This window comes from Megalobrama amblycephala, linkage group LG1, assembly GCF_018812025.1.
Source record: "Megalobrama amblycephala isolate DHTTF-2021 linkage group LG1, ASM1881202v1, whole genome shotgun sequence".
NCBI classification, from domain to species: Eukaryota; Metazoa; Chordata; class Actinopteri; order Cypriniformes; family Xenocyprididae; genus Megalobrama; species Megalobrama amblycephala.
In genome coordinates, this window is record NC_063044.1 from 49,823,610 (window position 1) to 49,945,505 (window position 121,896).

At 36.9% G+C, this 121,896-nt stretch overlaps 5 protein-coding genes across 11 annotated transcripts in view; 2 read left to right on the plus strand and 3 right to left on the minus strand.

The window, feature by feature from the left end:
- The window catches only part of csf2rb (colony stimulating factor 2 receptor subunit beta), an 18,343-nt gene extending 14,162 nt beyond the window's left edge, over positions 1-4,181 (minus strand). The window contains exons 1-2 of one of the 2 annotated variants that reach the window (XM_048198542.1): positions 4,027-4,181; positions 1,981-2,144 (exon numbers count right to left, since the gene is read on the minus strand). In XM_048198542.1, coding sequence (XP_048054499.1) covers positions 1,981-2,077 — 97 coding nt within the window. In that variant the 5' untranslated portion in view covers positions 2,078-2,144; positions 4,027-4,181. Of the gene's footprint in view, positions 1-1,980; positions 2,145-2,811; positions 3,383-4,026 lie in introns of those variants that run through there. The other variant, XM_048198551.1, reaches the window with a different exon arrangement.
- An 18,585-nt stretch (positions 4,182-22,766) lies between these two features.
- On the plus strand, positions 22,767-72,120 carry pvalb6 (parvalbumin 6). 3 transcript variants are annotated; one of them, XM_048198577.1, is made up of 7 exons: positions 22,767-23,046; positions 31,908-31,980; positions 32,456-32,491; positions 67,178-67,246; positions 67,613-67,745; positions 69,293-69,402; positions 71,324-72,120. In XM_048198577.1, exons 4-7 carry the CDS (start codon positions 67,186-67,188, stop codon positions 71,347-71,349), a joined length of 330 nt encoding a protein of 109 aa, XP_048054534.1. In that variant the 5' UTR covers positions 22,767-23,046; positions 31,908-31,980; positions 32,456-32,491; positions 67,178-67,185; the 3' UTR covers positions 71,350-72,120. The 3 variants fall into 3 exon arrangements, with proteins under 3 accessions (XP_048054534.1, XP_048054524.1, XP_048054542.1); XM_048198567.1 differs by lacking the exons at positions 31,908-31,980; positions 32,456-32,491 and having other exon boundaries at positions 22,768-23,046; XM_048198585.1 differs by lacking the exons at positions 22,767-23,046; positions 31,908-31,980; positions 32,456-32,491 and adding an exon at positions 42,536-42,642.
- A 1,174-nt stretch (positions 72,121-73,294) lies between these two features.
- On the minus strand, positions 73,295-89,830 carry baiap2l2a (BAR/IMD domain containing adaptor protein 2 like 2a). Of its 4 annotated transcripts, none has more exons than XM_048198622.1 (16): positions 89,695-89,830; positions 88,025-88,048; positions 87,882-87,941; positions 87,381-87,456; positions 84,212-84,298; positions 83,425-83,486; positions 83,231-83,302; positions 82,904-82,984; positions 81,527-81,658; positions 80,401-80,502; positions 80,214-80,265; positions 79,914-80,106; positions 76,975-77,040; positions 76,757-76,904; positions 74,990-75,030; positions 73,295-74,847 (listed from the first exon to the last, which is right to left on the minus strand). In XM_048198622.1, exons 1-16 carry the CDS (start codon positions 89,710-89,712, stop codon positions 74,775-74,777), a joined length of 1,287 nt encoding a protein of 428 aa, XP_048054579.1. In that variant the 5' UTR covers positions 89,713-89,830; the 3' UTR covers positions 73,295-74,774. The 4 variants fall into 4 exon arrangements, with proteins under 4 accessions (XP_048054579.1, XP_048054570.1, XP_048054585.1 ...); XM_048198613.1 differs by having other exon boundaries at positions 76,757-76,907; XM_048198628.1 differs by having other exon boundaries at positions 76,757-76,907; positions 87,882-88,048.
- On the plus strand, positions 89,712-121,024 carry cbx6b (chromobox homolog 6b). The gene is made up of 10 exons (XM_048191585.1): positions 89,712-89,966; positions 92,367-92,410; positions 92,500-92,565; positions 92,945-93,011; positions 94,986-96,237; positions 113,297-114,072; positions 115,965-116,214; positions 116,728-116,969; positions 119,044-119,223; positions 120,172-121,024. Exons 1-10 carry the CDS (start codon positions 89,775-89,777, stop codon positions 120,403-120,405), a joined length of 3,303 nt encoding a protein of 1,100 aa, XP_048047542.1. The 5' UTR covers positions 89,712-89,774; the 3' UTR covers positions 120,406-121,024.
- On the minus strand, positions 102,314-107,537 carry LOC125273347 (nuclear factor 7, brain-like). The gene is made up of 8 exons (XM_048198599.1): positions 107,410-107,537; positions 105,743-105,825; positions 105,079-105,632; positions 104,878-104,973; positions 104,555-104,788; positions 104,328-104,454; positions 103,414-103,440; positions 102,314-103,275 (listed from the first exon to the last, which is right to left on the minus strand). The coding sequence occupies exons 2-8, from the start codon at positions 105,804-105,806 to the stop codon at positions 102,728-102,730; spliced, it is 1,650 nt and encodes a 549-aa protein (XP_048054556.1). The 5' UTR covers positions 105,807-105,825; positions 107,410-107,537; the 3' UTR covers positions 102,314-102,727.
- Positions 121,025-121,896: the final 872 nt, after the last annotated feature.

A 121,896-nucleotide genomic window follows, 5' to 3' on the forward strand; every position in this document is an offset into this window, starting at 1 on the left:
TAGATTGACAAAGCTCAGGGTGATGTCATTTTTGGATTGATAAACTTAAAGGGAATTTTTATATACTATTCATAGATTCTGCAAAGCTCAACTCAAATTACTTAGAAGTAAAGTTCTAAAATCAGGGGCTGTATTCATAAAACATTTTATCTTACCACTAAGAGTTCTCCTAAATAGCAGTAAAAGTTTTTAGTTAAGAGTTTTCTCTTAAAACCTATTCACAAAGCTGCTGAGACAAACTTTTACTAAGGAATAGACTGAAGTCTTAAAGGGTTAGTTCACCCAAAAATGAAAATTCTGTCATTTATTACTCACCCTCATGCCGTTCCACACCCGTAAGACCTTCGTTAATCTTCGGAACGCAAATTAAGATATTTTAGTTGAAATCCGATGGATCCGTGAGGCCTCCATAGGGAGCAATGACATTTCCTCTCTCAAGATCCATAAAGGTACTAAAAACATATTTAAATCAGTTCATGTGAGTACAGTGGTTCAATATTAATATTATAAAGCCACGAGAATATTTTTTGGAGCGCCAAAAAAAACAAAATAACGACTTATATAGTGATGGCCGATTTCAAAACACTGCTTCAGGAATCATCGGAGCACAAATGAATCAGTGTGTCGAATCAGCTGTTCGGAGCGCCAAAGTCACGTGATTTCAGCATTTGGCGGTTTGAGACGTGATCTGAATCATGATTCGATACACTGATTCATTTGTGCTCCGAATCTTCCTGAAGCAGTGTTTTGAAATCGGCCATCACTATATAAGTCGTTATTTTGTTTTTTTTGGCGCTCCAAAAATATTCTCGTGGCTTTATAATATTAATATTGAACCACTGTACTCACATGAACTGATTTAAATATGTTTTTAGTACCTTTATGGATCTTGAGAGAGGAAATGTCATTGCTCCCTATGGAGGCCTCACGGATCCATCGGATTTCAACTAAAATATCTTAATTTGCGTTCCGAAGATTAACGAAGGTCTTACGGGTGTGGAACGGCATGAGGGTGAGTAATTAATGACAGAATTTTCATTTTTGGATGAACTAACCCTTTAAGCTAAGAGTCAGGGCGGGGTTGACCTCGTTGCTATGGAGTATCCACACAGTGATTGGCTGATGGGGGAGGAGTCAGCGATTTAATCATAGAAATATTGTAGAATGAGGTGTCATGTTTCCATATTAAAATAAAGGTTTTAAAATACAAATGTTACCCTATTCAAATAAATATTTTTTAATAAAAATGTTGCCATAGTCAAAATAAAATGTTTCCATATTGTTGCCATAAAGGTTTTAAAATGTAGGCTAAGTGTCACTAATTAAACTAGTATATACAGTTAATTGTCCGCCTCTTGTATGTCTGCATCTCAACAAATTATGTTTTATAAACAAAGTTTGGGAGAAACACATTCAAACAGTCTTTCTAATCAGCTCGAGAGGAGGTATATATACACAGACGAGAGTCGACTCGTGTATAGTTACTTTGACAGTTTTCTGCATCCCTCCGCCAACCCGCTCCTCCCTCTCAGCTGGGGATACGGGGAGGAGCTAGTTTTAATGCTAAAATGCTTTGTGAAATACTCTTAGAGCAAAAATTTAGGACTCCTAAATTTAGGACTGACACATCCATTATTTTTAAGAGTTTCTCCTAAATCGGCAAGTTAGGAGCTACTTTTAGCCTTAAGATGTTTTGTGAATACAGCCCCAGATCTTTAGACCTGCTTTTTACTGGCCAATCTAACTGGCCACGTCCAAGTGTCTGCAAAGGAAAATCTCTATTGACTGTCTAGTTGGGTCCAAGATAAGGGTTTATTTTTGCTGCGATAATAAAATTTATATGTATGAGTCCAGGACGGAGGCCACAATAATAAGATTAGAAAGACCACTGATAAGGTCTATCTGGTGGACACAGGCCTGAACTACGCAGATTTTATAAAAGAGAATTGAATGCAATAATGTCTTATCTTTCTCTCTCACCTTTCCCAGGCGTGACTTCATCAAGAGGACACAGCTTAATGTCCCCTCTGACCAGCAGAGTGAATGAAACCATATGCAGAATCCATGTAGAGAACATTGTAGCTGAGATCAGAGTCCAGGCACTTTTTTAGAGCAGGTGATTCTTCTAGTTATTTCCAAGATATCTGAATATTTAGAAACCAGTGTTGATGGTTAGAACCATTAAATTTAAAGGAACAGTTCACCCAAAACAGAAAATTCTGTCATCGTTTGTTCACCCTCAAGTCGTTTGTTTAGAAGATCTTTGGGGTACAAACAAAAAAACACTGAGCCATTCTTCAAAAATAGCTTATTTTGTGTTGCACAGAAGCACAAAAGTCATAGAGTTTGGAACAAAACATGAGGGTGAAATAATGATTACAGAATTTTCATTTTAGGGGAATGACGTTATGCTGTTATAGAAGCAAACACAAAAAACACATCATACACATGCTTCTGAGAAATTCTTACTGCTTTTAAGCACAAAATTTCCTTTTTCTTCTTACATCACATTTTTCCTGTCATTAAAAAATTCGGCACCCACACAGCAAACTTTAAAGCTGAATTGAAGTCATTTCTGCGACACCTAACGAAACAGTAAAAATATTGACTGTTTTCTAGAATGTTTCCTAAACACTACTCCTGTCTGCCATTGATCCGACAAACAGATCGTTTTGCGTAAAACTTGTCTAGAGTTGTGTCTAGAGTTTAGAAGTGTTTTCACATCGAAAATGACAAATTTCACTTTAGAAGTATTAGTTATTTTGAAAACACAACAAAGCATCTAAAAATGTTAAATATTAAATTGCTTACTGTTTGAGACACAAGCATGATGACTTCAAAATCCATCTTTCGGTTGAGAATTCAAAATCCATCTTTTAATTAATGGAGCTCTTCAAGTAACAGGTGCGGATCTTCATAAACGCCCTAGATCTTCATGGCACAGGTTTTATACAATAACTGTACATAAAACTACACTTCTGCGGTGATCCTGACCATCTACCCATAACCCACTAATGAAGCTGCGCAGGGTAAAACACAGACGCTCTACTCTGTCACAGTTCTCGCAACTGCCAGGAAACTGTAAAGAAAGGGATTTCCCTGCACTTAAAAGACTGTGAGGGGCGTTGGGTGAAAGAGATGTGGTCAAACTGCACACGTTCTGTCGGAAATTGACTTTAAAATGTGTGTATTTTGTAAAAGTTAGTTTAGTTTCTTATGTTTTTCTGCCGTTTTTAAGTTTACGCTTTCATTTAGAGATTGCGTGGTGTAAGGTAGAGCTGCTATGTTTAGCTGCGGTGAATTACTCAAGCGAACGTAGTTGAATGAACTCATTGAAAGGGCAAAAGAAACAAAAACGTGTTTTACCTCAGTGAGGTAAAATACGTTTTCTCCACAACAACTCTCGGTTGTCTTCACGTGTGAATGCACTCCAAAAAAACGAAACAAAAACAGTTAAACAGTGTAAAACACTGCAACAAGTTAGATTTACTTGAGAAGGTAACTTTTTTTTCTGAAATCTTGTTTTAAGCATAAACCTCTTGTAAAACATAAGAAAAAAAAAACTTTTTTTTTCTTAAAATATGTTAGTTTAAAACATCTTCCGAATATATCTTTGTGTTTTATTTTTAAGGATAATATTTTATTATTTTAAACCTAAGAGGTGATCTTTCATCCATATAAAGATCAGGATAAAGGTCTTTTTTAATATGGAAGTCTTCAGAGAAAATTGTGAAATTACCACTTCACGTTCACTATCTTTTTTCCCTATATCCTATTATCAACGCTGTTTAAGTCTTTGCGAGTTCAACATAATGGAAAGATTTGATATACATCAATGCTCTTTTTTTTTTTTATAAACTCACTCATATAACTATATCTTTCACTTCTCATTGGCGATTTTTGAGTTTAGTGAATTTTTAACACTATATAAAATATATATGCCTATAAATACGTAGTTGAAAGCATATTATACAATTTCATACTCATCTAAAAGTAGGTCTATATATTTGTTTAAAAAATGCGTACCTGTATTTCTGTCATCAAAAGCAGGCTGGTAAACTTTCCATGAATCTGTGCTTGGATTAAAGAGTGCCTTGGTCTGTTGCAATCAAATTCAAATCAATATGCTTTCCTAGTGTGTGTGTTTGAGGCATTGTTCCTATTTCTGAAGTGTATTTGCACTCGTGAGATCATTTACTTGAAGCTCAAACCAAAAGTTCCTTTTTTTTTTCTCAGTTGGGTAAAAACAATAGTTGTTTGGTCATCAAAAACAGCCTTTTAACAGGAACAGAGTTAACATGCTGCTAAATATGAACCAAGAACCAAATAACTAAATAACGATATCTTGATCAACAAATTGACTGTATTCAACTTTACAGCATGAATGCCACCTTATTATGGAGAGTGATTGTCAACTTTCATACAAAAGCAGAACACCTCTACACACATATTTACACCCACAAATGCATAGACCTTACTCCTACATTCACACTTGGTAAAATACACCCATGAACTCACATATGCAGACACAAACAGCAATGAGGAGCTTTCCAGTAAAAGGCAGGAGATCCTGAAAGTGTCAAAAATGTCTCACTCTTTCTCTTCCTCTTTCTTTCTGCGCATAGTGTTATGTGCACTAAAGCATTTCTTATACTCTGCTCTTCTATTTGAATTCTTACTGAGCATAGGTGTTCAAATCAAGTGAGTCATTTGCATTTTTGATGTTGCTAATTGGAAACATGTTTAAACATCCTGTCCGTTCCTCTTATATTTTCAGGAACCACAAGCAATCGTGCCCGGATACGCCTGGAATTATTAACAAAGACAGGATGTGGTGCTTATTTTGCAGGTTAACCTGTTAGCCAGCACCCCCGCTTTTGGAAAATCCCAAAAAATGACATACCCAAACTAAAACAGATACAGTTCATGAACCCTTTGCACTAAAAGCATAAGTAAGGTCTCATTTGAAAGCAGACACTTTGCAGTTTATGGTAAACTCATAATTAATTATTGTCACAATGAGGAAAATAGTTAAAAATAGCTTTGAAATTTTGAAAAGTTATTAGAAATTTATTTTTATGAAATATATTTATGAAAATAAAAGTGAAGTTGGCCTTGTGGCAATCTAGAAATGCACTGCAGCTAAAGCCACGTGTCTGACCATGTTATATTTCAAATCTGAAGATGATAGGTTTAAAACTCTGAGTTTTATTACATGTTTTTCAAGACCATGTCATGAGACTTTATTTAGAAAGGACTCTAAAATGTTAACTGATGTTTATTGTCATCTATTCAAGGGTATTGTCTATATTGTGTTTGTGGTGCTAACTGCCCCATTCAGTTTCAGTCTCCCCTGAACACATTCACACCTCTCCAGCCAGCTTATGGCTCTTATTCTTTTCTTTTGTCTCTATTATAATTACTGATGTTCTATTCAAGATGATTTAATCACTCATTTCATTCACCAAACTTCTCACTTCACCTTCTTTCAAACTGTATCTAATGCCCTTCTTGGAAAAAAGAGAGAAAAAAAGTGAGCTTTACGATTAAAAATTATTTATTTACATTATAGCTCAGAACAGGTGCATCTCTGGGCTTGTTAGCATGTTAGCTTAGCACACCATCAAAACACGACAATTTATAAGATTAACACCATGTTTTTTCTCCAAACTTACTAGTCGATTGTTTTAAATAACCTTCTTTGATGTGATGTGGCTTTGGATCAAAAATCAGACAGAAAATATATCATTTTAGGCTTTTCTGCACAATGAGAAAAGCTATCTCGATTAGCATTGCATTATAAATATAATCTACTATTATGAATACCTGACATGGCGTGAAGAACACAGATAAACCACATATCGTCACAATCGTGTATTTATTACTTTCAAAAGTGACGTTCTGGTTTATATCAATGATTATAGCGATGTCTGGTAGCCTCTGTTAGTTCCGTGTATGTCACATGACTGCCTCTTGTTCATGATGTATTATTTGTGGACTAAGTGCACAGAGCGCACTCCGGCTTCGGGTATGGTTTGAACACACAGTAGTCAGTGTATACAGCGCTCATATGACGACAGCAGCGTGTTTTGGGTAAAAATTTAATAAAAATTACTCCTCTGTATAGCAAATTGACATAAACGTATGACAGTCCATCAATATTTTTCCAAATGTGCATGCTTTTAAGCTAAAAGCCCCGAGGGATGTTATTTTGTGGAGTTTTTTCTTGATGATCGTACAGAGTTTTTTTCTCAATGGATGAAGCTGACGCTCATATTTCAATGAAAAGGTAACGACTCCGTTTCTCATATTCATAACTCCCGACGCATATTAACAAATAACGGTCACTATACGATGTTGAGAGTAAAATAAAGATTAAAAATTGAAGCTCGAGTCTTAGATCTTTTTAATGATGTATAGTTTGTCAAGGTAATTACATTAAATCTAACAGTAAATTTGAGCTAATTTAAACAAAGAAGCTTCGGTGCGTCGGCGTGCCAGTGCTGGTTAACAGGTTTTTAATACGTGCAATTATGTGTTCACTGATTGTATTTTTTTGTCATAACATGGTATGTATAAGGGAAGAAATTAGAGTGCGAATAAAAGTATTGAGAAATGTTGCATGCCAGCTTTAAACTCTTACCCACAGTAGCAACAAAACTCTCGAAACGCTGTGTTCGAACATATGCCTATTTCCATGCTACTGAGTAGGCCAAAAACAGTATGTGAGCTGAGTAATATGTAAGCGAAAAGTACCCAGACAGTGAAGTGGACACTTTACTATCCCATGAGGCCACAGGAGAGGATTTGTGAATGGCAGTGAAGCAACCAAATTTCATTACACTTTGGCTCAACTTTTTTTTTCTCAAAACAATAAGTTCTGGTCTCTGAACAATTAGTTTCTTTTTCACATCAGATTTGGATTTCTTATTGATTTAAGTTTTGGCACATGTGTGTCTACAATTTGCACGACATGTCAATGCACATGGCTTGATGATCAAAACTGATTCTCAGTGAAACTCACTCTTCACAACTTCTAAACGTTCTTTCATTGTGTGAGCCATCATATGCAAAATGATCCATCAAATTCTATAAATACCTTTGATGTTGAATATTTGTAATGTCTGCTGAATTGGCAGATGGCCTGCCATTGTAATGAAATAGGAATAACAATCTTACCAATAAACAAATCGAGTTTGGAAGCATACAGTAGGCTATATGGAGTTTGCTCAGCACTATCACTACCATTTTTGAACATGCAGTAATGTCTAGATCCCTAAACAGCAACAGCAGTTTATTTTTGTAGAAAAGTGTTACATATAAACTGATAAAAAACTGTTGCTTGTCGTGGAAGAGCTACAGGAAGATATGTAAGTCTGTAAATCTAAAAAATGCTGGGTTAAAAACAACCCAAGTTGGTTAATATGGACAAACCCAGCAGGTTGGGTTAAAGGGCACCTATTATGCCCTCTTTCACAAGATGTAATACAAGTCTCTGCAAGTTTCAGCTTAAAATACCCCACAATTTTGCCCCTATTCGGGGGTGAGCAAAAACATGCCTTTTACTATATTATTATATTGCTGGCTAAAAAAATAAATCCAAAATTGGTTGAAAAAAAAAAAATGGCTGGGTGAAAACAACCCAATCCTTGGGTTTATCCATATTTAACCCAGCATTTTTTATCAGTGTAGCAGAAGACATACTGTATGTAAAAATGCGAGCAACTGTGAATTTTCAGTTTACATGCAACACGTAAAAAAATAAATGTCCTGTGTAAATAAAAATGTTTGGTCCCACTTTATATTAGGTGTCTTTAACTACTTTGTACTAACATTTAGTGTAAATGAATGATTAGATACAATGCACTTGTTTTTACATTGTACTTATTTTACAAAAAATACTGCTGTAATCACACTGTTGAGCCTTCTGTTACCCTCTTAACCCTTCCTTAAATCTACCCATACCACTAAACCTCTCACTAACCTTACCTGTATCCACCTCAATAGTACCACAAGTTTTTTGCAATACAATATGAATACAATAAGTACACTGTACTTATATACTTGATGTAAGTATAGTAGATAAGGACACCTAATATAAAGTGTAACCAAATGTCCATTTTCTAATGTCCAAAGTCAGTATTGACTTTTCCTGGTAAACTTTTACCTACTGTCTGAATCTGTATCTAAAAAGCTCAGTTTGCGACACAAGGGGCCCTATTTTAATGATCTAAAGGCATGGTCTATGCCGCCGCATGATATAAAAGGTTTGTCCCTATTCTTTTAATGAGCAATGGGTGAGTTTTTTGGCGTAACGTGCAATAAACCAATCAGAGTCTCATCTCCCATTCCCTTTAAAAGCCAGTTGCACACGCGCCATGGCGGATTCGCTATGGTGGAATTTGCAAGTGGAAAAACTGAATGCTTCTCTAGCAAGGAAACGGATCTGCTTGTGCGCGAGTTTAAAGTGGAACTCAGTAAGATTTGCGAAGCTCCCCCTACAGTTTCCTTCAGTGAATCACACTGTCGTAAATACTCCAAGCGCACCTCTGGACTACAACTACTACAACGCTCACCAGCGCAGTAGTTTTGCAAATACAGTACAAGAAATCTTGATGGATGTGGTTCATTTTCGAAATTGTCTTATAAAGTGAGTTCGCTATGTGTATATTGAATTACCGTAAAGCATTTTGTCACTCGCGCGTGAACATGAACATGAGGCGAGATTGTTTCGGGTCGGCACAGCTCAACTTGCAAGTGCTGTTTTATGATGTAGACCAGTGTTTCTCAACCAGGGGTCCATGGACCCCTAGTGGTCCTTGACATAATGCCAGGGGGTCCTTATAAAATATCTGAATATTAATTTTTGTATATTTTGACATTGACATGTTCCCATAAAAGAGGAAGATAATATATGTATAATGTACCTGACAATATGACTAAATATAGGACAAGTCAACAAACGTAGTAGTAGTAAATTATACTTGATTGCATTTGGTTGTCACAAAGACATTTATGATACCAATGCGCCATTTTTATTCTGGGGTCCTTGAGGATGATTCCAAATATGATGGGGGTCCATGACTCAAAAAAGGTTGAGATTCACTGGCGTAGACGTACCAGAGGGGGTTAGTGCTCGCCTCAAACACACCACTACAAGTCAATTAACCATCGTAAGGACTTAGAAAACCATTTATGAAGGTAAAAAAAAGTTACTTAGTTCTGCTTTAAAGCGCGAGAGCAGACCATCTACGGTACAAGCCGGATTCCGACAACAATAGTAATCTTTTACACTGTAATCCTTTTATGTTTAATATTTGCCATGTTTGTGTGTTGCTGCGTGTCCCTGAGTGTGTAATAAGCAGAGTGTACGTGTGTTGTGTACCCGCATATAGGTGCATATTACTAACACATTCTTTAAATAACAAAAAATGTATGAGGTATGTTCAGATGCATTGTTGGCATGTTGCTATTTTGAGGCAACTGAAATAGAATGCACCATTGACCAACTGAAACCTGATCTAAAGTCAATGGCGCAGTCTATTTCAGTTGCCTCAAAATAGCAACGTGCAAACAATGCACCTGAACACACCTCGTTTTCAGACTATGGGTGCAAATGCATTTGCTTTTTAAACAACGTGGTGCAGGAAATGAAAATGATAAGTGCGTCAGGCTGAAACTTGCAAAAAACACTTGCAGGCGTAATGTTCGCAAAAAACACTACGCCTGGTGCCGCAATGCGCCAGGTGTATGATAGGGCCCAAGAGCATTCAGCTAGACTAAACTGACATTCTTGTGTAGTGTAGAAAACAAACAGTGTCAACTAAATGTAGAAAACACATGACATATTTTGTATATAACACATATTTCCACAGTGAAAAAAACATCTAAGCAGTTTGACCAGTGTGGCTTACACAATGACAAAAACACTTATTTTCAAAACTAGGTTTTGAAGCGTGAATTAAATGTTTTGGGTGAGTAACTACAGTTCTGATGTCCCAGCGAACAGTTGTAACAATTGCACTTACAGTTTAGAGAAAGTTAAGGCTGTTTAGAGAAATGTGCCAAAGTGATTGAGAAAAACCTGTAATACTACACACATTCATACTATTATAGAGCATTGTTATTTAACAGTCGCAAAGTAAGTTTCCAACCATATGTGGTTATGATTATGGACACAGCGAATGCAGAGCTTGTCATTTTAACCAATTCAAAACTGTCTAAGAATACTTCTCTGCATAACATGGCTAAAACTTGAATGATATTTAAGCTATAAAGATTCACATTAAAAAGCTTTCATGGCCTAATGCTTTGGTTTTTATGCTCTCTTCATTTTTGTTGTCGAATGTGTGCTGTTGGCCTTGATCTATGAATTATCAGTTCACCTACATTAAAGTGATGTGAAACTGTGATATTTCCTGACCACAGGGGACAGGACGTGAATGAGATACTGATCTCCCTGCCACAAAAATAGTTTGTGTGAATGCTTGAGCTCAGGTTGAATGACAACAGGCAGCCTTTGCGAAATTTGCATCTACATAAACGCCATAAACAACACATTTCAATAGAGCCTTTTCAGTGCTTTATTTAGAGAAAAAAATTTGGAAACAGTCATTTTTAGTTTTCCCTTGTTGGTTTATCAGATTGTTCTTTGGTAAAGTACGCTATCGGTCTCAAATCCTTCTGTGGAAATCACAGGGTCAGCAAAAAAGAAAGACAGAAAGATAGATAGACGGACAGACAGGTGGAGAGATAGATGGATCCTGATGAAGCTCATCATAAAATGATTTTTATTAAGTGGGCCATGCCATCAATGTTACAGGAACAATGATTTCTGATTACTTGACGAATTTTAGGCTGTCTTTACCTCGCAAGACTGCTCTGTCAGACCACATGTTAAAAACAAAAAAATGAAAGAAGAAAACAAAGAGAGATAAAGAAAGATTGTGTGAAGATATGGCATGTTGTAGCGGAAATGTCAAACAGTTTTTTTTTACAGATGAACAGAACAAGCCTCTGTTGATCTCAATGTTGTCATGAAAGAACAGTTACTTCATCTTATGTTTAAATAATATCAGAAAAAAATGTTTCTTTTATTGTCTTCCATTTCATATGCAGAATAGACCTCTGGGTGGATCTCGATCAGCATGCTTCTGTGTATAAAGAGTATGTGCTGCAGTGGTGATGAGGATGTGTGTACAGTATGCACACAAGTGTGCCGTAAAACAGTAGGCCAGGATATCCTACACTACTACTGAAGGAAAAAAAACAAAAATGTGTCTGTCTTGGCTCTTTTATTGATTGTACAGAGAAAAAAAAAAAAAAAAAACAGTGGAAAGAAGACATTACAATATACAGGTTTGCTCATGCACACTTAGTTTACTTGCTTTTAAGTGCACAAAAGCACCCATGATCTGAATTTAAACATGATTTTGTGTCCATCCGTCTCATAAACAAACCCCTGGCAACCCCGACCCCCCAGAATTTATAGAAAATCTCATTACAACAGGCAGTTTTAGCCAACTTTTTATATTTTTGCATTTAATATGTATCAGAAGAACTGTGGATGCTCTGTGGTCATCGTATTATGCTAAAGCAAGCATGTACTGTGGTCACTGTGATTTTGCCAAGACAGACATGTTCCTGGATCAACATATTTTGTTGATCCTGGGACAATATTCTTGTCTGAAAATTTTGTCTTAGCCCTATTCCTACCCCTAAACCTAATCCTACCCATAACTTATCCCTAAAATCAGAGGGGAACGATAGGTGAATAACATTGATGTAGAAGCACCTAACCCTGGCTGGTTGCAAGCATAAACTTGACATAAACGTTAAACTTGTCCCTCAAATCTGATTGGTTGATTGGAATGTTGTTCCAGGATCAACAAAGATGTCGTACTTGGTGAAATCACATTCACCCATGTACTGTAGCTAAATTCATTACTGAACACTGCAAACTTTGTGACCAAAAAGTTTGGAGCAATATAAGTGTACATGGATGCATGCTTCAAAAATCAGATGAAAAATCAGATGCTCTCTGAGCATTTTTGGTGTATTATTTTCAATCTGGTATACTGTGTGTAGTACAAATAATATTTGAATTGTGAATGTGCAGTACATCCGGTGGACAATGAACTGATCAGTTTATGTTAACGATCAGTTGCAGTTTTCTTTTCTTGCTTTTGTTTTATGACTAATTTTAGTGGGTCTTCAGAGCAAGATTAGGGTTTGTGGGTTTGGGTTATGTTTCTGTAAGATAAGGATTTGGTTAGCTGCACATTAGCTTAATGTTAGCATTAGCCACAGGAGGCTGGTCGTGTGCATCTATCTGGGTTTTTTTTATTCAGTGCTTTCCTGTTTTGTGAGGGATTGTATTCATTTACAGAGTAGTTTTATCTTCTCAGAATCGTGTGTGTGAAAGTTTGCATATTCATGCATGACTGATATCTGGATTCCCCTATTTCTAATTTGATGTTAGTTCGACTCAGTTAAATTTCACACCTTTACGCTTTCAATGCTTCTGTGTGGATGTGTTTTGACAGATAAAATGTTCAATATTTCTTTATGCTTATTTTTCTTAGAGCACGTGTAAGATGCAAATGTTTGCCTTTATGTGAGTTCATTAACATTGCAGTATATTAAGAAAGTCATTGTCTTTCATTCACAAGGTCTTGCCATGCAGGTTTTTATAAACCTTGTTAGTCATTTAGCTGCTGAGTCTACACGTCAGAGGAGGACATTTGAAGCTGTGACTCAGTCCAGAAGAAAATGTTTGAAAGTCACATGTCTCTGGCCTTTCATTCTTTTTTTATTCCAAGATCACTCTGTAAAATTCTGTCCTTTGAGTAACTCTTTTCATCCATGCGTGTGAATCTCTCAAAGAATTCTCTAGAAGTTTTGCGTTCTTAAGGCTTGTAAACCCAACTTCCTGGTGACAAGTGTCAGCGTGAACTTGTAAAGCCACAAGAAGGTTAAAACTTCCTCATTTTTATTTTTTTTCAGGACCTCTTTTTCCACTGTTAAACCTTAAGTTTGGTTTTCATATAGTTTATTTCGAGTCATTGTACTTTAAAACCAGACGTGTGACTCATGAACAGGTAGGAAGGTTTTGTGGCCAAGAACTACTTTCACTTCAAGTTAGGTGCTTTACAGGAATTGCTTTTGGAGCGATTTTTTTTGTTGTTGTTGTTGTGTGTGTTTTATATATTATATATACCCCCCACCACCACCAAAAAAAACAAAAGAAAAGAAAAACAGTAAAGTATTCTATTGTATTGAGGTTTAATGACTTAATCAACTTGATTTATGTGGCATAGTTTGATTTAGTGTGTTCTTTTAGGTTCTGTAATACCTGGAGTTGTACAATACCTGAAGAAAGCTCTTAATTGATTAAAATGCGAAGAGTATGATACTGTGTTACATTATCAAACAATTAAGCACTGGAAAAATGTCCACAATATGATAAGGAAATATTAATACAGTAATATTTTGCATGGGAATGCTAATGGATAATTTTCTCCAGGTATAGTAGACGTTCTTGTGCACCTTTAGTGATAAGTAACTTGAAGCTTATCAGATGTAAATATAGCTGCAAGCAGCGATGGTGGGCCCAAGCCCAGTGGCACCGCCAACCCAGTGGTGTGCACAGCGGGCAATAGGCATTTTAATTTTTCGTTATTATATAATTATTAATCGTTATTTTACTTTATTACTTTATTTATTTTATTTCCCAACAAATGACTCATCCGGTCTTTCCAATAGGTTGCACGCGAGGGGGGACAAAGTAGCTTCCTTCCACTTAAGAAGAGTTGTGCACTTTTTATTTTATTTTTTCTTTAAAGGTATTTATTAACCAGACAAAAGTTAATTGACATTCGCTGAATTCTGGGTTTATGTCTTAAACTGCCGCTTCAGTGCAGTATAGCCACAGAGCTATGTAACAATGAACACGACTACAATAGGCTACTAATAATTCATTAATAAGGGCTGTTTTCTTGTACAAAATTAAATATTTTAAGTTAAATGTACAGTGTTAGACATGTAAAAAAGACAATGTCAAGATCAAATGCCTGACACGGTATTTTCACAGACTAACACACATCACGTCTCTGGCATAGACTACAGTATTTAAAATAGCATATATGCATTAGTTATATCCTCAATTTAATTTACAGAGCAATTCCTGCAAAGATTTTAGGTTAACTATAGTCTATAGAAGAGACTAGGATTACCGTGTGTTCACACCGCCGCCGGTGAGAGCGTCAAAGTGACAGGAAGTCATTCATTTTCAATGTGAGCCGGCGGCGAGCTCCGGCGAGAGTGGCGCAGCGCATCTTGGATGGTGAGAGCGTCGAGGAGAGTTGAAATCAGGTCAACTTTATGGTAATGAGCTATGACGCGGTTCGGCGGCAACCAATCGGAATGTAGTTGTCCTCACTTGAGAGGATTCCGATTGGTTGCCGCAACTTGTCATTTACTTTGACCCTCCCGCCAGTGGCGGTTTGAACGCACAGTACAGTGTTGTTGGCAGGGCAACACACGAGTCTATGGTGTCAACTCGGGGGCGTGGCAACACGATGGTGTCTCTCTCAGTCAGCCATCACGATGAATGATGATATCGTCCATCGGCACAACCCTACTTTGCCCATGTCTACTGGATGACAATCCTGACATATGAGTCAAGTTTCATGCAATTTGAAGCATGCTAAGTGTAAGTTTGATCTGTTGCTATGGCAACAGTGTTTGAAAAATATTAAAAATCTTTTTACAGGTCTTGGCGCTATAACTTTGACTCACAATAGTCACATCCATGTGATAGGACTCCTACAATGAACACACAGCTGAAGTTTCATAAAAATCAATCAATGTATGCAGAGGTTATAACACACTTCCTGTTTCCCTTTTCTCACCATAAATTTGTTGCTTCGCCACAGCCAAACCGTTTGAGAAAAAAAAAAATACAAAAATCCGCTCACAATTTTACATCCTCAATGTCTGGTGATGATCAGATTAATAGTCTAGGAGGAGTATATCAAATTCCAGAGCATGCGCATGCCCATAATAGCCGACTTCCTGTTGAGCCGGCGTGTAACTTAGAGCACGAAAGTTGTTAGGCCCGATGAGGTCTATATGTGTACCGAGTTTCATACTAATACGTGCAAGTGTGTTTGATATATGAAGTTTTTGGACACCATTCAAGGGGGCGCTGTCGAGCCCCCCTGCCACGCCCGGCTCCCATCCTTTGCAGCGTCCTAATGGCCGCAGATTCCAATGTGTGTGCCAATTTTCAAGAGTTTTTGAGCACGTTAAGGCCCCCAAAAAGCCCCGGATGACGAAAAAATAAAAAAATATTAATTCTCCTAAGAAAAACAAAAGAGCCCTGTGCCTGAGTGGCTTGGGCCCTAATTAGTGAATGTAAGTTTGCCCCTATAGTGCCACCTAGAGTTCTTATGTTGACATATCCATTCATATTTTAACAGCAGATTACACAATGAAGGTGTTTTGTGTGAAAGTGTGTGTTTCTTTCTCTTATTCTTTAACAGAAGTTATAAATGCAAGTGAATACACACACACACACACACACACACGCACACACAAAGTTTCCCAATAGTGTCTTGGTTATAACAAGTTCCTTAGAAGTTGCAATTTCTATATGACGTAATACTTGTTTCAGACATGAGTCTACTTCCTGTGGACACAGATTTCCTTCTTTGTTTTTTTTAATTCAAACCAAGCTGAGGCAGATGATCTGGAAACTTATTTTTTTATAGTATTAGCACATTTTTCTGATAAGGAGAGACATTTTCTCATTCAGGATAGGGAAACATTTTTTATGGGACTTTTTTTCTTACCCCAAAAAGTTGGGAATTTGTTTTGTGTAAAGTTTTGTCTCTTAAAACTTTCCTGTAGTCATATGTAGCACTTGCAAGAGGTTCCAGCGATTGATGCTGATAGAGGTCTAATGTGGTCTAATGTTGTGTTGCAGTGTGTCCTTTCCTGTTCTTCAGAAGCTTAAAGGGTTAGTTCAACCAAAAATTACTCACCCTCATGTCGTTCCACATACATAAGAATTCTGTTCTTTGGAATACAAATGAAGGTCTTTGTGATGAAATTTGAGAGATATCTGACCCTCCATGGGTACGCAACTACCACTTTGACAATTCAAAAAGTTCATAAAGAGGTAGTAAAACTAATCCATATGAATGAACTAGTTTAGTCCAAATGTTCTGAAGAGACACAATCCCTTTATATGATGAACAGATTGAAATTTATTTATAAACAGATTGGCTTTTATTCACATATAAACCTTGATTAGTGGACATAAATAGATCAGCCAAACCTGCTTGATGCGCGAGAACAAACCTCTTCCAGAAGCTCCGTAACACACGAGAATGAACCTCATTGGTTCTCGCACATCAAGCAAACATGCTTGAGCTTATGTTTACCACAGTGTGTGAGTTGATGAATGTTTATATGTGAATAAAAGCCTAAATTAAATTTGTTCATCATATAAAGCAATCGAGTCTCTTCAAAAAATTCAGACTAAACTGCTCAATTCATATGGATTAGTTTTACGATCTCTTTATGAACTTGGAAGCAACAAAGTGTCAGTTGCATAGCTGTCAATGGAGGGACAGAAATGTCTCAGATTTCATCAAAAAGATCTTAATTTACGTTACGAAGATGAACAAAAAACTTAAGGGTTTGGAACAACGTGAGGGTGAGTAATTAATAACAGAATTTACATTTTTGGATGAACTATCCCTTTAAGCCACGGACTGTAATGTTGCACTGAGAGCATTAGTGTGTGTGTGATCCTGAGGGAATTATGCAGCCTTTGTCCTTCATGCTAGAGCTGCACAATTGACTCCTCAGCAGGCTTAAATGGACTACAATTCCCATGGGATGTCCACAGGATACTGCATCCTCTCTATACTTTGATACTCATCCCAGTGAGCTGGCTGAAGACCTTAAAATTACAATAGAATGATATTATAATGTACATACACGATTAGTCCTGAATCTCTGTAACATTTCTGTGTTGTAGGTGCAATACTGACTGCCACAATTATGTGGTGTTTTGGGTTTTCATGAGTTTTGCACTTTGCTATCTTGTTCCTCTTCAGACCTGAACCTCCAGCTGAACCCGGGACTCCAGCTCACTCTACAGCATGTAAGACTTTGGCATGCTTCACTACCATCCAAGTAAAAGCTGTTGGATGGGCTGGGGACAAAAAAGTTAAGAAAGAAAGAGAGAGTGAGAGAACAAGTACCACAGACTTGCCTGTATTTGCTCACTGATTCAACTCAAAAGAGTAGACTCCCAAGAGTTACGATTTAAGCACTGATGCTTAATACTGAAGGGGTGTGTTCATGAAATATTGACTTAATATTCTCACAGATTAACAGAGCTCTGCATTTGTCTCATGATTTGTAGGTACAAGGTTTTCTCAGGACAGCTTTGTCCATTTAATTATTAATCATTACATCAGAGGGAATATTTCAACTGCGCACATACTGTGCTTAAAACTCAACTGAAATGAGTTGAGATTGTTGCAGACATTATCTACATTGTGACCTGATAATCGTTCCCTGAAAGTCAGTTTCCCTGCAATTTCTCTCCAGATGCAGTAAATGTGACCATGGTGTGCACTGAAGGCTTTGAACTGCCCCTAGTGGTGGTTTGCTTGAGATTCTGCTAAAGTCTTTTGTGAAGAACAGGGATAAGAGAAGAGAATTATAATTTGGTCTTTTATTCCATGTCTAAATGGATTTAGGGATCAGCTTAATGCACATTAAATGAACGAATTCCCTTATGGATCACAAAGCAAACTGAGCAAAGGAGAAAGCTAGCTTTATTAGGTTATTCTGGTAAATCTGTCAACACTGGATCATTCACATGAAGAAAAGGGGTGTAAATGCATCCCTCACACTATACATTTGAAACTCTTTACACCAGATTAAGTTTTCAGATGAGTTTGTTTCCTGTCATTTTCAACCATCTGAGTAATATATGCTTGCATACTAATAGCCAAACCAGTTTGTGTAAATTGTGCAAACAGTGAATCAGTCTGTGAATTACCAAACAGCTGAGGTAAACTTTAACTATGGTTTGAGTAATTCTGTAATGTGGCTTGTTTTAGTGCCTCCCTTGACGGTTGATTGCAGAACAGCATGTTGCTTGATGTGATATTGAACATCATTAGCGTTTAGCTGATCTGGGAGCTGTGTTGGCCGTTAGCCTAAAAGCTCTCTTTAATAAACACACCAAAGAAACCCAGTAACCCAGAGTAAATCACTTCACTCAAGTATGCCCTAAAATGCTGAAGAAAACAAGCAAATGTTGCCTGTGATTGGTTGAGGTACTTGTCAATCAAAGTCACTGATTATGTCACTCTCTTCACAATCATGTTACAGAAAAAAATGTGGTTATTCCAAGTCTTCTGAAGTCAAGTACCAACCGAAGTATCAGTATTTGCTGAAAGTTTTCCCTTCCACCATTCACACACATTCAGATTGTTTTGGATACACAATTATGTTTGGGAAATTATACTTTTTTTATTCAGGGAATAAGAGATGAGATGAGATGCATTGTATCAGGATTGACTTCAGTGATTCCAAACAGTATTGGTTGTTACCCAATTGTGACAGACTAAGTTAATGATACTGAAGTGCAAATGATATTAAAGTCGGCGTAAAATGGAAATTCATGCATGTTATTGATCTTATTGTGAACAATTCATCCATGCATATCTTTAAATGTTTAATTTTTGTTTTAATCTCATAATTTGTAATAAAAATATCTTGATTTCTCTGTGGCGTATGCTTTTCCAGTCATTTCATATATGTTAACACACAAACCCATTTCTTATAATCGACTGCATGCTCTCATTCAGATCTGCCTTCATCCAGTTAACAAGCATAGAACAAACTTACTGTTTTTTTCTTTTTTGATAATTCATTTCACTTGGATGTACATCACAATACAGAAGGGATCTGTTACTATTTCAGTTTCATTGTGACTTTAAATTAAACAAAATACACTGATCGGGTATAACATTATGACCACCTTCCTAATATTGTGTTGGTTCCCCATTTGCTGCCAAAACAGCCCTGACCCGTCAAGGTATGGACTCCTCTAGACCCCTGAAGGTGTGCTGTGGTATCTGCACCAAGATGTTAGCAGCAGATCCTTTAAGTCATGTAAGTTGCGAGGTGGAGCCTCCATGGATCAGACTTGTTTGTTCAGCACATCCCACAGATGCTCGACTGGATTGAGACCTGGGGAATTTGGAGGCCAAGTCAACACCTCAAACTCGTTGTTGTGCTCCTCAAACCATTCCTGAACCATTTTTGCTCTGTGGCATGGTGTATTATCCCACTGAAAGAGGCCACAGCCACCAGAATACCATTTCCATGAAAGGGTGTACATGGTCTACAACAATGCTTAGGTAGGTTGTACCCGCAAAGTAACCTCCACATGGATGGCAGGACTCAAGGTTTCCCAGCAGAACATTGCCCAAAGCATCACACTGCCTCCGCTGGCTTGTCTTCTTCCCATAGTGCATCCTGGTGCCATGTGTTCCCTAGGTAAGCAACGCACACGTGCCCGGCCATCCATGTGATGTAAAAGAAAACATGATTCATCAGACCAGGGCTGCGTTCAGCCCTGACAAAATGTTGCAAAACGTTTTTTAAACGGAAACTGTGGTGCGTTGAACACCCCGTTCTGATGACGCAAGTGTTGCAACTATGGCAGCTGAGAAGGCCATTCTTTGTGTTCTTTTTGAAGAATTTTCAGAGCCTGATGAAGTCGGTATAAATACTTGTTTAATACTGCAAAATATGCTCGATGTTACAGCCCTTGCCGTCCAGAATGAAAGAGAACATCCCAATCAAGTGAAGGGATTTGTGGAATCTAATTATTGTGATACAACATTTGCCTCGCAATTTCAGGTGAAGGATAATCCACTTCTTACCTCCGAGACTGTGTTGATCTTGGTTGATCTATATTATTTATATTGTGAGTATTAGGCTTATCATTATTGCTGATCACTGTTGTTGTGCTATGATAATATTTACCATTATATAATCAGAGGAGTATAGAAAAGTTCATTAAAGTGTCACTTCACAATACAATAGCAAAATATATAAGTATGGTATTTTTGTAACATTAATACCCATTGTGCGAGCTGTCTCTTTAATACCGCGTGGTTTATATACATCTGGCCGCTGATTGGGCTGACATTTCTGACACACCCACCAAACAAGAGAAAACGTATCTCAAACCTGTTGCACACCGTTGCACACCGTTTCCAGGAAACATGACGTTCAACCCGGAAAACGTAGAAAAACTTTGCGCACCGGTTTGAGCTTGAACGTGCCTCAGGCCACCTTCTTCCATTGCTCCGCGGTCCAGTTCTGATGCTCACGTGCCCACTGTTGCCGCTTTCGGCGGTGGACAGGGGTCAGCATGGGCACCCTGACTGTTCTGTGGCTATGCAGCCCCATACACAACAAACTGCGATGCACTGTGTATTCTGACACCTTTCTTAACTTCTTGAGCAATTTGAGCTACAGTAGCTGGTCTGTTGGATCGGACCACACGGGCCAGCCTTCGCTCCCCACGTGCATCAATGAACCTTGGCCGCCCATGACCCTGACGTCGGTTCACCACTGTTCCTTCCATGGACCACTTTTGATAGATACTGACCGCTGCAGACCGGGAACACCCCACAAAAGCTGCAGTTTTGGAGATGCTCTGACCCAGTCGTCTAGCCATCACAATTTGGCCCTCGTCAAACTCGCTCAAATCCTTACGTTTGCCCATTTTTCCTGCTTCTAACACATCAACTTTGAGGACAAAATGTTCACTTGCTGCCTAATATATCCCACCCACTAACAGGTGCTGTGATGAAGAGATAATCATTGTTATTCACTTCACCTGTCAGTGCTCATAATGTTATGCCTGATCGGTGTTTATTCTAGCCTGTTGCTCACACAAAGGTATTATATGTCTTCAGAAGACACAGTGCACAAGTCATATGGACTATTTTAATGGTACTTTAAGATGCTTTTTTTTGTAATTTTGGAACCTGACAGAATGTAGTCACTATATCCTTTTATTGTTGGAAAAGAGCTGTAAAACATCACTTACCATGTTTGGAACACATGGTAAATGATGACAGAATTTTCATTTTTGGGTTGCATTTAACACAGATGCCGCTGCCACTTTGAGTGAAGAATGAGAGAAAAACCAGAGGTGCTGTGGCACACAAAATGATATGACCAGATGGAGCGATATATGGCTCATTGGAGCATGTTTGCTGGACTGCGATGGGGCAGCAGGCGACTGGGTTTCTCTGATGCTGCACATAGCCTACATGCTTGAAGACAAATTACATTTATTTCTGTTGTGTCTGAAGCACTCTCTCACACATTCAACCTCTTGTTCATGCTGTTTTTTCTCCAAAAAATAATTGTGTATGTGCCTTTAGGTCATTCCATTATAATTTGGACTCATGCCATTCTCTGCACCCCTACTGGGAGTTTATCACTCGCATTTGCTAGTCATTCTTCCGCACTCAGCAGCTTTTTGTCTTTTTGTGCATGTTCCAGTTTATTAATCCTTGTTTCATCTTTACCTCAAAACATCATTTTCCTTAGGGTTTGCTCAGGGGCTTCTGCATTGTTCTTTCATTTCTCAGAATATTTAATTTTCAGTTGTTCTCATTTAAGTACTAACTTCTCCTCCTAATATTACTTAGGAGACATAAGATTAGACACAAAGAATGTAAAATGAATGTGGACAGTTTAGAATAGATAATTTAGTCTTGAAAGAATTTGATGAGTGAGGTTTGACTTGATGAACGAGAAGCACAGTTTGAGACATTGTTGAGATCTCTTTTGAAACACTGTAAGAGACATATTTAATGTTGCTAGGGTCTTTTGATCAGGAGAAAAAGTTAATTTTATAGTTCTTCCAAAAATCACGTTGGGGTTCATACATCTTGGATCGCATTGACTTTACATGTATGAATGAAAAACAAAACAAAAAAAATTGTTCATTTTGACATTTTTTCAAAATATCTTTCAAAATATCAAAACAGGTTTGACTTGGTGACAGGGTGAGTATGACAGAATTTAAATTTTTGGGTTAACTGACCCTTTTAAGTGACTTGCCATAACTTTTAACTTTTAACTCATAACTTTTTTTCAGACCGAGCTAATCATATCCTGTGTTTAATTCATTTGTTAAAATCTATTTGTTTGTTTGTTCTGTTTTCCTTTAATTCATTCAGTCATTTATTTGAGTATTTGTTCATTCTGTAATTTCATTCATTCATTGGTTCATTCATTTGCTTGTTCTTTAATTCGTTAATTCATTTAGTCAGGTCATTTGCTTGTTCGTTCATTCATTCATTCATGTAATAGGTAATTTGTTCATGAATTCATCCATTTGGTCATTAGATCATTTGTTTATTTGGGTGATGTATTAGTCATTTGCTCATTCATTCCTTCATTTATTAGGGATTTTGTTCATTCCTTAATTTGGTCATTAGGTCATTTGTTTGTTCAGGTCATTTATTAAGTAATTTGTTCATTCACTTGTTTATTCATTCATTTATTCATTGTGTAATTTACTTATTAATTCATTTGTTCATTCATTCATTGATTCAGTCATTCATTCATTCACTGATTCTCACTGCTTTTCTTAAGGCATCACACAGTCCCTCCTATCCGACTTAAGCCCCTCCTCTTCTCTCTGTCTCTCTCTCCCTCACTCACTTTCTCTTTCTCTGTCCGTTTATCTTCCTCTTACACTCTCTCTCTCTCCCCTTCATCTCACCTCCAACTAGTCAGTGTTCTGTCTCTCTGTCCTGCTCTATCTCTCTCTTTTCCCCTCTCTGTCTGTCTCTCTCTCTCTTTTTGGTGTGCTCAAGCTCCAGTTTGGTTTGCTGTCTGTCTGTGCGTTGCCGGTCTCGTTCCTCTGCAGACCTGAACCTCCAGCTGAACCCGGGACTCCAGCTCACTCTACAGCAGGTAAGACTCTGGCATGCTTCACTACCACACAGGAAAGAGTTATGGAATAACTAGAAATGGTAAAACAAGGAACTGTTTGATGGGCTGGAGTCAGAAAGGGAGAACAATTACCACAGATAGCTTTAAAGGAAGTGAGACTGAAAGTACAGTGATAACAGGAAGAAATGAGTAAATGATCAAGTATGAGGAAGATTAAAATGGTTAGAGGATGCAGAAAGAGAGGGAGAGGTGGTCATCTCCTATCAAAGTCAGAGTGGCTGCAACATCATCTTCATGTAATATCCCATTCACAAACCACAGCTGAGCTCTGTCAGCCCTCCGCACCGAGTGTGTGTGTGTGTGATGGAGGGAAAGAGAGCTTGTACAGCATTACTGAAAATGTAATAGATCAGATCTACAGAAAATGGGACTGTAAAATGAGAAAAGCCTGGCAGAGAGATTTAGGAAGACACATACAGATGAACTTGATGAATCGTTCATTAAAAAGCGATTTAAACCTCAACACGATGAAGGCAATGTGGCAGAACATTTGATCTATCTATCTATCTATCTATCTATCTATCTATCTATCTATCTATCTATCTATCTATCTATCTATCTATCTATCTATCTATCTATCTATCTATCTATCTATCTATCTATCTATCTATCTTTTTCTATTTATCTATCCATCTGTCTGTCTTTCTCTTATTTTGTCTGTCTATTGTTCTTCCCATTTTATCTATCCATCTTTCTGCATTTTCTGTCATTTTGTCTGTCTATTATTCTGCCCATTTTACCTATCCATCTGTCTTTCTCTCAGTCTGTCTGTCTATCTCTGATGTTGGAGTGTTGTTTCTATTCAGTGTTTCTCTTAATGCGTATATATTGATTTCATTCATAAACTCATGCCTATTTTACTATAAATTTACCGAGATAAATGATAATGTGCCAAATAATATTAATTAATTGATTTACTTTAGTCACTTTACTAATTGTGCATCTCTTTAATCTCTTTTTCTCTCTCATACTAAGTTAACATTTGCATGCACAAGACTTTCCATTGACGTCTGTTGTTTTATATTGTGCTAACTTCAATAAATCTAAGCCTTTTTACGCCTTTTCTTATAGTCCAGATGTTGTAATCGCACAATCTGGAGGTTGAAGTAGCACAGAAAGAGAGGGAGAGATTCACAAGAATGCCAGAGGATGAGGAGAAGAGCTTGGCTGCGTTAGTGCTGCTCCAGTCCTGGTGCAGTAACGTGTCTTTGGGTTCAAATACTCTCTGACGCTTGCTGTCAGGGTGTGTGGGGACTGCTGGAATGGTGTTAGCGTGTTAGCTGAAAGGATAGCATAGCAAAAAGATTACATCCATTCTGCAGTGATGGCACAAAGTGTGTGTGTGTGTGTGTGTGTGTGAGTGAAAGAGAGAGAGAGAAAGATGCATTACCCCTGCAGGCTGCCTGCTCTGGTTAATGAACCAAATCAGTCACACACACACAGTCTCTTGCACATTTTTGGCCATTTAACTCTTTTGACTAGATTAACCATCCACCTGAGGTTACCAGTTTCTTATTCATTCAGTTACTTTTTTTTCCTGTGGTTTCTCTGGTGTGGTTTACTGTTGTCCTGATTTAAAGGTGAAGTGTGTAATTTCAGCCAATAGCGGCACCAAATGTAATAATTCTGTCCCAAAGGAGCGGTCTACCTGCGAGTCCACACTTTGATGACATAATGCCACATAGACTGACAAAGAATAATCTGTTCTGGTGCCCACAAAGTCCTTCTGAAACATGAAATGACAAATAATGTCACTTTTCCACTGCATGGTATGGCTCATTTTTGGGGGCTTTTCCACTGCATGGTAGGGCTCGGTATGGCTTGCTTAAATTGTCCCACCTTGGTTGAGGTTCCAAGCATGCTGTACCAATACTAAAATGTGATAAGTAAATGCTGCAGATCACTGATTGGTCAGAGAGAATAGTAGCATCCACAGAGACAGGCAGAGACACTACCAGTGTCATTGGATTTGTGGCACGAGACATCAAACCCGCTAGATTTAAATAGTCAGCAACAGCCACCGCAGTATTTGTTAGCACGTCTATAATCAATCTATAATCCCACACACTTTGAAGCGGTACTAACTGCAGTGGAAAAGCGAAATGAGCCGAGCCGTGCTGTGCCAAGCTGAGCTGAGTTGTACTATGCAGTAGAAAAGTGGCATAAGACGCCCTACATCTTTGTGGACATACTGCAAGACTCCTGGTACACACCAGTTGACAGAACCAATGATTGTGTTGAAACAAAGTTTTGAGATGCTCCCCTTGTCTGCCATTGGTGTGCCAAACTGATAGTCCTGCCCTAAAGATAAACCGTTACTTAAGCGATGTTCAAAGAACCAGTGTTTGCACTTTTTGGTGGAATAAATGTATAAATTACTTGCTTATACACTGAAAAATAAAATGGTGTAGAAAATGTTTCACTCTTGATCACATTCACAAAACTTTCATGGCTCCCAGAATATTTTGTTGAATTAATATATGTATATTGCTTTTTTTTTTTTTTCAAAACCTTTATCCGGATCTGAGGCTGTATTCACAAAACATTTTATCTTACCACTAAGAGTTCTCCTAAATAGCAGTAAAAGTTCTTAGCTTAGAGTTTTCTCTTGAAACTTATTCACAAAGCTACTGAGACCAACTTTTACTAAGGAATGGGGAGAAATGAAATGGAAGTGAAAGTGAAAAGGGCTGGGTTGACCCTTGCTATGGATGATGTCAACTTATTAATTGGCTGATAGGGGAGGGGTCTCTGTCAGTGATTTATTCATAGAAATATTGTAGAAGGAGGTATCATGTTGCTATATTAAAAAAAAAAAAGGATTTTAAAATAAAAATGTTGTCATATTCAAATAAAGATTTTAAAATGTATGCTAAGTGTCACTAATTAAACAAGTATACGTTCAGCTAATAGAGATGCATCATAGTCTAAAAACCACGCTCACCGGGGCATACTGAGGCATAAAATGTACCCATTCTTCCTGCTGATGCTTCACGTCTTATGGCCTGTATCCACTTTTGTCTCCTAAAAGGCTTTTACAGTTCGATAGCTTATAAAAACTTTCTTCTGTTTTTTTTTTTTTTAGCTTGTTTGCTGTACACCTTGTCACATATCAGTGTTTAGACATTGTTCTGTTTTTTGTTATAAGTCAGAAATGACAAGGAGGCAGCCTCACGCAATACAAAGTCAATGGAGATGGTTGGATTGCCCCCCCCCCCAGATGTGGGCGTGGCCTAAATGTGCTGTCTCTATTGTCAGCTTCCTATGTCTTCAGCCTCTTACATGTCTGCATTTCGAGAGATTGCAGAATTCACGTGACAAATTATGTTTTATTAACAAAGTTCGAGAGGAGCACGTTCAAATGATCTATTTAATCAGCTTGAGAGGAGGCATATATACACAGCCGACTCACCTAGTTACCTTAACCATTTTCTGCATCCTTTCACCACCCTGACTCCTCACTCTCGGCCTAGTTTCTGTTCCCAGGATACGGGGGGGTACTCTAGGTTTGGGCTAAATTCCGAGCTCAGAGCCTCCCCTTGGACAGCACACCAAATATACTTATTTTAATCTTGTACTCTATTTGATCACTTGTAAGTGTGAACTTGTGAAAACAACTGCCACAGGTACAGGACATTATTTTCTTTTTTACTTATTTATGTTCAAATATATTAATTTTTGGTGTTTGGTGTGCCTTTTTATTATGATAGGACAGTTAGTAGACAGGAAGCGAAGTAGAAGAGAGAAAGGGGGTGCGGGATCGGAAAAGGTCCACGAGCCGGAACCTGAATTCAGGTCACATGAGCTGCCCACAAGGCTATCAGAGCTGACAATAGGATATTATTTTTAACTTGACCGCAATGTTTTTATTCTCCATCATTCATTGCATATTGCCTGTACATAAATGAACCTTCATGTTATCTCATCGCAGATTAAAATCTATAAATCAAAATATTAATTGCATTTATGATAAAAAGGCTCAGCACCCAAAGCTCTATCACCTATTGCCTCAATGGTGTTTAGTGTCTTTGGGCAGATTGCTGAGGCGGATTGCCGGCAACAACCATTTTAGGATTGTTTGTGATTTGGTCTCAGTGACTTAGGAGTCCTCTTAACTACTACGAACTTTTCAGAGACTTAGGAGCTAGTTTTAGTTCTAAAATGCTTTGTGAAATTATGTTAGAGCAAAAATTTGGGAGTCCTAAATTTAGGACTGACACGCCCATTATTTTTATGAGTTTCTCCTAAATCGGCAAGTTAGGAGGTACTTTTAGCCTTAGATGTTTTGTGAATATGACTTTGTCAAATGGAAGAGGAAAGTTTATTTGGACAGACGCTCAACCTCTCGATTTTGACAGAGAAAGCGAGTCTATTTAATACGTACACTTCAGGCAGATCCATAGACCACGATGCAACATGTAAATAATAAATCAGCTCCATTGCGGATTCCAAGTGATCATGGGCTTAGGGCGTTCCATTTAAACACATTGCAAGGGTTCCTCCAGTTGTGGGCACTCGTGCAACGTAAGCAAATGATGTACATCTGAGTGAAAGAGACGGAGGGGAGTTAGCGAGGGAAGGGCATAAAAAATTGGACTTAAATGCAGCCCTGATTTATGCAGATCTTCGCTTGTTTTTGGATCGGGAGATGTTGTACTATTTCAGAAGATCCGAAACAGCACCCCCTACCATAGAACAGTGAAAACATGGATTGCTGGAAAAACTCGGAGCAAGAGTTAAGGAGAATATTTAACATTTGGCAATATAGGAGGTTAAAACTAAAAATTACACGCTTTTTGCTTCTTCTTTTTTTTTGTTGTTTATGCAATGTTTGTCTGACCCATTGTATCTTTTTCGTAGTTATGGGCCATTAACTGTGTTTGTGTTTGTTCATACAGTTTTGGATGAACACATAGACATCATTGAATTTGTGTGTGTGTGTAATTGCGTATGTGTGGATGTGAGAGCGGTCGAGATTGGACAGCTGACACTAATTGAGTATTGGCAGACAGAATGCAATGTTGGTGTGTGTGGGACGATGTGTGTATGTTTGAATTTCTTTCCTACGTGGGCAGCTTTTAGATGAAACTCAACAGCCACCTATCTCTTGCGATCTGTTTCTGTCTATCTTTCTCTCTCTCTTTCACACACACATCACTCAGTGAGGCTTTCTGGAGATTAATTAATTAATGCGCAGTACTGTTGTGACAGTCTTGAAATGATAGATTAATTGATTCAAGACTTTGTGAGGTCTGCGTTATTTCAGCCCCACATTAGTGGCTTGACGTAAAACGATCAAAGCAATTACGGCCGATGTCTCATCAGAACTACTTACGCATACTAATTAAAGCTGAGATGTTGAGGATTTGGTGAAGGTATGCCGTTGTTTACACCCATTCAAGGGATAGTTCACCCAAAAATTTAAATTATACCATGATTTATTCACTCTCAAGCAATCCTAGGTGTATTTGACTATCTTCTTTCAGACGAACACAATCGGAGATTTATATTTAAAAATATCCTTAGTTCTCCAAGGTTTATAATGGTAGTGAATAGGTGGCCATCCATAATCAAAGTAATCCATATGGCTCCAGTGGGTTAATAAAGGCCTTTTGAGGCAAAGGGATGCGTTTTTGTAAGAAAAATATCCATATTTAAAACTTTATAAATTCAAATAATTAGCTTCCGGTTGACGACCGTACGCATACTATGCAAGTCGATTATCCTCGAAATGACGCAACAACGGATATGGAGGTGCAGAGGATAGAGCAATACAAAACACCGGTCAAGAATTAGAAGTCTAAAATGAGGAATGTCGGAGGATTTCGATATAAGAGAAGAGGAGCCCCATTTGTTTGAAACATGAGAGGCGTCTAAGCTTATGATACTCCGACATCCTGTACACATCGCATCAGAGGATTACTCATTTGGTGCAAGTCGACTTGCACAGTATGCTATGGTCGTCCACTGGAAGCTAGTTATGTGAATTAAAGTTTTAAATATGGATATTTTTATTACAAAAATGCATCCCTTCACTTCAAAAGGCCTTTATTAACCCTCTGGAGCCGTATGGATTACTTTGATCATGGATGGATGCTTCTTTTTTTAACGGCCCCCCATTCACAACCATTATAAACCATTGAGGCCTAAGGATATTTTTAAATATATCTCAGATTGTGTTCGTCTGAAAGAAGATAGTCAAATGGCTTGAGGGTCAGTAAATCATGGGATAATGGGAACATGTCATTCCAAACCCTCATGACTTTTTCTCCCCTTGAACAAAAAAGATCTTCTTGCATATAGTGACAGAATGACTATTATAAAAGTTGTCCAATATGACATTCTTCAAATGGCAAAAATGATAATTCAGCAAGTTTTACTATAATAAATCCATGGTTAATTTTCATAATTCATCTAGAGTCACAGTAAAGAGTTCTAAAAATGTTCTATTTTATATAAATGCTCTTTTTTTAGAAATAAAAAAGAAATTAATGTTCTTTAAAAGGTCAAATACTCCATTAATATTAGTAACTGCATGTATGCATCTGTATATATGAACCATATTTTCAGCCACATATTGAACAGCTGCACCTATAGAAGACCGTCACAGCTTTCTGCTTCCAGTCACAATCACAAAGCAGGAGACTGATCTTGAGTCATAACTCAATATTTGAGCTGTCAAAGCCCCCTAGATTTCCCACAAATTCAGGTTTAAATTCCCTTTAACCATTTACGCCTGATCACACGCTCATTCAAGGTCAAACGGTCTGATAACTGCCTCTACTCTTAGCACTACAGCAGACCACTGCGGTCAGGCCACATTCTTGGCATATTAGAAGGAGAGGCTGGCAGATATCCTGGTTGGGGGGTAATACACTGGATGGATGGATGGATGGATGGATGGATGGATGGATGGATGGATGATGGGAGGATAGATCTCTCTTTGTTCTTTTTCTCTGGCTCACAGTTACTGCCGATTATTCTGCAATGAACATTTTATAATTTATTTTATTTGTAACACTCCTCTCCATGATATGAGGGTTATCTTGCAACCATTTTCACTGTTCTACTGATCAGTGACAATTCAGAAAGAAAATACGACAGACACTATGTTGCTATTGTAATTCTAAGCTCTCAAAGTGTGTACAACATTTTGCTGTTCTTGTTGCATTTACATGGCTTAAACCAGCAGATGTCCTCAGCATGCTATGTTTCGAGCGAATAGCTAGTGTAATCAATCTAATCTAACAGTGAATTTAGCTGACAAAAAGTCAGTAGTGCAAGGAATAAAAAAATGCCTAGTCTTTTTCACTGCAGCTTCAAAGGAAGCAAGACAATGTTGTTGAAACTAGTACTGGATGGATACCTGAGGTAATTTTATGTTACACTGTTTGCTAGCCTGGCATAATGATCTCATCGTTAATACTTCTCACCAGTTATTCCGAGGGTATGATCGATTGTTTTCCATATATTCATTTTCTTTAAAGTATCGTTGAAAAGGGTGTATGACTTGTCAAACTGTGGTGGCTTTTTCTGGACCTCGGCGATTAACTTCTCCACAAAAGTCTTCCATTTTAAATGCGCGAGCCCTTAAATTAGAACGGATTCTGATTGGCTGTCTTTGTTTTATCATTCAACAGCTGGAAAAAAAAATTGTCCTGAAAGTGATCCCAACCAGGGTTGCCAAGTTTTCACAACAAAACCCTTCCAATTGCTACTCAAAACTAGCCCAATCGCGTTTCAGCGGGGGTCCCCATAAAAATTGCGTTCTGGGGGTAAAATACGTGTTTTTGGCAGGAGGTCCCCTGGTAAAATTTGCTTTCCAGGGGCTAAATATCATGTTATTTAGAGTTGCTTCAACCCGCGGACATGAAAAACAACCCGCAGCAACAGTGTTAAAGTAGCCCAATTCTGCGGGTAAACCGCGGACTTGGCAACACTGACTATATCATTATCGTTATAGCTGTGGTGTGGAATCTTCTTTTATGTCACATCCACACAAAGCCATAGCTTTCCCTACCCAATCTTTTTTTTCCCCTTGTCTCAAGTAATATCTGTGTTTACACATGAAACCACTGAAACTGACCCAAAACGATGTAGTATACATGCCAGATCAGTATGTGGCGCTGTAATTCTGCTACGGGCTCTTATATTTAGAACATTTTTTTTTTAAAACTATGACTATGACCCATTTTAGTGGCCGCCAAATCACAATTTAAAATCAGTCAGAGTTATATTTCTGATCACAGTTCTTCTTGTGGATGTGGTGGATTTGTCGCTATTATCAAGAAACAAATCCCACTATCTTGTTTGTGTCCTTGTAAGCGACATTGTGTGGGTGTCAGGAGTGTTTGAAATTAATATGTGTGTGTTTGATGCCAAGCCTTTCCTATGCATGTGTTTGTGTGTTTATCTCATTTGGATTTTATCCATAATGCAAAACACCTGCTAATTATCCACTCAGAATTGCGCCGCATGCTAATGGACAGACACACATTATCACACACACACACAGCATTTTCTGAACCGATAAACACGAGAGGTTTTCTTTTAATGAGTAGTTTTATTTGGTTTGGCAGTGCGTGAATGTTCTCTGTAGGAGTTCGGCGTTCAACAAGAACGCATAGAGAGAAGACTGACTCACCTGCACTAATTTATACATCTGTGCCAAAGTCTGAACTTATGCTGTATCTGTTACCCGTACATTTGCACAGGTACAAAAAGGGCTGTTTCTTACACAATTCTATCAAATGCCCTCAGAAGACTCACTTATATTATACTTTTATGGTGTTTTTGTTTTCTGAAATCTCTTCTTATTGCAGACTTTGGTATCTTGGTAAAGCTGAGACAAATGTGTGTGACTGATCTATTCTAAGCTCTTTGTACCATTTTAAGGTGAGTATTTTTTTTACCTTGGCTTGTGGTTCGGCAGGGGAAACGTCTAACTTTAACTTTAGACTGACACTAAGGTCACTGTGTCACACCAGGAGTTACACCTTCAATTAACCAATCCCTGACCTCCTAAATGAGGTCAGCAGTGTGGCGGAGGTCCGCTGGGAGAGCGGTCTAAAACTGACTCACTCAGTCTTATCCTGTTACTCTCACTGTTCTTTCTTTAGCTTTCTGGATGATGTTGAATACACGCTGTAATATGCCCTAAATTTCCACATAGAGCTTTAGAAGCAGCTGAGCTGTATATAGATGTATATATTTAATCATGTGATGGCAAAGCTGAATTGTAATGTTAAAGTTCAAACAGAACAGCATTTATTAGAAATAGAAATATTTTACTGTCATCTTTGAATTTAATGTGTCCTTGCTGAATATATGCAGCACATGCATGCTTATTTTCTTTCTGTCTTTTTTGCAGAGGTCAATTGTTCATTCAGTCAGCAGAAAAGGAGAGGTAGAGTGCGTTCCTTTGCTTTTCACTGAATAGCGGTTTTCTGTTACAGTATCTTTGCTTTGTCATCTCAGAAATCCGCCCGATCTCAAGAGACACTCACACCTAAAGGGCAAAATAATAGAAGTCACAACAGTCGATATGAACTCGCAACTTCAATCTGATGGCTAGTAGGATTTCATGTCTTTGCCCTGTGGGGAGTAGAAAAGTCCTTTTGTCTGATAGAGTTCCCGAGGTTAAGGATACTGCCTCAGAGTCTGTAATAACTGTGATTTGGTCCCCCGCTGAATCAAGATTAGTTTTGATTTGTCCTCGGAGATATAATTAGCCTTATTATCCTGTAGTCTGACCCCTTCCACTCTCAGTGAACCAATGGCAATGATTCACATGCACCAAGGGACAAATGAATTTGGTTCTTTTCTAGCTGAATCAAAACCAAGGATAGTTTAAAGGATAGCTCAAGCAAAAATCAAAATCCCGCCATCATTTACTCCCCCTCACGTTCTTCCAAACCTGCATGACTTTCTTTTTTCTGTGTAACACAAAAGAAGATATTTTGAAAATTCTGTGTTTTGTCCTTAATTTAACATTTTTCAGAACTTTTTGGGTGAATTATCCCTTTAAGAATCTGTTGGGAAATTCATATTTATGACCGCTAATCTGAATATTTGGAGCACATGTTTAAGAACAATCTGATATTAATCACAGTATGGCCATATTCTATCACATACAAGCAAATAATGACTTCAGTGCTCTTGGCGCCACATTTAGAAACCAAGAACCAATCAGAATCATCATCATATGGGCCAGACCAATCAAACTAAACAATCCTAAGGGTCCACTGCAGATCTGAAGGTCGTTTTGCCCCCTGCAAAACAGACAAGGCACAAACATGTACTGTAACACTGGTACCGCTCGAAGCCGGTGAATTCTGGTATAGCCCAGGAGATAGCAATGGTCACAATGTGGAATGAAGTGACTTAATTAGGCCGAGCAGTGCTTTAATACCCACAGGGCTCTGGACAATTACAGTAAGAGGCCATTATTACAGTATTACTCTCTCTCTCTCTGTGTGTGTGTGTGTAACTGCATATATAGCTCAGTACTTTCATTTATGTCCTGTACGACCATGAGATGTAAGACCTCTCTCTCTCTCTTTTATTTTGCTGTTCTCTATGAAGCACTTAGTGCACTGTTTTTGCCTCAGGCTCAGGCTGGTCACTACAGTGTAAAGTAACTGTATGAGTGTGTGTTTGTGTAGATTAATGTCACAATATCTGAACTACTGTAAGAAGCAGAGTGCTCTACTGCCCTTGATACTGATACAGGACCTCTCTGTCTGTCTCTCCTCTGTCCGTCTTAGCTGTAGACATGCCAGAGACAATGAATCTGTCGTGGTTAAATACATGCACACTGTGTATATGCACAGGTGTTCATCTTCATCATCTTCATCTGCAGAAAGCTCTCGGAGTGCCTGCCACTTATAAAATACTATGACTGATTACATATTGTTTATTGAAAGTATCGTAAAAGTGGTGCATAACACTTTGAGCTACAGTCATATGATAGATTTATTTGATGTGTTCTTGAGAGAAGTAGCCATGTTTGATTCATTCTTTAGGGTCAAATCTTTTTAATTTACAAAACCGTCAGAGTGATTCATTCTCAAATTGGACTCAGTCGTTTCTCAATTTCAACTCACTGACTCGATCTAGTCACAGCAATGTCTAGTTTGTGAATTATTCACTCTTTGAGTGTTTTCAGTTTTGATTCACAAAACCTGTCTGAATGATTTGTTTGCAAATATGACTGATTCGGTTCTCAACTCAATGATCCAGTCACAGTCCATTTTGTGAAGAAGAAAAAGCATTCTTTTGAGTCACATCTTTTTATGATCGGGTTGATTCACAAAACTTGACTGAATGATTTGTTCACAAATCCGACAGCAGCGGTTCTCAATTTCAACTCACTCAGTCAATGATCAAGTTACAGTAATGTCAGAATGAATCATTCTTTAGTTTAGAATCTGGTTTGTTCGCAAAAGCTGTCTGAATGATTCGTTCACATGTCATACTGAATCAGTTGTCAATTTCAACTCACTGGCTAAATAATTTGGTCATATTAGGTAGCGGCTCACTGAAGGGGAAGATTATCAGTGAATAGAATTAATTTTGCTCTGTTCATCACACAACACTGTTATATGACTTCAGAGGACTTGGAAGATCAAGCACACGCTGAATGGATGACTTTTATGGTGCATTTGCATGGTTTTTATAGCTTGACTTATCTAACTTCAGTCCATATTTATTGTACTTACATAGAAAATAGTGACCAACACTTTATAATTTCACCGTTGCAATATTTTTTCAGAATTTTTTTAGATGAATCATTCCATTCCAGAGTTTTTCTCTCAAAATCGGAACTGAAAAGTCCGCAGATTTCATCTTAGGCTAATAATTATGTGTCCTTTTAACTAATTTTAACATGTTGACTTCATTACTGCTGAATTGTTGTGTGTTCATGTTGATGTGTGTCTTACACTGAAGATTTGCTGACTGCAGAGGGACTCTTCAACTAATTTTATTTTCAAGGATTCTTAAACAGCAACAACAATACCCTCTAGCACACACACACACACACACACACACATATTGCACCAGGCATGAGGAGAATACTAATTTCATGTTGGTCCTCTTTTTTCACGCTATAAGCTGTGGACATGACAAGAATGGAAATAGAGGGGAAAAGAGAGAGCGAGCAAGCTGCCTGCTGGGTTGCGGAGAAACAAGGTGGTAGGAAGAATAGAGGACTAGAGAAAAGGAATGAATGAATGTGAATGGAGGTGAGGAGTGTGTGAATGAAAAAAAAATGACTAGCTGAGCAGTTTAAGATCGCACTAAAGGGGTGAATTAGCATTGGAAATTAGTTTGAAATGAATGCGATGTTTCAATGAATGATTCGTTCACACCTGGTTCTAAAGTGGGATGGTTGAATGATAGCTTTCCCTTTAAACCAGTTCAGTCCTGTTGTGGTGTAGATGGGTCCAGTCCTGAATCAGTTTGTTCGGTTCACTGTGGTGAAGTGGCACAACTTCACGATGAGGACTGAAATGGCTATGAGATGAAGTTCTTCACAAATTGGTGTGGTACAGTAGTTAAAGGAAAAATTCACCCAAAATTGAAAATGTCATTTATTCACTCTCATGTTGTTCCAAACATGTGTGACTTTCTTCTGTTGAACACAAATAATCTTTTTAATCTGTTTTTGTTCATACAGTGAAAGTCAGTGGGGTTTATTATTGTTTTAAATTCAACGTTCTTCCATTTAAATTAGGAATAAACAACTAAATGATCCTATTATCATGCAAAAATATGTTTGTTTGTTTTTTAAATTTCATAAGTTTACTTTTGACCTTGGTTCTAACAGTCATTGGGTGTTGGCAGCAATTATTTGCCACAGGCAAAGGCAACACTTCAATCATGCTTTTAATAATGAGAGTTATGTGTGTACATTTATTGATCTCAAGTGCTGAAAAAAAAACACAAAACCCCTTCTTAATGAGCAGAAAGCCAAGAGATGTTCTTAATTGCCAATTATTTACTATTATTGCTGTAATTAAAAGGGCTGAGTCTTTTTGTCAGCACAAATAACTAAATAATCTCAGAAGTCGCTCCTGTTCTCAATAAAATACCAAAGTGTCAAAGTCAATAGATAAAAGTGGACACATAAACCCATTATGTAAAAATGTAAATGAATCTGATGTTTCAAAACGCACTATACTCTGGAGAGCCAAAACTCTGAAGGATCCCATAATAACTTTGGCAGCAAACCCAGAATCAGTTTTGCAAGGAATTGACATTTGTCACAAACTGTCAGCCAACAACCAGAGCCTGTTTTTCGAGAGTCACTTCAATCAAATCATCATTAAACATCTGCACGGGAGTCATGCTGTAAACTGAAGATCATTTTCTCCACCATTTAATCACACTGAATCTTTGGACTGATATTACAGCTGTACAAAAGTGATTAGCTCACATTCAGACAGCCACAGCAGCTGGTACAAACACATTAACGGCAAATTTATGTTTGCGTGTTCCTCTTGACTTCCTTGTAGTTTGTAATTAAATTTGTTAATTTAGTTGTTTATTGCTTTCTTTCTATTATGAATGTGATTATGAGTAGCATATGTCGTAGCCCTTGCAAAATGTACTGCATTATTCCTACAGTTCTTGTTACAACTGTAAAATATTATTATATTATATTATATTATGTAAATAAAAATGCTATAATTAATGATATATGATATAATTTTTCTAATAAAAATTAATGTAGTTTCTCTTTCAAACCTAATGGTTTAATTCAACCAAAAAAGTCATCATTTACTCACCCTCATGTCATTCCATAAGACTTTCATTCATCTTCAAAACAAAAATGAAGATATTTTAAATGAAATCTGAAAGATTTCTGTCCCTCCATTGACAGTCTATGCAACTACCAGTTTGTCACTTCAAAAGTTCAAAAAGAGACCGTAAAGCTAATCCATATGAATTGAGCGGTTTAGTCCAAATTTTCTGAAGAGGCACAATTGACTTATATGATGAACAGATTTAATTTAGGCTTTTATTCACATATGTGTAATATTCATGTTGTGTAAACGGAAGCTCAAGCATGTTCGCTTGACGTGCGAGAACCAATGAGGTTCATTCTCGTGTGTTACGCAGCACGTTTGAACTTCCACAAGAACCAATGAGATTTGTTTTTGCGTGTCAAGCAAGTACAGCTGAGCTTTTGTTTATGTTCATTGATCAATGTTTATATGTGAACAAAAGCCTAAATTCAATCTGTTCATTATATAAATCAAGCCTCTTCAGAAAATTTGGACTAAACGGCTCAATTCATATGGGTTATTTTTACGATCTCTTAATTAACTTTTTGAAGCGACAAAGTGGTGTGGACTGTCAATCAAGAGACAAAAATAGCTCAAATTTCATTAAAAATATCTTCATTTGTGTTTTGAAGATGAACGAAAGTCTTAGGGTTTGGACTGTGAATGATGACAAGTTTTTAATTTTTGGGCAAACTATCCCATTATTTTTTTTTTTTTTCTGATTAGTAACTAACTGTAGTTGTACTGCTGTAGATTTCTCTTTTATAGCTCAGGAGATTCATTTAAGTATCATTTAAGTATCATTTATGTATTTTTGGGAGAAAAACTAAGACAAATCGTCCCCTTGGAATTAAAAGGTTCTGCATTCGGAGCAGTTTTGAGATATTGAGCTTCAAAATTTTTGCATTCCATTCAACTTTGTAGATAGAACCTTTTTGTTTTCTAAATAAAAAGTCCCAAAATGTACACAACATTAAAAAAAACATCACACAATGTAAATAAGTTGTCACAGAATAAGAATATGTGAATAACTCAATTTTGACAAAAATGTCAGATACAACCCTATAATTTCAAGGGGAGAAAATGTTGACCAATTAATGTGGATAGGGTAACTCCGATCGTATAGCATAATTTGATGAGAAATGTTTGAGTTCATAATGAGATCTCTGACTTTTGATTACAAACTTCCTATAGACAAATCTGAGCACAGAGTGAGACTGTGTTGGGATTTCTAATAAAACCCAGAAGACTTTTTCTCAGTAAAAATTCTGAGAAGCAAGAGACTTAAGCTAATGATCTTCATTTAATCTCACTGATGTCTTTGAGAAATAAATTAGATATTAAAGATTTTTTTCTCCTGTGGGTTCTGTATATATAGCTAATTTCATAAATTGCTTTACATTGCTAGATGTGACAGAGAAGGAACACATCTCAGAGAACTGAGGCCAGTGACAGTACACTAAAACACTAAAATCTCTCAGCATGCACTCTGGCAGCAAGCCTCAACCTGTCCCTGGTGTCTGATCTCAGATCAGTTTATTCTGCTTTGCTGCTTGCCTTCACAACAAGCAGACTAGAGAACTTTTAGTCCTTTTTTTCTCCTCTTCTCCATTCCTCCAGACCTCACTGCCATTCTTCATTAATCTTTCCATTTTTTTTCTTTTGCTTTTTCATCGGCTCTTGCTCTTTTCTTCACTTCTCCTCTGCTGTTCTCAAGACTGCCTATATTCATTACTTCAGCTGCCTCTGTTTTTCTCTGCAGCTAATGGAATAGTGTGATTGTGATTGTCAGTAGTGTGAGCTGAAGTGACTGAACACAGTGTTGTTGGCGTTTTAGTAGGTGTATTTGAGGCCTTGAATGAAGATTTTATCAGAAGTATAAGGGTTCTTTAAGACGAATATGCCTCGTATGTCTGTTTTGATGCTGAAATCTCTATCTGTCCTTACCTGCGTCTCTCTCTTTTACTTGCATTGTCTGTATCTGTAATTGACTTTGCAACTTCACTCTTAATCCACTAAAATCATTAACACAGCAGTTGGTTAAAAATAATTGCAAGAATAGCGCAGAAAAAATGAAGTTGGCAGTATTTTTTGCAGATGCCATATTCAATATTGGAGATTTTTGTATTTACCAGTATTGGTCAATACTGGATATGTAGTTGCGCACGATTCTTCTATGTTTACATTTAGATTTTCTTTGTTGTCATCTAACATTCATGTAAAGTTAGTCTTTAAAAACACTACTAATTTAATAACACTTAAATTTAAACTTCAGCAAATCTTAATAATAAATATAAATTTTGCATGCTGTAGGCCTACATTATAATGTTGTGATTCACTAATTGATTTTAGCTTTTACTGTGTTTTTTTATTTTTTATTTTGACAAAAATGTGGCCATAACATGAAAATAATTAGCAGTTTATGAATAATATTTAATATTGGTGCATCCCTAATTCAGACATTTTTAAATGTCTTAAGTGTCCAAATATTTTTTCACCCTCTGTATGTGTGCTGCAAGGCATTGCTCCTCAACTTGAAGCATTTTTGACCCACCTAATGCCACTTATAATATCACCAAAGGTCAAATTATTGATCTTTCAACTCAAACACATTTGCACACACACACATAAGATGATGGTCAGGTTACAAACGCGTTTTTGAAGAGCGATCTTCAATGCACCAGGTCTAGTTCTAGTTTTGAACTTCTGAATCCAGCAACTCAAAGGTCAGTGTCACAGAAGAGTGCCTGTGTGAGTGGAAGTCTGATACTTTAAAGCTCTCCAGGTTACGAGGTCACAAATATTTTTTTTTATTAATACTAAAATTATTAGTAGAACACCATTTTTGATTTGTCTCTCACCCTCAGATTGTATAAATGAACAAGAGAGGAATTTTGTTGTGTTTTGGGCACAACAAAAAGTTTACATTTTATGATGAAGCTGTAAAGTTGGCAAAATCGTTGTTGTGATCATCCATTTGAGATTGGACTATGGTGGAGGGAAATTTTGGTTATTTGTTGTGAAAAGGAGTTCTTAATGTGAAGCATGAGACCTAATGACTATGTGGTGTTGTTGATAAAGAATAGATAAACAAGCATACATGGACAGATGAAAGCTTAAATGGAGTGTGTGTGGATGGCAGACGGGATGGGTTGGGATGCGTGAGCTAGTTGGAGGACCATATTGCCCTGAGGCAGTGATGCATTGTGGGAATCCTGCAGCATGCAATGAGACTCATGCAAGACTGAGCATGTGAAGGAGGAAACTGGTAAAGCTATCACTCCTGTTGGTGCATTGGGCACGTGTATCTGCGCGCACACACACACACACACACACACACACACTTTCATTTACCTTACAGGGAGTGCAGAATTATTAGGCAAGTTGATTTTCTGATCATATTTTTTTTCCAAGCACATTTTACCAATTCCAATCCACATCAATCTTAATAACTACTATTAATATTGTTTTTAATCATTTATAAGTGATATATAATTGTTCATGAAGGCTGGAAATGAAAAATGCCTTATATTCAGGTGTGCAGAATTATTAGGCAGGTTTTCTTTTACAGGCAAAATGAGCCAAAAAAGAGATTTAACTCAGACTGAAAAGTCAAAAGTTATTAAATACTTATGAGAAGGACGCAATACTAATGCAATACTAGAAATTGCAAAGTTAAAGCATGACCAAGGGACAGCAAAATGCTCATTGGGTCAGCGGGGTCAAACAAAAACAGGTGGAAAAGAAAAGACACATGTTAACTGCAAAATAATTAAGAATTAAGGTGAAGAATTAAGTGTAAAACAATCAGGAACCCTTTAGTCTCCAGCGCCACCATTTTCCAGAACTGTAATCTACCTGGAGTCTCCAGAAGTGCAAGGTGTCAGGATCTCAGAGACTTTACGAAGGTAAAGAATCCTAAAAAATGATCCACTCTTAATAAGAATCTCAAGCTGAAGTGTTATAAAATACATGAAGACTGGGTTTTTATAGGCCTTATAGACAGACAGCTTGAGAGTGACTCCTGAAGGACCAGCACCACAATCTCTTGTACCACTGTTTGAAGAATTCATCTTCCAGAATCTGGCAGTAAGTTTTGGAAGATCAGTTTTAGTCCATCTCTGCAAGACGGACATTTCAGGATAAGAGATGGACTAAAAGTGAACTCCCACACCTTACTGCCAGATTCTGGAAGATAAATTCTTCAAACAGTGGTACAAGAGGATGTGGTGCTGGTCCTTCAAGAGTCACTCTCAAGCTGTCTGTCTATAAGGCCTATAAAAACCCAGTCTTCATGTATTTTATAACACTTCAGCTTGTGATTCTTATTAAGAGTGGGTTATTTTTTAGGATTCTTTAGCTAACGTAAGTCTCTGAGATCCTGACACCTTGCACTTCTGGAGACTCCAGGTAGGTTGCAGTTCTGGAAAATGGTGTTGCTGGAGACTAAAGGGTTCCTGATTGTTTCACACTTTATTCTTCACCTTAATTCTGAATTATTTTGCAGTTAACATGTGTCTTTTCTTTTCCACCTGTTTTTGTTTGACCCCGCTGACCCAATGAGCATTTTTCTGTCCATTAGTCATGCTTTAACTTTGCAATTTCTAGTATTGAATTAGTATTGCGTCCTTCTCATGAGTATTTAATAATTTCTGACTTTTCAGTCTGAGTTAAATCTCTTTTTTGGCTCATTTTGCCTGTAAAAGAAAACCTGCCTAATAATTCTGCACACCTGAATATAAGGCATTTTTCATTTCCAGCCTTCATGAACAATTATATATCACTTATAAATGATTAAAAACAATATTAATATTAGATATTAAGATTGATGTGGATTGGAATTGGTAAAATGTGCTTGGAAAAAAAATATGATCAGAAAATCAACTTGCCTAATAATTCTGCACTCCCTGTATTTCCTTTTTGTCTTTGGATTCTTTAAGACTTGAAGTCTTTTGCCTTCATCTCAGGGGGGCAAGGTTTGGCTGGTTAGCCCAGTCCAGTTAGCCTCTGCAAAAAGCAAAATGCAAAAAGCGGCTATTTAAAAGTTGTTGTTTTTGTTTTTTGTTTTTCACAAAGAACATACATCACAAATATATTTTTAAGGCTTTTAAAAGTGTGAAATGGACTAATATTTGAATCAAACATCAAATAAAATAAAATGACAGGGATCAAAAGTAGTGAAGTAGATGCCATGTTTAGAAACCATCTCTTACATTGTGAAGAAAGCTGCTGACCGAATGAACCACATTTATAGTCTACCAGAGTACACCAATTACATACTACATGTTAACGTGATTAAAAAAAAAATTTACTTTTCTTTTTAATCCGACATTAAAGGCACAATATGTTATATTTTTTATATTAAAATATCCAAAAACCACTTGCACAGTGTTATATATTTCGTTCGGTTTTGTACTTACATTATCCTAAATGTTTCCAAGAATTTGTAAATTCAGAGAAATTCACAATTTTAAATAGCGTCCGTCCCTCCCTTGTCACTTGTCGCCTGTCAATGACATAATATCTGCGTTATCCCTGGTTTCCGCTTGTATTGCACAGTAACCATGGCAACAGACGTGGACAGCATAACGTCTAGCAGCACGCTGTTGTTGCTTCATTCAAACATTATGGACCATGACAAGCAAATTTTGGGACAAAAGGAGAAATAAAACGAGGATCAATTTCGGTGTGGCGTTTTCGATATGGCGAGAGCTTTGCGACAATCTTCGACTTGACAGAGTCGCCGCTCTTGCACATTAATAGACAGGTGAGCAAATGTACATAAGACGAATCAATGTCATATAGCTAACATTATAACACAATGAAATGTTAAAGTAAGTACGATATTCTAATGTTGGTCTAGCTTACTGTTAGTCTCATACAGCCAACAAACTAATACATAGAATAACAATACAACTTTCAACACTCTCAAATGCAGTTTAGTATGAAAGTGTAACATTAGGCCAAGTGAAACAGCGCTGCAAAACCTCACAATTTTAATTTGTCAAATAAACTGACCTGTATGAGTAGTATTTCAGCACTTGCATGTAGTTCGGTAGAATGAAATGTCCTCATTTCTTTATATCCTCTGGGAATTGCGTGTGGCACTGATATGTCTCATTAGCAATCGCGCCCGTGATTCTCGGCCACGCCCTGCTTCATACCACAGTCATGTTAAAACATGAAAGCATTCACTCATCCATAAACATTATTTCCCCATAAACATTATTAGATCCATCGGCATGACGACAAGTTCCATGATTCCACGCTTATTCACTGCGTCATCAATCTACGCTTTTGTTATTGTTTTGAAGAGGTTAGCGACCCCTAGCGGCGAAAAAATTTAGATTGTGCCTTTAATTGCAATCTTCAATCGATTAATTAGCAGAAGCTATTACAGTAATAGTTATTACAGTAAAATATTACAGTGTAACTATTGGAGTAATATTATTACTCCACCTGTGTGACGTATTTAATGACAGTCCTGCATTGTTGATCCAATGTGGTTCAAATGACAGAGGTGCGACCATAGCCGCTTTTCCACCGTCGGGCCGAACGGTTCTTAGAATGGTGAGGAACGGTTCCAATTGTGTTTCCACTGGAGCCTGGTACGGCACGGCACGGCACGATTACAAATCGTTCTCAGCCCGGAATTCTCGGCACGGTTGTCTAACGAATTGTGCTGGTAGAATCCGTGAAGTGATGTCGCCACTCAGGATTGGTCATTTGTCTGTTGCCTGGCTACCAGTTTCTCTGTAGCTTAAAGGAACACTCCACTTTTTTTGAAAATCTCCAATTTTCCAACTCCCCTAGAGTTAAACAGTTGAGTTTTACCGTTTTCTTCACCCATGGTACGGCAGCAAAGTTCCTTGATTATTACGCCGGAATGAGAGTATAGTTCCTAGCCATATCGGCCTAAAAAATCGCAACTTTTCATTTTCCGTCAGTCTTAGTACACAATGTAACTACAGAAGAGTCAAGTTTTAAATATGAAAAATATAAAAACTCTTTGGTCATTTTTGAGCGAGATACTATTGGTCTCATCAGATTCAATGAACTATGCTAAGCTATGCCAAAAGTGGTACCGCCAGACCCGGAGATCGGCTGAATGGATTCGAAAACGGTAAAACTCAACTGTTTAACTCTAGGAGAGTTGGAAAATTAGCCTATTTAAAAAAAATTCCTTTAATGGCTAAGCGCTCTATTTGAGTCACATGGCATTTATGGCTCAGGTGATTGGTTCAAAATGTTCCGTGGTCCCATGCAAACTTCCTTTCCTGGCGGTTCTGCACTAGCCAAGCAACTACCATAAATGTAAATCTTATGTTTATCCAGGTATCATAAACCTCTTTGGTACAAACACACTTTATAGCCTAAAGCTATTTCATTTTTCTTATCTTCCTTTTCTTTAAGACCAGAAATGCTTTTTTCCTCAACTCTGAAAAAAAAAAATTATTTACTTTTGTTGGATGTGTCCCATGGATCTCCTGCTCAGTGATGTTTCATTATGTGCATGAATTACAGCCATTTTATTGTTTCCTTATTTTGCCGTCCCGAGAAACCCACATGCCTTGTTCCATGGCACCTCTTCTCCTCCTCTCTCCATCCATATTTGATGAGAGAATATTTGTCTGTTTTTCAAACATGTGCTCTGCAGTAGCAGCAATATGGAAAAATAACTCCCTGATTCAACTCAGCAGTGGTTAATCTTGCTATCCTAAACGTATGAAGTTATTGTGAATTTAAATGATTATATATATATATATATATATATATATATATATATATATATATAGCAAGTTTGAAGTTATTGTGAATTTAAATGATTTTATATATTTTATGGCCATGTGTTAATATTTTAGTTAAAAATCATGAAGTCTTTATTAAAAGGATTTATGAAAAGTGCTCTCTGTAAAAACAATATTTTTTCAACAAGGTCCTTGAATCGTTTTTTCTAGAATATTTGCATAGACCTTTTCTTTTTCTGTATTTTATTTTTTGGTACTCATGCAGCAACATGGAAACATGAGCTTTTGAGTGTTTAGCGTGGACATCTCTGCTGTTTTTTTTGTCTAATATTTTTAAGTTTCTCATCTCAGCAATCCAACAACTTTAGAATAAGCCTTTTTTTTCTTTTTTTTCTTTTTAGTCTTTAGAGTCTTTTTTGTTTTATTAGAATGTTTTCAGGACTGAAACATACAGTATAACGTACAGCTTACTGTATCAAACTCTTTAAAAAAAGAAAAAGAAAAAAAAAGAAAAAATCATTTCTCATGTAACCCCTAAAATGACTTCAGTTAGCACAAATATGACAGTCTCACATGTGTATCCACAGCAAAAAGCATAACACCAGATGGTCCATTTATTTTCTAACACACATGATAACAGCCACTCAGTTTACCAGCAACCAAATTAGTTTTTTGGGTTTTGCTTGTCCTGGTTTAGCAGAAGGCTTTCCAGACCTCTTGGAGTCCTGTAAGAGATCCACAATCTGTCTGACAAGGACAGCACGCCTTGTGCACATGGTCATACCTGAAACAAGCTGTGCTTTCTATTCCTGAGTGGATAAACCAAAGCAGTTCAGAACACTGTGGCACGGATCAATGAACTTGTCTTTTATGTTAATGCAACGTCAGTGCAACACTCAGTACAGGAGTTAGAGTACAGGGACCCTAAAAAGTAATTAGAAACACACACACACAAACAAAAAAAAACAAAAAATTGTTCACCCAAAAATGAAAATGTCATCATAATTTATTCTACTAAATTATTTCTACTAAATTAAATCTACTTCCAAACCTGTAGCTTTTTTTTCGGCAGAACCCAAAAGAAAATATTTTGGAATTTTGCATTTTCTTTTTTGTCCATGCAATCTTGTTTGGACCCTATTTTTTTTTTTCTTTCCTAAATATCTTCTTTTATGTTCCACAGAAGAAAAAAAGTTTTGAAACAACATTTTTTGGGGTGAACTATCCCTTTCACTTTTAATTTTGCACAGTAGATAATTTTTTTTATCATTTAAGATAAAAAAAAAAGATAGAATTCTTTTTCTGAAATGTGTTTGTGCAATCTTTGCTTAAAGTAATGACATTTATGCATTTTAAAGCCCACATGAAATCAAAATGGGAGTCTTGTGGCTTTTAGTGCCTATTAGCTTTGAAGCTATCTAAATGCTAGTGTGTTCAAAAAAGTTGACAAAATTCACTTCTGGGAAAACGGACCAAAAATTTTGATGACTCATCCTGCACTTTCGCTCCCAAACTTCCTAATAGGAAAGTTTCAAGTTTTAATAGGAAAAACAACTGTGCCTACAGTGTTTGCCGTTTTATTGGATTTTTTGCTCTACAATAACCTAATATCACTTTAAACCCTGATTAAAGGACTGTTTAACCCTGGTTTAAGCAACATTTCATGCTTGTAATTTTGAAATAGGGTTAGAAAATCTCCATGTCTGAGAAAAAAGATACAATTTTAAAATGCTGTGTTTCTAGGCAATAGAGAACCTCTTCTTGGTGAATGTCCTTGGGTTAACAATTCCAACAAAGTGTGTTTAAAATAAAGTGTGAAAAGGCAAATAGTGTACTTTCTGAGGCCATGTATTATAGGGGAAAAAGGGAGGGGAGTAGAAAGAGATACTTTTTGACTTTCTTCATTATTGATCCAATAAAACCAATGATAGAGACAGAGTGAGACAGAGGACAAGCACTGAAGAGTTTAAAAATCAAATGCCTCCTTCCCCCGAGTCTAGTGCGGTTTGGATAATTATACATCATTAACAGCAGAGAAATACGCTGAAGGGTGTTAACCAGTCTTAACCGCAGGACTACAGACACACACACACACACACACACACACACACACAGAGTTCTCTGTGGGTTCTGTGCCCCATAGCCCATGTAATTGACGGTAATGACGATCTGACATTCCCGGCTCGTGAGATCTCTCACCTTGAGCAGAATTGGACTGCCAACCGCAATGCGGTTTCTCCACAACAGCACGAGTTTACGACCCGGCGCACAACTGAGGTTTAAAAGTGAATTTTGTTTAAACACCATGGAAGGGAGTCAGACTCTGAGACCAAATCTAGATTAAATTAAGTCCAATCCTATTCTTACAGAGGATTCAAAGTTTGGCTATTCATCTGAAAACACTGGTGCAGTGAAAGGAGAGTATATAAAAACCACAATCTTAAAAAACAGTTTATATGCTTTAATTTAATTTCAAACCCATGTTGTTTTGTGTATCTTCCGTGGAACAGTAAAATAGTTATTTTTGTGAATGTTCATGATGCTCTTTTTCTGTAGAATAAAAATGAAAGGGGTTGTCATAAAAGTGGTACATATGATTTATATCTTAAAGGGTTAGTTCACCCAAAAATGAAAATTCTGTCATTATCACTCTCATGTCGTTTCACACCCGTAAGACCTTCGTTCATCTTCAGAACACAAATTAAGATATTTTTGATGAAATCCAATGGCTCAGTGAGGCCTCTATAGACAGCAAGATAATGAACACTTTCAACGCCCAGAAAGCTACTAAAAACAAAATAACGACTTTAATCAACAATATCTAGTGATGGGCGATTTTAAAACACTGCTTCATGAAGCTTCGAAGCTTTACGAATCTTTTGTTTCGAGTCAGTGGTTCAAAGCGCGTATCAAACGGCCCTTTAAATTCTTTAAAGTCTTCTGGAGACATAGCTCTATGACTAAAATTTTAGTCTTTACTTCAAGTTCATGTAAATTCAAATATGGCAAATATGCATCATGCCAGGTTTGATGTCATTGAACATCATGAAATCAATTGTGAAAAGGATTTTTGCCTTTTAACACTTTTATTTAGAGATACGATATTCAGGCCCTCCAAGATAAGGCAAGATGTTTTGGTATTTCTGCTGTTTTCCAATGTTTTTATTAACAGAAACTGGAAGTGTTGATGTATAATAATTAACCACAATTCATTTTGTGATTCCAGAAATTTCAAGAACTGTATATGGAGCCCCACACATGACATGCAGGATAAAATATGTATATTGTGGCCATTAATTATCAAATCGTTCCCACAACTTAATAATGTCAGCATGTTTTATTAATTTGTTCCCTCGTTTTACTAAATCGTGGCCACGTTGTAATAATTAGTTTCCCTTGTTTAAGTTAAATCAGAACTAGAGAACGAATTAGAACAAGGTGGTCATGATATAGTAAATCGAGGGAACAAATTAATAAGTCGTTGGAATGAATTTACGACATGATTTAACTAAAATGAGGGAACAAATTAATAAAATGTGCTGCCATATTAGTAAGTCTTAGGAACGATTTGTTAATTCATGGCCACAATTTAAAAAAAAAGAAAAAAAGAAAGAAATATCTTGATTGTATGGTCTTTAGCATTTCAGTTAAGTTTAGAATATTTTTAAGAATTAAGAATATTTTAATATATTAATAGTATATTAATATACATTTTATCAATAATATTTTAAGTCCTCCTACAGCCCCCTGGTGGGGGATCACTGATATAGAGGAGACTAAAGGCCCCACTTAAAAAACAAATGATTTTTACTGGTAGTTTAATTTACTTAATTAAAATGAGCTACTGCAACACAATTCTTTAACATTTTGATTACTTTCATTTTGTAAAATGGAAGTTCACTTAATCAATTAGGACTTCAATAATTATTTTATTGCTGAAAGTCAGCAGTAAGTTTCTAGCTCCCAGCATGCTTTGCGTGGGACTGGATTGGGAGAGAAAATGTTGAAATGAAGTCTCATTTTATGTGTTTTTGAGGAACATCATTATGTTGCAGGTTTTTTTTTTTTTTTGGTTATCATTGTGTTGAAGAGTGGAGCTTAAAGGTCCCGTTCTTCGTGATCCCATGTTTCAAACTTTAGTTAGTGTGTTATGTTGTTGTTAGAGTATAAATAAAATCTGTAAAATTTTAAAGCTCAAAGTTCAATGCCAAGCGAGATATTTTATTTAACAGAAGTCGCCTACATCGAACGGCCAGTTTGGACTACATCCCTCTACTTCCTTCTTTAATGACGTCACTAAAACAGTTTTTTGACTAACCTCCGCCCACAGAAATACACAAGAGTTGCGTTTGTAGAGTGTGTTTGTCGCCATGTCGTCGAAACGCTGTTATTTTCATCCCGCAGTCCAATCACCGGGTCTGATTCCGGCTAAAATTGATAGGGTAAAATTAAAGACATGTTTACAATAACACTGAGCCCGTGCATCTCCACGTTATGGTAAGAGGCGTGACCTTTCCGGCAAGGTTCACTAAGCTGCTGTCGAATCACAACACAGGAACCGCTGGCACAATCAGAACTCGTTACGTATTTCTGAAGGAGGGACTTCATAGAACAAGGAAGTCATCAGCCCGTTTTTATGACAGTGGAAACAGCGGTATACAGATAAGTAAATTATGTGAAAAATACTGTGTTTTTTTACACGCGAAACATGAACACATATTATATTGCACACTATAAACACAATCAAAGCTTCAAAAAACCACGAAAAACGGGACCTTTAAGCTTATAGTTTGAGGTCCGATACATGAAAACTATGATGCAAATACTGTGCTGTACATTACATATAGTAAAAAAAAAAAAGTTGCATTTAGCATGCTAATGTGTGCTTTTGCTAGCTAGCAGTTCTGCTCACATTGTGGGAGGGAAGGGGAAGTATTTGGGATTCAGTGCACATACAGGCAATGATGGATTGTACTGATGAACCTGATTCACTCTGTCGACTTCACTTTACCTCTTTGTCCTCTTCTTTGCCAGTGAGAGAAGCAAAAGGTGACTAAACCCAACAGCTTTATGAATTCAGACTTCCTAAGGTCTCGGCAAACACTGACGTTTCTCTAGACGATCATTCCATCATCTTTCTCAGACTGCTTGATGGCCTTTTCTGATGGCTATCAGCTGATGTGTCTGATGTGAAGAGAAATGAGTTTTGGATGCTCTGTCTTTTTCTGTCATGAATTTTGTTTCCACTCTCTGAATGCAGACTTTTAAATCAATCTGGTTTTGGCTTGCTTCCATCAGTTCTTCTCCGAGGAGCAAATGATTAACTAAACCATTAGAGGTTTTCAATATTTCATAATAACTGTTTGTGATAGAGTTTGCTTGTGTGTTTTATCCTCTTGGGACCCAGTAATTTATTTTTATTCACTGTAGTGCACATTTGTTTTTAGTGAATTTCTCTGGAAGCATATAAGCCGTAGTTCATTATCTCAATTGGTGCATCTTAAAGAGGTCATTCTGGGCTTTTCAGAGATACAACTTTTGTATCTGAACATGACAACTTCCTCTCTTTAAAAAATGCTGACATCATGATATGTGCGTGTTTGTGGCTACTGTATAGTTTATATGTATATTATGTCTCTGTGTAAATACACTGCTGTTGGAGTTTTTTTTTTTTCCTGAAATGAATACTTTTATTCAGCAAGGATGCATTGTAAAATTGATCAAAAGTGGCAGTAAATACATTTATAATATTACAAAAGAGTTCTGTTTAAACAGAAATGCTGTTCTTTTGAACTTTCTGTTTATCAAAGAATCGTGACAATAAATGATCATATTAAGCATGAGCACAAATATTAAGGAGCACAACTGTTTTTAACACTGATAATAATCAGAAATGTGTCTTGAACACCAAATCATCATATCAGAATGATTTCTGAAGGATCATGTGACACTGAAGACTGGATTAATGATGCTGAAAATTCAGCTTTATCACAGGAATAAATTACATTTCATTTTAAAATATATTAACATAGAAAACAGTTGTTTTAAATTGTATATAATATTTCACAATATTATAGTTTTTACTACATTTTTGGTCAAATAAATGCAGCCTTGGTGAGGACTATTTCATATTACAAAAATGAAATATAAGAGCCACAGCTAATTCATATGTTATGCTAATTATTGTAAATATATAATATACATATAAACATAATGTTCTACATTTTTGGTAACAATTCTACGGTGAATTTGTCTATCTGTGTGTCTACAGTGAGTGTTTTTGTGTTGCTAATGTTAAAGGTTAAACTGATTGTTATTTTTGAATAAAGTCAGCGTCCCTGATGGACCTTAAAGAGCCTTTTTACCAGCTTCCACTTTACCCGTAGCTACAAAAATATTGTTTCCATCTTTCCATTCAGAGAGTTAATAGACTCACACTGCTGTTGCCTCCAACGGATTGCTATGGCCTTTGTATTTGCTCACATGCGACTGTGTTTTAATACGGATCACTGATCATGCCGTAATGTAAAACTCCCCTTCTGGGCTCAGCGAAATATGTGTCTATCCTAATTACTCATTCATGGTCTTCATCTTGTGAGTGCAAGCCTTTAGACTGAAAGAGCTGTAATGTTAGATGAAGCATGTTGGCCCTCTTCAACACAAGAGGCTGTAAAGCACTGCATCTTTTCTCTTATCTCGTGACCAGGGGCGTAGAAGACGTGTCCCCCGCACTTTTAATAAAACGTACATTCGTCCCCTGCACTTTTTCGGGCAAGTGTGTTCGCATAGAGGCCAATGTGAATAAATCGCGATTTAAATTCAAAGAGACAAGTTAGCCTATGCATGACCTCTTAGCCATAGTGAGGAGATGTATACATTATATAGCGCTCACTCTCGTGTAATGTATGTTTCATTCATACTGGAAGCCGGAGGGCGCTCTCTCGCAGAATGCTCTCTCGCTGAATTACTTCTACGAAGTGGTTTCGTAGAAGTAATGCAACTATTCGCTGCAGCTGAATAAAATGCAGAAACGTCTTGACTAATGAAACATGAAGACAATAAACACGATTGCGGCAAGATATGGATTTTGTATGCTTTTCAAGCCATCTCAAAGTATTTATTGACAAAAAAGTATATGAATAATGCAGTGCCAATGTTTTTGAAAGAAGTTTCTTATGTTCGCCAAGGGTGCATTTATTTAATCAAAAATATAGTAAAAAAAAAAAAACAGTAATATTGCGAAATATTATTACAAATTAAAATAACTGTTTTCTATGTCAATATATAGTAAAATGTAATTTATTCCTGTGATCAAAGCTGTATTTTCAGCATCATTACTCCAGTCTTCAGTGTCACATGATCCTTCAGAAATCATATCCTAATATGATGATTTGCTGCTCAAGAAACATTTCTTATTATTATCAGTGTTGAAAACAGTTGCTTAAAATGATTGTGGAAACCACAATACATTTAATTTTTCTGGATTCTTTATGAATAGAAAGTTCAATGCACAGCATTTATTTGAATTTATTACATTAATTCATTAACATTTATTAAATAGAAATATGTAGTAACATTATAAATGTCTTCAGTCACTTTTGATAAATTTAATGCATCCTTGATGAATAAATTAATTTCTCTCTTTTTTAATCTTACAACAATGAATCGTATCATGGTTTCCACAAATATATGAAGCAGCCCAACTGTTTTCAACATTGATAATAATCAGAAATGTTTCTTGAGCATCAAATCATCATATTAGAATGATTTCTGAAGGATCATGTGACACTGAAGTTCAGCTTTGACCACATATATTGTTTATTTTACAATATATTCACAGAGAAAACAGCTATTTTAAATTGTAATACTATTTCACAATATTATTGTTTTTATTGTATTTTTGATTAAATAAATCCAGCCTTGGTGAGCAGAAGATACTTCTTTCAAAAACATTAAATCATTTTAATGTTTCCAAACTTTTGATAGGTACTGTATTTTCTGCTTTATTCTGTGATCTTTTTTTTTTTTTTTTTTACATTGTATAAAATCCATGAGGACTTAATGCACACTAAAGTGTTTGTAGTACATAAACCAATCATAAAATTGTCATAAAATATAGGTAAAAATATTATAGATATTGGTTATTGTTCAGCAGTGTATTTGATTTCTTATTAAAAACAAATTGATTTTGAATTAAAAGTAATAAAATAATAAAATTGACAAAAAATTTGTCAATTAGACAAAGGTCAGATAAAACTGACATTTCTGTCCCCCTCACTTCTGAAACGATGGCTACGCCCCTGCTTGTGACCTACATTTGTTACTTATTCCACATGTTCTTAACTGTCTTACTTTTTTATTTAAACAGTAGTATCACACAAGAAAAAGTGCTGTTGAACTGAAGTGGCTACAGCCATCACAGCCATGCTCTTAGTTAGTACAGCATGACTGAAGGTGCCTCTGCATTCCAGTTTGCATACTTATGCACTATTCTGTGCACTATTACATGTAGTTTAATAGTGTGTAGTAGAGTGTTCACACTGAAAATTCCAAAAAGAAAAAGTGCCTGGATGATACATTTCATACAAAAACAGTGTGGAACATTGGACACTTCATGCACTCAACTGTTAGCTTCAATTAGACAGCGGAGGGGGAGGGGCTATCAGACTCTGATGTTGAATGACAAAATAACCTTATAAAATTCATACACTACACAGTTGAGTACATAGAGACAGAGTGCATTTAGGCCATACCCACACCAGGGGGTTAAAACAATCCAACTCTCTCCATTGACTTTGTATTGTGTGACTTGTCATTTCTTGCTTCTAACAAAAGACAGAACAATGCCTAAAAACTGCTGTGTGACAGGGTGTTCAGCAAACAAGCTAAAAAACCCAGAACTAAGTTTTTAGAAGCTACAAACTGTGAAAGCCAGCCTTTAAGGAGACAAAAGTGGATACAGGCAAAAAGACGTGAAGCATCAGCAGGAAGAATGGGTAAATTGTGGGATCCTGACACTCAGTATGCCAACGTGTGCAGTAAACATTTTGTCACTGCAGTCAAATATCCAAATGTCAGTTTTATATATTATATTTCCTGTCAGCGATTACGTTCCCCTCCAGTGGACGTAGTTCTCAGAGTAATATGACACGTTGCGCTCTGTCTGAATTGCCTGTATCCACTTTTGTGTACTTAAATGCTCTTTTTTAGGGGTTGACAGCTTATCAAAACTTAGTTCTGGGTTTTTTAGCTCGTTTGCTGTACACCCTCTCACATAGCAGCTTTTAGACATTGTTCTGTTTTTTGTTATAAGTCAGAAATGACAAGGAGACAGCTTCACGCAATACAATCAATGGAGAGGGTTGGATCACCCCTGTTTTTATATTGTTCAGTTAACAATAAGTTATTGAGTTAGATCTAGGGACCAGAATGTTTTGGAGAGATTTGGGTGGACTTTTTTGACTTGATCCAGTAATTAACCACCCAGAACACCCTAGCAACCACCTTCAGTAGCAACAGCCTCCAGCACCCTATCATGGATCCACTCACTCATTTTCTTTAGAAAATGTCAAAGTCTAGTTTCTAAAAGTGCTTGCATATTGCCGAAGCATGTCCTGCAGTCTGCTAGTGTGACACAGCGTCTGTCACATCAGATGGTGCCTTACCTCTTTGCAAGACCTTTATTAGGCGTTTTTAGCACATGTTAATGTAGCAGTACTGATAATGAAATAAAGCAACGTGGTGTTTCTTTTAACATCATTTTAGAAGAGTTTGCTTTCTAGATTTTCTTGTAGCAGATGCTGCAGTGATGTTTTATTCTGCATTACATGGACTCATGAGCAGTGTTGGGGTAACGCATTACAAGTGACTTGAGTTACGTAATCAGATTTACTTTTTCAAGTAACTAGTAAAGTAACGCATTACTTTTTCACGAAATACAACAAATTACTGGTTACTTCTTTCAAATAAGTAACGCAAGTTATTTTTTCACATTTATTGACTGACAGCTCTCTTGTCCCCATGTTGAGAGAAATAAAGTGCAGAGGCGTTATGTTCACTGTGTGAACATGATGGTTATTGTAGTTCTAGACTAAATGTGAACATGCATTTACTCATCTCACTTGCACTAAAACATTCAGTATTCCTCAAAATGAATAAAAACAGTGAAATGCAATCTCATAATTTTTCGCAAACCTGTAAAAATTGAACAAATATACCTAATGTATTTAATCTTTATACCTAATGTATTGTACTTTATTAAGCAATGTCTTTGCTGTTGACCTTCAATGATCTAATTCAACCACAATAATAAGCAAAAATTACTTTTGATTAGATTTAGAAATAAGAGTGTTAAACTTCCTTCTCCTGTATCCTATTCTTCTTTAATCCATAATGGCAGCACAGCTGAAAGGTGTGTTTGAGCTGCGCCCTCTACTGTACAGGCGTATAATTATGCATTTCCTTCCACCTGAAGCTTATAGAGTGCCCCAGGGATGACGTGTTTTTGTAGGCCAACCCGGAAGTTAGCGGCGCACGGGTTCCCTCGGTTGAAAGCCTATGCATTTTTCCCATAGACTTTTGGAAAATCGCAGAAAATAAGCTCTGTGTTTAACAAAGGGTTATGACACTTACACGTTTTATCTATCAAGATAATCTTTACAAGTGAACACAACATTTATAGATTTTGAAGCCTAAATAAAGTGGTCAGATATAAAAGGCTAACAGTAGGCTATAAACGGACTACAGCACACCGTGGTCGCGGATCAACGTCGTCACCACCAAGCTTCCTCAAACTGTATTTAAAAAAAAACTTTATTTACAAACATGCTCGCTGATTATGATATGCGCTGTGTATGAATACTTATCCACTTTTTCATGAGAAATGCTGTCCAAATGTCCCGTTTTTAATGATGACGTCTAAAGTCCCCGCCAAAGGAAGTAGTCCCGATTTTAAGACACAGTAAAAGTTTAAAAAATCACAAGCGGGTTATAACTGGTGTGTTTTATGTCATAGATCAAAACGTGAAAGTATTTAGAGGCTTTGTTAACCACAGACCTTATTTCAGGCGATTTAGCAAAAACCCATTCAAAAAACCCATAGACTTTAAAATGCTAACCCGCTTCCGGGTTTTGCCTACAAAAATGCGTCATCCCTGAGGCACTCTATTCATTTCACTGTTGGTGTGAATGGGTGTTAACATTTGCAAAAATAGAACTTTTAAAGTAACGCAAAAGTAACGTAACGCATTACTTTTCATAAAAAGTAACTAAGTAACGCAATTAGTTACTTTTTAAGGGAGTAACGCAATATTGTAATGCATTACTTTTAAAAGTAACTTTCCCCAACACTGGTCATGAGTGCTTCGAAAACTTTATTTAAACAATATTATATACTATGAAAGTTTCATATTTTAAAAAAAACAGCCTATGTTAAAGAAATATTTATAGAAAATTGCTGATTAAGTCACATATTCAGTATTGGAAAGTTTTAACAAATTGATGCTTTGTTTCAATTAATCAGTCTGCAAATAATTATTAAATGGATAGTTCACCCAAAAATGAACATTTTGTCATTGTTTACTCACTGTCAAGTTGTTTCAAACCTCAGTGTAAATAAATGGAAGTTGACTGTTGCTATTGACTTACACAGAAGGAAAAAAATATTACGGAAGTCAATGGCTTCCATAAACTGTCTGGTTACAAAACATTCTTTAACATATCTTCTTCTGTGTTCAACAGAAGAAAGAAACTCATACAGGTTTGCACCAACTTGAGGATGAGTAAATGATGACAGAATTTTCATTTTTGGGTGAACTATTCCTTTAATTTGAGTTGTCACTCAAAAGTGTTCCCAGAAGTCTGCATTAAACTTTATATATTTTAATTAATCATTAAAAGTATTTAAATTGAACTAAACATCATTTTAATTGTCTATTTAATTATTTGGTTAAACAGCTATGCTTATCGCTGAAAATGTGTTTTTAAATGAGTGTGATTTATGTTACAGTCCCGGTTATTGTCTGCCTTGACTCAAAAAACCTTGACTCTCCCAAAGGAGATACATAAAAAATTCATGAAGTATCATGAAGTATATACTCCAACTCACTTTAAAAAACAGCAGCCGATCAATTTAAAAAGAAAGCCAGAGAGAAACGACTCCAAGAGACAAGACTTTTGTGACCTTTGTGCTATTTTGCTCCAAGTCGCACTTGTTTGTAAAGGTCCTCAAACTTGACCTTGCTTAACTTCTTTACAAAATGTGTTTTTACTTCCAGTATTTTTTTCAAAGCTATATTTGTTGTTGGTGCTTCTGTTTCCTCCTCTCTCCTGTGTGTTCATTCTTGATGAAAGCAAAGTAGAATATTCCTTTAATGATTTCCTTTTGTTTCTTATTTTCTCTTGATCTCTGAGACAGTATGAATAATAAGCGTTTGTGTGTGTGCGACTGTGTTTCTGTCACTGAATACTGTATTCCCATTACAAAGCTGCCAGAGGCATCCGGTTATGAACCAGTCGCTCTGTGTCATGTTTTTGCCTGCATCGCGTGTGAATGTCTGAGTGAAATCGAAATCAGTACTTTCCATTAGTTTGTTGTATTTTAGCTTCTGTTTTATTCAGTGAGCCTGACTACAGCATGATCACATGATCACCTCAATCACCTCATCTTCTGGTCTGCAGCAGCGATGGCGTTACTTTGAAACTAGCTTAGCACACAACAAGCTTTTCATAATTAAACCAGCTGAAAAAGACAGCTTCACTGTCATTCAAAAGTTTGAGGTCGGTAAGATGAGACTTCTTAAAGGTGCCCTCGAATAAAAAATTTAATTTATATTGGCATAGTCAAATAACAAGAGTTCAGTACATGGAAATGATATACAGTGAGTCTCAAACTCCATTGTTTCCTCCTTCTTATATAAATCTCATTTGTTTAAAAGACCTCCGAAGAACAGGCGAATCTCAACATAACACCGACTGTTACGTAACAGTCGGGGTGTACGCTCCCAATATTTGCATATGCCAGCCCATGTTCCCAACATTATGAAAGGCATTAGACAAGGGCAGCCGGTAACGTCTGGATGTGCACAGCTGAATCATCAGACTAGGTGAGCAAGCAAGAACAATAGCGAAAAATGGCAGATGGAGCAATAATAACTGACATGATCCATGATTACATGATATTTTTAGTGATATTTGTAAATTGTCTTTCTAAAAGTTTCGTTAGCATGTTGCTAATGTACTGTTAAATGAGGTTAAAGTTACCATCGTTTATTACTGTATTCATGGAGACAAGAGCCGTCGCTATTTTAATTTTTAAACACTTGCAGTCTGTATAATGCATAAACACAACTTCATTCTTTATAAATTTCTCCAACAGTGTAGCATTAGCCGTTAGCCACGGAGCACAGCCTCAAACTCATTCAGAATCAAATGTAAACAATATAACAGTATACAATACTCACATACTGTAATCCAACGCATGCATGACGAACACTTTGTAAAGATCCATTTGAGGGTTATATTAGCTGTGTAAACTTTGTGTATGCACTGTTCAAGGCAAGCACGAGCTCAGTGGGCGGAGAGCATGAGAATTAAAGGGCCAGTAGCCCTGAACCGGCTCATTTATAATGATGCCCCAAAATAGGCAGTAAAAAAAATGAATTAAATCAAATCTATGGGGTATTTTGAGCTGAAACTTCTAATTACTTATTTATTTTTTAAACTTATATTACATCTTTTTAAAAAAAAGTTCTAGGGCACCTTTAAATAAATAAATAAATCTTACCAAACCCAAACTTTTGAACAGTAGTGTGTCATTTTAATATTTTTTGTTACACTACACTACTTCTTATGAGAAGAGTAGTTACTATAAAAAGCTATAATCCACACACCTCTCACACAAAATACACCATACATACGTTAATTTTTTATATAATTTTTTGAAAACGTGTTTTGCTGTTCGTCATGCACTTCTTGTTGTGACCAACAGGGGTCATATAGTCTTAGTTTGAGAGTATTGATAGTTTGTGACTGTCTTCCTAAAATTACAGTAGTAAAAACCAAGTAACATTTCATTATTCTCGATACCACAGCAAATCCAATATGCTATTAAACACCCTCTTTTATTAAATTATTATTGATAGAAATAAAAACAATTAAATTCAAATTATGGCCTTCAATTTTTTTCAATTAAATCAGCATAGCCCCAAGTGATTGTAAGTAATTACTGAAGTAAATAGTCAGCAATAATAAACAAAGAAATAAATGAAGCGCAGTAAGTGGGTTTCTCATTTTCTTGTCAGTGTTGTTGATTGAATAATATTAATGACTTAATAGACTGCGACAGACTGCGTAAAACCAGATCAAAACCAGTATATTAAAACAAAGTTTGTCTAGTCTTGGCTAATCAACAGGCTGGTTTGAGCTCAGATGGGCAGGTCTTGTCTGATCTGATCTGATGTGGTTTGGTCTGGTCTGTTGGCATCTCTCATTGTCAGCCTCAGTGTGCAGCTCATCAGAAGCTGTCAGAGCGAGATGGGCTCTGCAAACACCAACTCAACTGTTTGAAAAGCATCTCACTCCTCTTCACGCTGTGTTCTTCTAGCGCCGGACTGTCTTTTCCTCTCGTTCTCATGCACTCAGTGCCTTTGATGTCTCTCCAGCTCTCCCTCCTCTTGTTTTAGACATGCACTCGTTCGCTGCTTCTCCACCCCTCGTCGAGTCTTCAGTGAGGCTTTAGGGTGTTTCAATCTGCTCCTCAGTTCAATAGTCAGCGCACTGCCCAGGGAGTCACCAGTTCTTGTGCACTGAAACCATCCCTTTCTAGAGATTACCACAATTATTAAGAGAAGATTAAAAAGACCCCACTTTTTGGCTACGTACACACTGTAAGTTTCAGGAGTGACAACCGCATTTAAATGCGGGAGTGAATACCCTATATTATCATTACATGTGTGTACGGAACACGACTCACTCTCGAAAATGTGATGATTGACAGCTTGGAAACCATAGTGACGTTCTGGCGTCTCTCGTGTTTGGTATCCATTATCGTGACCAAAGTAATATTAAAGTGACAAAACACTCGTTATTTTCAGCAATTTAACTAAACACACTAACACAGTCGACGGAGGCGTCGTGTTTTGTTTATGCTTGTATAGCCAGTTTCACACAGTGCGCCGCTTTCGTTCTGTGTTGCCATGGTCACTCATTATAAGCTTGTTGTTTAAGCTCGTCTCATAAAGCAAACGGGTTTATGGAGTTATTAAAGTGAGCGGACATGAATGTGCTTTCCCTGAGATTCGCCGCGCATAAAAGAGAAACACACGTTACACCGGTGCACGTAAACGTCATTAACAACTAGCTGTTCAGTTCGGTTCCGTACACACTGCATAGAATTTCTGTAAATGCGGTTGTCACTCCCTGTATTTTTCGGGAGTTAATACGGTTGTAGGATGCGGTTGTCACTCCCGTATTTTACTGAACTGTGTACAGAACGCGATTAAGCACTAAAAGGTGAACCGACAACCGAATTTAGCTGCAGAGTGTACGTGGCCTTTGTTTTCTAATTTATTACTTTTATTATATTTACTTTGTTTTAACGTTTTCTGAATGCCATTATGTGTGCGTACATCATTATGAAAACTACATTTTTCAGTAGCATGACAGTAGCTCAGCTGTTTTAAGTGTAGCTTTTCCCCTAAAAAGCATTTTTTTCCAACAAGTAGCTCTTTAGCAGGACAAAATTTTACATGTATTCATTTGTTTTCATCCAGAGCAGCTTACAGAGCACTCCAATATTACTGTCTCCTGTATGTTACCTGATAGTGTTGCTAGCACCAGTTGAGCCCTAATTGAGATCCTCATCCATGTTTTACCTTTGTCATATTTATACACTGAACAAAATTATAAACGCAACACTTTTGTTTTTGCCCCCATTTTTCATGAGCTGAACTCAAAGAACTTTTTCTATGTACACAAAAGGCCTATTTCTCTCAAATATTGTTCACAAATCTGTCTAAATCTGTGTTAGTGAGCAGTTCTCTATGCCAAGATAATCCATCCACCTCACAGGTGTGGCATATCAAGATGCTGATTAGACAGCATGATTACTGCACAGGTGTGCCTTAGGCTGGCCACAATAAAATGTGCAGTTTTACTGTATTGGGGGGGTCCGAAAACCAGTCAGTATCTGGTGTGACCACCATTTGCCTCACGCAGTGCAACACATATCCTTCGCATAGAGTTGATCAGAACCGATTGTGGCCTGTGGAATGTTGGTCCACTCCTCTTCAATGGCAGTGCGGAGTTGCTGGATATTGGCAGGAACTGGAACACGCTGTCGTATACGCTGATCCAGAGCATCCCAAACATGCTCTATGGGTGACATGTCCGGTAAGTATGCTGGCCATGCAAGAACTGGGATGTTTTCAGCTTCCATTTGTTTTCATTTGATATTCAGCAGTATTCTTGACATTTATTCAACAGTGCTTTGATCTGCCTGCATTGACACTATTCTTTAAGAGCTGCTGTGCAGCAAAAATTATGTACCAGTTATCAATGTAAAGCTGCTTTGACACAATCTGCATTGTAAAAAGCGCTATATAAATAAAGGTGACTTGACTTGACTTGACTTCCAGGAATTGCAACATGGGGCCGCGCATTATCATGCTGCAACGTGAGGTGATGCTCGTGGATGAATGGCACAACAATGGGCCTCAGGATCTTGTCACGGTATCTCTGTGCATTCAAAATGCCATCAATAAAGTCAATGGCGCAGTATTTATTTATTTTTTTTGTTATTTAAAGAGCGCGTTAGTAATATGCTCCTATAGGCAGGTACACAATGCACGTATCTGCTTGTTACACACACAGGGACTCGCAGCAGTGTGCCATATATTAAAAATAAAAGGATTACAACGCTTTAACCTTGTGCATGAGCAGATCCGTTTCCTCTCTGGAGAAGCGTTCAGTCTTTCTGCTTGAAAATTCCGCCATGTAAATAGAAATGTGCCACGGTGCAAGCGCACCTGGATGTATATTCACCTCTGTATATTTCTGCGGCATCACTGTCGAAGAGTAATTAGCTGGTGGTGAAGTAGATTTACTTATTGTTGAGTTAACAAAAATTATCATGAGCATTGTTTTAAGCGAACGTCATAACAAATGTCAGTAGGCCGAGAAGATTTTAAAACGAGTGGTTCATTCATAAATCCGTAAGATCCTACCTTCATGCTGTGGAAATATAGACCGGAAGACAAAACACAATGAGCGCAGCACTGAAAAGGGCGGAGCTACATAAGGTCTAAACATTTGTAGTCAAAAGAAATCATACAGGTTTGGAACAACGTGATGGTGAGTAAATGATGACATTTTAATTTTTGGATGTTCTAACCCTTTAAGATATTGCTCACTTTTTTGCTTAGTAGCTCGTTGAAAAGTGAATGGGAGCTATGCTTTTAAAGTAGCTTCCCCAACACACACTCTTATGATATGTGACACTTCAGTAAATACTCAGTGCAGTAGTATTGCCCTTGACCTGCTATATTTGTAAGTGCTACAGTGAGTTAAATATAACCGTTTTGAGGTTTTGACTAAGACTAGAGGTCAAACGTGTTTCTGATCAGGGCATTAAGTGCAGCTCTCCACATGGCAGATGTGCTGTAGCAGTGGCTGTCATTGCCAATTCCTCCCTCTCGAGCTCCTTTCATCTCCATCTCCGGCAATCTCGACATTCCCTGGCCCTGCTGCCGGCGAGGCTCATGAGGGTTGACAGTTACGCCCAGTGATGCTGCAGGATTAGAGATGATTCTCCAGGGCCCTGGGGTCTCACCAAGCTACAAGGAGAGAGAGAGAGAGATAAAATTAGCCCTCAGGAAGGGGAATTGGAGACTTTGAGGTGGGAGGAAAGGGGAAAGCCTTACAAGAAGAACGGTGCCTTCTGGGAAACAAATAGCTTGAGACATGAAAGACACAAGGAAGAAAAAGTCTTCTAGAGGGCTTGTAGCGTCATCCCTCGCAGATCTAGTGTTAGCAAGTGCAGTATCGCATAGATTTTATGTGAATCATATTTCTGTGTGAATGGAATTTCAAATGGTCGTATTGTAAATTCTTTTTTCCCAAAAAGAAGACACACTAAGGTATTTTTTTGTTGAATGAGTGATTTCTTTTTTTAAGAAGAGAGTGAAGAGGAGTGGATGAGGGTGGAAACAGAGGGAATGGGATCATTAAAGAGAGATGCATATCAAGAGACTGATGGGAGGGGGAGGAGAGATATCAAAGAGGGCTGATGACATCTCTGAGAGGGGTGTGAAAATTAGGAAATAAAATCAGATATAAGAGAGGAAGGAGTTTGTAGAGAGAAACAGAGATTAATGATATAAGCAGATTTTGTAAAGGCACACTTTAATCCAGGCCTGGAGCAGGACACTATTTTATTTTCTAAAACAGATGCAGTGAAGTATACGAACAAAAACAGTGGAACCGGGACATTTTTCTCTCTCCCTCCTCTTTGTGTTCCCCGTGTCTTACACCTTTAACCTCAAGTGAGACCTGCATTAAAAACAGCGACGCCTCAGATGAGGCCCATGTTTACAGAACATTGTGTCTGTGAGCACCTGTTCAAAACTTTGCTCTCATTTAAGTTGAATTATTCATCAGGGGTCACAAACCAGAACATTTCTCACTGAAAGTTTCTTTGGCTTATCAGAGTGAGGAAAAACATTATTTTGTAGGAGAAATGAACAGACTTAACATTCGGCTCAGTTTGCACAAAGTAATCTCAGAGTTTTTATGCATACGGAGCAACGTCAGTCAATTCTTGCAGCAAAGTATGAATAATATTCAGGATTCTGTTTCTGATTCTTAGAGCCCCTTATGTCATTGAAATGCCATTCACCTTCATCTCTACTTACCTGTCCTTATGTCTGTGAGTATTTACTGTATGTGTGTGGAGATCAGGATTGTGTTCCTGGTCTGATGAGACTTAATTTCTGCTGCAATATTCAGAAAGGTTCAGAATTCAGTGTAAATAAAATGAAAGCATGGATCAGTCCTGCCTTCTATCAACGGTTCAGGCTGGTTGTGGGTTAATGATGTGGAGGATATTTTCTTGGCACACTTTGGACACATAAGTGTCAAATGAGCATTGTTTAAACACCACAGCCGACTTGAGTATCGTTGCTGACCATGTCCATCCCTTCATGAGCACATCTTCTGATGGCTACTTCCAGCAGGATAACACACTGTAACACAGTTCGTAAATATGGGAAGAAGGAGGTGGGAACCGGCGAACATTCAACATAACTTTAATACCAAAATAAACAAAGAACAAAACGAAAGTAATGCCGGCAGACCCTCGCGGACGTCTGCCGGCCACACAAACATAATAAAACATAACATAAAGTCCAGGCCTGGTCCTCTCTCGTCCTTCACTGATGTCGCTCCTCCTTTTATGCCTCCGGAGCTCCTCCGTGAGAGACTCGAGGTCGGCACGCCTCGCAGGTGACGCTCATTATCACTCGCGTCACCGGCCTCGCGCCGTTCCCTCACGGCTCTCGCCCGCCCTGCTCGTCACACACACCATGTCACAAAACTCAAATCATCTCAAACTGGTTTCTTGAACAAGAAACAATGAGTTCACTATACTCAAATGACCTCCACAGTCACCAGATCTAAATCCCATATAGAGCACCTCTGGGATGTGGTGGATTGGGAGATTCGCCGACAATTTTTTTTGTCCGATTTCCAAATACTTTTTTTGCTTCTAGTCAAAGTTTGTAGTGTTGTGATTCACCTCGTAGCTGGTTGGTTTGGTTCATGGATTATAATTTTTTCCCTAGGGGAAAAATGTCTCTTGTGTCTTTCAGTTTTTTCCTTTAGTATTCTCAGAACAATGAGTTTTATAATTAGATTCTCATTCCAGTAGACGTGCTGTCTGGTATACTGATGCAGCACTGAAGGAGAGTTTAGAGGTGGTGCAGCCTATTGGCTAAAGATAACTGAAAGATTGTGGCTCAAACCCTGAGAAAAGTGAACAATGCAGTAGCAGCATTGCAAGAAACAAGTTATTTTATATCCCAGGTTGCATTACAGAGATTGTCCTGTAATATGTTTTAGGGTAATTTTTTGATAAATGCATAATCTAAATGACAGATGTGTAATATTCCAGCTCATCCAGCTCTCTGGATTGGTCCAAGCAGAGCTCTTGTAGGTTGATGAGCACCACACACAACCCATCAATGTTACGTAATGAAACCCACTCAGAGCACAGTGTGGAGGCAGGAAATTTTTTAATGTTTTTGAAAGTCTCTTATGTTCACCAAGGCTGCATTTATTTGATCAAAAATACAGTAAGAACAGTAATACTGTGAAATATTATTACAATTGAAAATAACTGTTTTCTATTTTAATAGATTTTCAATTGTAATTTATTCCTGTGATGGTAAAGCTGAATTTTCAGCATCGTTACTCCAGTCTTCAGTGTCACATGATCCTTCAGAAATCATTTTAATATGATGATTTGGTGCTCAAGAATCATTTCTTATTATTATTAAACAGTTGTGCTGCTTTATATTTTTTTGTAAACTGTACATGCATTAGCATACATACACAATCTTTCATAAATGAACAGCCACACACTAGTTGCCCTTTTGCAAATTTCTCAAGACCCAAGTGTATAAACTACATGATTATTTAATAAAGAAGCTCTGCCAACAACATTTGTTAACGTTGTTTAATAATACTTCAGAAAACATGTTGCTCAGATCATTCAAGATCCCATCCCCCTTCCTCAGTACCTGATAATGGACTTTCATGCTGAAGCTAAAGAGTTTTGCTAAAGCAGGTTGGCTAACTGAAAACACAAAGAAAGGAAAGTATTTTAGTTTTAATTTGGTATTAATTTGGTAATCACAGATTCTACATCTTGGAAGTATGACCAAAATAAGAATTTTCATTGGAAAATGGCACCTGATCAAAAGTCACTGACCAACTGAGAAAAAAGCATTACAGTAAATCGTGCTGCCAACGGTGATTTAAATCTAACGATCGCTTAGCTCGGATCGCGTCAAGCAGTGCAAATTATTATTATTGTTATACTGTACTTTGTTCTCAAATTGTTAATGTTAACAACATCAGCAATGCGTGACTGTGTATTTAGTGTGTATTAGCGTTCATTTCTGTAGCCACTCCACAGTCCGAAGTCTTTTGATTTTGACTACGGGTGAATCTCCAGTTGTCGCTGATGATTGTCATTTGGACCTTTCTGGATTACAATCTGCCATCAAAATAATAAGTTTGATTATTGCAACTGCTGTGAGAAAAGGCTATTTATGATCCGTCACATGCCATATAGCTACTAGTTAGGACTCCTCCTTCATGTAAAGCCGCGCACACACTTAAAGATTGTAAGGCCGATTATGAATGTAAATTGATACTTATGACTGATCGCACCCAAACGCGTCCAGTCAGAGCCAGTTGCGTTCAATCGGCGATTACAGTCGGTATTTAAGTCTGCTTCAGTCGCAGGAAACAATCGCTGTGTGTTGAGCACAGCCTTAGAATGTTTTAGCTAGTCGTTAAATGTGTGCCCGGCTTAAACAGACGTGACGTAAAGACGAACAGCTGCATGCTTGAATTTCCCACGGAAACCCACCAGTACCGATTTAATTATAAAACATTATTACAAGCTTACCGTTGTGAATCGGGCTAAGGTAAGGAGATAGTTTTGAACATTGGCTGGTTATGTATAAAATTATTTTGGATAATTTTTAACCAAAAAAAGTTACAGACTGCAGCTTTAAAATGTTCTTATAATTTAGAATATATGGAAACAGCTAATTTATTATTATTATTATTATTATTTTACCATAAATGATTTTTGCTTAAACTTCTCTGTGCATTTTGTTGGTTGCTAAACTGTTGTATTGGCATGTTTGGCTTTGCCAGCGCATTAGACCTTCACATGCATTGAGCAGACAGATCTCGCTGTACCAAGCGTCATTGAGGAAAGTCAGCAGCCGCGCTGCATTCCAGTCAGCAGAGCTGAAGCTTGTTTTTGCCCAGCTGACCTCCAACTGATCCAGATCAATGGAACGAGGAGCCAGCTGAAAGCAAAAAATACAGTCTGTACTTTCACTGCACACCTGCACATTACGCATACTGCCGGGTGTGGGGAAAATGACTATGAGGATTTTTTTTTTTTTTTTTTTTTTTTTTTTTATTGTGGTCAGGTGAAGGACTATCAATTGGTTGAGGTAGAAAGAAGCAGAGAGGACAGATTTAGAAGCCTTCGAGATGTTTTCTTCTTTGATCTGGAGTTGAACTTGAGCTGTGTGGTTTAAAAGAATCACACGTCAGATGTTTGGCATTCTCTCACCCCTCAACACTCATTTCAAAATTTATAACTTTTTGAAGGCCTTTTATCAGTTCCTTCTCTTTAATGCATCTTCTTTTAATGCATCTTTAATGCATTGTTTCACGTTGCATTGCTTTTCTACTATACAGTATATCGCTGTTTATTTTATTTTATTTTTCCTCTGCTTGTGTCTCTTTTTGCAGTTGTAGAAATGGCGATGAACAGCATCCTCAACTCTGATGACATTAAGAAAGCACTGGATGCATTTAAAGGTAAATGTGATCCACCTTGTCATCTACATATGTACTCTAATATATGATTTGAAAAACAAATAGATGAAATTAACAAATAGATCTTTATAATTGTTATACATTTTCTAAAATCACTTCTTTCTAGGGGGCCATTCACACAGAACATGTCTTTGCATTTCACTTTGCTGTTTTCCATACGTAAACAGGCTCTAGACAGACATCTTTGGCCATTGTAATCACGTTTTGCATCTTTCGCGGTGTTTCATGCATAACACAGAATTGAGAGTTGAAGCGCTCAAGATAAAAGAGGTGTTCCATTTTCAGGCTAATTTTTCATAGTTTCCAGACAAAACGTCACTGATTCTCTGTGTTGTGATCTTCTCGTAGCCGTCGACTCATTCGACCACAAGAGGTTTTTTGAGATGGTCGGACTGAAGGCGAAGTCAGCTGACGATGTGAAAAAGGCTTTCCATGTCCTGGATGCTGACAATAGCGGATTTATAGAAGAAGAGGAACTTAAGTAAGATTTACACCATTTCTACACTACAAAAATTAATAATAAAAAAACACAATAAACGCGATAAACCCCCCGTGCTAGGTAGCACCGATATAAGACGATATTGTGTAGCTATGTAAGATAGCCATACGAGATATCGTCAAATGCTATATATCAGCCATATCATCAGAGGATTTGCTGTTTCCAATTAACGTATTAAATTATTATTATTATTATTATTAGATTACTTTTATTATTAAATTAATATTACAATTAATTTGCCCTGCACTGACACAATGTGAGGATAATAGGCAAAAAGATGTTAGATTAGGTTACTCCTCATTTCAAAAATGACTTGTTTAAAGGTCCCGTTTTTCGTGGTTTTTTGAAGCTTTGATTGTGTTTATAGTGTGCAATATAACATGTGTTCATGTTTCACGTGTAAAAAAACACAGTATTTTTCACATAATTTACTTATCTGTATACCGCTGTTTCCACTGTCATAAAAACGGGCTGATGACTTCCTTGTTCTATGAAGTCCCTCCTTCAGAAATACGTAACGAGTTCTGATTGTGCCAGCGGTTCCTGTGTTGTGATTCGACAGAAGCTTAGCGCATCTTGCCCGGAAAGGTCACGCCTCTTACCATAACGTGGAGATGCATGCGCTCAGTGTTATTGTAAACATGTCTTTAATTTTACCCTATCAATTTGAGCCGGAATCAGACCCGGTGATTGGACTGCGGGATGAAAATAACAGCGTTTCGACGAACACACTCTACAAACGCAACTCTTGTGTATTCCTGTGGGCGGAGGTTAGTCAAAAAACTGTTTTAGTGACGTCATTAAAGAAGGAAGTAGAGGGATGTAGTCCAAACTGGCCGTTCGATGTAGGCGACTTCTGTTAAATAAAATATCTCGCTTGGCATTGAACTTTGAGCTTTAAAATTTTACAGATTTTATTTATACTCTAACAACAACATTACACACTAACTAAAGTTTGAAACATGGGATCACGAAGAACGGGACCTTTAACACAAAATACTTCTCTTCTCATTTTTTTCACTGTATGTGCCACAAGAGAAATATTAAGAAAATAAATGAAGACAGTTATCAGTTAACAGCACAAAGTAGATTCAGCTCTCATCGTCTCTGAGAGAATATTGGCCGTTAATGCAATGTCAGATGTCAAAAAACGTTCACTTTCTGTAGAGAATAATTGTCTGGGGTATAACTGTCACGCAAAATTTGCGCATAGCTTCTGTGATATCCACTGGCTCGCCTTCATGGTTTAAAATGGAAATATTTCCAATGTTGTGACATAAGATTTTTCTGCGCGCGTCATTTCTCGTGCTAATACAATCAATTAAATTATTAAATAAATGAGCAAATAAACAAGTAGGCTAAATTAAACACCCAAACCCCCTCAGACTTGTGGTTTATGGGGGGGGCCTGCGGATTTGCTCTACGCCACTGCTTGTAACCCGTAACATTTATAATTGAAACTCTCAGAATAAAGGCGAGTAAACAAGAGGTTTGACAGGTGTTTGACTCGCTCTGTTTCCTCTCTGCAGGTTTGTTCTGAAGGGTTTTGCTACAGATGGGAGAGACCTGACCGATAAGGAGACCAAAGCATTCCTGCAGGCTGCGGACAAAGACGGAGATGGAAAGATTGGAGCAGAAGGTAAAATGAAAGGAATATACCGTAACTCCAGGGGCGTTGTGCATTTTTTTTTTTTTTTTTTGAGGGAGCAACAGTGGGAGTCCTGGCTTGCTTGATAAGTGATAAGATAAGAAAATACTTTTTTTAAATAAATAAATAAATAAAAAAACTTTCTAGCCCTTTATATAAGTGTAATATGTGTTAGACTAGTGGTGTAATTTTCAAATCCAAACATGCCTCAGTTTGAATAGGCATACAGATTAAAAATAACTATGAATACTGTGTACACTCTAAAAAATGCTGGGTTAAAAACAACCCAAGTTGGGTTGAAAATGGACAAACCCAGCGATTGGGTTGTTTTAACCCAGTGGTTGGGTTAAATGTTTGCCCAACCTGCTGGGTAGTTTTATTTAAACCAACTATTGTTTAAAAATTGCTATATGGCTAGCTTAAAATGAACCCAAAATAGTTGGGAAATTAAAAACCAGATGCAATTAGAGGCAACAATAATAGACAAAAGGTGAATGTTTATTAATAAGCTTTAATATTTTATTAATATAAATTTAATAGTTTAATAGTTTATTAATATAAATGTATTAATAAGCAATTTAATAAATGTTTATTGTTTAATAATTATTCATTGAACATTAATAAATGTTCATTTCCAACATACTTTGGGTTAATTTTAATTAAGCAATACAGTAATTTTTAAACAATAGTTGAGTTAAATAAAACTACCCAGCAGGTTGGGCAAACATTTAACCCTACCGCTGGGTTAAAACAACCCAATTGCTGGGTTTGTCCATTTTCAACCCAACTTGGGTTGTTTTTAACCCAGCATTTTTAGAGTGTATCTAGCCTACTGTGTCATATTTAATACGCACACTTCTAAAAGCCTCTAAACTGTAAACATGATCAAAACTTTGCTGAAAAACCTGTTGTGCGCAATATACTACATTCTGTTGTCCGATTGATAGTTTATATTTTTTCAGCAAGTAAAAGGCCTTTTAGTCTAATTCTAAAAACGTCGCCTATCAAGTTATGTTAATTTTGTAAAGCAAACGTAAGAATAACTTTTATATTGTTTGTAATATTTCCAGATAAACAACTACTGGACCAAAGTGACTTAGTTTTACTGATTGGTTATATTTTTAAGAAAAATCATAAAATGTGAGTGTCAAATGTGATCCATCTGACTTTTGAGGAACTTTCATTTGTCCATCTCTCAATTGCATTGCTTTATATGTTTTGCCGCCACAATAAAAACTTCTAAAAGGATCTCGGACCAATTTCAGAGAATTCCCCCTGATCAAAAGAGTACAACAGTTTTTATAGACTAAGTGGTAGACAAACATGACATGATTCATTACATTCATTATTTTCTCTAATATGATTGGTTCTTCTTATGTTACTAGGCAAAAGCAAATTTGGATTCAGTTTGTTACTAGGGTCATGAAGCTATATTTATATACTCAGACAGCTGTCTAGCTCTCTCATTATATTCAGCATCTAGTTTTGTTTCCTTTATTTGCTGTATTTAAACACACATTCAGACACACTTTGGTGGTAGGGACATTTAGTTTTCAAAAGCATGACAATGTTAATTCAAAATCAAATGTTAACCCTGCAAGAAAAAGGAATGTTAGTTATGTTTATTTAAAAATTCAAATTAAATTTTCCTTCACATAAGCTATTAGAATTTCATCTTAGTTTTTGGCCATATAAATATCATCAACCAAATTCCACGATTCTGCAAATCTACAAATGCATACAAACTGACTAGATTTTAAAATTGTCGCAATTCCTTTTGTATTTTATTTTTATTTTTGCACTTAAAACTATTTTAGTCACAGTCTTATGGACATGATGCTTTTACTAAACCACATTATGTACCTTTTTCATCGTGAACTACTAATAATTTCTCTCTCTCTTTCTGTTTCAGAGTTTGCTGCTCTGGTTCGTGAATAAGTGTCACGGACTCTTGGCCTGTTCATACCTCATGACCCCTTGACCTTGACCTCAGCCTAATACACCCCTGAAGCACAGACACACATAGACACTCACTTAAGGCCCGGGTATACTTCATTTTCTGCGTTCCGCTCCGCTCGTGCACAGTTGAGTGAGCGAGCCTTTGAAAGTAAACTCCTTTGGCCGTGAGCGCGGAAAGACGCGTTCAACGCACATCACGCATCTAGTGGACTTTGCTTTCAAACGCTCAAATCACTCGCACATGCACCAGTCACAAAAATTGGGCTGTGTGTGGACAGTGCGCGGATGTCCGCAGACCCTCCCGATGACGAAAGTTACGTCACATGAGCAGTGCGCGGACCGTTGAGGAATGCGGGCGGCTGAAGTATACTTTGGACTTCAGACACGCTTGTACACGCCCCTCCTGAATACATCACCTACACACTCTAATCTCCCATTGTCATGCTATTTATTTTCCTTTTTATACAAAAGTGAGTGTTTCTGCTATTGTATAGATCAAGAGACCTTTAACAGGGCAAAAACTCATGCCGGCAATATGTAGATATAATAGAAAAGAAAACAACACACTCTCCATGGTCCACTATTCCTTGTCTATTTTAATCTTTCTCCCATTGATCTTTCTCTCCACTGCCCCCCACCTTCCCTCCAAACTCTCTCCATGTCTCTGATAACAAGCCTTTGTGAAACACCAAAAGAAGAAAGAGGTCAAGTTGTGAAAGAAAAAAAAAATAAAGAGACAATGCCCGAAGAGTTCCAGTGTGTAATGAATCTGTTTGAATCAAAAGTACAGTATGTCTGACAGGGATACAAAATTCTGAATCTATCTGTAGGATTATAATGTGAAAATTTCCTTCTTATCGCAAGAGATTATTGAACAAAGAAAATGCGACATCAATGCGGAGGCCACATGAGTCATTGCTGTGCAGTACATTATCATGTATGTATTCATATATTGGACAAAATATTAAACTTACATTTTATAAACATCATATTAGTTAATAGTTCAGTTTTGTATATAATGAAAATTAAACAATATACCCAACAAAATATACAAAATGTTAATATATTACTATATTATATTACTATCTATCTATCTATCGTCTATCTATCTATCTATCTATCTATCTATCTATCTATCTATCTATCTATCTATCTATCTATCTATCTATCTATCTATCTATCTATCTATCGTTTGTCTGTCTATCTATCTATCTATCTATCTATCTATCTATATGTCTATCTATCTATCATCTATCTATATGTCTATCTATCATCTATCTATCTATCAATCATCTATCTACCTATCTATCTACCTATCTATCTATCTATCTATCATCTATCTATATGTCTATCTATCATCTATCTATCTATCTATCTATCATCTATCTATCTATCTATCTATCTATCTATCTATCTATCTATCTATCTATCGTGTGTCTGTCCTCCTATCTATCTATCTATCTATCTATCTATCTATCTATCTATCTATCTATCTATCTATCTATCGTCTGTCTGTCATCCTATCTATCTATCTATCTATCTATCTATCTATCTATCTATCTATCTATCTATCTATCTATCTATCTATCTATCTATCTATCGTCTGTCCATCTGTCTGTCATCCTATCTATCTATCTATCTATCTGTCTATCTGTCTGTCTGTCTGTCTGTCTCTCTGTCTATCTCTGTTTGTCTATCTATATGTCTTTCTATTTCTCTGTCTGTCTGTCTATCTATCTATCTGTCTAAAGTGAATATTTCTCAGAAGGAAGCTGAATTCATCCTTAAGCAGACAGTCACATCCTGGTACTAAAGAGGTTTGTGAAATAGTGGCATCTCTACATTTAGTTAGTTACTCTCTAACACCTCAGGTGTTACTTGTCCCTCTCAAGCTTTAATAATTGATCACTTCAGAGACAATGAATCAACTTCACATTATTTTATTTGTTCAGCAAACAGATCAAGATGTAAAGAATTGTGTGCATAGTTCACAAAATCTATAGGAGAGTGTACTTCATATCTTTTCACTGTATTTGCAGTTTGAAGCATAGTAGACATAAATCACCACTGTGATATAGGCACATATTTCTGTTCTGAATATTCAGCATCAATTAAACGAAAATATTCTCAAAGAAAAAGAACATGCTGATTAGATGCAGGACATCCCTACAAATGGGTTTGTACTAATGGGTCTGACACCTCAGGAGAAGGTCACACCAATTACTGTCAAGGTTAAAATGAACATTCACTTTATAGGCACTTAAGCAGACAGAACAGCCAATTTAAGGGCATCTTATAATTGGGCACGTCAGATGAATTAACTGAGCCGAGATACAAAGTTCAAGCACAGAGCGGGAGAGAGAGACCGATAGTCGCTTATCAAAGATGCCGAAGGGTCCCAGAGGTCAGATTGCACAGAACCGTAGTTAAACCAGCCCCAATAGCAACAAACATCACAGTATACATTTATAAAGTGCATTTGGAGGACCCGTAATGCTTTAAGAAGTATTTTTGTCTACATAATGCATATTATATACAATTGTTATAAAATGTAAAAGATGAAAAAGACGCACTTATCTCAGCACTTAAAAGCATTTGAGCTGACCTGAATTTACGTTTCCTGGTTGGTCAGCACAACTCCAGCATACGAAACCTGCAGCACTTTATAACTGATTGGAGGAAACAGGACGACAAGAGAACCAGGAAGTGATGTCATTTTTGAAAATAGACAGAAATGACCACTGGTACAGTGGCCTTAAATATTTGGACACACAAGCCACATTTAAAAATGTCATTGCATTATATGACAATATCAAACCAAGTGCATTTAGTTTAAAGAAATGCTTTTTTCACTTAATACTTTAAGCCAAAAAATGATAGGTATACCATTCAAAATAAAGATAAACAGTGTTGTGAGACTTTCTGGTTATCAAATGTTAGTGTAACTCGTCCATAGTTATTGTGATGATCTTCACCTGTGTTTACTCTGATAGGACACTCGTGAACTTGAGAAGAACTGGCTTAATACATGCACTAAAAAGCACCTGCAGTATTTGTTTGCACTGTATATGCCACACCATGAAATTCATATATTTTAACTGTGACTTTAAGTGTCCAAATACTTTATGGGGGCAATGTATATAAAAGAGTGTTATTAATTGTGTTTGCTGCCGCCGACGCTCCAACACCCCGAAGATAAACGTACATTTATTTACAACTACCTGCTTTAATGTACTTTTAAAGACCAGTCATTGATCATCGTTGAGTCACATTGTCTTAAATGTGATGCTTTGCACTGATTATGCTGGAAAATTAATGTTTTTGAATATGGCCGAACAATGTATAGTAAAATGTGCAGCACTGATTAGCTGTTGAAGAATTGTTGCCATTGGTTGAAATATTATTCATATGCGTGGAGCTGATCTGTCATTGGTTTTGGTGGGTTTCAGCTTCACAGTGGCAAATGGATTCGTGCCTCTGCAAAAACAGAGAAAGAAATTATGTTAAACAAAAGTATTCTCAAAATTGATGTCTTTTTTGGTGCTGAGGAAGCAAAAAGCAACATAATTAAAGTTTAATGGTCTGAAATGAATGAATATAAAACTGTGTTAATACTAACCTTGGAAAAAGTTCTGGCCGAGACTCATAGTGATCTTGTCTCTGTCAAAAATAAAATAAGAAAAGTCATTCAGCATTGATGATTCTTTTAAAATGGTTTCATACTATTCTTCTTGCAAAAAAAAAAAAAAAAAAAAAAAAAGTCATAGCAAAACCACACAGCAGAGACTAATCTTGTAATCAAGGGTCAAACTCAAACAAAAAGTAACTATTGCCCATTGACTTTTATTTTGTGGCTCCAGGGGATTTAAGCCAATGTGTTACTTGCCATTTCTTTGTTATTATTTGTACAATTTACAAGCAAATTTATGAGTGAAAAGTAAATCCTACACCAAATTTTCTTTCAGTGCACTTTAAATATGAAATATGATGCAACAGAATTATAATGTGAAAATGTCCTACTTATCGCAAGAGATTATTGAACAAAGAAAATGCGACATCAATGCGGAGGCCACGTGAGTCATTGCTGTGCAGTACATTATCATGTATGTATTCATATATTGGACAAAATATTAAACTTACAATTTATAAACATCATATTAGTTTATAGTTCAGTTTTGTAATGAAAATTAAACAATATTCCCAACAAAATATACAAAATGTTACTATATATGATTTAATTGGTCATTAATTAAGGTTTTTTCCTGTCTCCTCAAGCCTGTTTTGTAAAATCCCTTTAATTAACAAAAGCCAGCTTCTGAATGACATCATCTTCCAGGACATGACATCATTTTGGAGGGAAATGGACAGCACACATGTTGGTGTGTAGGCCTATTAACAATGCATTTGATCAATTCTGTGATGTTTGTGGTATAAATTGGTTGGTTTCACACTAAAACACTCCATCCTGTTTGATAAAATTAATCAAATCAGCATGATTATATAGTATCACTGAGCAATGGCTAACTTTAGCTCTTTATTTCCATCCTGTTAAGCATCCAGATAGATAGATAGATAGATAGATAGATTTAGATCTAGACACAGCAAACCACAACAAATGGAACAAAAAGCAATAGGCTCATATATAATTGTCTCTCTTTGCATAATTTGTGGTATAGCAGAGAATCATATCAAAGCATGCACACACAGAGCGAGACAGACCGTCAGCAGAAAGAGCTGCCCCCCTGCAGCCACCAGAACGAAGGATGTGGTGTCATGGAGAACAGAACTTCACCACAGTGCCCCTGCTGGCCACAGTAGGAACTGACACTTAATATTCAACATCAGCCTGCTCTCGTCTTATCTACACATTTACATTAGCTTACAGTCAAGAATCTCTCCAGGGATTTAAAATATTCTGAACATCAGCAGATCTTCAAAAAACCCACAAACCACATCAGAATGTAAAGCACACTCAAAGGATTCCTACATTACAGTCGCTGCATCTTAATTTTTATTTGGCATGTAATATTAATGTCTATTTGATGGGGAAAAAACAGAATGTGATAATTTATCTTCAGTTATAAAAGTCAACATAAATCAAACTTCAACCTGTTTACTTTCTTAATACTTGCTATAAATGTGAATGAATCTTCAGTGCACATTATTCCAAAGACAAAATTGTTTGCCTTCATAATGAAATAACTTTTCCTTTTCTGCTGAAATCACCAATATCTTCAACAATCTGCCATATAGATACTTTTCACAGTCTAACACAATGCTGATGGATAAAATCCAGCCATTTTAATATAATTAAATAATAATAATAATTAAAAAATTAGAAATATTTTCCCTTCAATTTTTATGTTGCTGTTAATGTAGTTGTTACCCTGTTTTCTGAAGGGGTGGGAGTCACGGGTCTGGAATTGCTAGATCTGGTCGATGGAGGTGGTGGTGGCGGCGGAGGTGCAGGCGGAGATATTTGTTGGCTGCTGCTCACGGTTTGGTTGAGGAGGTTACTCATACTGCTGCTTCTGCTACTGAACAGAGAAAAATGTTCAAAGTTCATGAGATTGAAGAAATGAGAAATGTGCAGTATCGGCTTACCTGAAAACAGGTGGCTCAGGTGGTTCATCCATGGGGCCTACATAAGCAGCAGGGAACCAGCCTTGCCTAAACAATGCATATCGAATAAACAAGAAACAAAATCAGGTGGTCTGTTTGAGCATTAGATGTTTTTAGTGTGTTACTGAGGAGAATAAAGCAACTCTTTGCTTCATAAATGGACATTCGTCGAGTTTGAACACCATTAAAAATAGAGACGTTTGAGTCTTGAACAAATCATTTTCTTCAGCAGGTAACTGGTTCACAGAATCGAACTGAATCAAACTTTAGTTTCGGGTTGATGACATAAGACACACATCTGAAGTAGCATGCACGCTTTCTGTACAGCACCGAATTAGCCAATAACCATGTTCAGACAGGTTATTGAACCAAAGAACTGTTTTTTGGGGATTTTTTTTTACGATTATAATTGTGTATTTATTTGGTTTAATGTTTTAGAACTGGTTCAAAATGAACAAATCAAACCTACAGGCAGAGTTGAAAGTCAGCTTTTTCAGTCATGTCCGACCAGGGGTGCCACTGGAGTTTCTGGACCCGCTGGCTAACTTAGTGGGTCATAGTGCTGAATTTGGGAGTGGGAGGTGCAAACAGGCCACTTGTCTGACCAAGGGTAAGACTCAAAGAGAACCAAATGAACCGGTTTTAACTGTCAAAGTTTTCAAAGTTATCCTCTGACTGTCAGTCCAAATCAGATTTTTGTGCATATCTGATTGGAATCTGATCAGATTTAGCAAGTGTGAATGACACAAATCCATTTTGAGCTACATTCATGTGTGGTTTGTACAGAAGAGGATTAGGGCCAAGCAATAATAAAAAAATAAAACCATCTCGAGATTAAAGTTGTTAAATTTCGAGAAAAAACTCGTTAAATTTCAAGAAAAAAGTCGAGATAAAATGTTGAGAATAAACTCGTTAAATTTTGAGAAAAAACTCGTTAAATTTCGAGAAAAAGGTCGAGATAAAATGTTGAGAATAAACTTGTTAAATTACGAGAAAAAAGTCATTAAATTACGAGAACAAATTTGTTAAATTATGAGAAAAATGTCGTTAAATTTCGAGAAAAAAGTCATTAAATTACGAGAACAAATTTGTTAAATTATGAGAAAAATGTCATTAAATTTCGAGAAAAAACTTGTTAAATATCGAGAAAAAGGTCAAGATAAAATGTTGAGAATAAACTCATTAAATTACGAGAAAAAAGTCATTAAATTACGAGAACAAATTTGTTAAATTATGAGAAAAATGTCGTTAAATTTCGAGAAAAAAGTCGAGATAAAATGTTGAGAATAAAGTCATTAAATTACGAGAAAAAAGTCATTAAATTACGAGAACAAATTTGTTAAATTATGAGAAAAATGTCGTTAAATTTCGAGAAAAAAGTCGAGATAAAATGTTGAGAATAAAGTCATTAAATTACGAGAAAAAAGTCATTAAATTACGAGAACAAATTTGTTAAATTATGAGAAAAATTTCATTAAATTTCGAGAAAAAACTTGTTAAATTTCGAGAAAAAGGTCAAGATAAAATGTTGAGAATAAACTCATTAAATTACGAGAAAAAAGTCATTAAATTACGAGAACAAATTTGTTAAATTATGAGAAAAATTTCGTTAAATTTCGAGAAAAAAGTCGAGATAAAATGTTGAGAATAAAGTCATTAAATTACGAGAAAAAAGTCATTAAATTATGAGAACAAATTTGTTAAATTATGAGAAAAATGTTGTTAAATTACGAGAAAAAACTCGTTAAATTTCGAGAAAAAATGTTGAGAATAAAGTCATTAAATTACGAGAAAAAAGTCATTAAATTACAAGAACAAATTCGTTAAATTATGAGAAAAATTTCATTAAATTTCGAGAAAAAAGTCGAGATAAAATGTTGAGAATAAACTCGTTAAATTACGACATTTTATCTCGACTTTTTTGTCGAAATTTAACGAGTTTATTCTCAACATTTTATCTCGACTTTTTTCTTGACATTTAACGAGTTTTTTCTCGTAATTTAACGAGTTTATTCTCAACATTTTATCTCGACTTTTTTCTCAAAATTTAACAAGTTTTTTCTCGAAATTTAACAACTTTAATCTCGAGATGGTTTTATTTTTTTATTATTGCTTGGCCCCAATCCTCTTCCATAGGTTTGAAATCCTATTCAAATCACATTTCTGGAAATCTGTTACGTAAAATGTAAACATGTCAGACATTGTTATAGGAAACATGCTAAAAGTCACTGCAGAAACAAGGTTGTGTTGTTGAAAAGTGCCTGATTGAACAAAAAATGACTATAATGGAGACATGTTGAATTTTGAGACCGGCAGAAACGACAGCACAGAATAAATCCGCACATACCAGCTTCATATGTTTCTGCCGCTGCCTCAGAAAATCTGGTAGGCCAGTGCAGTGCGGCTACACATTGTCATGTTGTAAATAAGACAACATCTGTATTGCAAACTCCTCCATGTTGCTGTTGATGTTGTTTTTGGCATATGCCTACCAATGCAACGTCATTTCCCTAGAAACCAATGCATGTTTTCCAGAAAACAAAAGAGCACCACAGGACACACAAATCAGATCTGAACAGTTGTGAAACACAGTGTAGATAGTCAATAATTTAGATCCGATTCCGATTGGATACAGAAATAATCAGATTTGGAATGACACTGAATTTAACCTTGGAACCAGTTCATTCAGTTCTTTTGAAGTGGTTCTTTGGTTCAGTAACACATCTGGACATGCTCATTGACTGAGTATGCATGCTACTTGGGATGTGCGTCAGTCGTCATCAACCCGGCACTAAAATTAGATTCAGATCTATTGTGTGAAAATTTAATTTAAATGTAATGCTCAGCTGGACTAGAAAGATTTGCTCAAGAATCAAACTGCACTAATCAGAAGTCTGGATTAAGGTGTTAACTGCTCTCACCGTCCAGAGCTATCCAAGCGACCAAACAGCCAGCCGTTCCTAGGCTCTTTAACAAGCAGTGTGACGGTTTCTCCTCGAGAGAACGGCAGGAGGGTGGAGTTGGCATTGGGAGGGTGAGACACCAGCGCTCGCATCACTCTGCCACCAGCCGATCCTGAGACGGAGTTGGAACGACTGGGCTGTGGGGAGGGGCCTGCAGTGAAGGAGTGAAATGTTGTCATATATTGAGGAAAAAAACAAACAATAGTGCATAATGTTCTTCAGACATTTCTTCTGATGTCTGAAATAAGGTCTCCACACCTCTAGAGGGAACCGTTCCCAGCGGCTGCTCTGCCCAGCGATTAACATCAAGCTTACAGAAGGACATGGAAACATGAGGTAAGTTTCAACATCCACATCTATGAACAGCATCATCATTAAGTGCCACTTTATAGTATCATGTGATTCTTTTTTAATATGATTATTGTGTCATTATACTGTATCTCACAGTGTTGTCCTCCAGTCGTGAAGGAGTGCGTGGATGGGATTGTCTTGTGTGATTCACCAGATCTTTCCACCCCTCTGCTCTATTTTGCAGGCCGCCCCCTGTCTGTGGGAGGAATAACACAATCATCGTTAATCAAACTCAACACTCTGCATGAACAAAATCCAGTTCCAAGAAATTTTTAGAAGGCAGAAAAAAATCATATTCTAGAATGTAGCATAAAGCTGCCCAAAGATTTTTGCAGTTTTTTTAAAGCCCACTCAAAAACTGTGTACATAAACAAGATTTTTTCACTTTCAAAATTGAGATGAAAAGCTTTTACAATAACACCTTCAGTACATTTCAATCCATTTTGACAAGTTCTCTCTAATAACATTTACATATCACCTTGGTTACAACCCAAAGCAGCACATTAAAGGGTTAGTTCACCCAAAAATGAAAATTCTGTAATTAATTACTCACCCTCATGTCATTCCACACCCGTAAGACCTTCGTTAATCTTCCTCTCTCAAGATCCATAAAGGTACTAAAAACATATTTAAATCAGTTCATGTGAGTACAGTGGTTCAATATTAATATTATAAAGCGACGAGAATATTTTTGGTGCGCCAAAAAAACAAAATAACGACTTATATAGTGATGGCCGATTTCAAAACACTGCTTCAGGAAGCTTCGGAGCATAATGAATCAGCGTGTCGAATCAGCGGTTCGGAGCGCCAAAGTCACGTGATTTCAGCAGTTTGACGCTTTGACACGCGATCCGAATCACTGATTCGATACGCTGATTCATAACGCTCTGAAGCTTCATGAAGCAGTGTATTTTGTTTATTATTGTCACGTTATAATATTAATATTGAACCACTATAGTCACATGAACTGATTTAAATATGTTTTTAGTACATTAATGGATCTTGAGAGAGGAAGTGTCATTGCTCCCTATGCAGGCCTCACGGAGCCATCGGATTTCAACAAAAATATCTTAATTTGTGTTCTGAAGATGAACGAAGGTCTTACGGGTGTGGAACGGCATGAGGGTAAGTAATAAATGACATTATTTTCATTTTTGGGTGAACTAACCCTTTAAGCAGCTAGTTAATTACAGACACTAATAAAAAATAATGATATTAACCTTGTTCATGAGATATGCAATAGACTGGGTGAATCCGCAGTGTTTCTCTGCCAGGAATCGATATCTTCTTTCTTCCTCTTTTAATGCCTCTTTCTGACACTCTCTGAGAAAGTGCACATACTCACTGCCATCCTACACAAACATTACCATCAACATCATCATCAGCATTTTTTTTACAAAAAAATGTGTAGCCATTACCACCATCATGAATAACAATGATGCCTTACAGCAAACAAGCTCTTTTATTTCAGTTTTTTTTTATCCTGAAAAAAAAAAAAAAAACTGTTTCCACAAAAAAATATATTGCAGAAAAACTATGATTGATAATAATAAGAATTGTTTATTAATCATCAAATCATCATATTACAATGATTTCTGAAGGATCATGTGACACTGAAGACTGGAGTAATGATGCTGAAAATACAGCTTTACAGTTTAAAATATTTTCAAATAGATTATAACAATATTTCACAATATTATTGTTTTGACTGTATTTTTGATCAAACATATGCAGCCTTAGTGAGCATGAGACACTTCTTTCAAAAACATTTTAAAAATATTACCACCCTCAAACTTCAAACTCTAAACTCTCTTCAAACTTTTCAAAGCTAAAACGATATATATTTGCAGTTCTCATAGTAATAGATTTACCCTCCCATAAACATCAAAGTGAAATGTGGTTGTTCATTTTACATTGCAATCAGCCATCTTAAGGGAGCTCGTAAGCCGCCTTCTGAATCATAAAATGAGAAATGATATCTACCCCTGGTTTCACAGACGAGGCTTAAGCAGGGCTGCCAACTTTTGAGTTTAGCTTTGAGTGAGAATAATGGAAGGGGGGAGGGTCCTTCTCTCAACTAATGCTGTGAACATACAGGGAGCCCTGTTAGCTGGTATTATTAATAAAGATTCAAATCAACAACTCAATTAAATAATAGTTATTTTAGATGTGTAAATCTGCTTTTTATGCACAAATACTACGTTTGGTGATCGAATCACTCTTGCAATTCTTGATGCTATACGCCAAACGGTCTGTGCAACACATTTGCTTTTTTAACTTGGTGTGAAATTTACTTGAGCAGCGTGAGAGCCAAATGTGTGAGAGTTGGTAACCCTGGCTTAAGCCTAATGCTGGACTAAAATGCAAATTTGAGCTGTTTTAACTGAAAGCAACTTGCAATAACATATCTTAAAATATGTAAGTGCCATTTTTTTGCCTTAGGTTGCACACCAGTAATGTTTTTTTTCTAAGGCACATTTATAAAAGCTACTTAATTGTCCTAATTAAACTAAGGCCTAACCCTGGCTTAATCTAAGCCCTGTCTGTGAAACCAGGCCTTCATGTGGCATTTGGGAAGGGTCACACACTGCTCTCACCTGAGGGACCCCTCGCCTCATCTGTCTCTCCAGTGCTGTTGCTTGGTTTCTCACCTCCATTTCATAGCGCCTCCTGCTGTTCTGGAGGAGAAAGTGAGCCAACAACATATTTATCATTTTAGTTTCAACATTCAGATTCATTTAATCAGCAAATTTTCCATGTTACGACTTTTGAGATGGTTGAAGGAAGGAAATATATGTAAGTAAATATTAGTTCCGCTCTTAGATTTAGCTGCCGTTATAATTTTAAGAACAATGCGGGTTTTGTTTTCTTAAAATGCCCATTTTCTTGTTTGCATTTGCAATATATACTGAATAAAAACTCACCAATATGTAATCTTTATCTAGTCTGACATTGTTGTTCATCTCTTGAAGGACCTCGGAGTGGAACCAGCGGAACTGAATCAATCAGACACACTCATTAAACATGGGATTGGATGTACAGACAATCTAACAAGCATTAAGTCAACAAAGTGAGAGATATCGAAACATGGATCAATAGAGGAAGATCTGTAACACACCACTCCCTCCAGCTCATTGGTGAGTCTCCTCTGACTGTCCGAGATCTGTACCAACACATCACCTGCAAAACAAACACACACATGCATTTTTATTTATGATCTTATAACAGTCTGTGTGCTAAAGTATAGGTATTACCCTCTAAAGGTTGCACTGCCAAGCTGACGTTATGTCATCATTTATTATTTAACGTCACAGAGGAGGTGCAGTTATCTGATATTGACTACAAAACTGACACACACACACACACACACACACACACACACACACACACACACACACACACACACACACACACACACACACACACACACACACTGTCACACCATCTCTCTGTGGCCATAAAATATGATTCATTACAACAAAAGCACCATTGAAATTTAATGAAATTTTTCCATTAAACTACAACAGGGTGATAGATGTCAGCCATGAATAAACACACACACACACACACACACACACACACACATTCTCGTTCTCTCTCTCTCTCGTGTGTATAAGAGAGTTCTGGGGAAGAGCAGAGTGCATTTACAAGAGCAAAGTACAATATGAGTATTTGAAGGACACTGACTCCCTCCCAATTTATCACCCTCAATAAACACACACACAAAACTCTCTATCTCTCACTCTCCCGCTCTGGCCCTGTGATGGAAAGTACCTATTCATCAGGGGGGAAAAATGAACTGTGTATCGAAAATCTCTGAGTTTGACAGAAACGTGTCCTGCTGTAATTTAAAAGTGAAAGAATGTTAAAGAAAATGAAATGATAAGAGAAAAATAAAAGCTTACCCAGCAAACGCGATGACATACTCTGCATGGCCTGTTCACCCATCATAGACAGAGCATTGAAATAGGCCTCACTTGTGACGGCAAGGGCTGTAGATATGCATGCAGATTTAATTCATTTACTATTGTAAGAATGATTTTAACTTCTTGTTTTCACAGTAATAATATCTGAACATCCTTTAAACAAGATGAATTTACCTAAGACAAAACATTAAATAATATTTAAATTCATTAGATTATGTTATTAAAGTACTAGTTCACACACAAACACACTAATTCTGCCATCATTACTCTTTTTAGCTCATTTAGCCCTTCTTTCCCTTTCACCGTACTGCTCAAATCTCATTCTGAATATGTGCATTTGCCACTTTAAATGTTCTACTTTTTTGATGGTTAACAAACCAATGATGACTGGCTTCATTGACAACAAATCTGATGTGTTATATTTGAAAATTCAAATGTATTCTAAATATATTTTGAAAATATGTGATTCTTTATTAAAAGTGCTAAAGAGGATGTTTTGCTTTATACATTTTTGCAATATTACTTGAAACTGTCTTTACTAACTGATAAAAGATATTTATTAGGTGCACTGAAAGTAATAATATTAATATACATCATCTGTGCACGAGGTAGGGCCTTAAAAACATCAGCCAATCGTTTACGCGATCATCGCGTAAACGATTGGCCCTCTGGCTTGTCAATCACTGCCATGACATTCCTTGTGAGAGACGAGCGCGGCTGCGTGCTCCAGTAACTTTCCACACTCCACAGGCGCTGCATGCAATGTTTTTGTCAGGAGACAGGAGTAACAACTGCAGATTATGAGTTACCTGTGGTGAGTCCGACATAATGAATCCACTAACACGACACAGCGAATGCCGGTGGTAAACACTCGTGTTCAAATACTCGTGGCACAAGTTTTGGGAGGCGTTCCCTCGAAATGAGCTGTGAAGGAGGGGGGTTGTTCTTACGCATGCGCTCATTTCTAAAACTCACTAACAGTCTTTGGATTCTCAGTCAACGAAAAAATCTTCTCTATCACCTTTAAGTTTGCCTAATCATATATTTTGTCTTTGTACCATTTAAGACTTGTTAGACAGAGAATATATCATACTGTAAGTGCATTTTGCCTTGTTTCATTGGCAGGTTTGTTGTCTTGTTTTAAACATAGTTCAACTCTCAGAATAGTTTTAGCATGTTATTGAATAGGGCAATGTTACACTGCTGCAGCAGAGGAAGTATGGACTTACAACTGCTAATAGATACACAGACATGCTGCTGCTGTATAAACAGACATACAATCCTGTAGATCTAGCATATCTAGGCAGGTGGAGCTGGGGGACTAGCCTTCAGCACACACTAAACCAGACTTAAATGTTGAGCAAACAATCTCATTGACTGCAGGATCAGCAGAGGCCAATCAGCTTGTGCCATGAGGTAATGATGTGATGCTTACAGAGTGCATGTAAAGGGCCTATCAGCAGGTGTGGGGGAAGTTACTTTTAATGCATAACTCAATATTGTAATGCAAAGTAATGCATTACAATATTGAGTTACTCCCTAAAAAAAGTAATTGTATTACTTAGTTACTTATTATGAAAAGTAATGCATTACATTACTTTTGCGTTAGATTTTCAAACCTGAGCTGGGCTTGCTTGTTTGTTTTTTAATAACAACAAAAAAGTTCTATTTTTGGCAAATGTTAAAGGGTAAGTTCACCCAAAAATGAATTTTCTGTCATTTATTTCTCACCCTCATGTCGTCCAAAACCTGTAAGACCTTTGTTCATGTTCAGAACACAAATTAGGATATTTTTTATTAAATCTGAGGGTTTCTGATCCACACATAGGCAGCAACGACATTTGCACCTCTTAAGGTTCAGAAAGGTATTAAAAACATCGATAAAACAGTCAACGTGATTACAGTGGTTCAACTTTAATGTTATGAAGCGACGAGAATACTTTTTGTGCATGAAAACAAAACAAAAAAATAATGACTATATTCAACAAATTTGTCTGTCCCCTGTCATACTGCTATGCTATTTTCGTTGCAGAGCTTCAGTGTTTACGTCCGAACGGCAGCTCAGTATTGGCCGGATCTGGTCACGTGAGCAGCACGACGCATGCCACATGCATGTGATGCTGACACAGGAGCTGGCAAATACTGAGCCGCTGAAGCTCTGCAACAAAAATAGCATAGCAGTATGACAGAAAAATTTGTTGAATAAAGTAATTTTTTTTGTTTTGGCACACAAAAAGTATTCTCGTCGCTTCGTAATATTAAGTTTGAATCACTGTAATCACGTTGACTGTTTTATCGATGTCTTTATATACCTTTCTGGACCTCAAAAGGTGCAAAAGGCTGCCTATATGTGGATCAGAAACTCTCGGATTTCATCAAAAATATCTTCATTTGTGTTCCAAAGTTGAACGAAGGTCAAACAAACCTTTCAGCTGTGCTGCCATTATGGATTAAAGAAGAATAGGATACAGGAGAAGGATGTTTAACACTCTTATTTCTTATTTCTCTCAACATGGGGACAGGAGAGCAGTCAGTCAATAAATTTTTCAAAAAGTAATTTAGATATTTTGTTGTAAATTGAAAAAGTAATGCATTACTTTACTAGTTACTTGAAAAAGTAATCTGATTACATAACTAAAGTTACTTATAATGCATTACCCCAACACTGCCTCTGCCTCTGGCATGACTGAACAAGATATATTACACTAAATTTAAGATTTTTTTTTTTGTTTTCTAATTTTAATTATTTTCTTTCTTTGGGCTGAAGTTAAATAACTTACAAAGTAAAATATTCATTGTGTAATCACCAAAACACTATAAAAAAATTAGATAAAATCATTTTATTGGTTCTTTAATCTTTTGGAAGATGACTATCAAACAATCAGAATATTTTCCACCGTAACAGCCACTATCAAAACTACTGATGTACATATGTCGCTTGCATAGACGTCCCTGTGTTAGTGAAACTCATAAAATAGACAGTCATTAAACAATGTTAAATGAGCCAATGACGTTGCAGCAATGCTGACTTATTATCATCAATGACAACTGACAGGCCAAAGTTCAACCGCTCCACTTTCCTTCTTCCCCCTTTCATCTTTTTCAGTATTACCATCTACCTCATTCATTCTTTCTCATGTTCACTTGCCTTGGAAAGCCTGAATGTAGCTGTTTCCCAGTGACACCAGTCTCTGCAGGCTTGGGTTGAACTGCTCCATTATGCTCTGAGCAGATAGACAGTGTAAGAATGATACAGTCTGATAACATATCATATGTCAACACATTTTGTGACTATATGTTACAACACACAAATCTGTCACCTTGGTAGCAGATTGCTATTTGTCACAACAAAGTTTCCTATCTAAAAAAACATTTCTGAAAAAAAGTGTTTTCCATATATATATATATATATATGTATGTTATTGAACTTAATATGAGCAAATTGACAAAAATCTATGCTTCATGCTAAATATTTATAGAATTATGTGTTTTTTTAATTATTGTTATAAAATTAAAATGTAAAAAAAAACATATAGGAAACATTTCTAGACAATATACCTTTTTATATGAATGTAAAAAATGTCTACTCAGTTAAAAGACATGTGATTGTTTATAATTCAGACTCAAGAGTGAGAGACTTCACACTCACCGTATAAATGCCCAGAGTGGTGCGGTGCAGTTGATCACTGTTTTGTCCTGACATCTTGATCTGTCACCGTAGCACAGCAAACAAATAAACAACTTCCACTGACTAAACAACAAACAACCAGACTGACCCACTGCTGTCTCCACCTTGTTTCCTGTGTCCTCTCTTGTCTTGTCCCGTTTGTGAGTGAGGTTGTGTGTGTGTGTGTGTGTGTGAGAGAGAGAGAGAGAGAGAGAGGGAAACAGTGAGCTATTGTCACCCGTGTGGCCTGTGAATTATTGAACAGTGCAGAGTAATAAAAGTGTGACTGAGGTTAGACACCTGCCGTAAACACTGCACACCACAGATAGCAGACAGGAGTGCTGTTGGATCGTCCATAGGCTATTTTAGCATTTTTCTCAGTGTAGTATCTAAAGTGACTTGGATTGCATTCAAGCTATATATTATGTTGTCGTTATAATTAAATAAATTCATTATTTTCATTTGCGACAGGCCCCAAAAGTGTTTTATACAACTTGCTTGTGCTTGGAAAACAACTATATTCTTTAACATCGCTAATTTCCTTCTTTATCCCCTAAATACAATATATATATATATATATATATATATATATATATATATATATATATATATATATATATAAATTTAATATATATTGTATTTAGGGGATAAAGAAGGAAATTAGCAATGTTAAAGAATATATATATATTCTTTAACATCACTAATTTCCTTTTTAGGAAGTTTAATATATACCATTCAAAAGTTTGGAAACATTACTATTTTTAATGTTTTTGAAAGAAGTCTCTTATGCTCATCAAGCCTGCATTTATTTGATCAAAAATACAGAAAAAAACAGTAATATTGTGAAATATTATTACAATTTAAAATAATGGTTTTCTATTTTAATATACTTTAAAATATTATTTTCCCAGTCTTTTGTGTCACATAATCCTTCAGAAATCATTCTAATATAATGATTTGATACTCAGTTATCATTAAAGTTGAAAACAGTTGTTTTGCTTAATATTTTTTGGATACATTTTTCAGGATTCATTGATGAATAAATAGTCAAAAAACAGCATTTATTGAAAATATAAATATTTTCTAACAATATAAATCTTTACTATCACTTTTTTATCAATTTAACACGTTAAAAAGTATTAATTTCTTCCAAAAAAAGAAAAGAAGAAAAAAATACTGACCCCAAACTGAACAGTAGTGTATAAAAAGATTTAATTTAAATAAATGCTGCTCTTTTTTTAATTTTTATTCATCAAAGAATCCTGAAAAAAAGTATCACGTTATAAAAAAATATTAAGCAGCACAACATTTGTAATAAATCAATATATTAGAATGATTTCTGAAGGATCATGTGACACTGAAGACTGGATTTAATGATGCTGAAAATTCAGCTTTACCATCACAGGAATTATATTTTAAAGTAAATTATAATAGAAAACTACTATTTTAAATTGTAATAATATTTCACAATATTATGGTTTTTTTTCTGTATTTTTGATCAAATAAATGCAGCCTTGGTGAGTAGAAGAGATTTCTTTCGAAAACATTAAAAATAATAATGTTTCCAAACTTTTGAATGGTAGTGTATATAATTTATTATATAAATGTTTTATTATCATAATTAGTAGTTTCATTATTGATGATGATGAAAATGTAATATGATAAAATAAAAAAACTATAAATATAAAGTATCAATATTTGGATAGATAGATAGATAGATAGATAGATAGATAGATAGATAGATAGATAGATAGATAGACATTATTAGTTGTATTAGCCTTAATAATAACAATACCCATGTCAACAAAACCATTGTTCTTCCTTTTCTGTTCCCCCCCGCCAGTTTCAGTGAACTCGATCAGTGTCCCTCCTTGTATGGGCCGTATTGTCAGAGGCGCGCGGGCGCATGTGTGTGTTTTGTGTTTGGTTCACTCCTCCACGGCGCAGGATCTTTCCATCGCTTCCGCGGAAGAACCCGTCTCTGCTGTCCCACTAAAGATGGAGCTATCTGCGGCAGGCGACCGTGTGTTTGCCGCTGAAGCCATCCTGAAGCGCCGCGTCCGTAAGGTCAGTCTGTTTATTAAAACTCATTTTATTTCCTTTCACTGCGGCCTACAGACGCACTTAACTTCAGCCCTGCAGTGCACTGAACTGCATTAGAGCACCATGCTTTCTATGCAACCATAAAACCGCTCGAGTTAAGCGTATTACGCGCATTTGTGTATGCATTCATACACAACTAACTGGACTGAGTTGCTTGATTTTGAGCTCAGGGTACTGTGTACGTTTGTTTAGGTTGGAGTGGCGCCAGTTGGAGCTGGTGCTGTTAGCGCGTTAGCTTTTTTTTTTTGTGTCTACTCGGAGTGCAAATTTTTGACAAAGGCCGGTTCGTCTGACACCCCATCGACACTGCAGGCGTGCGGAATGATGCGACGCGACGCTACAAAACTGGAACGCTAGCGCTGTAGCCTAAACAACGGGGCTGTTTACATTGCGTTGAAATCAATCAAACACTATACATCTGTACAGTTTCGGTCATTTATAAGGGAATATTTGCGGTCTGTATCGGTGGCGTCGCGTCGCGTAGCAACCACTAGTTTTTACGTTCAAGTCTCTGTTTTTGTTTTCTGTACAGCAGGTTACATTTTGGTTGTCAAATCACCAACATCTCCTGATAGTTAAAAATATGAACGAACTTTGCATATGGTGTTATAATACGCATGAGCATACATTTGATGGAGTTCATTACTGAATGGGCATCTTTTAATCGTTCATTTATGGGGTAGCCTAATGAGAATTTAAAGGTGCAATATGTAATATTTTTGCAGAAAAATATCCAAAAACCACTAGGCCAAGTGTTATATATTTTGTTCAGTTGAGTACTTACAATATCCCAAATGTTTCCAACTATTTGTAAAACGTGAGAAAATTGCAATTTTAACCAAGGCTACCGGACGTGTGAGGAGTCGCCTGTCAGTTGCGTCATACCCGCGTTACCCTCGGTTTCCGGTTTTATTTTGTAGAAACCATGGAAACACCAAAGACGCTTTAATATTTACATGTTTTAATAGACAAGGGAACAACTGTTTTGATATTTACTATTTATAGACAGAAAACACATTTTTGTTATATAGCTCAACACGTTTAGTCTTATTGTTTAAATCTAATTTTCTTGATTTTTTGCGAGTACCATGCTTTACCATGCCTCAGAGAAAAACACTATTTTGTGAAGTAGCTAACATAGCATAATCAGATGCAGCTTTATTTTTAGTAACAGTAATACAGCATTTTCTCCATCATACAATACGTTTTAAAATTAATTGCATGCCATTTATCAACACAAGCCATCCAGCATTTAATATGATATTCTAAAATCGATCTAGTTTACTGCAGTGTGCAACAAGTGTCTGGCAGCAGGCGCCGAGCGAACACACAGAGTAACGTTATAACATCATTTTCAACACACTCAAATGTATCTAATATGATAAACAGAGCTGTGTTACCTCATACTCATGACCGGAAAAGCGGAAGCAGCGCCGGCGACTGTGTCATAATAAAAGTCCCGCTGCTCGTGAGGCGTATGTTGCGCAATCGCTCCAGCGGCCTTGTTCAGCTCCCGCAAAACACTTAGTCCTGCTCTGCTTCATACTACAGTAACGTTAATAATGGCATCCATGAACATGATTTCTTCCCGAGTCCAATCCCTATTCTTTTGCACCGGCTGTGAGGTGAAGACCACATGTCCCAAGATTCTTCGCTCAAACTTGGCGTCATCAAGCTATGCCTTTGTTTTGAAGAGGCCTCTAGCGGACAGAAAATATTACATATTGCTCCTTTAAGAGTCATGCCTGACCCGTACAAAAATGAACCATGGTTTTACTACAAATAAAACCAAAAAAACCACGGTTATTCCATAGTTTTTAAGAATCTTTGCTTTTCCATCTAATGGGCGTGAATGTGAACTGGGGCTATCAAGTTCCAGCAAATAAAGCATAAAATATCTTAAAAGTGGTCCATGTGACTATAGTCTTAAAATAGCTTTGTCATATGGACAACTTCCACTCGACTCTAAATAGGACAAGCGTTTTTAATGATGGATTAATAAATATGGGCTACTACTTTTATGATTTTCAGTGCTTTAAAAAAAATATGGAAAATCATCTGTATATTCAGTTCAATTCACATTTATTTGTATAGCACTTTTCACGATACATATCGTTTCAAAGCAGCTTTACAGAGAATGCATGTCAACATTACAATTTAGAGAATGCAGTTAGTTTGTCCTAGTGATTGTAAATTAATTGCCTAAATTATTACATTATTAGCTGAGTAAAGATTCCTTAAAAAAAATACACTGATGGGTTCCACTGAAAAATAACAGCATGCGGGATTATAATGGCATGAAGGAGAGTAAATAATGAAAGATATATTTCAGAAATGTTGGGAACTGATTTGTCTTTTCCATAGGGACGGATGGAGTACCTAGTGAAATGGAAAGGATGGGCAATAAAGTGAGTGAACTGAAATATGTTTATATCATTAGTTAAGCTTGTGTATATAAAATAGGTGGTGGATGTTGAATGATCTGTATATTTTTCAGGTATAGCACATGGGAACCTGAGGAGAACATCTTAGATGAACGACTCGTTGCAGCGTTTGAACAAAAGTGAGTGTTAATGTTTATGGTTGTTAATGATTCTCCCCTGATTAACAGTTTGAAAAGAAATAGACAAGTTACGAAATGTTAGCTTCTCATGCGATCATGAGCGTTAGATACGTTTGTGACCGTTGATGCTTCTATTTGAAGTGGTCTCCTTGAGTCAAAGCTAGACAGGCTCTTTCCTGCATACCCACAGGAAGCAGTCATCTCTATCCACATCACATGAATACTTGAGTCACACATCTAAAGTAAAACTTATGTAGTCATGCTTTGTGCTCAGAGGTACTTTGTTCTTCAAAAAGCTCAAACTGGCACAACCATTCAGTATATAAGCACAAACACTGACATTATCTCAAACCCTTGAACAACTCGTCTTTTTACTCAGAGAGCGAGAGCAAGAGATGTACGGACCTAAAAAGAGAGGCCCAAAACCTAAAACGCTGCTTCTAAAGGTATGTCAGCAATACCAACTAACATGGAAATAAATGTGTTTTGTGGCGTTCAAAGTCATTTAGTGAATTTGTTTTGGAAATATGCTTTTAAAATATTTCAAGGGTTGGTTCACCCCAAAAATGAGAACTGTCATCATTTACTTACTCTCATGTTCCAAACCCATAAGACTTTGTCTTTGAAATACAAATGAAGATATTTTTAATGAAACTGGAGAGATTTCTGTCCCTCCATTATAAGTCAAAACCATGACTTTGACGCTTCTAAAGGTTCATAAAAACATTGTAAAAGAATTTTATGTAAATCGAGCAGTTTAAAATCTGAAGACATGCTTGCTTTATGATGAATGCTTTTAATTTAGGCTTTTATTCACATATAAATATTGATCAACGCATGTACACATAGCACATCATATATGATAAATAGGAGCTCATATGTAGCCTACATTCTGAAAAAAAAATGTTGAAGTTGTAAATAAAACCGATTATTATGCATTTTAATAAATTGAAATAAATTGTGAAATTTACTACCAATTTCTACATGAAAATTGTTTCTACACCAAATATTTTCAGTGTACTTGCTTTACATGCGAGATCAAACTCATTGGTTGGGACAGAAATCTCTTGGCCTGCATAGACAGCAAGATAATTAACACTTTCAAACACCCAGAAAGGTACTACAACATATTTAAAACAGTTCATGTGACTACAGAGGTTCAACTTCAAAAAAACAAAATAATCAGTGATTCAGAGTGCCAGAGTCACGTAATTTCAGCAATTTGGCAGTTTGAGGTAAATCGAATCACTGATTCGAAACAAAAGATTCAAAGCAGTGTTTTGAAATCGGCTGTCACTAGAAATTGTTGAATAAAGTCATTATTGGGTTTTTTTGGTGCACAAAAAGTATTCTCGTTGCTTTATAATATCAAGGTTGAACCACTGTAGTCACATCAACTGTTTTAAATATGTTTTAGTAGCTTTCTGGGCGTTTGAATGTAATAGGGCTGCACGATATATCGAAATTGCGATGTGTGCATTCGCAATGGTCACATCGCAGGATGTGGGATGTCTAGTATAGGGATCGCCATAGGGACACCACGGTTCAAAACGCACATGATTCTCTGATTAATTGCAAAGTTTGACCATCATACAATGAAAGTTTATCATTTGAATGTGATTTAGATCCTGTCAGTTTAAACATTCACGAGTTTTCTCCCGCATCTGTTTGTGCCTGAACAGACACATAAATGAAAACAATTGTCAAAAGGCACGTAAAAGATCGACTATCCTCGTAAACACAATTGATTATGGCTTAGGTGAATGAAACAAATGAGAAAGAAAACCGAATGTGTAACAGTAATATGTATCCGCGCCGCGCATTCGGTCTTAAAGTGACAGAAGCCCCTGACGCTTTCTGTGTCATGAATGTCAATCAAACAACAAAAGACAAAGAGAGAAATCACTTTTGTAGTTTTAACACAGGTTAATTATGTTTAATTTATACTGTGAGACTATGCAATATTATTTTACATTTGCTTATTCAATTTCTCTACCTGAATGCTGTTACTTATCTGGAAAATATAAAGCACTATTAATTTCATTTGTATCTTTGTTCTATTATATTTATCTATGCTTGTAATTCGTTCATTATTTTCTATGTTTATTCACTCACCTAAATCACCCCAATCATCCTAGAATGATTAATTCTTTCCAAATAGAGCTATTCAAGTCATCTGGTGAATTATTTTTTCATATCGCAGAAAAACTAAATATCGCAATGTCAGTTTTTTCCAATATCGTTTAGCCCTAAATTAACTTGCTGTCTATGGAGGCCTCACTGAGCCGTCGGATTTTATCAAAAATATCTTAATTTGTGTTCTGAAGACGAACAAGGTCTTACAGGTGTGGAACGACATTTTTCATTTTTGGGTGAACTAACTCTTGTGAATAATTTTCGACTTTTTCCCAATTATTTAGTCAAGAGCGCAGGCTGCAGAGACTTCCCCAAGAGTCCCGGAGTTCAAGCATAGTCGTCCTCAGCCGCATTCCAAGCCTCCTCCTCCACCCTCAGCTGCTCCGTCCTACACCCCAACTGCCCCATCTAATGCTAAACTGCAGTCGGGCGCTGCTCAGCCCAAACTGAAAAAAGACATTCACCGCTGCCATCGCATGGCACGTCGCCCCTTGCCCCGCCCGGACCAAACGGTCGGTCCCTCTGGTCCTTTTTCGTCCCGTCCGACAGTCAGTCCGTTCTCGGAAACGGTCCGTATTCTCAATCGAAAAGTCAAACCCAGGGAAGTGAAGAAGGGACGTGTTATTCTGAACCTCAAAGTGGTTGACAAGGCGGGGAATGGCGGAGTTGCTAATAGTAGAAGGACACACATGCCCGCTGCCCAGCAGTCCCATTTCGGGCGGCAGAAAATTCCATCCCGGAATAGAGTGATTGGTAAAAACAGGCGGTTTGGAGAAGTGTCCTACCGAGGAATCCAGTCCCCAATTAGAAGTTCTGGGTTTCCAGTTTTCGGAAAACTCTTCGATTCTCACTCTCTGAACAATGCAGAGAACCAGATTCAAAGCGGAGAGAGTCGCAACAACACAAACAATCTCTCTTCCTCCAAAAGTTCAAAGGTCCTGGATGTTTCCAAAGGTCAGACTCTCAATGATGAACTGCCTCCGTCAAACTCGAGCTCGGAAGTTTCGGATGGCGAGCCACCCTCTCTGCGACAAACCCAATCCCAGCATTCCTCATTGCCACCCAAGACCTCTGCAACAAACACCCAAGATCCTGCCCTTCACAAAGTGGGCGCTCAACCCGTGGCATCCAAAAACAGCTCGGGTCCTTCTGCTCTTCCATCCTCTCCTATGTTTTCCTCTTCCTCCTCAGCTTCATCATCTTCAGAAGACAACGAACACATCCTAGACCTTTCCGTACCTCATGAAATGGACAGGCGACTGCGGAGACGGCATCCCTTCTCTGGCCGTCGGCCGCTCAAGGTCCCAGAGGTTCCCGTGTCGGAGGAGCCATCGGAGGAAGAGGAAGATTTGGACTGGCATCCTGACATGACATCCCGATGTGCCAATGTGGTCGTTACGGATATCACAGCTAACCTCCTCACCGTAACCATCAAGGAGTTCTGTCACCCCCCGTCCGCTACCTCTCCTCCCTGCTACCCCAAAAATAAATCAGCTCAAAATGACACACAACAGCCAAAGCATCCCTCTAACAAAACATGAGTGCAGACACCACAGATACGGCCTCCTCTAGCCTTCAAAAAGGGATGTTAGGAGGTTTGTTAGTAGATTGTTTACAGTTTCATCTGTCTGATGCTCATGCGAGCCTTTGTTAAGAGATGTGGCCAAGCTGTCCACTCTACAACACTGTGCCATGATTTTTATAACCATGAAAGAATGTGTCGGGCGGAGGTTTTTTGGATCACTGTGTTTAATCTGAATACATTGACTTTTCTCACCAATGAGAAAAGATTTACTCACCAATGGCTTCTTCCAAGCAATTTACTTTATGGTATGTATTCCATATATCATAACTGTATGTGTGTATATACATACATCCATACATGCATGCTACCATTCAAAAGTTTGGGGTTTGTAAGATTTTAAATGTTTTTGAAACAAGTCTCTTGTACAATATATATAGTAAAAAAGTGATATTGAGAAATATTATTACAACGGTTTTCTATTTAAATATATTATAAAATGTAATTTATTCCTGTGATTTCAAAGCTGAATTTTCAGCATCATTACTCCAGGCTTCAGTGTCACATGATCGTTCAAAAGTCATTCTGATATAATGATTTGCTCAAGAAACATTTCTTATTATCAATATTGAAAACAGGTGTGCTGCTTAATATTTTTGTAAAAACTGTGAAGAACCTTTTTTTCAAGATTCTTTGATGAATAGAAAGTTCAAAAGAACAGCATTTATCTGAAATGTATTTATTTTGTTACAACTTAAAAGTCACTTTTAATCAATTTAATGCATCCTTGCTGAATAAAAGTATTAATTTCTGTTACAAATCCTACTGATCCCAAACTTTTGAATGTTTTACACACAGTATTGTATCTTCAAACTCAAACTGCAGCATTTTCGATCATTTCTGTGAGTGAATGTATTATGTATCGCATCAAAAACATTGAAATGTACTGTAAACCGCAATTGAGGGCTCAATTTTAAGAACTTTTTCGTTATATATGATATTCTAAGGATATTTTCGGAGTCCAAATTGATCAAAATATGAATAAGAATTCACTTTCAGTAACCAGTTGTCCGATAATTTGTTAGGAATAGCAACATAATGCATATTTTAAATGTAAGTGTAATGTAAGAACGGTAGTCTGAACCTCACCTCGAGTTTTTCTTATATTGTCCTAATAACGACAGTGAAAGTGGTGAGACCTTCCTGGCTTTAAACCACCAAAACATTATTTTTTGTGTGATTACCTGCAGTACCAGTTGCGAATATTCAAGAGAAAAACAACTAAATATATTGTCATAGCAACACAATAAAATATCTTTGCTAGTATATTTCTTATATGAAAATATTTATGGCCATAAAAGTTCCTCAATTCACCTGTCATTGTGGCACAAAGTTAATTTTGGACCCTGGTTATTTTTTATTTTTAGTTAGGCTTTGGCATGTGGCAGGATTCCTGACACAGGCACCTCCAGCTTTAAGGGTCCCCACAGCCAGTACCTTCATAATGAAGCAGAATAACAACCATCTATGCCAAACTTGTATGTTTTATCTCAGTGTTTATGCCTGACGAGTGTTTATATTGCTGTCTTACCCACATTACCTTTCACAGAGGTTCTCAGTAAACAGTTATACAGTAAGAAAAGCTCAGGCAAGAGAAGGAGGGAGAATGAAGAATAGGAAGTTTTGTTGTTGCTAAGCTGAAATGCAGAGATAATTGCCAGAGATTCAGCTACAGAAATCTGAGCCTGCAAGCCACGTGTTCCTTCGATGCTTTTTCTAGATTTTTCCTCTTTAATTTAGCTCAGAATTTCAAAAAGGGAGCAGTACTTGTTTTGAAATCTAGATGATATTTGATGGACTCATTCAAGAAACCTTAACTATTATTTAATGACTAGTGTATTCATGTTAATATTGTTTTATTTGTACCTTTTTAAAGACATTTATTCAGCTATTTTGTTTCTCACTGAAGTGTTCTTCTGTAGTAGAGACACTAAATGCTCTGCAAAAAGCTTTGAGTTCAAATGAAGACAATAAGGTCATCTTTCGCTCTCACTTGGAATGCTAGGAATCATTTAGTTCTCCATTTATGATCAGGGATGGAAAAATCCTAACAGAGAGAGATTTGCTTAGACTTTGGTGAAGGGCATTCTGGGAAAAGCCAGCTCTTGATCTAGTCCTGACGTGGTTGGAACGGTCTCTACCCTCAAGTTAGGTTTTAATGAGAACTGAACTTTAAACCTCATGAGCTTCGGTCTTGATGCAAGCCAGTGTTAGTTTTTAAATATGAAAAGGCACAGGCGAAGCACACTGGCATGATGAAGTGGATGGTGATGTCATTGATATGGAAACTTTTGCTGTGGCCAAATACAATGTTTAGAGTTTTGCTTTGGGTCAAAAAATGAGCTCATAATGCAGTTTCCCTTACGTTCTTGGTGTGCCTTGTTCTTAATGTCCAACAAGCCTTTAATATACCTTATTTAAAAGCTGAGACTTGATTGATTGACTCGAAAGTGAATCACCAAAAGCGCCATTCTAGCCCTTGTGCGGTCTTCGTTTAAGGGACTACACTCGTGGTCTTCGGGGTCTCTGGAGACCCCGGCAACAAAATGCAATTTTGTAACAATATAATATATTTTTTAAAAAGCAATATAATTTTATTCTGTTTATTAATGTTTTTACTCAACATTTGTGCAGTTTTTGGAGGATTTGTGATATCTTTTAAATTTATATAAATAAATTAAAAAATATTTTTTTTAAATAGGTTTTTATGCAAAAGCAGCTTTTTATGTAAAATTCACTTTATAAAAGGCCCAGATTTCTAACTTTCATTCATGTGGATAACATGGATAATTTGACATGGTTTAGTGTAAGATTTTTGCCCATCTTTTGGAAAATGCAGTTATAAAAGTAAAACAACTAACATTTTTACCAGTAGATGGCTGCAGAGCTCCACTATTTGCTATGTGCTATTTGAATGACTGAAATACATCTTTTCACAAGTTTTTTTCAGTTGGATTCATATCTAAATGTTATGAAATCACAATTATAACAATAAAAATTACTTTTTGTCAAAGTTTAACATTTTTTGTACTGAAAAAAATCAGTTCTGCAATAATATCATCAATAATTTAACCCACAGAGACCCCAGTTAGAAACTGGACAAAATCCATTCTCAGAATGAGAAACAACGCACAACACACACAGACAGAAATGAAGTGGCACACTTCCAAAAATACAAAAAACATCCCCAATATAAAATGGACATGCTCACACACACACACGCGCACACAAAAATAAAAATTATTTATTTTATTATTTTTATTATAAAATTATTATTGAAAAACTGATTTTGCCCTGCACAAAAAATGTTAAACTTTGACAAAGTAATTTTTATTGTTATAATTGTGATTTCATAACATTTAGATATGAATCCAACTGAAAAAAACTTGTGAAAAGATGTATTTCAGTCATTCAAATAGCACATAGCAAATAGTGGAGCTCTGCAGCCATCTACTGGTAAAAGTGATAGTTTTTTTACTTTTAAAACTGCATTTTTCAAAAGATGGGCAAAAATCTTACACTAAACCATGTCAAATTATCCATGTTATCCACATGAATGAAAGTTAGAAATCTGGGCCTTTTATAAAGTGAATTTTACATAAAAAGCTGTTCATGCATAAAAACCTATTTCAAAAAATATTTTTTAATTTATTTATATAAATTTAAAAGATATCACAAATCCTCCAAAAACTGCACAAATGTTGAGTAAAAACATTAATAAACAATATAAAAAATATATATTATATTGTTACAAAATTACATTTTGTTGCCCGGGGTCTCCAGAGATCCCGAAGACCACGAACGTAACTTTTTTTTTTTTTTTTTTTACACTAACATAAAAACAAGATATCACTCCAATTTTTTTTTATTTGTAGATCTTAAAAGTGTTAACCACCGTACAAAGTCTCATGCCATTTGGACAAAGAGAACATTTTTTTTAATTTGAGCAAACATGATTTGCGGGTCAAAAAGACCCCGAAGACCGCACAAGGGCTAGATTACCTAAATTTACATAATGTTACTACATACAATTGCAGTTCTCCAATGTGTATTGTCTTTATTGTGGATTGCTTTTCAATAGAGCTTTTTGGCTTTGTTTTGTTGCTTTTGAATTTCCATTTGTCATCAGAGATGAAGCACTTAGTCCTGCTTTCTGCAGCTTTGTGGTTTGCTCCAACATTGTTGGTCCTAAATCTCTAATATTTGCTGCAAACACTGGATATTCTGACCCCTGTGCCCTCCTCTGTAATCCCACTTACCCAGCACTTCAAGACTTGTGCTCAGGGAGGGGATGAGAATCAAGATTTCCTCTCAAAATCCCCATCAGGATTGCTCTGAGTTCAAGGCATCATTCTGTTTATCCCACTGAATCCTGACTCTCATAATTCCTCCGCATGTGTTGACGGTTTATCTCAAACCTCCATGATGAGGATGATTTAAGGACAGATTCTCTCGTTGACCTGTAAAGAAATTGATTTTTATTGTAATGGAGTTGTTTGTTCAGCCATATTGTTTGTTCAGCCATATATATATATATATTTTTCAAATGGCAAATTTGAGGAATTGCAAACTCCTCGGCACTTAGAATGCATGTTTTCATGTCTTATTTAAGAAAAGTAAAAAACGGTAATGCACTCGTGCCTTTGTGCAAAGGAAGGTTTTTTTGAATATGGAAATATTTTCAAAAGGATCATGCATAGCTTTTTTTTATGTGATTCTTTTGAAGGATGTTTGAATATATGTAATTGGCTTTAGTTCTGGTTTAATGTACTTCTGAATGAACGTCTTTTCTGATTCTTTTATATACAAAACATTGTGTTTAACTTTTTATGTTGCCTTGACAAAGCCAGCACTATTATCCTGTACACACTTAGGTTAACTCCTAATAGGGCGTTCAAGCTACATCCTACATACAGCTACATACAGTCCTTCAGGCTGTTCTCACTTCTTTCTAACTGATTGGACTTCCTTTCCCGGATTTCCCAGGAAAGTTTCTCATTGTAATTCCTGAGCTTTCAAGCTATGTCAACCAGACATCTTAGAATCGGCTAGTAGTGGCCTAGCTGCATAAGACCTGAACTTCAAATGTTCAGGCTCAACGTTCTCCAGCCAGCATTCTTATTTACATTTGCTGTCTTGTGCAACCAGGTCTGTGTCGTTAGCTGAGTTAGCAGTGTTGAGCACACACAACATGTGCAAATCATTAATGCCCTGACTGTTTGAGAACAAGCCCTTAAACTGTGTTCAGGAGATCAGCTCCACACTGATGCACTGTGTAACTTCTCAACCATTCTGTGTAGACATTTTTCTGGCTACAGTAGAGATTGTGTGTGTGTGTGTGTGTGAGAGAGAGAGAGAGAGAGAGAGAGAGAGAGAGAAAGGGAATACATTCTTTGTTACCTGTATAATAAGTGCTGGAATTTGACACTCCATCTCATCCTATTCACATATTAAATGTAAATATTTTTTTTTCAACAATGTGGGAACCTTTTGGGGTCCCCCCTTTCAGTCTGAAAGCTTGTTAGCCAATTTTATTTATTGATTAAATTTTTTGTTGTAAATATTAACTTTATGCTTATTTTTATTTTATAATGGCCATAGCAGAATTATAATTATTTTTCATTGCTTTGATTATGTATTGTGTACAGATTTGTAACTGAAGTGTTGAAAATGATGGTAATTTTTGTATCGTCTTTGAAGTAGAAGTGTAGCTAAGCTCACTGGCCCTGTTTTAATAAAGGAATTGCATTTGTGATTTTGCAAATGACGTGTTATGTGTAGTTTTTAATGTGATGGCATTGCGTCCTATTCAGTAGGTCATTTTTCACTGATCTTTTCAGTATTTTAGTAATTTTGAATGCACTTTATAAACCACTTATGTCTCAGTAATGTCACCAGCATCAATGCGGTGTTCATTTGTGTATACTGATTGTCAATACAAACTAATAAATCTAACAAGTGTACCTCAGGGAAAAGGTGTGGAAGGTAAATATTGTGTGTTTGTTGTGTAGTTCTGCAGACCAGACATTGTTTCACTTTATTCAAGGTCTTTATTTAGATTCTGTAATTTAATCTCATGGAATCAACATGAATTTACATGTAATTTCAATTTAACAAGGCAAAGTGGGTAAAAAGAAACATTCTAAAAAATACATATTATAAAAATTCCTCAAATTTGATTGGCTGAGCACGGTTCCAAGATATAACAGCACTGATGTTTAAGTGTTTGTATTACTCCTTGTTTGTTTTCAAAGTGTTCCAGATTGTGGTTGCAAGTTCTGTCGCTCTGCTCCACTCAGATATGCTGTTACAGTCCGGAGTCTGGAATCTGGGACCCTTCTGGCTACAGATGAATCACATATTGAGAACACTAGTCTTGCGCATGTTATTTTTTATTTGCACTTATGCATTTTTTGTATCGTTTTTCATATATGTTGTGCACATTCATTTATTGTAATTGACAGGTGAGATGATCAGTGGGGCTGAGTTTTTACCATCTTTGTTTTGAAATGGGCAAAAATATGGATAGAGTTTTTCAGTGAAGGTCTGGCCAGTGAAAGAGTAGATATGAGACTTTGACTCCACATCAAAAAAGGAGACAAGACCTTCCTCATAATCCACAAACACCCCCACCTTCTGGGGCTTCACTCTCAGAGAGAGTAAACCTGAGGGATTTGCAAGTGCCTCGTATTCATTTCCATTCCTCAGCCATATAGTCCAGTATCCATTCCGAGGACTCAGTGTGATGTCCCCTTTCCTTATGACAGATTCTCTGGCCACTCCTAAATTCCATCCAGTCTTGTTCGTCACCTGTACCTCAAAATAAAATCTCCCTGAGGAGAATCCCTCCTTCCCTAGTACAAAGCTGCAATAATCAAATCTCTCCGGGTTATCTGGGACATTGCGCTTAGTGTCTCCATGGCTCACTTGTTTTCCATCATCAGACAGGATGAGTTCAGGATTAGCTGTATCGGGATCCAGAGTAACATCCACTGCAAGAGAGATCCAAGAATATGAATCACATCTTCAGATTCTGATGTATTTAAAGTGTTTAGTGTAATGTTAATGTTAAGTATTTAAACTATTATTGTTTGTGAAAGTGAGAGATCTGTGCATATCACACACTGTACCTGCATATAAGTGCATCCTCTTAAACTCTATGGAGACAAATAATGATAAAAGATGATCAGTTCATGATTTAAAAAAAAAATATTTTAGGCTTTGTTATATTTAAGGGGGGACACTACAGGCAAAAACCATAGACTGTAAAAAAAAAATATTTATATTTTTTCATGCAGATTTTGCACTTTTTGGCATTTCATAAAGTGTATTTGTTGATATATAATTTTCCTGATTTTATACATTTTATTTCTAAAAAAAAAAAAAATTGTGATTTTTTTTTCTGCTGTTGACAGTATTTTCTGATTTATGGAGTGATAAAAATAGATATCCTAAATTCCCTCTGTAAAAACCTTTGAATTTAATACGTCAAAAAAAATTAAACAAGAATTTTGAATTTCATCCAATATTCAGACTTTTGTTCTAGAAATGTATGCAAATTAGCACATATTTAATTAGACAATGCCTCATTTGAATATTTAAACATAACATTTCAGAAAAGTTGTAATACAAAAAATGTTTGCAATTCTTAATGTAATCAATCAGCTGGGGAAGTATGGTCATATCCATTATTTTTTTTACCCTATTCACCTGGGGTGTCTTATTTGCAAAAAAAAAAAAAAATGTTTTGGTGCAATTTAGAAATACACACACACACACACACACACACACTTATACTGTCCTAATACTTTTATGCTTCCATTTGACTAAGTGATTATACTTTATAATTTTGCAACAGGGATTTGTGACATAGAGCTTAAGTTTGATTACCCCCTTTATTTCCTTCAGAGAATTACTGTGAAAAGTAAAAAAAAAAAAAACTATGTATCTTTCATTCCTTTTGCTCAAACAGTAGGGCATAGTGCTATCAAGAAGTTATGGGTTCATCTCTGAGGGAATGCAAGAACTGATAATATTCAGTTACCAGTTTCATCTAGAGTCTGCTGCAGCTGAATCAGAGTCGTCCTGAGGGTGTTTAGACTCACAGGAGTGTTAACATTGATATCAGGCCATTCCTTGATGTTGAATGGGCTGCACAAGGATGGGTAAATCTACAGGAAGAGAAAGGAGAAAGCCCTTAAACATGAGGAACGGAGTTGCCCTGTGATGTTTTTTACATTTCCATTGAACATAGAGACAGAGGACACTGACCTGTAGGAAATGAAGATGATCCTCAGTGTGTGAGAGCTGCTCCAGCTCAGTGTTTCTCAACTTTAGCTCAGCGATCTCCTGCTGCAGCTCTAAAATGAGCTTTTCTTCCTGTTTCTCTGCTGCTTTCTGCTTCTGCTCCATCATCTCCAGCAGCTCAGTCTGACACCGCTCAATAGAACGGATCATCGCCATCAAGAGCTCAGCGCTCTCTTCTTTTTCTTTCTCTGTGATTTGCTAATAAAAAATAATAATAATAAAAAAAAACAGATTACATTTTTATTTGTACTTTAGCACCTTGCAAATGTCAGATTATTTAAACTCACTTTTCTGAGTTCTGCAGAGTGTTTGATGTCTTGAATCTTCTTCATTCTTTCCTGGATCATCTGCTGCACGTCTGTTTGTATCTTTGTCACTTGCATCTGTAGACACATATGAACACATTTTATCACTCATAGATTTTCCATCTTTTGAAAAAAAAAAAAGTTTTATTGTTAAAATATTGTAATATTTGTTGTAACCCCTGCCTTCTTCTCCTCACTCTCCTCCTCCAGAGGAACAGTGTTGTGAGTCTTGTGGTCTCCATCAGTGCAGGACAGACACACACACGTCTGATCATCTCTACAGAACAGCTCCAGAGGTCTCTCGTGTTTCTGGCATAAATAGTCTTCCAGGTTTTCTACAGCGTTTATCAGTTTGTGTTTTTTTAATCGTGGGACTCTCTGATGAGGCTCCAGGTGAGTCTCGCAGTAAGAGCTCTGACATATCAGGCAAGACTTGAGGGCCTTCAGCTTTTTTTCATCACAGATGTCACAGAGAACGTCAGATTTTTTCAGACAAAACTTTTCTTTAAAGAGTTGTATGACCTGCCTAAGCGCTGTGTTGATCTTGAGGTCGGGTCTTTTACTAAATGTTTCTTTACAGAGCGGACAGCAGCAGGTCTCACTCTTGTCCCAGCACTGGTTCAGGCAGCTCTTACAGAAGTTGTGTCCACACGGGACGGTGACCGGATCAGTGAACACATCCAGACACACAGAACACTGAAGCTCCTCATTTAGAGGACCACTGGAGGATGTCAGGTCTGAAAAGAAGACAAATGAAGACAAGATTGCTGTCATTTCTGGACACTAACTTCTGACAAAACTGGTAAATCATTCATTCACTTATTTACTCTGTTTCAGGGTTACTGACTTGTATCTAGCTCCATACTCTGTCTCCTGGCCACTCTATGTTTTGTTGGTGAAGATTCTGCCATTGCTCCACTCTTCTTAGGTCTTTTCAGGAAGATGTCAAAACACACATTTTACAGTATGAATCATGACTGTAACAACTGAGTTTAAAGGATTAGTTCACTTTCAAATGAAAATTAGCCTCACCCTCAAGCCATCCTATAGGTGTATATGACTTTCTTCTTTCCGATGAACACAGTCAGAATTCTATTAATAAATATCCTGACACATCCAAGCTTTTTAATGGCAGTGAATGGGACCAATGAGTATGAAGCTGAAGAAAGTGCATCTATCCATTTTAAACGTATTCTGTGCGGCCCTGGGAGGTTAATAAAGGCCTTCTGAAGCGAAATGATTCATTTGTGTAAGAAAAAAATCCATTTAACAAGTTATGAAGTAAAATATCTAGCTTCCAGCAGACCACCTTCCATATTCAACTTACAAAAAATGCAAGTGACATCGCGTCAGTTAAATTTTTTTCGTTAGTTGAATATGGAAGGCGTAGGAGCGCAAGCGCTTTGAACTGCGAGAGTTTTACACTTCCTTTGTAAGTTGAATACGGAAGGCGGTCTGGCGGAAGCTAGATATTTTACTTTATAATGTTAAATAAGGATATTTTTCTTACACAAACTTCAGAAGTCCATTACTAACCCTCCGGAGCCGTGTGGAGTACGTTTATGAAGAATGGAGACACTTTCTTTTCATTGGTCCCGCTCACTGCTATTATAAAGCTTGGATGCGTCAGGATATTTATTAATATAACTCTGATTGTGTTCATCACAAAGAAGAAAGTCAAATACACCTAGGATGGCTTGAGGGCGAGTAAAGGTTGGGGTAATTTTCATTTTAAAGTGAACTAATCTTTTAAAGAGCACAAATCAAGCACATTACCAAGGAATGAACAAAAAAGCAGTTATAAGTGTTTTTGCTATTTCTACTTCGAAATTATTATCATATCAATGAATGTATTCATGTAAACTCTGAGAGCAAGAGAAAATAATGCAGTTATATTTTGGTAGAACATTTTCATGAAATACAAGGCTATCAGAGAACATACAAAATAGCTGCTTGGTAGGCCTGTCACCCAATACAAATATCCAACAAATATATCTGAAATCTGAAGATGCATGCATACAGTTTTTAGTATGTCTGCAGCTCATATACTATGTATGAATGAAAATAATAATTGTTACTTTAATACATAAGTAATGGAGTCACGTAGCAATGACGAGGTAATTTGCTCTGAGAATATAAAAGTGCAATGTGAGCATTAAAGACAAGTTCTTTTGTTACTGAACTATTATTTCTGACTATTCTTTAGTGTCCTCTGTCTTAAGAAGTAAAACAGGGAAAGACACTTCCTGTTCATGAAGCACATGTCAAAATTGCAGCATACGCCAAACTTTACTTTGCAGCCAATAAGATATGTTTTTAAGAACAATCTTATACCATTTCAATGCAGTAAATAACCAATATTTGGTGCATGACAAATAATGATTTGATTTTGAATCTTGCTTGCTCAACTTATCTCAACTAGGTCATACTGAACCAGTACAAAACTTCAAGAAACATTGGAAATCTTCCTTTCATTACAGCATTATAAAAATATCTTATACTTCTGTCACGTACCTGTGAGTGAATATCTACATCTGTGTTCTATTTTAGTGTCTAAATGAACAATCTCTTGATTAAAGACTGTTGTCTGTCAGGTAGTTTCACTTTCTCTGAAAGCTCTTATTCATCTGCAGTGATGTCATATAGCTCCTCCCATATTTTCTCATGAACTTGTGTGACAGTCTGTATTAAGAGTTAATATATTGCACAACATAAATATGCTCAGTAGGTATATGCATATCTCGAATGCAGATTATAAAGTTGGTCATTGTTGTATTGGTGATACTGACAGAAGGAATATGGTTGACTATGTAGGCCATAAAATAATTGAATGAAGGTTATATGGACATGAAATATTGATTTGAAATGAAATTATTTTATAATTTTACACAGTATTTTTATTATATAAAAAAATATACTATAGGAAAAGAAAAGAACAGTCTGTTACAATGTACAAACCAATCTGCCTAGCAACAAGATGAACACTGCAACAATATTATATATTGGAGTCCTCTGAGGTCATTTTCATTACAATCGATAAATGAGATGCAAAATGTCGGCAGTTACATTTGTGTGAAACGAGAGAGCAGCATCGGTTTAAAGAGACATGAAATTTCTTTCATCATTAAAAAAAATGACATTTTGAGAAATTTCTCAGTGTTTTTTCCACACGATGGAAGTAAATGCACTGTTGTTTGGTTCACAACGTTCTTCAAAATATCTTCTTTCATGTCAAGAAAGTCATTGAAACGTAGCTTTTATAAACATGTCTTAGAAAAAATATATATTTCTGGTGTGCATCTTGAAACAAAACAATGCTGACACATGTCAGTGCAAGTTGCTTTCATTTAAAACCGCTTAAACATGTATTTTAGTCTGGAACTTAGGCTTAAAGGGTTAGTTCACCCAAAAATGAAAATTCTGCCATCATTTACTCACCCTGTAAGTGTTTTCGTCCAAATTTTCAAACTTTATTTGATGAACAGATTTAAATTATGCAAGGCACATTATCAGATATGGTAAACGGAAGCTCAGTCATGCTTGCTTGATGTGCGAGAACCAATCAGGTGTGCAACTCATTTGAAACTCTACAAGAACCAATGAGGTTTGTTCTCGCTCGTCACGCAGGTTTGGTTGAGCATTCATTTGGATTAGTTTATGAACTTTTTAAAGCAACAAAATGAAATCTCTCAGATTTTAGTAAGAATATCTTCATTTGTGTTTTGAAGATGAACAAATGTCTTATAGGTTTGGAACTACATGAGGTTGAGTAAATGAATTTGGGTATCCCTTTAAAGGGACAGTTCACCCAAAAATGAAAATTCTGTCATCATTTACTTACACTCAGGTTGTTCCAAACCTGTATACATTTCTTTGTTCTGTTGAACACAAAGGAAGATATTTTGAAGAATGTGGGAAACTGAACAGTTCTGGGGCACCATTGACTTACATAGTATTTTTTTTTCTTCTTCTATGGAAGTCAATAGCCGCTTTTCCACTGTCGGGCCAGTGCGAGCCAGGGATAACAGCGTGCCGGGCTGGACCTATGGCCACAGACCTTAGGCACCGAGGCCAAAATCAAATTGCGTTTCCACTGTCGGTCCGCTAGCTCCGCAGCGCTGATCTAAAAACCGCCCTTAAACACACCTCCCTTGATCAAACGTCACACAACCCAACCCATTTCAGCGTGTAGACCATCACCTGACTACGTTTAGCTCCGCCTTTCACCTCGACCGCGCCTCAAGCCCCAGCTGGCCCGCTTTGGACCAAGGTTTTCGGCGGGCCGAAAAACCCGTGCCTTTTGCACCGAGGATGCACTGAAGAGGCAAGATCAAGCCCCGGAAGTGACAGTGGAAACGCGACCGGCCCTGGCACACACTAGCACGGCCACCTTTGGCCCGGCAGTGGAAACGCGGCTAATGGTGCCCTAAAGCAGCCTGGTTGCAAACTTTCTTCAAAATATCTTCCTTTGTGTTCAACAGAACAAAGAAATTTATACAGGTTTGGAACAACTTGAGGGTAGTAAATGTTGACAAAATATTCATTTTTGGGTGAGCTAACCCTTTAAGCCTTGTCTGTTGAAACTGGTTAACTACTGTGATATCCAGAGGGCGCTAATGTTACTGACCACTAGAGGGCAGCACTAAAACACTTCAAAAAGGAACAACAAAGATCTGCTCCCTAAAGAGGAAAAGGTATTCTCCTGGCATTTTAAATAGTCAAACAGAAACTTAATTTGTTCATTGAGAATTAAGAAAGTGTGTAGTGTTGTTCAGTGTAGTGAAGACATACTTGGATCTGTTTTAGGCCATCTTATAAGGCAGTCTTTCAAGGTTGTATTGCATGACCTGCTATGCTACTGAATGTTGTAAAATACTGTAAAATCCAGTTGTCTTCTCAGGTAGTTTTTATAGCTAGGCAGTGTCCTTCTTTAAGCTTTCTTACACAGCACAATCAGTCTTTCTGATTTAGAGTGACATATTCCATTCTTAGACTGGTGTCCCACTTTGGTTTTTAATGAAATCAGGAACAACCTACTATTCCCTCTCCTCTCTTTCTTTTACCTCTTCTCTGTTGCATGTTTGTTAAAGTCACCATGAAATCAAAATGGACTTTTCTTTTCTTTTTTTAATGGAATATTGCAGTAAATGATTTGTCTGTCCACAACATTTTGCAAAGTTATTCTCTTCTCTGATGACGTGTTTAGATCATCTTTTCTGATTATGTAACGGCAGTAACAGGATGAATTCATACACATATAGAAATTTCCTGTTCACTTTGATCCAATCCAACATCTGCAAACTCATTGGATGCAACTTCATTATGCAATAACACCAACACAGTGCTATTTTAATCAAGGAGGTTTTGATGTAAAAATTGCTTTTGTTAAGCTACTCATGTCAGATGGATAAAAGAATCCTTAAACCTGACAGTCTGTCTTCAGTCACTGAATACAAATCATCTCTAATACAAAGTGGTTGGGAATGAGTGCTTAGATGTTTATATGTTATATCATAGAATACATATATGTTGTGTATATTGTGTTATTTATTATTGTGTTGTGTTTTTGACATATATATTGTTTGTTCCTCTGCGTGACCTTGTGAATTGCCCTTCGGGGATAAATAAAGTGTTTGAAATTGAAATTGAAAAACAGCTAAAGGGAAGTCACCATCCACCATTTCTTACTTAAAGTTTGAAATAACCTAAAGCCTCCAGAAAGACAAAAATCCTCACATAAAACATGATCATTAGGGATTATTTGATATAAATCTGTGTTAATCTTCTGGCTTTGGACTGGGTCCTTTTAGGCACGATTTCCTCATCCTCCTCACGCGTGGTGTATGAGTGTGAGCGTGTGTGTGTGTGGAGGTGGATTACACATAAAAGGGTGACCCCGTAGACTTGCTGTGAAATGATGAGGTCATGTTTATCCAGGACACTAATCTCCTCCTGTGCTCCTGATTTCATGCTTCACTGGGACCGTATGGGATCAGGGGGATTCCAAGGTTTCGACACTTACGGTACCTGTCTGGGATGCTCACAAATGAGGACAGGAAAAGGCATGCAAATATGTTGCCAGAACTTGTTTTTATTATAAGAATCATTTTATTAGCCCATTGCTGTTAGAAAGTCAGTATCGAAACATTTATATAGCCTAAAACTTAAAGTTGATTTGCAAGCATATTTAAATTCTTCTTTTTATTCTTTTTCTCTATTTCAAACCACTTAAAGACTCCTTTCAAACTTTGTTTTGTGGATAATTTAAAGTCCCCCTGAAATCAAAATTTGAGTTTAAATACTAAAATTTAGATTTTAGTATTAATATGTTAACCTTAATGTTATGAATAAGCTGGTGTGTTCCAAAAACAAACAACAAAATTCGCATTTAGGAGATATAAGTGTTCAAAACTTACAGTCTCTCACTTCCTCTAAAATGGATCATGGATTTTTATGACATCACATCGCACTTCAGCTTCTCATCAGATCTTCTGTCCAATCAAACACTCTCTAGAATCTAAAGCATCCCGCCCCCTACATTAAAAATAGATGCTGAAGCTGAGGCTGAAATCACTTGTTTACACATTTACTAGTTGGTGAATGGCACATAGTGCACTATATATGGGATAGGGAATGATTCAGACAGTGTAAATATGCTTTCCATTGAGGCGAATGACGTCTGGTTTCACGTTAATGTCAAGCGAACTGCCACAGTGTGTGCACAGTCTGCTCCAGTCCAGAGACGAAAGCACAGAGCAGATCATATCCGCGAGTCGGCGCAGACCACAAAACGTATCAGACCCATTTGAATTCTGCACAGAATGCTGTATTTTAAAGCGATATTGGAGGAGATTAGAAGGAGAAACGGTTAGAGATTAGAAGGAAACTGAGGCTTTACCAAGCTCAACAGCTTTGTTCGAGCTGTGACATAAACAAAATGCTACTGGCTATTTTAAAAAAGGGGAGGAGCTGTTCAATATGTCCCATCCTGTCTTCCTATTTCAGTTTAAATTACGTCAACGCATTGAATGTGATTTCCAAGGCACTTGGCCTTGTATGCCATCTATTTTTAGGTTTTGATCAACTTTTATAAACTATATTTTAAGAAATGTTACAATGAAGTTTAAAAATCTGATATTGACGTACATTGAGAGAATATCGGGGTTATGCGCAACAAACTTGCGTATTCTGTAAAACAGGTCGCAGCGCTTCCGGTTGTGTAAATAAAGGCGCGAGCATAACCATGATCATTACATGCAGATTGATATCTAAAAGTTTTTCATTTTCTTCTTCTCAATAACATTTGAATAAAATGCCAACAATAATAGAACTAGCTCGATTAGCTGATTACATTTAAAGTCCATAGATATCGCCATCAGTTTGTGCTGCCATTAACACTTTGGCTACTTCCAGAAATCGCATAGCCTACTTCCCTACTATAAAGTAGGCTAGGTGAAAAACAGTAGGCCTATGTGACAAAAAAAAGTATGTCCGAATTCATAAAAGAGTAGGCAAAAAGTCCCTGGATTGACCTACTTCTTCCAGCGATATTCTGAGGTGTGCATACGATGGACACTTTACAATCCCATGAGGCCACTGGATTTGTGAATTGCAGTGAAGCAACACAACTGATGCTGGCATGATAATAACAACATGGCGAATGTAATACCTTCTGTTTACATCATAGAACATACTTGTTTAGCGGTCACAAAGTATTTACTTTTTTAAAAGAAGTATCTACTCAAGAGAGTATGCAGTGAGACCTGTTTTCCTGTGATATTCAGCATAAAGCCCATATAAGGTCTAACGACATCGATGGCTTCACTTTCTTTTTTGCATACTGATTTGATAGACCTTATTTCTTGCATGCGTATGCATATTGAATTCTTAATTTTAAAATATTAAAAAATAAATTTTACAACATGATAGATATAAAATATTTAATTAATAAATAGAATTGTATATTGTGAGGGAATTAAAAACATGTCAATATATTTCATTTTTAATATGTATTTTATATTAAAAGATTGGTTATATTGAATAAATATTATAAATATTTCAGTCTCCTTATAGTATGGATAAGAGTTAGTGACATGGTTAGACCCTATATTGCATCCTGCATACTTGCTTTCCTAAGCACTACTACAGGTATTAATTTCAGACTGGGCTATATGAAATCTAGCTCACATTGGTCGAACATGAGGTTGGTGTTGTCTCCACCTCCCTCGCATGTGCAGCCCACCCCTGATGTGTAAGCTAAACCCCCACCTCTTGTTGTCCCCACGGTAATACCGAGATGGAGATATAGAGAGACGCGTCCTGCGGGTGGACACATTACAGAAGAAAAGCTCTTGATTTCATGGGATGAAGAATTTATTGATGAACTTAATTCATTATTAAGGTCTGAATCTCTTCGTTATCTTTTTTTTTTTTCTTTTCATTACTGATTTTATAACCGCCAACCTGAAGTTCATCGTTGTCATTTTGGCCGCCGGGATGGTGGCGTTTATCGGAGCGGTCATCTGCATCATCGCCGCGGTCCACAGCGGATCTCCACCGGCATCCGCGGCCGCAGCGCAGCCCCTAGCCGACAACCAGTCACTGTCACCGGGCGCAACCGGGAAGGCGTTTTCCTCCGGGTCCGTCGCCCGAGCAGGACCGCTGGACGCTCTTCACGGTACTACTGATGCGACAAGTAGGGAACGAGGAGGACCGGAGGCGCCAACATTCTACGGTTTAACAGGGCTAGGGACCGGAGGAAGCGAACAGCAGGTTACCTACAGCAGACTCATCTGCACCCCTGTCCCCGCTGGTGAGTGCAACCCGAAAAACTTTCAGCAACAAGCGGACGACCAGTCGTTATACGCGGGAGAGGATTGGGGGTACCTCCGCACCACCGCCGAGGAGCTCCGGCAGACCGTCCTACAGCAGAAAGATGAGATCCTCACGGACCAGAGAACCATACGAGAGCTAACGGGAAAGCTTTCGGAATGCGAGAGCGGTTTGAAGGGACGGAAGGTCCCAGAACGGAGCGCAGGACTTGGGGATGCGCGAAAAGAGAATAAGGAGCAACTAATGATGCGGGACGATGCGGGATCCTCAATGCGGACGGCTCATGCGGTGGAGGAGCTGGTGCATGCCATAACTCAAATGAAAGACCGCATTGAGAAACTGGAGGTAAGAAACACGCAAGACCTTATAAAAGCCTACATTTATTTATGTGACTGAGAATCAAGTTTTTTGTAGGTCGATAATAAACTAGGATGTCTGAGAGATAGTAAAAATGGGAAATGTATTTCAAATGAAGTTTAAGAAACATGTTGAGTTTTTATAAATGTAGCAATCATGTTTGGTTTTACATATTTTTGAAAAATAGCATTTAAAAAAAGTACTAAAATCATAAAAATAGGCTAGCCTAAATACTGTTATTGGCTAAAAAAAATAGACTATTTGAGGTAAAATATATGTAAAATGATATTTTTGAGTCATGAATAGGCTGTCAGTAATCGTGGCTTTTAAGTTCAAAATATTATTTTTTAAAAACCTTTAATGCTAAAAGTCACATGACAACAAAATAGCTTCTCCGACGTTTGTTACGTCACAATGTCCTTGTTTTGGCTGAAAAAAAGTTTTCCGAATATAGCCAAATTCATTCTTAATTTTTATTTAAAAAAATCAGTTTTCAATTTATCAAATGTAATTTTAAATTTAAAAAAATGTTCATTCGGAACATTTTTGAATAGCTAAATGAGTTATTGACCCATACAATCTAAAAAATGCTTGTTAAAAACAACCCAAGTTGGGTTAAATATGGACAAACCCAGCGTTTATGTTGTTTTAACCCAGCGGTTGGGTTTAATGTTTGTCCTAAGTGCTGGGCAGTTTTATTTAACTCAACTATTGTTTAAAAATGACTATATTGCTCGCTTAAAATTAACCCCCAAAAAAGGTTGGAAATTAAAAATCAGACACATGATTACTAAAGCTACCCAGCAAACATTTAACCCAACTTGGGTTATTTTTAACCCAGTGTAGGCCTAGGCTATACGATAAAGCTGGTGCTAGATGGCTACTGTCTGACCTGTTGATAAACGTGATTAGTAGCCTATATAGCAGCCTTATTTCGCTGTTTTGAACACGTAGGTGTAGGTGCTGCAGTGTGCTCGTAAAGTTCATCCTTCTCTGAGTCCTGGAGTTTGATTGCGTTTCAGCTCACGTACCATCGCGCGCCTGTGCCGTGATTTATCGCTGTGCGCCAAGACGCGCGTCCCTGATTGGGTTTTTCGAAGGAAATATGGGCTACGTGAGCAGATTTCATGGTTTACGAGCCGATGGGAACAACAAATTACATCCTCATCACGACCACATTTAGCGCATCTTATTAACCTCGATCTAACCCAAATCTATCAGTCTGAAAAACTAGTACTAGAAGGAGCATAACGGCTATATTTCAAGAAAAAGAAATGGTAAACGGTAGTTATACCCCAGAATGTATGTTTGAAAATCAAGGATAGCCTATATTTAGCCTGAGCCAATCATTGACTTACAGCATGTGTGACAGCAGGGGAGAGATGAGAAACATGACACACTCCACTGGAAGCATATTATGGACTCCTGCAGCTGTGAATGGCAGCTCTGCAAGCTGGTGCAGATGCCATTAAAATCATACTTATAGAATAGAATAGAATTTGTTATTGCCATACAAGTAAGGAAGCATTACGTAGTGGTGTTTTAGTCTCATTAAACATCCAGCCTCTCTCATTCTTGCTAGAAGTGCAATATTTGCTCTGAAAAATGATTCTGTTTAATTAATCAATTAAATAACATGATGAATTGTTAAATTTAAATTTAGACAGGGTTTGATTTGATCAGAATATAAGATGCATAACTGTTTACGCTTGAATATAAGTTAATAATTGTATTTTGAGTAATAAGTGTACATTGTGAGTAATTATACTGGTTGTTAAATGCATTCACTTTTCATTGTTAGATTGATTGCACTCATGCATTGTTGATGAATGAGGTTCTTACATCACAACACACAGGAAAAATCTCTGTCTTGTTTACAGTCTGAAATAGCACCACCAGCATTCAATCACACCGACTCAAGCTCACGGAAAGAAGCAGGTACTGCCTCTAGCGCTGCCCGTAAACCAGCTGCACAGAGACGAGTGGAGGACCTGGAAGGAGAACTGAAGAGAAAGATAAAACTGCTGGAGGAAGAGAGGAAAGCTCTGCGCAAAGAGACACAGAAACATCAGGAGCATATTGATTATGGACTGGACACTGTACACCAGCGGATAAGCAGCCTGGAGAAAGGTGAGGCAGAGGTTGGATTTACTGCCGGAAGAAATATCGATTTTAACCAAAGTCTTCTCACTGAGATAGTTCAATCAAAAATGAAACATGTGTCATCATTCACTCACCCTCATGGCTTGTTCCATGACTTTCTTTCTCCTGGGAACATACAAGAAGATATTATAATATCTTAAGATAATGTCTCTTTTTTTTTGGCAAGTCAATGGGCTCCAATGTTATTTGGCTCCCAGCATTCACCATAATATCTACTTTACAGTTTCGGAACAACATGAGACTGAGTAAATGACGAGAGAATATTCCTCTTTTTCTTTTACTTTTTTTTTGGGGTGGACTTTTAGAGCATTCAAATCAATATAGTGATAGTGAAATTGACAGATGCTGTCTTGTATTGAACCTGGAACATGCCTTTAAACTCGTATCCAGTGTTGTCTTCTCTGGGCTTTTAATTTAACTAACTCTTTGTCATTCATTCCCTGTCTCTCTTTCGTTCTGTTTCTCACATTTTTTCCACAGGTCTCTCTGAGAACAAGTTTCCAGAGGGTTACACGCTCTCGTTCCCTGTACGCAGCACTTCCATGTATGCTATCATAAAGCAGGAAATCCCCATCCTCCACACTTTGACTGTCTGCATGTGGCTCAAACCTGCAAAGAGCATCTTGGGAACAACAGTTTCTTATGCTGTTTCTGACCAGAGCCATGAGTTTGTGCTTCAGCAGTTGGTTCATGGACCCATCGAGCTCATCATTAATAATGAGGTAGCGCATCACAACATGATATTTGACATGTGGGGATGGGAAGTGAAAAGAATTTAACAATTCTGATTTTGACATCAAACAAACAATGTGGTAACATATTTAATTCAGTTATTTTATCATTATAAAATACAGCTTTCAGAACTGTAAAGTTGTCTTTAAGTCTTAAATATTCATGGCCCGGTTTCATAGACAGGGCTTAGACTAAGCCAGGATTAGGCCGTAGTTCATTTAGGGGATTCACTAGAAAAACACATTATTGGTGTGCATCTTGAGACGAAACAATGGCACTGACATATTTTTAGATATGTCAGAGCAAGTTACTTTCAGTTAAAACAGCTCAAACATGCATTTTAGTCTAAGACTAGCTTAAGCATTGTCTGTGAAACCGGGGGAAGTCTCTCAGATTTAAGTCTTATAGTCAAGCTGTATGTCTGATACTAAAAAGTACCAACTATTCATTCAGGAATCGCACTTCAGTGGTTGCAATGTTTGAGGTTGATTCACTAACAAGGACTGGCTCATAATTTGATCCACTAAAAAGAACCAGAGTATAAGAGTCACTCATTCGGGAGTCAGATTCAGACTACACCGGTTGCACTGTTTGTTGTTGATTCACTGAAATGAATGGCTTATAGGAGCCATTCGCTCTGCAGATAGTAGATGCAGTGTCGTTGTTGTGACACAATTGAATTGGTAGTGCTGGATACTTTGTATTTTGTATACAGTGTGTACCATCTGCTTCAGTGACAGAATTTGCGTGCATGAACCATTAACAGAACCGAATGTCATTTGCCAAACTCTCAATTCCCAACCATATGAATGTACCTGACAGGAAAAATTCTGTGTTTTAAAAGTGTGAACGTCAGATGTGTGTTTACATAAAAAAAAAAAAAAAAACAATGAAAAAGCAGTTCAGTGGAATGCAGCCATGTTCTGTGTAAATGGCCCCTTATGCCGGTTTCTTGTAACTTCACAAGAGTGTAAACAAATAATGGTTGGGCGGCTGAATTGTCTCCGCCATTGTTTGCAAGAATTTGTCTTTTGTCACTCTGTTGTGGTAGTCCCTCAAGAAAATTTCATATAGGTTTGAGTATTGTTGCCAAAGCTCTACGAACCTTTCCTCTATTGCATAATTCCACCTAGCAACACCAATACAATTGTCTCTCTTTGTTTCGTCATGTTTGAAAGCTGTGTAGGGAAGAGCTTCTGTGCTCCTATTGGTCAACGTCACAGATGTGACTGAACAAAAAAAATTAAACATACTGTGTCTAGAGATGAAACGTTTGATTCTTGTGTCCTGACGCCCATTGTCATTTACGAAATATGAATCCCCAGGACGCCCTACGAATCATGCCAAAATTGGGCTGATATTGTGTAGTCTGAACCCGGCGTTACACAGCAGATTTAACAATATTGTATTTAGATAATCACTAGATCTCACCAGAAATGCTGTGATCACTGACTCAAATCTATAATGGATTCAAAAACGTAATTACTCGGATCTACAATGTAACACAATGAGATAATTCCAGTGACAATCATTGTCATCCAATGACTGAAACCGATCAGACCCATATTATTTAGTTTTGACCCATTGTCACTAAGAATTATAACTATAAAGATAACCATAACAATAACTATATCAGTCCACACCAACCAACAGTAACGTTCCATTTATTTGAAGTGTGCTGCAGTTATGTTTAAAGTGGAGTGGGCTCTGATTGGTTGATTCTAATGGAATGAGTATTAGAACTTTGTTGTTATCATCCTTAGAGTGAACAGCCCTTAAAAGGGAGAGTAGAATTTTAGAATACTTTCTATTAGGATTTTAAGGGATGTTTTTGGTAAAAGATGAACACATGCTTAGATTGACCTCTGACTGCTCTTACTGAATGTTAAAGCGATTGAATTGTTTTGCCCCGTGTTCAGCAGTGTGTTTTTTTAGAGCTGTAATAGTGGACAGTTAGATAATCTCTCAGGCTTTCAGGCTGGTCTCAATTATCCAAGCACATGGACCACATGAACAGTCTTTGGATTGTAATTTGGAATTTTTTTCGGATCCTCCATCCTTTAGGTGGCGCACTTACCTCTCAACTTAACAGTGGGCAGATGGCAGCATATGTGTGTGAGCTGGAACCGGAGAGCTGGAGCGTGGCATGCCTACCTAGGGGGCAAGCTAAAGAGTGAAGGAAGTGACCTGGCAACCCGTCACAGCATCCGACGAGGAGGAACTCTCATACTTGGCCAAGAACAGGTACGTCAGACTTTGGCTATTGTAACTGGTTGCCAGACGGTGCTAGGTCAAGATGAGAAGGATTTGGTATTCACACAGCATGTAAAAGTCACCATGAACACAATGTTTGTTTATCTTTTCCTTTACCTTTTCCTGCCCTCTTCATCCCTCTTTCGTTAAACTCCAGTATACTTATCCTTACATTAGACCCAGTAGGGCTTATAGTCATCCTCAGGTCCATTTAGCAAGTGAATTTTCTGGGAATTCTCTGAGCTGATACAAATTGGGCTGTTCTAGTATCATTGGCTATTCAGAGCTTATCTAATACATTTGTGGATGTGTCTGGGACCATTTTTTGAATAATATTGGAATATAAGACACCTTAAAAGACACATTTAAATGGTATATTACATTTTTATGAGGCAAATCTTTTAATATCACTGGAGATAAAACTAAAAAGGTCCCACTATCAGTCTCAGAAATGGACAAATGTCAAATGTTCTTTGGCCGTTTTTAGCGCTGTATGAAGTTTAAATGCCATTTTGGATTAGATTTTACACTAATAACACTAATATATTTTTTTGTCAAGTGCTGTTTCTTAAGTTTGTTTACACACAAAAATGGTGTTTTCCAAGATAATCAATATCTGGATGGAACAAAATTCCAACAACAAAGTCATCAGCTTTCTCTTATTTCTTATTTTGTCTTTAAAAATAAGCATATTTAAATAAGCTTTCATGTAAAATAAGCTATAATATTTACCAGACATTTATGAATTTTTTGTTAAGTATAGAGCTAGAGTTACCACTCAAGTTACATATTTTAATTGGGACATTAATTACCAGACATGAAAATGTAGTGGTTAAGGCAGGTAATAAATGAAAAAAAATGAGTTTTACTAAAAACACAAATTTTAATATGATTTTTCCTAAACAAAAATTTCTGAATATGATTTCCTGTTTCCTGCAGAGCTCAGTGGGTGGTCTTCGTTTCGAGGCGTCGCGGGCTATGGTGGGAGAGCTGTCTCAGTTTAATATGTGGGACCGGCTGCTTTCACACACAGAGCTCTCTGCTCTTGCCCACTGCAGCACAGGGATGCTGGGTAATGTAGTCCCCTGGACCAGCCGTGAGGTAGAGGTTTTCGGAGGCGTCACCAAGCAACCGGCCGAACATTGCGAGCATCGCACCAGCGTCACACAGTAATAATCTCCTGAGGGTTTGTTTAAAGGGTCAGAGAGTCAAAGACGGGGTTTCAGAATTGGAAAAGATTCATCAGAAAACCACGCCACCATCAGATATGTATGTTGAGTTCAAGGCAAAGTTTTTTAGTGGTGTTTGCTGAAACAAGCCTCACTATTATTACTGCTCAGGGGTAGTGATTTGAACAAACCCCTAACTCTAAGTGTTAAATTTCAGCGCATAGCTCGTCCCACACCATCTGTGCTACAAACAAGAATGATACCTCAAATTGTGAGACTAGTTGAGGAAAAATGTGCACTTATTTTTCTAAGCAAGCCAAGGAATTTTCACTTGGTGGATCGTAAAATGGGTACAAATATCCTATAGACTTAAGGTGATGATACACAGGGCAAGTTTTTGAGCAATGTTGCCGAGCGATGCTGCTTGGGCACTTTCCCATTGAGAATGGGCAACAAATTTCGATCTAAATATCCAATGGGAAAGTGCCTGAGCAACATCACCTTAAAGGTTTAGTTTACCCAAAAATGAAAATAATGTAATTTATTACTCACCCTTATGTCATTCCACACCTGTAAGACCTTCGTTCATCTTCGGAACACAAATTAAGATATTTTTGATGAAATCCGATGGCTCAATGAGGCCTCCATTGCCAGCAAGTTAATTAACACTTTCAGTGCCCAGAAAGCTACTAAAATGTAAAACAGTTCATGTTAATACAGTGGTTCAACCTTAATATTATAAAGTGACGAGAATACTTTTTGAATCAGTCAAACTGCCAAACTGCTGAAATCAAGTGACTTTGGCGCACCGAACCACTGATTCGAAACAAAAGATTCGTAAAGCTTCGAAGCTTCATGAAGCAGTGTTTTGAAATTGCCCATCACTAGATATTGTTGAATAAAGTCGTTATTTTGGCGCACAAAAATATTCTCATTGCTTCATAACATTAAGGTTGAACCACTGTAGTCACATGAATGGTTTAAATATGTTTTGAGTAGCTTTCTGGGCATTGAAAGTGTTAATTAACTTGCTGCCAATAGAGGCCTCACTGAGCCATTGGATTTCATCAAAAAATATCTTCATTTGTGTTCCGAAGATGAAAGAAAGTCTTGCGGATTTGGAACGACATGAGGATGAGTACTTAATGACAGAAATTTCATTTTTGGGTGAACTAACCCTTTAAGTTGCAGTCACATTTACTGTTGTTTGGTGAATTTTCATGAGCAAAATACAGTCATTTCAATAGGAACCCACATGATCTGGAATGTCAGGTGAGGGCGAAAGTTTTCCCAATGCAGATTTCGCAACAAGTTCAAATTGGTCATGTCGATTCCCCATGTTGAGCAACAAAAAAGCTTCTTGATTTGAAAGTGACTTGTGAGATATTCTTCGCTATACTATTGACAAAAGACTCTTTTATCAGCGAAATTTGGATTCCAGCTAAATTTCGGCAAAATTTTGCTAAAGTGACCAGATTTAGCCTTATCTAGGGAC

What these genes read in the sequence shown, in the direction of transcription:
- LOC125273347 (XM_048198599.1), bottom strand. Translation starts at nt 105,806, where the DNA reads ATGGCAGAATCTTCACCAACAAAACATAGAGTGGCCAGGAGACAGAGT. An exon ending in ATCATCTTCATTTCCTACAG is followed by an intron (nt 104,455 to 104,554) that starts GTCAGTGTCCTC and finishes CTCTTCCTGTAG; the next exon opens with ATTTACCCATCCTTGTGCAG. An exon ending in GCAGACTCTAGATGAAACTG is followed by an intron (nt 103,441 to 104,327) that starts GTAACTGAATAT and finishes TTGTCTCCATAG; the next exon opens with AGTTTAAGAGGATGCACTTA.
- baiap2l2a (XM_048198613.1), bottom strand. An exon ending in CCACTCTGGGCATTTATACG is followed by an intron (nt 87,457 to 87,881) that starts GTGAGTGTGAAG and finishes CTATCTGCTCAG; the next exon opens with AGCATAATGGAGCAGTTCAA. An exon ending in CGCTTGGATAGCTCTGGACG is followed by an intron (nt 77,041 to 79,913) that starts GTGAGAGCAGTT and finishes TGCATTGTTTAG; the next exon opens with GCAAGGCTGGTTCCCTGCTG.
- pvalb6 (XM_048198577.1), top strand. Translation starts at nt 67,186, where the DNA reads ATGGCGATGAACAGCATCCTCAACTCTGATGACATTAAGAAAGCACTG. An exon ending in AGCACTGGATGCATTTAAAG is followed by an intron (nt 67,247 to 67,612) that starts GTAAATGTGATC and finishes ATCTTCTCGTAG; the next exon opens with CCGTCGACTCATTCGACCAC. An exon ending in TGGAAAGATTGGAGCAGAAG is followed by an intron (nt 69,403 to 71,323) that starts GTAAAATGAAAG and finishes TTTCTGTTTCAG; the next exon opens with AGTTTGCTGCTCTGGTTCGT.
- cbx6b (XM_048191585.1), top strand. Translation starts at nt 89,775, where the DNA reads ATGGGCCGTATTGTCAGAGGCGCGCGGGCGCATGTGTGTGTTTTGTGT. An exon ending in TGAAGCGCCGCGTCCGTAAG is followed by an intron (nt 89,967 to 92,366) that starts GTCAGTCTGTTT and finishes TCTTTTCCATAG; the next exon opens with GGACGGATGGAGTACCTAGT. An exon ending in GTTGCAGCGTTTGAACAAAA is followed by an intron (nt 92,566 to 92,944) that starts GTGAGTGTTAAT and finishes CTTTTTACTCAG; the next exon opens with AGAGCGAGAGCAAGAGATGT.